The sequence below is a fragment of the Ovis aries genome, chromosome 12, assembly GCF_016772045.2.
Source record: "Ovis aries strain OAR_USU_Benz2616 breed Rambouillet chromosome 12, ARS-UI_Ramb_v3.0, whole genome shotgun sequence".
Classification (NCBI taxonomy): Eukaryota; Metazoa; Chordata; class Mammalia; order Artiodactyla; family Bovidae; genus Ovis; species Ovis aries.
The window spans coordinates 45840185-45984363 of NC_056065.1; the positions used below are offsets into that span (position 1 = coordinate 45840185).

The 144179-nt window shown below is 44.0% G+C and overlaps 1 protein-coding gene across 2 annotated transcripts; it reads right to left on the reverse strand.

The window, feature by feature from the left end:
• Positions 1–2890: 2890 nt before the first annotated feature.
• CAMTA1 (calmodulin binding transcription activator 1) lies at positions 2891–120485 on the reverse strand. 2 transcript variants are annotated; one of them, XM_027975693.3, is made up of 4 exons: positions 120406–120485; positions 90569–90638; positions 85638–85756; positions 2891–37458 (listed from the first exon to the last, which is right to left on the reverse strand). In XM_027975693.3, the coding sequence occupies exons 1-4, from the start codon at positions 120448–120450 to the stop codon at positions 37450–37452; spliced, it is 243 nt and encodes an 80-aa protein (XP_027831494.1). In that variant the 5' UTR covers positions 120451–120485; the 3' UTR covers positions 2891–37449. The 2 variants fall into 2 exon arrangements, with proteins under 2 accessions (XP_027831494.1, XP_060252507.1); XM_060396524.1 differs by lacking the exon at positions 2891–37458 and having other exon boundaries at positions 37829–85756.
• Between the last annotated feature and the right edge of the window lie 23694 nt (positions 120486–144179).

Below are 144179 nucleotides of genomic sequence, written 5' to 3' on the forward strand. Positions count from 1 at the left end.
GATCCTCTGTGATGGGATTCTTCAGGCAAGAATCCTGGAGTGGGGAGCCATCCCCTTCTCCAGGGGAATCTTCCGATCTTCCCGACCTGGGGATCGAACCCAGGTCTCCTGCATTGCAGGATTCTTCACTGTCTGAGCTACCAGGGAAGCCCGGAGAGTTCCCTGAGGGGAGCTTTTCACAAGTCTTTTCCATGCATACAGATTAGTTTCACCTGGTCACACTCATGACCAGAGGTAGGTGGGACACCTGGGCCTCACCTGTCAGAGGACGGCCTCCTGTGGGAACCCCCACCTGATGCACTCAGAGCCACATTGCAAACTGAGCGCCCCACAGCCTCAACAGCTCCTGAGACAACTAGAACCTTCTCTACCCCCTGGGTTCTCTCCCTCTCACACACAACTGTGCCTCTGCCAGGTACAAGCTCATTCCTCAGCTGTGGCAACAGGCCCAAAGGTCTGCTCTAGGGCCCAGGTCAGGGTGGAGACACCGTTCCCCTAGGAACTGTGCCCCCTGCTGGAAAGGCCCTAAGTAAGTACACCAGTCAAGTCGCTCAGTCGTGTCTGACTCTTTGCGACCCCGTGGACTGTAGCCTACCAGGCTTCTCCGTCCATGGGATTCTCCAGGCAAGAATACTGGAGTGGGTTACCATTTCCTTCTCCAGGGGATGTTCCCAACCCAGGGACCGAACCCAGGTCTCCGGCATTGGAGGCAGACGCTTTAACCTCTGAGCCACCAGGGAAGACACCCTTGGGCGCAGCAATCCTTTCTGGCTGTGAATTTTCAGATGACGCCTATTCCAACCCGCCCCAAGTGGCCAGCAGCATTTCTAATTAGATTCTGCTTAGGAAGAACAGTGTTTGGTTTTTTATTCCAAATGCAGGTAGAACAGGGAGGCAAAAATGACCTTTCACGTGAATTTTGCATTAATTCAGAAATACTCTATCCAACTAAAGGGTATTAGGTGACTTATGCGCCCTTTCATCTAAATTATTAAAAGTCCACATATAACAACACAGGATGACCAAAGCAGACAAACACAAGTTTTCTCTTAAGGCAAGGAAATCCTAATTTTCCTGGAGAGTAAAAGAGAATGGGGCGAGCTGGCCTGCTTAACCCTCCTTGCCGCCACTGAAAAAACAGAAAAGGATTATGATGTGAAATGACCAAGATGCTTGTGGTTATTATTGTACTTCTCCATGTTATTCTTTGATTCGATGCCTTTTAATTAAATTCAAATTGATCAAGCAGTTTCAGCAATGACTTCTTAATACTCATGTGTGATTCTAAGATGCTGGAATCTGGCTAAATTAATACTGCACGCTTACCTGCCAATAACAACTCCTGGTGAAAAATTGCACATTCTGGAGCCTGGCAAAGCCTATCCCGCTAAGCGGTGCTGGAAGGACGAAGCTGGGAGCACCTCAGGACAGACCCCAGCTATCCGCAGACTCTGGTCTCACAACAAAGTATGCACTGCCTCATGAATCCTATTTTATCCAAGCTGAATCAAAGCATTTTTTAAAAATGTTATGTCCGCCTTCCCAACCCCACTCCAAGAAAATAAAACGGATGCAGGCAGTGGCTCATGACTATGAAACCTGGAGAAGGGTGACAGGCCCACTGTCCTAGGAGGCTCGAGTTTATGGGGAGAATCAGGTGAGTGAGCTGTCAATGCTCCGACACACAAAACCCTTTTCTGGAGAAAAGTGCACTAAACTTTCACCTGTTTCATGACTATTCTAGCTTAGCATCTGCAGTGAGCAGTGAACAGCATTGTGTGTGCCAGGAAACAGATAAGCTGTGGGTAGACAGACTGCATGGTGGGTGCAAGACAGAAGCCCCAGCCACCCACCTGCATGGCACAGTGATGGGGAGTGCCCCCGGAGGCCAGGCGCCTGCTCTGCCCGGCTCGGAAGCCAGGGGCCACAGTGGCAGCAGGACGGTGACAGCCCCTTCTTCCCGTGCCTCATCTCCGGAGACACAGACAAGATACAAGGAGAGGGTGCCTGTCAGGCAGCTGAAACACCTGGAGGAGAACCTGCCAACAGGGTTAAGGGGTGCTCTTCAGATGGGGTGGTGAGGGGAGCCGTGTGAAAGGGGTGTCTGAGGGAAGAAGTGAGAACCGCCTGGGGTTCCAAGCAGAAGGAACACAAGTACATGGGCCTTGAGGATGGAGGGCCTGGGAGACAGACCACCCGAGGCCTGGAGGTCACAGGAGGGTTCTGGATCACACTGCCAGTGTGGAAGGACCACACCAGCTCCTGGCTGGGGGCAAGAGCAGAGGGCAGGCTGGCTGGCTCTCCTCTGAGCACTCAGGGCTCTGGTCACCGGGACGGCTGCCCGTTCCCCTCGTCGGGGTGGCCCAGGTCCCGCTGCTCCCTCTCCAGAGTCTCACTGGGAAGGGACCATTAACCCAGGGAACCATGCAAGCTCGCTACCTGTCAAGAGTTGCCTGAGTCCCGGGAGACACCCTGGCTAGTGAAGGTCATGAAGCGCCAGTTTGGACAACATCCGGGATTCCTTCCCTGGCCTTCGTCTAATGCTCACCCTGCAAGCATGCTGTGCCCAAGGAGAATTCCTGAATCAAGCTGCAGTAACTCTCTCTCACCCTTCAAAACCTCTGGACCCCTCTCTGGAACCTGGCGGATAGGGGAGGCAGCAGCTGAGGCCGGACGTTGGCTTGTCTTGACTCCTCCCAGCAAGCATCCCCAGAGGTCAGGGACTGTTCCCTCATCCATCCCAGAGCCCAGATGTCTGGCGATTCAGCAAATAGTTGCTGCTGCTGCTGCTCAGGCCAGGATGGCCCATAACTCTTACTGTTTCATCAACTCAAGGACACACTGGAAACCACACGCCGAATTTGTAAAAAGCAAACAAACTGCAAAGCAATAGAGCAAACAAATCAAACATATTTAAATACTGATGCCTAAAATTGACATCTCTATTTCCTCTTCCCCCCCCCCCCGGCCCAGGGGCCCTGCCAGTGGACAGACAGTGCCAGCCCCCACCTCCTTGTGGGCCTCCGCTCCGCCTCTGTCACCTGCAGCGGCTCAGCCAGGGAGGTTCTCAACTTCGCTAACATGCATATTTTGATTTACTGAAGAAACCTGCGCTGGCCCCAGGCAAATAATAACTGTGTGAGAATATTTCACAGAGCACTTTCCTCCCCCACTGCCTTTAGGGAGAAGACTGCCGTGCTCAAAAACCAGGGGGAGGGAAAATGAAATAAAAAATACATCGAAGTAATGGCCACTAAGTGGGGAAGGGAAGCAGATTTCTGAGCCAACTTCCAAACTCCTGTGGCTCTGGCGTGCCTTTGAGACAATCTCACTCTGCTTTCTGTTGCTTAAATGGTAATTATTAAAGGCATCAGTGAAAAATGCCCGCTCCACCGAGGCCACATCCCTAACCGTCCTTCCTTGCCTTGTCAGTGGAGCAGAAGCTAGCTACAATAGAATCCCTTCTCTGGCTCCAAGTTCCACTTCATTTAAGGCCAGAAGAGGGACCACAGCCCATCCACAGCCCTGCCAGGAGCGAGGAAGGAGCAGGCATGACTGTTCTTGGCGTGGAAGACAATTCCTCTGTAAGGAGACCAGACTTCACATCTCCTGCAGGAAGACTCCAGGCAGGGCGTGGGTTTCTCCCCAGTCTCCTTCCCACCCCTCCTCTGGAGAAGCCTGGGAGAGTTGGATTGCCAGGACCACTTGGACATGACATAAATAGGGAATCCCTCTTCTTAGCATCGACGCTGGAAGGCATCCAGATCCCAGAGTCGTCCTTCCTGGTCGTCCGAAGAGACGGTGGATGAGTCCAAGGGCTCACGCCCCAGAGCAGGTGAGGGGTTCCCGCGGCCAGAGCGCAGACACTCGGTGGGACTTGCAACACTAGGCCCATCTGCATCCCTTGGGGTGCCTGGAGGAGCAGGGACTGTGGAAGCACAGAGCCCTTCCTGAAGGGGGAGGCAGGTGCTCCCACCAGGCAATGATGCGGTTCCGTAATCCTGCATGAGCGCCTCTGTGTATGAGACCCTGTGTCTGGGCCCAGAACACACGAGTGAGAAATTCAGGTGCCATCCCCAACATGTGCAGACAGACACACACACAGATTACTAATAAAAAACCCATCAAGCCCCATACAAACCTGAAGCTTGGAACAATCCATTCCACCAGGGGACAAGGACAACACGGGAGGGAACTGGAACTGAAACTTACAGGTTCTCCCATCACCCAGGTGCAGATAGGGCGGGCAATACTCAGACCAAGTGCTTCAAGGTCATTCTAAGGAACTGGGGCTTTACCCTGCAGACTGGGGGTGACTGAAGGCAGAAGTGGGTTGTAGAGAAAGTGGGTGCAAAGCAGGGAGACCCAGGAACAGGTCAAGGGGTCATGGGGGCCCACTCTGGGGCAATGGTGGGAGGGATGGAGAAGACGGAAATGGGGAAGGGACATGGAAAGACCGGCAGAAGCTCCAGGTTTCATCCACTGACTCCAGGGGGTACCCAAGACACCGAGGAGCAGCAGGCCTGGACTACTGGTCTCATCCAGAAGTAGAACCAGAGGACGCCACAGCTGGGGGTGAGGAGCTTGGTTTGGATGGTGAGGGTGAAGAGTTCAGTACTCAACACGAAATACAGACTTGAAACTCGGGAGAGGCAGGGCCTGAAGATACAGATGTGGCGTCATGAGCGTACACATGGAAACTGAAGCCATTGGAAAAAAAAGTTTGTTTCAAGCCAGAGTCCTCTCACAAGAGAAAAGAGGGCCAAGGCCACACACAGAGGCCCTGGAATCTCCAAGGGGAGGCAGGAGAAAGGCAGGGTCTGCACAGTGAGCTGCAGAGAGAATGGTGCCCCAGACAAAGGAAGAGGAGGTTTTCCTTTGAGACAGAAAAGGATAATTAACATCAACAGTTGCTACAGAGAAGCCAGGAAAGATGAGGGCTGGAAATTGGCCATGGGATTTGGTCACGAAGCGTTCTCAGTGAATCCTAAAATGAGAAGTTTCCAGGGAGTGGGTGGGGAGGCAGAGCCCGACTTCTACGGTCAAGGAGATGGGAAGGGAAGTGGACAGACAGAACCGCAGCAGGACAGGTTTGAGAGAAACCTTACAGAGAGTGAGAATGACAGCACATTTGTGAGTAGTGGGGACAGAGCAATTCAGAGTAGGTACCGAGATATCTTACTAGCTTCTGCTCAGAAGAGAAGTGTGAGCTGCAGGAAGCTCGGGAATTGCCCAGAGTGGTGATGGCTGAAGCCACACCCACGGACGACATGCCTCATGGAGAACGAAAGGAAAGACAAAAGCAAGGATCCTGATGTTTAAGAGGAGCTGGGCAAGAGTTTCTTTTCCAATTCCCATCCCCCACATCCAGCTCAACCCATAAGGCTGAAATTCCAACCACATTTGCTTCTATAAGGGGTTCCCGGATGATTAAGGCACATGGGAAATCTTCATGTTTTTTGTTCTTTGCAACACTGAGGCTCTATAAATGGTAAATGGGTAAATGAAGGCAGATCCTGTAGGACCCAGGATCGAAACCACAGGTTACTTACCTCTCCCCTTGATAGTCTGAAGCTTTCAGCCATGTGAAATCAATCAGAAGTTGAGCCTTCCCTCGTAACTCCAGTAGAATACTGGATAACATCAACAACATGTACCAAATAGAAACACGTGAGTTATGCGAAAGGCACATCATGATAACCAAACAGAACTGCTAAAAAAAAAAAATCAGGACTCAATAAAATGTTGAGTGAGCTCGTAAAATACTTTCACTAACGTATAATTAACATACAATAACATGTACAGATCTTAACCTGTTCCGCAAGTTTTAACAACTACTTGTGCTCATACGATCACAGCCCCAATCTGCATTTAGTTCTTTCTTCTCCACTACCCAGGAAGCTTCCCGGCTCTTCCCAGTCACTTCCCCTCCCTGCCCACTTCACCACCACAGACTGGTTTGTCCTTCTTTTGTTTTCTAGATCCATCCATATGGTTGTATCAGCAGTTCATTCTTCTTATAGCTCAGTGGTATACCGTTGCTCAGTGGTAAATAAATACCCCATTTTCAGATGATGGATATGTGAGCTGTTTCCAGGTCTGGGGCTTTATATAAACATTCCTCTGCAAGGCCTTTCATGAACGTGTATTTTCTTCTAAGTAGTGGAATTGCTGGATCACGGTGCAGATGTTCCGTTTCAAGTCTCCAAAGAGGTTGCTGTACCACTGAATGCTTGTAACAGTCCACAGTCTCACCGATATTTGATGTTGGTGGTCTTTCTCATCTGAGCCATTCTAATAGGTGGTATCTCATGGTGATTTTAATCTGTATTCCCTGGTGAGTGAGATGTCAAGCACCTTTCCATGCGTCTACTCTATTGCCCATTTGAGGATCTTGTGAAGTGCCTACACAAAGTGCATAGGTGTATACATTCTGACAGAGTTGTATAATCACAACCGTAATCAAAATATACAGATTCCTGTCATCCCCAAAAGTTCCCATGTGCTCTTCTCAGCCAGCACCCCTCCATCTCCAATCCCCAGCAACCACTGATCTGTTTTATTTCCGAATAGTTCTACCTTTTCCAGAATATCAGGTAGAACTATGTGGAAATAAAAGATTTCCTGTTGAGTCTGGCTTCTTCTCATTACAAAGAATGCTTGTGAGATCTGGCCATGTTGTATCAGTTTCTTTTTATTGCTGACAGTATTCCAAGGAAGATGGTGATTCATTCACCACTTGAATGAATGACATTTGGGTTTTCAGCTACTAGAAATCACGAATAAAGCCACTGTTGACATAACTTCTCGTTCTCTTAGGTAAATACCTAGCAGTGGGACCATTGGGTCATATTATAAGTACAGATTTAAGATTTTCTTAAACATTTTAAGGCGTCTATTCAAATCTCTTGCCCATTTTTAAACTGGGTTGTTTTCATTTTATTGAGTTTTAACGTGTGAGTTCTTCACACGTCCTGGATATAAGTCCTTTATTAGACATACGCTTTGCAAAAATTTCCTCCCAGTCTGTGGCTTGTCTTTCCACTTGTCTTAACAGTATCTTTGGAAGAACAGAATCTTAAAATTTTGATGAAGTCTGAAATCCATTTTCTTTCTCTTGCAGATTGTGCTAAGAAATCTTTGCTTGTTCCAAAGTCACAAAAATTTTTTTTTTCTTCTGGAAGCTTTCAAGTTTTAGAATCTAAACTTAGGCCTATAATCCATTTTTGAGTTCATTTTTATATATGGTCCAAGATAAGGGTTGAGGTTCATGTTTTTTGCATACAATGTCTCATTGTTCCATTATAATTTGTTGAAAACACCATCCTGTCTCCATTGAATTGCCTTTGCACCTTTGTCGAAAATCAATTGACCATGTATGTGTGGGTCTATTTCTGGACCGTCTATTCTGTCCCATTGATCTGTGTGTCTATCCCTCTACAATACTACACTGACTTGATTACAGGTGCTTTATAGGAAGTCTTGAAAATCAGGCAATACAATCTTCTAGCTTTGTTCTTTTCAAACTTGGTTTTTCTAGCTCCTTTGTATTTCCATATAAACTTTATAATCAGCTTGTCTGAATTTTGACTGGGATGGCCCAGAATTCATAAATCAATTTAAGGAAAAAAACGAATCTTAACAAAACCGAATCTCTCAATCCACAGTAGAGCCCATCATTTACGTTAATCTCTCATTTCTCTCAGCAATGTTTTGTAGTTTTCAGTGGAGAAGTCTTACACTCATTTGCTTAGTTTTAGTCTAACGTGTTTGATGTTTTTGAAACTGTCAATGGTACTGATTAAATTTCTTCCTTTTCCCCCTAATATATAAAAATATAATGGACTTTGTAGGCTGCAGCCTTGTTGAATCCACTCATTCTTTCTTGTGGCACAAATACATATATTCCCCAGGATTTTTCATAGTCATGTTGTTTGCAAATACAGGTTACATTCTGGAGTTAGATTACTTTGAAACTACAAAGGATAGGTGCTTTTCAATGATTGGAAAGTGTTCACAATTTCATTTAAACAAAAAAAAAAACCTTGGAGAAATTTCACTTACTTTGTGATGGCAAATTTTTACCTCTGAGCTTTATTTCCTTCTCTTGCTAGATTAACGTCCTCTTACAAGTGAGGTGGGGAGGCTATGTGGCTATGTGGCAGGGGGATGCCATCACTGGGGAGTTTAGGCATTCCTTCCAGACATCACCTCATTCCCCAGTGTGGTATCAATGCCAGCAACAAGCCTGGGGAACACCCGCAGCCCAGTCTCAGTGCACCTCCACCCTCTATCACCCTCTATTAAATGTTGGATTTCACATGTGATTTTTCAAAGAGCTCTGGGGAGTGGGGCTGTTAATGGCCTTTTTTCCACCAGCACATAAGGCACGTAATAAGGTCTCGATGACAAGTAACCAGTAATCCAATGATAATAAACACATAGTAGAGTTTGAAATGGTAAAACTGGGACTTCCCTGGTGGACCAGTGGTTAAGACTCCACGCTTTCACTGCAGGGTGCATGGATTCAATCTCTGGTCGAGGAACCAAGATCTCACATGCTGCTGCTTGGTGTGACCAAAAATTTTAAAAAAGGAAATGTAAAACCTTGAACAAGGAGGCAGCATCAAGTTCACCAAGTTTATGGCTCAACTGCTCAAGTCCACAGAAACAAGGAAACAGATCAACTGATGAAAACTTGACAAAGGATTGTATTTTAAATGTATTTCTGCCACCATCTGATTTTTTTCCGTCCTGCATCCCCTTATATAATTTGACTAAAGTCCTCAGATATATCTGTGGTGTCAACACTAGGATCTATCTGAAGTTAATTATTGTCTCCATCACAAAAGTCAAGTAATTATTTATCAAGCTACTGTTTTTGCCCAATCGTCTCAGGCATGATGTCTTTATTATGAGGTGGTGAGACTATGTATGTGTGTGTGCTTCTGTGTTATGCATATAATTTTTAACGCAGGAATAACTCTAGAGCCCTCCGCTGCCATTCTATCAAATGCAAGGCAAGTGATTGCCGAGTTCCCAATTATGTTCAACCTTAAATCACACTGTTTGGTCTGGTTGTATATCCAGCCCTACAGGGAGTTGTGCAAAGGCATATATTTGGCAAGCTTTCAAACCACGGCTACAAAACATGCGCTGAAGAAAATGATTCAAAATATTAAGAAAGCAGTCATTTATTTTAGAAAGCCTGTTCACGTGAGACAATAAGCTGCTTCCCAGAATAGGCTCCATCCATCAGGAAAATGCTATGAGCCAGCACACGCTGGCTGGAGCCTGCCTCTCAGCCGCCACACGGCCGTGATTATGATCCATCATCCACGGTGCATCAAAGGTGGATAAGCGGCTGGCCACACTTCCATGATGGCGGCCAAGCTGTCAAGGATGGCAAACCCTCCCCTACCCTGGAGAAGCACCCCAGGCACAGATGACCTCATGGACTCTAGAAACCTACCTGATTTTCCCTATGGATCCTCATGGGAGCACTCTGTGGCACTTGGACACAGAATGAGAATGGAAGCCAGGAGCATTTTGGTGCTTGGTCTAGATGAACTACTTCACTGAAAAATAATACTTCGAACAAAACAAACCAGAGGCTCCACGGCAACCATACCTGTTCTCAACCAGGCAGTCTGCTATGTGATAAAAGGTTAATAATGTCCATCTAGTCAAAGCTATGATTTTTCCAGTAGTCACATATGGATGTGAGAGCTGGACCATAAGAAGGCAGAGCACGAAAGAATTGATGCTTTTGAACTGTGGTGCTGGAGAAGACTCTTGAGAGTCCCTTGGACGGCAAGGAGATCAAACCAGTCAATCCTGCAGGAAATCAACCCTGAATATCCTCCAGAAGGACTGATGCTGAAGCTGAAGCTCCAATACTTTGGCCACCTGATGCAAAGAGCCGACTCACTGGAAAAGACCCTAATGCTGGGAAAGACTGAGGGCAGGAGGAGAAGGGGGCGACAGAGGATGAGATGGTTGGATGGCATCACCGACTCAATGGACATGAGTTTGAGCAAACTCCAGGAGTTGGCAAAGGACAGGGAAGCCTGGCATGCTGCAGTCCATGGGGTCTCAAAGAGTGGGACACAACTTAATGACTGAACAACAACAATGTCCTTCTAGGGATCAGGCTAGCTGGGCCATTAAGCTTGGACAACTGAAACAAAAGAGATTCTGAGATGAGACTCAGGAAAATCTCATTCCAGTGTTTTTCCTGAACGCCCGCTGGAAACCTGTACCACCCGAGGGGCCAACTGACAAGCCAATTCCATCCAGGATAACTGTTCCCAAGGACCAGCCTGTTCTCTCACCATCTATGAGCTTTAACTTATCTGCCGGAAAGAATTTGTATCTTCTCCTTCCATCACTCCAACCAGAGGAATGGGCAACAGATGAATCTTGTTATATATTATATATAATAATTGTGTGTGTGTGTGTGTGTGTGTGTGTGTGTGTGTGTGTGCGCACGCGCATGTCCAACTCTTTGTGATTCCATGGACTGCAGCCTGCCAGGCTCCTCTGTCCATGGAATTCTCCAGGCAAGAATATTGGAATGGGTTGCCATTCCCTACTCCAGGGAATCTTCCTGACCCAGGGATCAAAACTGTGTCTCTTTTGTCTCCTGTATTGGCGGGCAGATTCTTTACCACTAGCACCACCTATTTCTCTAAATCAGGACACACTAAAATTTAACAAATACTTAACTTTCTCAACCAACTTAAGGAAGTGTTTAATAAGCCAATCCCAGAGCCAAGACAAGGAATACAAAACTACATTTTATTAGCTTAACCACTGGAATCTCAACTTCCCTAAGGCAATGACTTTGAATCTATGGGGTTTTTCTGATACCACCAAACACAGCACTACAATGAGGAGGAAAGTTATGTACTGACGGGACAGCCAGGAATTTCTGCAAATATCTAAGACAAGACTTACTAGAAAAGGACAACCATGCAGCTTGTGAGCTGGAAATCATTTAGGATCTTTTAAGGGTAAGAAAGGAAAAAATGAACAATCGTAAATAAATGAGTTGCTTTCCCTTGCTAATATCCAAGGCCAGTGAAATGCAACCAGTGTGTCTGTCTAGGGGGCCAACCTCAATTTTTCAAGCTGGATTAAGGGGCCCCATTTCATTTTCAAGCAATTAAATAACAAGGTCCATAGACACTAAATGTGTGTCAAGCACATTGTCAAGTATACCGTAAACACTTATTTTTTAATAATCCACAAGGGAAAGTCACGGCCCTTCATATACTTAATGAGATTACTGACCACTAATGGGCAAGTATGTATGGCAACATGTTTAGCATATTCAGTTGACTAAACCAGCAAGTTAATTTCAAAAGCAATCAACCAAAGGGTCGAATTGGGAGAGTGAGATAGTTCAGGGGGATGCAGTGGATGGTTTCTAAAGTTTGTTATCAGAGAAGAGTGGCTCCAGTAGCAACAGCCTTACTGAGTGTTCAGTAACTAGGAAACCAATGATGGACAGGCACTCGCAATGTTTCTCTCTGCTACTAGCAGACCCCAAACACACGACAGCCCACCAGCAACTCATCATGGGAACACTGCCTGCTGTGCCACCCACTTCTTACAAAGGAGACCCTCCATAAACTGGTCAAAACCCACCTTCCAGCCCAATCTACCCAGCTTCATCTCGTATCCCTCAATCCTGCATAGGTGGGCCGTTCCTCAGCTCTGCCTGCCTGCATCCTGCTTGAACCTGTTCTCCATCTGAGCAAGGGAGACCAGGCAACGCAGGACCTGGACTTGGGTGGTATTAGGCTCCGTCACATAGAGACGGGAGAGGCTGTCTTCAATCAATTCTGATGAGCCGATGCACAAAAACAACTCAACCCCTCCTGCTCTGGGGCTTTATCCATAGGTTTTCATTCTTTTTTTTTTTTTTTCTTTAGGTTTTCATTCTAAAAGGCCCATGTTGCCATATACTAACTGACAAGTTACTGTTTTTACTCATACAACCCAACCACCGTAACAATGTGCTGATAAAGATAGCAACGCTCACGGGAAGCTGCAAAGGGATGCTTCTGCCTAATTAGCAGACGGGCCTCCAGGGTTCTACAACCCAGTCCCCAACTAGCACATTGGAAACCAAAGTAAATGCTTCAACTGACAGCGGGAAGTGGCATCATATGCTTGAGATGCGGTGAGTTGGAAATGTGAGTCTTTTCTCCCTAAGGAAGCTGAACGTGAAAGGTTCAATGAACTACTTCCAGGAACCATCACCAACTTTCTTGGTATCAGCACACTTTCCACATTTTCCTCCTAAATATCTGAGATGTCAACAGGAGGAAACCCCAGGAACCAAAAGGAAAGTACCCACCGAAGTTCAGATTTCTGCAAATACAGTATCTTAGCAGATTTGTCCCCTCATCCCAGAATGAACACTGAAAGCTTCCCCCTCACGCTCACGAGGAAGATGCTATAGGAGAAATCACAAAAAATGAGCCTGTCTCTCAAGCCTTGCATGAGTGAGTCAGGGAGGCAGTGCTGTCCTGTCCCACGGCCAGTGAGGAGGCCAAGCACCCCTGATGGGCTCTCACCGTGAGCCAAGAACACTGGCATCGGTAACTTTTTGTGGGGGGTGGGGAGGGGACCATGTTCACTCACATCCTTCTCAGGACACAAGGTGACGTTTAGGTATAGCCACCCTGTGAAGCCCAAGATGTCAGTTTCCAATGTCTAAAGACAAGATTTACAGCAGTATCTTTTCAATGGTACTTCAAGCCATCTGGGGACAAGGACTTTAGGACTATCCTTCCAGGTGCCCAGTTATACCAGGTCAGAATCCCCTAGTAACACTGGCGATTTCCGGGTTCCTTGCCTGCATCCAACTTTATCAGTGATGATCTGTGAACTTATGGGCACTTCCAGCTGAGCAGACAAGGGCCCTGTCCTAAGAGCCTGCATTCTAGTGGGGTAGGGAGGGGAGGAGAAAACATTTCAGACATTAACAAATGCTATTAAAAATACACACGCACACACAAACCCTGCAGGACGACAGAATGAGGGGGGCTGTGCTAGACTGGGTTGTCCAGGAGGGCCTCTCTGGGAGATGACATTTGAGTGACATCAAGAAGCCGGCATGGCAGGGGGAGGAGGGAAGGGGATCCCCACAGAAGAAACAGCCAAGGAGGGAGAAGCATACTTGGTGTGTTCTGGGTGCAGGAAGCATCAGCGGCCCCAGGAGGGCCAATGTCGGGAAGTGTAAGCCTGGCAGACCAGACCTCGCAGGCCAACCTCATGCCAAATGGATGGAAAGTCAGCTCATGGTTCAAGCAAGCTAGTGACCTCCTCTTAATTATATTCTGAATAACTGACCCTGGCCCCGCCCAGGAAGACAAGGAGGCCACCTAGGAACATCCAGGTGGCGGACATCCAGGCAAAGAAAATGAGGGCAGCGGACTCAGGAGGTACCATGGAGATGTGGAACATGGAAGAGGTCCTGGAAAGGGAACTGAAGGACTTCCAGACACAGTCCACACCTAGGGTTGGGGGAAAGGGCCGAATCAAGGTCACTTCTGAGCTTCTGACTTGAAGCACTGCTAAACTTGGGTGTTGGCCCTCATCTTCACTGTCACAAGTATCTCCAGGCTCTTTCCACCAACAGTGAACTTCAACCCGCACCAGCCACCTTTTGAGGGTTTACAGAGGTCACTGCACTTACTCCAAAACTGAAAGGCAGCCTCAGGAACTAATACTCACAATCCGCTCCAAGATGAAAGGTAAGCAAGTTCCAGCCTAAAGGAGAGTCAACAGAGTCCAGAGAAGGTACCTGAGCTACTCACCCTCTTCCACCCACAACATTGCCCCCTCGACTGAACTATTTCCTGGCTCTGCCCAGGCCCTCCACACAAGGAGCGGCTCTCAGAGAGTTTTCAGCTTCCTTTAACCAGGCTTTTTTTTTTTTCCTCCCCACTTGGTTCACATATTGTTATTTTATCTTTAATTTTTTACCTGAGCTGCATGGCATGTGGAATCTTAGATCCCCAACCAGTGATCAAACCTGGGCTCTCTGTATTGGAAGCACAGTTCTAACCACTGGACTGCCAGGGAAGTCCCCTAACCAGGCTTTATAAAAAACAGATACTTTTTCTCCCTTAAGTTTGTCACCATTTAAAATGCTGTGCTGGTTAGCGGTAATTATGTAAATGCAAGCAGCCATGTCTATTTTTAAAGGGGAACCCCATTTTGCATTCTTACATCCTAAAATGTTTAAAATAGCTAGTCCAGCGATGTTTTCAAACTGTTTATGTGGACTTAAATACAGGTTCAGCGGAAACCAAAGCAAGTCACAGGTTTGCTTTCTATTAAACATCTAAATCAGAAGATTAAAAACCTGTTTTACATTTAACAGAAAGAAGCCGTCAAATCAGCACAGCAACAGTCTCACAGTATTTCCTGCCGAGCACGGCTGTGGTCTGAGAGGTAATCAATTTTGGAAGGGAGGGCTGGGTTTCTTTAAACTCTTCAAAAAGGGAAAAATACATCTGAGCAAACCTTTAATTATAGTATCTTCCAAAGAACTTACAAAGCCTTTTCTTTCCAAACCTAATGCTTTTTAAAGGCAAGTCTTGCCCCTTAATTCCACATGAAATATTCAGTCTACCATAATTAAATTTTATTCCATGCTATTTTTGTTGGGTTCACAGAAATAGAGGGTGGTAGCATCTTTAAAACAAACTTGCTAGCAACTTCACTTTCGCAGGGAATGGTCGGTTCTCAAAACTGAACTTAAAATGCAAATTCCACTCCAAAGGCATATTTCAGTCCAACACAGATGGGTGGGTTGTCACATTCAACCTGCAAAGAAATCACTGGTCCCTCCTCTCCTCCACTCACTAAACTGTACTTGCCACAAGGTACCTCTGAACATAGATCTCATTTTTCAACATGTAAATACTGGGGCCTAGTTTAATTTTTCATGTGAATCTATCTGGTAGGTAAAGAAAGCAGAAAGGAAAAAGGGAAAAGTCAAAGAAGTACCCATCCATGGCTAAAAGACATGTATAATCTGAATTAATATTTGGGTAACGACACCATTTGTGGGGAGTCAGCCTGATGTTTTTGGACATTATTCTTATTAGCATAACCAAAATCTTAATCGCTTTTCCAATCAGTGTCAGTAAGCTACATGTGAACACAGAACACCTCTCTCTCAAACTGGTGACCCAGATCACAGAACTCAAAAAAAAGAGAAGTGGTAATGCACTTCTTGAGTGATTCACACACAACTTCACCAGCCACAGGAAGCCAAGGACCCCATCTTGTCTGACCTCCCCAGCATCAGTCCCATGGGAGGCCCTCCGATGGAATAGAACCCTGTTATAACGTGCATCTCCCCCACAAATGTTCATGGGAAGCAAAAATGCTCATTTTCCATTCTGCACTCGTATCAATAGGCACTATCCCAGATAAACGGTGACCCAACCTCAGTCCAGCCAGACAGTCCCATTTGTTTTATAACCTCCTAAAAGACACCAAACCTGAAGAGGGCAACCAAAACAACGACAACAAAGACTTTTTTATTAAGTGACATCTGATATTGCTGTAAAGCAGCAGCTTGCCCACCCAGTGCTAGAGGCCATCAGAAAAACCACCAAGGACGTACCCTAGATGCTGCTCCAATTCAGAGCTGCCAGGCTAGAACCAGGGAAATACTCAGATGCTTTGTCAGCATTAAAAAAAAAAAAAAAAAAAAAGTTCTTTAATGAGACCGTTAGAACTTTAAAGTGTATCTTAAATTTTTTTTATTAAAAAATATAATATATCTTAATTCTTATACTTGACTTTGGGGTTATGGGTTCATCTATGATATTGATTTTATTTTTTTGGCTGTGCCAGGTCTTAGCTGTGTCATGCAGTATGCGAACTCTCAGTGTGGCATGTGAGATCTAGTTCCCTGACCAGGAACGGAATCTGGGCCCCTGAACTGGGAATGCAGAGTCTTAGCCACTGTACCAGCAGGAAATTCCCTATGTCATTGATTTTAAAAACGAACACCCACCAAACTCAGCCAAGTGGTTGGTGAGAACTTAACAGCCTGAGAAAAGCTGTCACTACAGCCACCAATGGGTTCCTCTGAACTCATGGCTCTGCAAGAGTTAAGTGAGCTGCAGAAAACGGAAATGTAGCCAAAACTCAAACCAAACAAATGAATGTGACACAAAATTAAACTTTCATGCCACAGAAACAGGTATTCGAATGTAAAGCATCTACCCCAACTTATCTGCAAAAGATTTGAGACTCATTTTTGTTTTCTGTTCAGACCTAATAAATGTTTAAATAAGACATTCTGCTAGCTTTTCAAGAACCTGGCCCATTCATCACTTTTCCCAACTACAGCATCTTCTCGTTCTAACATCTCAGCGGCTCCTGCAGAAAAGATGCAGAGTCGCGGTGTCTCTGCAGCACACACAGGACGACCCTCGGCAGAAGTTGCAGATTCACTGGGGCCTGCGGAGGCTCAGCGCCGCACACACCAGGGACCCCCGGGGGCAGAAATGGGGAGATTCTGTTAAATTGAGCCTAACGTTTCATAACACTCAGGAAGGGTCTAGGCTGAAACAAAATACATAAGCTGTCAATTATGTATTGAAAAGTTGTTGTCCATATTAAAAGTATAAAAGTGATCACTGGGGTGAAGTTGGCCAAATTATTTTTTTCAATTAATTTTTATTGGAGGATAATTGCTTTACAATGTTGTGTTAGTTTCTGCTGTACAACAAAGTCAGTCAGCTACACGTATACATGTATCCCCTCTATTTTGGACGTCCTTCCCATTCAGGTCACCACAGAGCACTGAGTAGAGTTCTCTGAGCTATACAGAAGGTCCTCACTAGTTACCTATTTCATACATAGTGGTGTATATACATCAATCCCAATCTCCCACTCATCCCACTGCCCCCACTTTCCTCCCTTGGTGTCCATGCCTTTGTTTTCGGAGTCTGTGTCTCTATTTCTGCTTTGCAAATAAGATCATCTATACCATTTTTCTAGATCTCACATATATGCAGTAATATATGATATTTGTTTTTCTCTGACTTAGGAAGTTAGCCAACTCAAATGGGAGGAAAGAAGCATTACCACAGCCTCGTTCCTGCAGGAGTGCTGGGCAGACACGGGTGGAGGGCCCAGGCTATGTCTGCAGGGCCTCTCTACTAAACTTGGACTCCAACTCCTGCTATGTGACCTCAATCAGGGGCTGACAAAGCTCTCCCTGCCTCTCTCAGGATTGCTAAGAAACCAAATAATGTGCCTGTGGAATCATTTTCTTAAAACTGTAAAGGCACATAAAATTTGAGTTGCTACTATTTCTTATTTATATCATAATGCTACTTATAGATTATTGATATGTCAAAACTAGTCGGTGAACTTTTACCTGGGAAACCCTGAAAGCTTCTCTATTTCTGAATATTAGAAACATTTAGGGATCAGCAGTGGGAGGTCAGTAGCTGATACATACAGCTGACTCACTTCATTGTACAGCAGAAACTAACACAACATTGTAAAGCAATTATATTCCAATTAAAAAAAAACACCTCAAAGAAAGAAAATGCGTATGCTTCTGTTGCTGCTGCTACGTCGATTCACTCGTGTCCGACTCTGTGCGACACCAGAGACGGCAGCCCACCAGGCTCCCCAGTCCCTGGGATTCTCCAGGCAAGAACACTGGAGTGGGTTGCCGCTTCCTTCTCCAGAGCATGAAAGTGAAAAGTCAAAGTGAAGTCGCTCAGTCGTGCCCAACTCTAGCGACCCCATGGACTGCAGCCCACCAGGCTCCTCCGACCATGGGATTTTCCAGGCAAGAGTACTGGAGTGGGGTGCCACTGCCTTCTCCGGCATATGCTCCTACTTTGACTTAAACTGTGATGACATGAGCAGCAGCTCTGAGACTGGCAAAAATGCCCAGCTGAAATAATGACACAAACTGCCTATTCTGCCTTTCCTTTGGCTGCATAGCTCATTAACTGCATAAACAGAGAAAACTATTTAGGTGTTAAGATCCTGGAAAATCAAAGAAGGTCATTCTAATGTCAAATGGCCACAGACATGGACCAAGGTAAAAACAGAAAGGTGGGTTTGGAAGCAAGTGCCCCATCTACAGTGAAACTTGAGCTATTAAAGGCAACCATTTTGGCTTTAGGAAAGCACTAAGTTGGCATGTAAAGCCAAATCTGATCAAAGTTCCCAGGGATTATACATGAAAAGTCACCAGGAAACCCCACAGTATAGAAGTGAGGCCTGCAGCAAAAACTAGGGGAGGAGTATATGTCAACTCTGTACCATTTTTGCAATTTTGCTATGATATAAAATTATTCCAATACTAAAAGTTCTGTTGTCAAAGTGACCTTTTAAATTTAAAAAGGGAGAGAGAAACTTGCTTTTGAGGAAGAAAAGGAAACTTACATATTTAATAGCACTCTGTGCAGTTCAAGGCTTTTTCAGATTTCAACTCATTTCAACCTCACAACATCATCTTGACACAGCTCAGAATCAACAGCAGCAGCCCCACCTCGCAGCGAAAGAAACTCGTAAAAAAATGATTTCCCCAGGAGATCCCACAGCTTTTCAGAAGTGGAGGTGGGACCCAGTTCCTGGCCTGCCTGATCCCAAAGCCCAAAGCATAACCCACTCTGGCCAAGGGACTAAGTGGGAAAGGTGGGGCTGCCCTCTTGGGAAGATGGAGATGGGACACAGACATCCACCTGATACCAAAACCCTAGATGCTGCTCAGTTGCTCAGTCTTGTCCAATCTTCGACACTATGGACTGCAGTGCACCAGGATTCCCCAGCCCTCATCATCTCCCAGAGTTTGCTCAAACTCATATCCACCGTGTTGTCAGCTGTACAGTGAGTCACCCAGAGACCATCACTCTAGGAGATCTGGGCCCTTCTTTGAACAAGCAAGTTAAGAGATGTGTCTAAAAACAGATGTCCTGGTGCCCCGTGGAAAATCTTAATCCTGGTATACTTTCTTACAGTAAGTTCACTTGACAATGCTTTCCCCCAGAAATCATCCCACAAGCTAATAAGCTTCTAAAGGCGGCCCCCTGGAAGACTGTTTCTGGTGAACTCAGGGCCACAGCTACATGGAGTAGGAAACTGACCAGCACGTAAAAAGTACAGAGTGACAGGTGGGCATAAACCAACCACCATGCAACTTTTCGAAACACACCAAAAAGAAAGGCTCAGAGAAAAACAGTGATAAGGTGGCTCTTCTTGAGAAAAGCCATCTGAAGGCTGATGGGTCAGCCCTCTCTGCCTGGCATTCTGCGTGCCACCAGAGGGCACTAACTCATGTCATTGCTTTGGAAATCCTCAGGTCACACACTGAACGGCAGGAAGGTTGAATGAAAGCTAGACTTCAAATCAATGAAAGGATAAATCTGACAGAGGCTTTAAGTACTTGGTGGCCATAAATTTCAATTTAATTCCATAAAACTCAGAAGTGCACAGATGATGTGCAGAGTAGGCTAAAAAACAGAAAGCTAATTGATGCTTCAGATTTATGAAAATAAAGGATTTCAAAATGCCGCTAAGAGATACACATTTGCTTCTGCATCTTTTGTCACTGGGGCTGTCATCTGGATAACACACCCAGCAGCTCCAACACGTGTATACAAAGCAGCACAAAGAAAAACACTTTCAGCTACTTCGTTACTTTAAGCCACTCTTCACTGAATTACAAATGGACATTTACCATAATAAAATTATAGTACAGTTTATTATGCATGATTAAAACATGATTTAATCTTTTGTACTAAAATCCCTGTAAGAATAAATAGCGAACATTTACCGGCGCTCATTATGCCCTAGGTTGCTATTCTGAGCACATTACACTTATTTAATACTCATAACGTCCCTCTGAGAGGCTGTAAAATTCTATTTTAGTAAAAAGTTCAACCTTGCATTTCTTGAAGGCAATCAGGAATTTTTCTTTACATCTGTGTCTACCATCAATGATTTATTTGTCCACAAGACTGCAAATGCAGATCTGTGAGTTCTGCCTCATTAACTCCCTTCTGTAATTATTTCTTCACCCCAGAATTCATACTTCTTATGCTTCCATGGGACGGTAACATTACATAATCAAAAGAGTTCAGCAAAAAGTTTAGTGAAAAATGCATTTATGCCCTGAAACAGATTTTTGGGGTTTTTTTTGCTTTGTGGTACATTAAAAAAAAAAAATCTAGCCTTGGCTTTTCACACTTAATTTAAGAGAAACTGAAACTTATTTAGTTCTATTAGAAATGCTGGCTACTTCTCCACGTGACACAAAATTCAAGTTCAATTGGGCCTGCTTTCCCTGCTTTTAGTTGACTTCTTCAGTGTCCAATAAATAACTGGAGTTTAGGCTGAAATAAACAAAACTGGACCAATAAAGTACACTACCCCTGAAAAGAAGTTTCAGCTCTTTAAATAATTCGTCACAACTTGGAGACACAAATAAACTCACCTTGAGATAAAGGCCCACATCACAGGGTACTGTCTCCTTGGTTTTGTTTTCGTTCTTTGTATTTAAAAAAAAAAAAAAAGGAAAGAAAGAAAAAGAGAAAAAGCATACAACCTCCTCAAAGAACAACATCTTTAGGAACAGTATCAGTATTCTGGCCTATGCCAACACGCAAAGAATAAAGATGGAGCACCTGTCACACTCATGATGGTAATCTGGAACAAAAGTGCCCTGTTACTATCACCTAAACAAATGCCTCCCAGTTCCCTTTACATCTCTGTTAATGTCCATTTGATTTACAAAATATTTTGGTTTATCTTGTTTATTTGATGGCAAGTTTTATTAAGTTATTAAATATCAAGAAAAAATTTTCATTCCTATTTTCAACCTCCCTACTTTTGTTTTTTGATGCTTCTTTCCAGCCTCTCATCAGATGTGTTGATGGTAAAATATCCCAGAGACATGACTTACGTATTTCCTACATCTATGTCTTCTACATCTTCATCAGGAGGCACGGACATTGTGACACGTAGAAAGCTTCATTATAATCTTAACTCTGAGGCCTGATATGTACCCTCTACCAGTCCGACAGTCATTTCAATTACAACAAAGTTTTTCTATTCCTCCCCCCAAACTTCACTGCTTTGTCATTCTGAGAAGTCATGTAAAAGAGGTATATTAAAGGAAAACATTCAGGAAGGATGAGATGCCCACTCCCCCGCTGGGCAGCATGTACTTAGACCCTACACTGCAGGTTTTGTCCTGGGCTCTGGGGACACTGGGTGCACATGTCAGAGGCCTTGCCCTGCTCTCATGGAGCTTCCATTCTCCCGGGAGTCAGACAGGGGCCAACAAACGGATCATCGCTCTTCCCCATAAAAGGCAGCTCCCTAACGGGACCGACGGTGGGATGTGGGTGTACAGGTGGTCACACAGGCCTCTGGACCAGATGACACGTGGACAGAGCCAGGTCAGGCCGGAGATCTCTTTCGTAACTCTGAATGAAGCAAGACTGGGTCACTTTAATCTATTTCATTTTTAGTAACATTCGAATCAAATTAATGTCGGGTTTTGAGTACAACTAATTCACTAACAGAATTGTCTTGAAGCCAGACATGGCGCTGGCAGGATGACCACGCTCTCCCTATGAGCTCTGCCAGCTCTCACTCCAGGGGCAGCCCTCCCAGCTCCGGCTCTGTGGCTCCCTCTTCTCGCCGCGCCCATGAACAAGTGTGTGGTGAGAGCCTGAAATAAATAAGTGTAAAGTGGGTCAAGACCGTCGCTTCTATTTCTGTTTTCAACTGAAGAAAATGTGCCCCATTTCCTGAGGCAGAGAGGAGAGCTGGGTAAAAGCAAACTGAAGTCTATACTAAACACTTACATATATACATACATGTACATACATATAAGTAACACACACCACTATATACACAGATATTCCCACACGCCTGACTTATTTCCCTGTGGTAATTCAAAACTAGTTCTTTCCATATCATGACAGTGTAACTTTAACTGGGTGGTAGGTTGTATCTTTAAGAGGCCACAAAATTTTTTTAAAGGGTCAAACTAAAAATTTGAAGTTTCAGAGATGATCAAGGTTCAGATTCAATTTACACTAATTTCAGGAGAATTTTTACTGACTCGGCATATTCAGTAAACTACTTCAGTTTGTTTTGTGTTTTCCCAACAGAGCATCCCGGGGGAGTCATTATGCACAATCAGCTCTCTAATTCAGATGAACGTGTCTAAGTACATATTGATACAGCACAACACAATGCTTCAAGAGGCCCCCCTGCTAGCGACTATTAGCCGAAAGCACAGGACTAAAAAGGTGAACTTCATAAACTGAATTCCCAGCACTTCCAATTGGCACTTCCTTGGCCAGTTTCACAAGTTAGAAAAACTTTTTTAATTTCAAAGGATACTGAATGAGGCAAAAAACTAGCAGTTTCAAATCATGAAAGATCCTAATGATAAGCTACATAGGTGGTTCCTGCAGTGTCCTCAAAACTACCCAAATGCACATGGATGCAGAAAGCAAGCCTTGAAAATCTGTTCTCCAGAAATCTTCCTCTTCTTTACCTCCCCTTGCTCAAATACCTTTGGGGGGAAGAGCCATAAAGTCAGTGATCTGGGGTCAAACACTGAATACTGTACTCATGAATCTCAACAGGCAAGTTGGGAACACACAGTGTTGGGGAGAGAAGTGAAAAAGTTAATCGCTCAGGCTCCTCTTCCATGGAATTCTCCAGAAGAGAACACTGGAGTGGGTAGACAGTCCCTTCTCCAGGGGATCTTCCCAACCCAGGTCTCCCGTGTTGTAGGTGGATTCTTTACCGTCTGAGCCCCAGGGGAAGGAGGAGACGCTACCTCATTTGTTTTTCAAATTTGGGACTGTTTTCCAACCAAACCTCAGACTGACTGACTGACTGACTACAAGTGTGACTACTGAATTCCAGTGAATCAAGGCAAAGTAAAGACCAGTCATCATATTCAGGCATGTGTCCAAGGCTGAGAAATCAGTCAATTTTGCAAGATTTGAAGGCAGTCCTGAAAAGGACACATCACAAAAAGAAAAGAGCTTCTTCCAGGGGAAGTTCTCATGAAATTTATGATCTATTTTCCTAGGTGCTGTTCAATTACATAACTAGTTAATTACGACACCAGAACAACAAATGATTTTATGACAGCCAAAAGTAAACTTTACATATACAGATATTTTTTAACATAAAATGCGACTGTCTCCAGAGAATCCGACAGCAGCTTCAAACTTGTTTTCTGTTGCTCTTTGAACATTTGCTTTCTGTTACCCAGATTGCAGATTTGCTTTCTGCTACCTAAATTTTGAGATCTGTATGAATATGAGATTTTCCAGGCAAGAATACAAGAGTGGGTTGCCATTTCCTCCTCCAGGGGATCTTCCCAACCCAGGGGCGTCTCAGCTCTCCTGCACTGGCAGGCGAGTTCTTTACCACTAGCACCACCTGGAAAGCCCCTGTATGAACAAAGACAGTATTTATTCTCTTCCCTCAAGTTATTAAATTTACCTCTTTGACTTGAAGGTACATGACCCCAGTGTCACTTGCCCACTCACCCACTCACAGCCATATGCAGTTACTGGGCTGGGTGCTATGGAAGGAGAAACAGGTGGGGCCCAGCACCTGCTCCAACCAGACAGCTCAGGGTTTAGTGAATTAAAGACACCAATACCAAGAGAAATTACAGTGAGACGTGGCAAGGACCCTCAGAGGGATGTGGAAGGCAATGCCCATGAGTGAATCGACAGGCTGTGCAGAAAGGGTGTGGAGAGTGACCACTGGGCTGGCCTACAGGAGTGCCTGTCAGATAAAGCCGAAGTGGGGAGGAAGGGTAGAGAGAGAGACTGAGTGTGTGAAAGGACGTGTGTGGGGAAGGTGAGGACAGGGGGTGAGATGTGGTTGGTGGAGGCACGTTGCACTTGATCATGAAGGGCTGTGGGGTCTGGTATTTCTCTACCTGAACCTACAGCTACAGGGCTTCCCAGGTATCTCAGCAGTAAAGAACCTACTTATCAATGCAGGAGACGTGGGCTCGATCACTGGGTCAGGAAGATCCCCTGGGGGAGGAAATGGCAACCCACTCCAGTATCTTGCCTGGAGAATTCCATGGACAGAGGAACCTGGCAGGCTATATACTCCATGGGATCACAGAGAGTCAGACACAACTGAAGAACTAAACCACCACCATCTATATCCAGAGATAGGAGTGTCTGATTAATGGATACTTCACTGGTAAAGGCAAATCCAGATGACAGTGCACAGAACCATCCGGAGAGCCGGCCTGCATGTGGGTTCCTTGTCCCTGTACAAGGGAGGGGCCAGTGCTTGCCCACACCAGGCCAAACATCTGCCCTGGTTAAGGTTCCACTGGCTTCGCTGGTTAAAGCGTACATTTCTGAAGGAATAAATTACAAATTTAAATGTTACATTTTAGATTTTCTGAGGCAAGAATTACAGGAAGATCATGATAGGTGACCGGGTATAAATTTTAAAAATGAACAAAAGTCCAAGAGCTCATCTTCATGGTCTCCTAGACACACTGACCTTTACTTTTAAAGAATCTAGAACTGTGTGTGTACCAAATTAAGTAATTACACTAATGATGCTTTTAAAAAGCTAGTCCTGTGGTTCTCTTACATAACTGTGTTATAATTTACAAATTCCATCATAAAATACTTCTTCCTTTGCTGGGATACATTCCAGTCCATTCGTCATAAAGACTTATGTGTAAAGGAGTGACTTTCTAAGCAAAACACCACTTACTGAGCAGGAAAAACCTCAAGACAAACTGTAATTAAGCCATTAATGTTATTTTAATTTCTTGCTTAATTTCCAGCTCTTGGTATTCATTTCCCTATCAGATGGAAAACATTTTAATTAGAATAAAGACAGTTTAAGAAAACTTATGCAATGAGTAAGCTTTCATTATTACTAAATTGTGTCTATTGAGTCTTTTCTTTTGTATGAACACAGTGGGCGAGAAGACCATGATATTTATATAAAGGTGCACAGTGAGGGACCAGGCGGATTCTCTGTGATGCTCAAGGGCTTCCTGAAGTTGGGACGCAGACTATTGGGGTAGACCTTGCTTTCTCACATCATCTCACAAGAAATCAACCACCAATGACTCCTTCAACACGAAGTCATCTAAGGACAAAGATTCAGACACGAGGCTCAAGCTGAAAGTCGATCAGTCATGTCTGACTCTGTGATCCCATGGACTCTACAGTCCATGGAATTCTCCAGCCCAGAATACTGGAATGGGTAGCCTTTCCCTTCTCCAGGGGATCTTCCAAACCCAGGGATCGAACCCAGGTCTCGATTCTTAACCAGCAGATTCTTAACCAGCTGAGCCACAAGGCTCAAGGTGGGCTCCTTCTAATTTGGGGGCTGGTAGAACTTTTGAGGATTTAGGCTTAATACAGAAAACAACAACAAGGGACAGAATCAGGGTATCCATTCACCTTTTTCCCTGGGGTTCATTACTGGTATGGGAAGCAGTAAGAACATGTGTGTAGCTGAAGTGTTCTGTTCACCCTTTCACAACAGTTCACTTTCCCTCTTACAAAATGCTAAAAAGGAAGAACAGCTTTCTGACCCACCATCAGTGTTTGTGCATGCACGCTCAGTCGCTTCAGTCTTGTCCGACTCTGTGCAACCCCATGGACTGTAGCCTGCTAGGCCCCTCTGTTCAAGGGATTTCTCAGGCAAGAATACTGGAGTGGGTTGCCAGTTCCTCCTTCAGGGGATCTTCCCAACCCAGGGATCAAACCCACATCTCCTGTGGCTCCTGCATTAGAAGGTGGATTCTTTCCCACTGAGCCACCTGGGAAGTGAACATGCATGCACACATGCACTGCCCACAAAGGGTTAAAAAAAAACAGCCTCCTGACCACCCATAAACATTCATCAATTTTAAATACACGCTGCGGATCAAAGCTGACACCTACACACCTACACACCTACACACACACACACACACACACACACAGGCACACCTCGTTTTACTGCACTTCACGACACACACACACACACACACACACACACACACACACACACACACACACACAGGCACACCTCGTTTTACTGCACTTCACGATATTCTGGTTTTTTACAAACTGAGGGCTGGTGGCAGCCCTGGATCAAGCAAGTCTATTGGCACCATTTTTCCAACAGGATCTGCATACTTCACGTCTGTGTGTCATGTTTTGGTAATTCTTAAAATATTTCACTTTTTCATTATTATTCTATTTGTTACGATGATCTCTGATCAGAGATCTTTGATGTTACTCTTGCAAAAATATTATGACTAGCTAGAAGGCCCAATGACAGTTAACATTTTTTGGGAAAGAGAATGTTTTTAATTAAAGTACATACATTCACAAGACTCTGATGCTGGGAGGGATTGGGGGCAGGAGGAGAAGGGGACGACAGAGGATGAGATGGCCGGATGGCCTCACTGACTCGATGGACGTGAATTCGAGTGAACTCCAGGAGTTGGTGATGGACAAGGGGGGCCTGGCGTGCTGCAATTCATGGGGTCGCAAGGAGTCAGCCACGACTGAGTGACTGAACTGAACTGAAACATTATTTTTAGACATAATGCTAGTATTCTACACTTAACATACTATAGTGTAGTGTAAACATAACTTCTAAATGCACTGGGAAACCAAAAAAATCCATGTGATTCGCTTTATTGCATTATTTAATTTATTGCAGTGGTCTGGAATCAAACCCGCAGTATCTCCGAGGTATGCCTGTGTGTGTCTATCTGCGTGTGTATTTAAATTCTTTGCATAATAAATGGCTGGGCCATGCCTGCCTTTTAAAAGCATCAGAGGGCAGGGAGGTTCTGTATCACGAGACTGTCTCAAAAAGCTAGTAAACGTGAGCTTCTTCAGGGATTCAAACACATTTAGGATTGTTAAGTATAACTAATAGAATTTGCAAGGTGAAAGCTGCTTAGTCGTATCCGACTCTGCAACCCCATGGACTATACAGTCCATGGAATTCTCCAGGCCAGAATACTGGAGTGGGTAGCCATTCCTTTCTCCAGGGGATCTTCCCAACCCAGGAATTGTACCCAAGTAGGTCTCCTGCATTGCAGGCGGATTCTTTACCAGCTGGGTGACCAGGGAAGCCCACAGAATTCGAGGATTATGCCAAAATCTAGGAATCTAAAGATGTGACAAAACAAAGAATCTAAAGGATAAAAGTAAAAACTCACGTGAAAAGTTGCCCTGCTAGGGAGATCCTGGAAAAACTACGGCCCTGTGTTCTGCTATTATTGTGACTCAGAAATCTTGCTGTGAATTCCCAATTCCAAGGAATTACCACTCTGATCTGCCTGGAGGCAAGAGCAAGCGCCCAAAACATCACAGATGCTTTAAGAAATGACAGGATTGGGCAGGAAACACTTCACAGTGGGCAGAAGGCGAAGAGTAGAGGCCACTGGCGCAGCAACCCTAACAAGGGTCCCAGCCTCCCTCTCCAACCCTGCTCATCTCATCAGGATCTCCACAAAGACAGTCGGTCACAAGCCTTGGCCTCCCTGTTCCTGACCCACTCCCTCTGACACCCCTGGACTGCACTTCCATGGTCATTTCCGAGACCTAGGCTATCCAGTATGGTAGCTACAAATCGCATGTGGCTTTTGAGGTGCGCTGAGTCTGAACTAAGTACAAAATAAAGACAAAGCACCTCAACAATTTTTATATTGACCATCAGTTCAGTTCAGTCACTCAGTCGTGTCTGACTCTTTGCGACCCCATGAACTGCAGCACGCCAGGCCTCCCTATCCATCACCAACTGCCAGAGTTGGTGTCCACCCAGAGTCTACCCAAACCCATGTCCATCAAGTCGGTGATGCCATCCAACCATCTCATCCTCTGTCGTCCCCTTCTCCTCTTGCCCTCAATTCACATAATACTCTAGATACATGGGGCTACATAAAATATATTATTAACTTCACTTCTTTACACTGTTTTAAAATATGGCTCCTAGATCATTACACATCGGTCACGCTATATTTCTACTGGACGGCACTGCTCTAGACCTTGATGGTAACCACAACTGCACCCCTTCACAACATCAAGTTCAAGCATCCCACTCTGACTATCCCTACTCCAACAATTCCATGGCCCTATTTCCTTGAATGCATGGGCTTCCCTCGTGGCTCAGAGTAAAAAAATCCGCCTGCCAATGCAAGAGAGGTGGGTTCGATCCCTGGTCCAGGAAGATCCCCTGGAGTAAGAAATGGCAACCCACTCCAGGATGTTTGCCTGGGTCATCCCATGGACAGAAAAGCCTGGTGGGCTACAGTCCATGGGGTTGCAAAGAGTTAGACATGATTGAGCAACTGAACAACAGTTCCTTGAATACAGTGACCCAGGGCCTCCTGCTGCCCCTCCTCTCACTCATGCTTCACGTTTGCCCCCTGCTTGGTCCAGAGGCCACTACCCACCATCACACGGGTGCTTGGCTCCCTTGCCCCTCCCCTGCCAGCACTCCCCAGGCAGACTTCCAAACCTAGGTCAAATCCAGCTCTCGGCATCCTCCCAGCCCACACTGGGGCAGCAGAAAACACAGCTTCCAAAGCACCTGCTCTGCTTCCTCTCCTCCCGTTTGTGCTTGAACCAGCTAGAGTCAGTGACACCCTTGCCATTTCATTCATCTGGCTCTTATCAAAGTCACCACTGACCCACACTGCCAGGCCCAGGGTCAGCTCTCAGCCTGCATCTCACCTGACTTTAGAAGGTTTGACACAGACGACCTTGTTTGCTGCTTTGACACACGCTCCTCCAAGACACTCTACTTTCCTGGTTTCCCTCCGTGGAGTCCCTTCTCACCTCCTTCGCTCCCTTCTCCCCTTCCTCTCATCACTGAGTACCTCTGTGCTCCATCCATTCACACCCCCTACCGGATTCCATTTATTCCGCAGTTTTACAACCCTTCAATCCACTGACAACAGTGAGGAGCCTGGCTCAAGTCAAGACCCCTCTAAACTGCCTGCCTTCTGCACCTATCCACGTGGCATCGTGACATTAACACAACACAGGGCTGTCTCCTGGCCCATCTCCCTCACCTGCTGCTCCCAGTCTTCCCCATCTCAGTGAATGGGAACTGCATTTCCAGTTGTTCGGTGCAAAAACATTGGCATCATCCCCAAGTCCTCACGTTTGCAGACAACCACTCAGTTCTTCCCCTGAAATGCATCCAGCATCTGACCGCTTCTCGCTGCCCTGGTCCAGATGAGCCACCACAGGCCTCTGCAACAGTCTCTTCACGAGTCTCCCTGCCTCCATCCCTGGCCCCCCTAAACCAGGGATCAACAAACTTTTTCTTAAAGAGCCGGAGAGTAAATATCTCAGGCTCTGTGAGCCAGATGGTCTCTGCTGCAACTACTCAACTTGGCTGCCGTGGCTTGAAAGCAGCCTCACACACTACGCAGACAACTGAGCATGGCTCTGTGCCAATAAAACTGGAGCGTGAACGGACACTGAAACCTGAATTTCATACAAGTTTCATGTGCCACAGAATATTCTCAAGTCATCTTACTTCTTTCCCAACCCTCTAGCAATGTAAAGAACATCCTCAGTTTGCTGGCTGCCCAGAAACAGGCAGCAGCTGGATTTGGCCCTGGGGCCAAGGTAAGCCAACCTTTGCCCTAAACTACTCTCTGCATTGCATGGAAAGCGATCCCTTTATATATATTGTTTTGGCCAAGCCATGCAGCATTTGGAATCTTAGATCCCTGACGAGCAGACCGAACCCGTGCACCCTACAGTGGAAGCTCAGAGTCTTAGCCAGTGGATTACCAGGGAAGCTCCCAAAGTGATTGTTTTAATCACGTAATTTTCCTGCTCAAAAATTCTTGGCTGGCTCCCCTTCTGACTCAGTAAAACCAAAGAACTGCCCACGCCCTACAAGGCCCAACCACCTCATCTGCTCCCCTCCACTGTCCTTACCCAGTGCGACCACAGAGGCCTTTTCGCTTCTCTTTTGCTATTGCTGAGCCCACAACTACCCCGGGACCTTTGCTTCTGTTGTTCCCACCGCGTGGAGTACCCTCCGCGCGGATATCTACATGAATCACAGTGCCACTTCCTTCAAATCGCCGTAGGGGCGCCACCTGCTCCCTCCACACCAGCCAAGGCAGCACCCGTGTGCACACACACCCACGTCAACATCCAGAACATTCACTGTTCTTTGTCACACTTATTATCATACAGTATTTGTTTCTTTATTCAGGTAGAAATAAACAGATCAGGCTATTTTTTAACAGGCAAACAAGATGGCCCAGTGTTCATGAAACCTGGAGGCAGACAACCTGGGTTGAAATGCCAACAGCACTGGCGCTGTGACCCTGGGTGAGTTATTTTTAACCGCTCTGTGCCTCAGTTTCCCTCTCTGTGAATCAGGGACAGTAACAGCGCCCGTCTCCTCCGTGTTCTGAGCGCTGATGAGGTCCTCAAAGTGGGCTGTGCAGTCACTCACTGTCACCTTTCTGCTTCTAACTCCTCCTGGCCAACCAGAAAATAGGCTCTTTGAAAGCAGGCCTCGCTTTGTTTACTGCTTTACTCCTGTACCTAGGACAGTGCCTGCTACTAGGCACTGGGTAAATATTTATGGGACAAATGGATAAATGTTTTGAATTTAAGTCTCTCTCGAGGAGTGGAGAACACTGCCTAGCCCCCAACGTCATACAGCTATCGGGGATGGCAAAATTCTCTTAAAACCCCACCGCAGCAAGAGGAAAAAACCCCTGACTATTCCAGGTGGGCTTCTGGTGTTTTTCTCCAGGGTGAAACCTGGACGTGAGCCCTTAAAGCCAGGCTCTGAGGGGCAGCAGTGTCACTCATAGAAAGTCTCCTACAGTCACAAACTGTGCTGTATACTCAGGGCTCATGTGGTCAACTCTCTAACCAAGCTACAGAAGATATAGACCCCACAGTCGGATTCCAATTCCGCAAGTAAAACACCAACTTAATACCTAATAGCACAGCTCTGTACAGGTCTAACAACACTTCCTGGGCAAAAGCACAAAAAACTATTTAGTCAAAGCAGCTGACACTTAATTGACTTCTAAAAAAAAAGAACATCTCATCAAATGAAAGTCTTTCCTAAGCAAAACGGTGGTTAAAAAAAACTTTCATCCACCCATCTCACACCCCCCAACACTCACAACCACCACAGTACCATGGATACAGCAGCTCTCCTAAGATGACTGAGTTCTGACTGATAAACAGTACTAACGAGTCCTAACATCCTGGGGTTGGGCCTTTAATGGGAAGATATTAACACTCATACATGTCCTGGTATAACATGGCTCTTCTTTCAGTGAGAATCCTACTTCCTTTAAAGACACGGGACAACATGATCACCCGCCAGAGTAGACAACTACTCTCCTGACCCTTTAAAATGCTTCCCCATGAAATAAGAAATGAACACCTTTAGTGTTGGTTCTACCAAGTGAGAACGAGTGAGTGAGATGTCGGTGGTAAAAAACACATTTATGTCCATTAGCAGAAAATTCAGGTGTAGAAGTGCCTGCCTGCAACGAATGTCAGAAAACCACGTGCCTGGATACGTAAGTGATTATGAGGAAGGGTAAGAAACTAGGGGGGTCAGTGGGGGAAGAACCCCAGAGGTCAGAGTGAACTGCCTGCCCACCTCCTGGGTGGCTCTGGCCTCCTGATGACAGGGGCACAGCCCGGGGGCGGGTTTTTCTCAGAAGTGACAAGACCTGAAATTCATCTTTTCCTGTTAACCCAGGAATGGTTTCATTTTTTTCATTCTGCAGCTGGCTGGCCACTGAGGTCACCATGACCCGGAACAGAGGACACACAGGAGGGAGGCGGCATCCGTCCCAGCTCTGTCCTGCCCTGCTACATGGGGAGCCAAACCTGAACAGTCAGGATGGTAGCTCTCTAATTTAATACTGTATTTAGCTGATGATCCCAAATAACACTTTGTCAGCTTTTGTGATCTAGCACAAAACCACATGCCTTGTGATATACCAGCTGGGCTCTGGTAATGCCCTTGACTGGAGGCTTAAAGGCTTTTGTTGGGACATAACTTTGATGTACTGAATTTCCATTTCAAACTGCGATGATTATCCCTGGGTTTGGTGTAGCAGAGACTGCTACCAAGATTCGACTCTGGCTAGTTAACAAGACGACCTCTGCCTCCTGGTCTACTTCTGGGAGCACTGTCGCTACTCTGCTCTGCTTGTTTGCAAGATCGAAAAGCCGCGGTTGTTTGGTTTACAGGATGCGGGCATCAGAACCATCTGCCTGGTCTGGTGTTTCTTTAATTAAAACTTTAATTACAGATATATCTCTGCACAGATACGTGCTGTCTATCAGCTCCTGTTCTTAATTACCTGTGCTAATGAGAGCTGAAAGGAGAGTGAACGTTGGCTGGGTGTCTCTTACGTGCCAGCACTCGTGTCAGACGGTGGAACACATGCCAGGGCAGGTAAGAGAAACCCAGAGTCAAATGCTGCCACCAACTTGGCCCCCTCGCTGTCAGTCCTTCTCCCACCACTACAGAAGGAGGAGAAAAGTCCTCTGGCTTCTCCCGGCGGGGGACACAAGGGCCTGAGAGGGGAAAAAACACTCCAAAGTATCCGTAAAGAGAGAGGGGAGGACTGGGGCATTGCAGGCTGACCATCCACGTGTTGTGCGGGCACCCACATCTGTCCCGTGGTCTAAAGCCTGTGATTCTGAGGCGTGTCACCTGGTGCCATGGCAACCAGGGCCCCGGTTTCCCAGGAGAGGACAACCGCCAGAGAGAACACACAGGAGCTGCATCCCACATGCTCTGACTGCGCAGCATCCCCACCACCGCCTCAGCCAGCAGTCACCCCACTGCTGACGAGGGCAGATGTTCACTGAAGAATGGCAAAAGTATCTTCCACAGTTGGACCATGTTTCTTATCCTCCTCACTGCCTCCTGAGGGGTTAAATGCCATCAGAACTGCCCTTAAGGGGTCTGCTCAGCCCCTCCTCCACCACCCTACCCCCAGGGTCGGGCACTTCCTGTAGCCTCCCAAGGCACACAGGCCACCATGCAAGGCCACGGGACACCCACACACCCCGGGCAGCACAACTGAGCGGGCTGAAGGCCTCTGGGAAGGGTCTGTCCTCTCAGGAGCGGCTCCCCAGCACCAGACAGGGGGGGCCTGACACCTGACCGCAGATCTTCCAGCAGCAAACACACCAAAAGCTGGATGCAAGTGCCACTAGAGGGCTAAGTCCATCACTGCCCCGCACTCAGTCCTAGTTAGTGATGGCGCTTCTCAAACAGCCATGCCAAGTTATCTACCCGAGATATACCACCCAACTCAAGGTTGATGATCACAAACAAAATCTGACAGTTTGTGGAGTGATTCAGGGAGCACCTTCACCTCTGAAAGACAAGTCCCAGGACACATGGAATCAACTATGAGAAACACCAGGCCCCTTGCAGGATTTCAAGTGTTTAAAGCCTGACGACAGATACATTCAGAAGTATTTGGCACATGATGGAGAAAAAGTGAAACAGGGGGAGGATAAGAAAGAGAAGGGTTGGGGAGGAGAGGGAAGGAGGGACTGAAGAATAAATGCACATGAGACAGGGAAAGAAAAGAGAGTGAAAAGGCAAAGGAGAGACCACCCACTGCTTCATTTTGCCCCACAAGCAATCTCCAACCTGGTTTCTGTGATGGTAAGATGCCCACTCTCAGAAGACTACCTCCTACTGAGGTCAGATGGACTCTCCTCCCACAGGAAGGTGGCTGGTGGGTAAACCACCAAACTACCCATAAAGGGCACTGCAGATTACACTGCAACTCAACAACTAACAGCACCAGCCCGTGTGCAAGACACACAAGTCCACGTGTGCACATATCAGCTCCAGGTATGCCTTGCTGTGAGCACTGTAAATATCCCGTGTCTCTCCACGCTGCTGATCAAGTTTCTCTGAACTGGCAGCCCCAAGCCTGGGATGGAGTCAGGGCTCCACGATTTAAAGCTGTGTGGTAAAGAGCAAGAGCAAGGAAGCCGCTGCCCGGAGCCCCTCCAGGTGCCATGTGAAGGCAGGGCCTTCCTGCCCGGGGCACTGAAGGCCTGATTAAGGCAGGGGTGCTGGTAGCTGAGGGACAGGAATGTGTGCAGAGGAGGGCAGAATTTCCTGTCAGGGGAGCCGCCAGGTTTGCCAGCAAACAAAAGCAGCGGGTCCCAGAAGTGCAGTACCTGGACTGAAGTACTGGACTCAAGACCCAGTTTTGTGACCCACTAGGGGTGACCCCAAAGGAGCTCATTTAACCTGCCTGTGCATCGGTGTTCTCAGGGACCAGACGGAGTTAACGAACACCATGGAGCTCAGAGATTAATGTAGATAATTATGTGGAAACACTTGGGGAAACAGGACACACAGCAGTGACTTCCTTCTTCCTTATTCTACCGAGGATGGAGCACTGAAGCCTCTCACAGCAAAGCAAAAACCTCTCAACGCTTTCTGACTCTTCAGCTCACTAGGCAGCTGACTGAAGCTAAGAGAGAATGAGCAAGTGCTGACTAAGCAAAAAATGGGGGTCTCGCCCACGGGTCTTTCGTACGTCTCCTAATTTAGCCTAAATTAGCCAAAACCAAAGAACCTACCATTAAAGGGCCAACAGGCTCTTAATTATCTAAACTTGTCTTGTTAAGTGGTTAAGAACCCAGGTTTAACTTGAAGCATCTGAACTAGCACTGGTTATTCCCATAAACCAGTGGTCCCCAACCTTTTTGGCACCAGGGGCCAGTTTTGCGGAAGGCAATTTTTGCATGGGGATCTACCTAACCCAGGGATCGAACCTGTGTCTTCTGCATTACAAGCAGAGGAGGAAACTGAGGCACAGAAAGGTTAAATGATGGTCTCCGCCAGGCCACCTGCAAGGGGCCAAGGTGGGAGGCAGGATTCCACGCAAGGCGGCCGAGCTCCCAACCGATCACCAGAGCTCTCACTACCACGTCTTCCCAGCATAAAGACTGTGGCTGCCAAGAGCACAGCCCTCTCATGAGGTTCCATTTCAAAGCCACCTTTCTTCTGGGCTCCCAGGGTGTCCGTCATGCATTTTCATTTATCCTGCCAACAACCCTAAAAAGCTAGTAGGAGACACACAGTCCCCACGTTTCACACAGGATAAAACTGAAGTCGAATCAATGAAATGTTCCACAAACCCCTGTACATTAAGTGGAACAAATGATTTCACTGATTTCAACCACAACATGAAAGCCTTTTGAAGTCTTTCTATTTGAGTTTTTGAGTCTTGTGCGTCGCTACCTCACAAGAGACCCCTGGCACATCCAGAGACCCTGCCGGTCCAAAGCAGGTCTTCTGATTCTCAGCCTAGAGTTTTCTCACCGACTCATGCTCACAAAAACAACATCCAGATGATTTACAACTCACTAGAATTCCTAAATACTAACCAAGTAAGCGCTGCTCACTGACAATAGGTAACAAATGTGACCGTATGTATACCAGCTCTGACTAAATTGCAAAGTAAAAATTATCACAATGAAGACATTTCTCCTGGGTGCCTATTAACTGTCTCCTCAGCTCCTACTGGACTTAAAGTGTCTGACTATCTTCAGAGGACCTGGGAGCCTTCAGAGAGATGTCAAGAGGCCCTGATTCTGTCAACAGGGAGCTGGGACTCCCTGGGGACCAGCAGCCAGCTCCCCCTCAGGAGTCGGGCAGACATAGGACTGCTTTAGCAAGGAGAGTGGATCAGACCACCGCTTACAGCCCCTCCAGCCCTGACATGTCTGTTCAGCAAATTCTGAGCCACACGTTATCCTTCTTCTCGTGCTAGAGAGGAACAAATAAAAGGATGCAACCTGGAAAACATTTCCACACAACTCTGAAAACATTACCATTAAAAAAAAATCACCTTAAAATGCAAGGTTGGATAAGTAAGCTGCTCCCACTCCTGGAACATTCATGCCCTTTCTGGCTCTGTAATCATGGGATGTTTTACCTACTCATACTTCACAGCTCTGACATTCTGCAATTCTGTGAAAAGACACCCGACAGGCCAAGGGCAGTTTCCCAGGTACGTTAAGTATAACAGACAAAGACGAGCAAGGAGGCCTGAAGAAGTGTTCGTGAGCATTCCGATCTCCAATGAGCAGCTCACTACAACTAATTTTAATTTGTGGTTCTAATGAATGACATAAACTTTTATAGGTATCAACAAAGCTCAGAGAGGACTTAAATCCATTTCAGTGCTCATTTAGCAGCTTCAGCTGTGTGCAATTAAAGCATCAGCATTAAATGTTGGAGAATAAAATAATGAGACACTCAGAAAATAATCTGTGCTTCAGCAGGCCATGCTACGAGATGCCACATGATTTTTCTTTTTTTTAAAGAACATGATTTCTCAGGAATATCTTGCCAGTTCAAAGAATTAACTTAAGTTTGACTTTTATTTTTAAATCTCAAGGTTTTGCTTTTGCTTTTGAATAAGAGTTTTGTGAAAAGTGGAATACAGTTGCAAATGCATTGTCTGAAAAGCAGTCATAAAATAGCATGCGGCATAAAGCAGTCAGTCTGGTGTATGGACCATCAGAGCCAACTAACCAGGTTTCAGCAAAGGACACGTCTGATCACATTAGAAATGTCATTCATTCTTAACTTACATCTCAAATAAAGGATAAAATACTAAAGAAAGGGGAAAGGTGAATTTTGGGAAGGAGACAACTTTCTTATCTTCCAACCCATATGTGGAATTCAAGGGCTAAACTTTTTCTTCTACCAACACTTGAGAATATAAAATGTAATGTGAGGTGGTAGAACGTGGCAGCAGAAACCAGTTAAGTTCAAGTTGCCACCACTTCTGAAAGGAGAGTGAATCTGCAAAGGAAGGGGTGTGTGTTGACCGTGGTGATGGTGGGGAGGTGTGTGTGGTGACCATGGGGAGGGGTGGGGTGGGGTGGGGTGGGGGCACGGGGGTAGGGATGGGAGTCGGGTGGGGGAGGAGATGTGGGTGTCTGGGGTGTGTGCAAGTTACATGTGAACACCAAGTTCATCTGGCTACTGCAAAACATGAATAGAAGAGGAAATATACTGTGTGGGGAAATGCACTCATTAAACTTAAAATTTTAAAAGGATGAAAACACAGATTACACTTTATTTTTAAAACTGAAATGAATTTTAATACAGAAAACGAAGACAGCATTTTGCAAGTTTATCGCTCAAAGGGGTATCGCTATTTGAGGAAATCAGCGTGTTACACTCTGAGAGATGAAATGTTACAGCTTGTACACCAAAATCAAAAAATGAAATTAAATTAAAAAATGAAATGGTTACCAAGGTAATGCAGGTCAGGGGATCAAAGGTGAAGGGTCACACATTATTAAAAAGAAATCCAAAAGGACGGCTGCATCATGATCTCTGCAAAACAAAGGAGCTCCAGTAAGTAAAACTCGCACCTCCCAGAATTAAACTCAAGTTCTTGAAAAGAAGATGCCCCCTGTAACTGAACACAGTCACTGCTGAGTCCATGTCGAGCCATTTTTAATTAGGTACAAAACCAAATTTTAATTACCTTTTTTAAATAAAAATTTAACCATTCAATCATATTAAACTGCAAATATCCCCCATTACAAGTGACTGAAGTACTGACATTTCCACTGGACCCCATGCCCCGTTTTCGGGAAATGACACTGTTTGTTAAGTTGCCAACATATCAGAAATCTAATTTGGTCACAGCGTGGTGAGTTTTTTCTTTTCCTCTCCTCAAGGAATGAGTTCCAAAATTGAGTTTTTGCAAATTTGTTTCATTTGAAGTAGCTGCATAAAATTTCCATTATTGGAACATTTAGTATAACAATGTTCTAGAAGACAGCAATAAAGTGATACATGATAAAATAAACTGTGTAACTATATCTATTAAGATCTGTTCTCACATTCAACTCTCACTGCACAGGGGGGAAAAGACATTTTAAGCAAAATAACTTGCTATCTCTACTGGAATTACACAGAATTAATAGAAGCTTGACATAGGAATATCTTAACAATGGAAAAAAGTGTATGACAGTTGAGGCCTCAATTTTCTGTTGTAATTTACTCATTTCCCTCATTAACAAACAAAAAAGGACATTAACAAACCTTAAAAGGACAGAAAGAGCTATGGTTTTGTTTTGCATCATGTAGCCACTGCAGAAATCATGACAAACACACTTAACTTTGCGGCAATAGCAAGTGTAACAATTAGGAGTTACAGTAAATAATTTCCATATTCCTTTCACTAGTAAATAAAATGACTACTATTTTATTTACTAATGATCTTCAGTCTTCTCTCTACAACTAAACTTGAGCGGGCTACATTTCCTGATTTAAGGATCCAATCAAATTTCTTTGCTTCTTGCTGTACAGTGAATTGTAACAGGCAATAGAAATAATGCCTCTCTATCTAAGAGGGGAAAAGGGAGCATCACTAGCAAGAACTTTAAGTACCATTCCTTCTTCCAGCCTCCAAGGAAAGCTTCAATCTTACAATATCTAACATTTGAGTTTACCTTGATAAAATCAAATTTCCTGAATACTTTCCTATTAAAATAAAGACAACTGCCCCACAGGATTTTATTAAGAGGAATAGGAAATTCTTTCTGGTGGCTTAGAGCTATCAATAAATAAACTCTATAAGGATTTTTGTTCCCCCTGATTAGGTTTTGTTAAGAAATAACTGGCAGAGCTTCATGCACTAAATACAAGTGTGTTAGTGCCTCAAGGCCACATTTCTAAAAACACGACTTTCATTTTAAAGTTTCAGAGCTACTGACAAGTAAACTAGCCTTTCATTTATCTGGGATGCTCCTCTCCAGTAAAGTCTGTCATATATGAATTTGTTGCTGGGAGGCATGCAAGCAATTCTGAACACTACAGAAGGAATCAATACCCCATCAAAACAATGCAGATGTTGTTTTAGTAGCACTGTTACTCAGACCACTTTAAGCATGCTTACAAGAAAAGGCAAGAAGTCAGCAAGTTTACCATTAGCCGAGTTTTGTTTTATTAAAATGTTTCCCATTAAAAATGAGAAAAGGTACATTCAGATCCAATATATGTACCCCTTCATTACCAAAACACAAGCATTTATTTAAAAACTTCTTGACAACAAGAGGAGACAGCACTTATAGATGCTTTTCAAAAGTGTTCTAAATCATTTCTAAAATTCACAGACTCAGAAAAACGTGTTAGCCCAAACTTTCTACCAGCTTAACCCCCACTGCAAGCTGCAGACACCAGTCTAGGCCAACGTGATTTGATTCTCCAAGTAGTAAGGAACTGCTCTCTGAGGTCCTATAAGCACTACAACCAATCAAGTTTCCACAAATAAATCCACGAAACTGAATATAACCTAAGTAATAAACACAAACAAGAACCCTCCCCGCCCAAGCACTTAGAAGTTCTGACAATCTGAATAAATTTGTGCCAGTAATGACATTTTAGGTGACTTAAAGAAAATCTATGAAGGATTTTAGCCAATGTTTTTCACATGTGTTTGCTATTTGGGAAAGGGCTACCAGGAAGGAGTTTACCACGCCTCTAATATTCAAGGACCCTAGAACCTAATTAGGGCTTCCCTGGTGACTCAGGCAGTAAAGAATCTGCCTGCAATTCAGGAGACCCGGATTCGATCCCTAGGTCAGGAGGATCCCCTAGAATGTAATTTAATAAGTAAAAAGAGGGCAAGACTACTGGGAGAAACAACAATAATCTCAGATATGCAGATAACACCACCACCCTAATGGCAGAAAGCAAAGAGGAATTAAAGAGCCTCTTGATGAAGGTGAAAAGGAGAGTAAAACAGCTGGCTTAAAACTCAATATTTAAAAAACAAAGACCATGGCATCCAGTCCCATCACTTCATGGTAAACAGATGGGGAAACAATGGAAACAGTGAGAGACTTTATTTTCTTGGGCTCCAAAACCACTGTGGATGGTGACTGCAGCCATGAAATTCAAAGACCCTTGCTCCTTGGAAGAAAAGCTATGACCAACCTAGACAGTATATTAAAAAGCAGAAACATTACTTTGCCGACAAAGGTCCATAGAGTCAAAGCTATGATTTTTCCAGTAGTCATGTACGGTTGTGAGAGTTGGACCATAAAGAAGGTTAAGCACCAAATAATTGATGTTTCCAAACTGTGGTGCTGGAGAAGACTCTTGAGAATCCCTTGGACTGCAAGGAGATCAAACCAATCAATCCTCAAGGAAATCAACCTTAAATAGTCATTGGAAGGACTGATACTGAAGCTGAAGCGCCAATAATCTGGGCACCTGATGCAAAGACTCAACTCACTGGAAAAGACCCTGATGCTGGGAAAGACTGAGGACAAGAGGAAAAGGGGATGACAGAGGATGAGAAGGTTGGATGGCATCACCAATTCAAAGAACACGAGTTTGAGCAAATTCCTGAAGCCTGGTCTGCTGCAATCCATGGGGTGGCAAAAAGTCAGACACAACCGAGAGACTAAACAGAGACCACTGGGGCCAGAACATCTGGGGAGCACGGATTCAGCTGCAACAACCAGGAGCTACCCACTTCCTTTTTCCCAGAGACACAATCTGACACCTGCCTACTTAACCGGAGGTCTGTTGAAGCAACAGTTCTGCTCCAGATTCTAGAGGCTATGGGACATGAGTAACTTTTTATTTTTTCCCAAAAGACTGGCTTAAGCTGAAATTTGAGACACAAAACACTCTCCTAGTCCCCGCTTCCTGGGCCCCAAAGAGAGTCCCTCAAGGACTACAAATGGACTGGATTCATAGATACCAATAAAAGTGAAAACTGAGGGGTGGGGGAAGGGTGGTCTTTGACCCCAAATAAATCCATCAGTGATAGAACTAGCACTTTTGCAGCAAGGGGTAGAGAAAAGACAGTCCTCTTCCAAATGACGAGCAGTAAATAAAATAAACAGGAAATGTTCAAAAGTCCTATACTACCCAAATTTTAGGAGCACAACTAGCACACACCCTACCCTCAATCTGAAATTGGAAAGAAAACTGTACAACCACACAGGTGACTTACATTACTACGGTAAGAAACATACAAGGTTTCACTCTGACAAGACCAACAAGTCACCGGAGTTCTAGCAAAGAGGACTTTTCCAAAGAAAGGCTCACCCATATTAAGTTCTCACTGTACGGACAACTTTTTAAAGAACACATTCTCCAACATGCTCAATCTGTACTCTGAGTTTTGGGGGGTTGTTTTTTGTTGTTGCTGTTTCAGTGTTTTGGGGGTTTTGTCTGTTTATTTGCCAAGGACCAGCCAGCATTTATAAACACAGAGAATTGGCTCATTCCTCAACTAAAGAGACACAGAACAAAGAACGTCGTTTCTAATAAGGTTAAATCATGACAGAAACGCTGCCATTTTCACCTCAGGCGTATACTTTCAAAATACACACAAGAACCAGAAAGAAATAAAAAATAAAAAGCCAAGAAAATTCAGAGTCAGAGAAGCTAGGAGACAGTTGAAGAAACCCATTAAAACAGAGTTCTATATACTTTACTAATTCTTTACAAAATGGCTATTAACGCAACAATATAATGCTTTCTGCAACAGAAACTAATCTCAGCAAGTGTACTCTGAGAGCAAAATGAGAATGTCCAGCCAAAAGTTTATTACAGTGATGGGGCATTTAAAAAAAAAAAAAAAAACTCGAATCTATAAATATAAATAAATATGTCACCAAAATGTCACTCAATAAAACAGACAATTCACTAGAATAAAATGCACTTGAGCTAAGTATATCCTTCAGTTAAGTGGGGATTATATTTCTATTACCCTTTCATCTTAGAATTTTTTAGTTTTTTTCAGCATATTAGAAGTACTGGTTGTTTGAAAAACCAAGACAAGAAAAGCACTTGGTCTCCACGAATGCGGTTCTTCCAAGTGCACCCAGGGGGGCACCGCCAGCAGGAGGTGTTCCCTCCCCTACCCCCTACCCCCTACCCCCTTCCCACTACAGCCACCCTCTCTGCCATTTTTTTCAACCTTTCTGAAAATATATTTTCTCTGCCAAGCTTCTCAGTCTGTTCTAAAATATACGCCTGTTTCTTAAAACTTTCTATAAGTGATACAGCAACCTACACCTGCAATCATCATATTATTTCCGCTACAATCCTCGAAAAGAAAACAAAAGCGAAAACTATAAATACCTGTCTACGTGGAACTTTATCCTCAACAATATAATTTTCTCCCTAACAGCTTCAAAGATCTCATGAAAGGAGAAAGCGAGGAGGAGGAAGGGGCCCACGTGCCATGAGCATGAGCAACTTTCAAGAGTGAGCGGACTGCTCCTTCTGGTGGAGGGGGGATGGCCATGGGGTGTGCGCAAGCACACGTCTCAAAAGTAGGTGCAGCTCAGTATATGCCAATTACATCTCAAAAAGCTATTTAAGAACTGGGGCACAGGCTGAAAAACTCTAAATTCACCAGGCACTGGAGGAGTACTCAAACGCTGTGGAGAAGGCCTCAGGAGTGGGGGAAATCAGCCTGAGGTTGAGCACTGCTGCACACTCACCTAACAAAGCAAGACCTGAAAGGATCAAACTGTTTAAAAGCAACTTAGCTGCATCCCAGAGCAAAGTTCAAGAAGAATTCAAGGGTCCTGCTTCCTTAAATTTAGTCTGTCAATGTCCACTTTCTAATCAGGATATTTAGTCCATATGCAGTTAATATAATAAATATGGTTGGGCTTTAGTTAACCATCCCGTGATTTGTTTTCTACTATTTCCTGTGTTCTTTGTTCCTTTGTTCTTCCTTTCCGCCTTCTTCTGAATGAATCAAGTATTTTTAGTTAAAAAAAAAACTTTTTAAGAATGGGGGGTGGACAAAAGGCAGGGCTGTGCCCTCTTCCTGAGCACTTTAACCCACAAAGCCCAGCTGCAACCGTCATGCAGGAAGAGCCAAGAGTCCTGGGAGCCAGCAGGAGCCACTGAACTAACCAATTCTGGAACCACCTGGTTCTGCTCGTTTTGGGTGAAATAATGAAAGTAACCTCCCTGTTTAAAATAAATACTATATATTTAAAACATGTCCTACTGATTACCAGCTTTCATATTAGCCACAAACCTGACACTACCATAGTTTCTAAATGGAAAATCAGGGCACAATACGACAGTTTCTCTAAAAGACTTGAAAAACCAGCTTTAGATATACTCCTAGCTTTACAAATGATATGCAAATTTGCCAAATACTCTTAAATTTCCCCCTCAGATTTTGCATTTATATGATGTTAACTCTACTACAGTCAAGACCCATTTCTCTCAGGGACTATCCCCACAAGAGAAAAAGAACAATATGATATATGCCAAATTCCCCCAAATAAAACAAAAGGGAAACATTCACCTACTGTTGACTTTATGTCTGTATGACCTGTGTAAGGTCACTAACCTGCACACCAGTGCTTATTTTGATTGCTCTACTGGCTTCCTACATGACAGTCAGGACAAGACCACACGACAGTCAGGAGTTAGGACTCCAACATTTCCCACTTCCTCTAGTCACGGATTCTCAAGCTTCAGACAAAGAAGGAGCCCCTATTTAAACCAAGTCATTTGTAAAGAATAGTTCCCAAGTCTCTCCCTTAAGAGATCACAATTTAGTACATCAAAAGAGGAGCTAAACAATCTGCATTTTTAGTAAAACCACCAGGTTAAGCTGACTAGAACAGCCCACTGTCCTCACTTTAAGAAAAATTGCCTAGGTGCGTTCAACCCCATCCTCCAATCTCCACATACACCCGCCTCCTGCAGGCACCAGGCACCGATGTCAGACCTGCCAAAAGGTAAAGAAACAAATTCCAGCTAATAACAGCTTAAGGTGGCCCTTAAGTTTTTAAATGCCAATAGATGCTTTAAAAGTCTCTAAAAGCCCAAGAATAAAGCTATACTGCAAGACAGGGTAGCTATACAAGATACAGAGAATCCTTTTCCAATTAGAACCAATTCTAGGTTTCAGCAGTAGCTCTACTGCTCACTACTCTATGACCTTGGATAAACTAATTTTTTAACAAAGTCATACTTTCTTCACTTAAAACATGAAGATAATGACATCCCTACCTTATAGGGCTGCTGTGAATATTAAAGAAAATAAGTAATACAAACTGAGCAGCATAGTGCTTAGGTCTTAAAAAGCAGTAATGCCAGCTCTGTGGTTACTATGATGATGGTGCTGATTATCTTCCATTCTTTTTCTGATCTGATTCTTTACAAGGTTTACAAGAGGGCTACTGCTCTCTCCATTTATTCAGATGAACAAAGGTTAACATTCAAGACGTAAATCTTAAAAATGGCAGAGCTGGAACTGAAATTACATCTGTCCAGCCTGTCCCGCTCCATGGCGCTGCTCCTGACAGGAAAGTGCTCCACACGGGGCTCTGCACACTAAGGTTCCCAGTCATGTTCGGGGAGTGAGACAATGAAAGGACAGGAAGGCCGTGCGGGGCAGCAGAGGGGACTGCACCCTTCTAGATTCATTACATACCAACCACAGCATCTTACACAGGGCATTCAGGACACTTTACTCAAGGGAATCACAGAAATAAACGCAAGGACTTACTTGCATACAAAAGAAGGAGGAGCAATTATTTTCCATTCTGCAATTCTACTCACTAATTAAAAGACAAATTCATTCAAAAAATATATACGGAGAGCCTAACTATAGAGAAGGCTCGGTCACCGTGTCCCGGGATGTGCAATGAAGAGCAGAGAAGAGGTTCCAGCTTTCTCTATCTTGACACTGAGGCAAGGATTCAGACATGGAACAAGTCATTTCAAGCACCTTGAGCAGTTAAGAAGTGCAGGGTGCTATGGAAATGCACAGCAAGGGTACCTCATGGATTCTGCTGTGGAGGGCAAGGGGGAAAGAGGCAATTTTCCTAGGGGAAATAGTGTTTAGCTGAGATCAGCAGGATGACAAGGTGGAGGTGGACCATATCCTAAGAAGAAGAAAAAAATGGCCTGTCTCAGGCAATATGGGAGGAAGGACCTGAGAACAGGCAACGAATTCAGGGGAAGAAACCAACGGCTAGAAGAGAGAAGGGGAAAGGGGCCAGGCAGGAGGCTGGGTGGGTGACGCACAAGATTTCACAGGCCTGTGCACAAGGCTGAGAAGCTAGATCTTAAGGACAATGGAAAAGTATTCAAACAACTGAGAAATGCGGTACCATAATCCAACTGGCATTTTTAAAAAACCACTCTGACATCTGGGTGGGAGCAGGCAAGACTTCAGGCAGAGACAGGGGTCCAGGAGCTCTCTAGAAGCCGTTTGGGCACAAGTAATTGTCGACTGGCCTGGAGAGGTGGCTCTAAGGAGTGATTTAGACAGAATGGAAATTTATGTGGAAATAGAACTGGTAGGCTTGGATTCAATAGTAAAAGATGAAGGAGGTGTCAAAAATGACCTCTGAGAGGAAAAAAAGTAGCAACTCTAGATTGGAGATATCTGATAAGCACTGCCTCAGCCAGGTGCTGAAGGTTAAGAGTATCACAGTGAGAAGTCTTGTTGACAGCAAGCACCCCTGATCTGATGAGATGAGAAGGGCTCTGCATCTCCACAGTCTTCCTTCCCAAAACCCGTAATCCCAGCCTAATCACAGACCAAACAGCAGACCAACCCAAACTGAAGGACACTGTACAAACGCCTGATCCATCAAGGTCAACAGAAACAAGCAAAGTCTGAGCAATTGTCACAGTCCAGAGGAGCCTGAAGGGAAAGGACAACTAAATGCCATGTGGCCTCCTGGATGGGGTCCTGGAGCAGAAAAGGACACTAGGGGAAAACTAAGGAAAGCTGAAGAACGTGTGGAGTTTACAGTCCTGTAGCAGTACTGGTTACTGGTCAGGGTGAACGTCCACTTTCACTTTATTAGGATCAGTGGGAGTGGGGGACACATGAACTGTCTATGATGTTTTTGCAACTTTCCTAGAAAGCTAAAACTACTTTTAATGCACAGATGGTGACTGCAGCCATGAAATTAAAAGACGCTTACTCCTTGGAAGGAAAGTTATGACCAACCTAGATAGCATATTGAAGAGCAGAGACATTACTTTGCCAACAAAGGTCCATCTAGTCAAGGCTATGGTTTTTCCAGTAGTCATGTCTGGATGTGAGAGTTGGACTGTGAAGAAGGCTGAGCGCCAAAGAATTGATGCTTTTGAACTGTGGTGTTGGAGAAGACTCTTGAGAGTCCCTTGGACTGCAAGGAGATCCAACCAGTCCATTCTGAAGGAGATCACCCCTGGGATTTCTTTGGAAGGAATGATGCTAAAGCTGAAACTCCAATACTTTGGCCACCTCATGCAAAGAGTTGACTCATTGGAAAAGACTCTGATGCTGGGAGGGATTGGGAGCAGGAGGAGAAGGGAATGACAGGATGAGATGGCTGGATGGCATCACTGACTCAATGGACATGATTTAGAGTGAACTCCAGGAGTTGGTGATGGACAGGGAGGCCTGGCGTGCTGCGATTCATGGGGTCGCAAACAGTCGTACACAACTAAGCAACTGAACTGAACTGAACTACGTTAAAACTGGCCTCCAGGTCTGCCTTGGACACATGGGAGGTGTCCTTTTTTGAGACAAGAAAGACAGAGAAGAACATCATGAGCTCATTTCAGACACTCTACACAGGACCAGCCTGTCAGACTCTGCCATAGAATGGGTGGGCAGCTCTGGTGGGGCCCTCGGCAGAGGGAGCTGAGCTCAAAACAAATTCAGCATGCAGCACACCCCTGGAGGGGAATGTGGAGGCAGCAGGAGAGGAAGAAGGCTCACTGAGAGAGAGAGAGACCTTGGAACAGAGAGAAGGAAAATCATTACCCTTGGAGAGACCGAGAAAGTAAACAGGACAGAATGTGGGCACCAAAGTTCAGTTCTGGCAAAACATTTTTTAAAATATTTATTATCTGTTCTTATTTTTGGCTGTGCTGGGTCTTCACTGCAGAGCACAGGGCTTCTCTAATTGCAGCGCGCCGGGACTACTCTTTGTTGCAGCTCACGGGCTCGAGGCACGCGGGCTTCAATAGTTGCGGTGCATGGGCTTAGCTGCCCTGTGGCATGTGGATGCTTCCCGGACCAGGGATCAAACCTGTCGCCCCTGCACTGGCAGGAGGATTCTTAACCACTGGACCATCAGGGAAGTCCCCTAGCAAAACTCTGGTTTTCTAAAGTCCAGTAAGACAACACAAACAAAAAGCAGCAGGTAAGTCTGAACTTGCTGAAAAAACTACCACAAAAATAAAAATAGGCACAGACTTATTCCATGTAAGACATGCTTAAAGATGTATTAATACAACACAAGAGAATATAGCCAATGTTTTGTAATAACTGTAAATGGGAAAAAATAATAAAAATAGATACAGTTTTTTGTAGCACAAGTTAAAAAAAAATCAGGAGCCTTCTCAGCAGGCTGAGGGAGCAGCAGGGTCACTGAGAGTGAAAATGAGTATCTTAGAGGTGAGGACCTCAGTTGATTCCTGAGAAATATCCACATTTACCAGTCACACGTGAAGAAGGTCAAGTCAAGCCCTGAGAAAAGCCCACCTTCAGACGTCGGGAAGAAGACAGTGAAACATCTAACACTAGGAGAAAATCCAAGGCCACACGTCATCCCGGAGGCCAAAGGGGAAGGCACAGTCAACTTGTGTGAATACATCTGAGAAACCAAATAAAATACTGAAAAATGCCCCTCATCTTTACCAATTCTGAGGTCACAAGTGATCTCGCTCTGAAAGAGGTTTCAGCAAGTAATGGGAATTAAATTCAGATTGGAGTATCTGAATAAAAGTGAAGAAAAGAAAAACCAAACTCTCACAAGAAGTCTGGCTCTCAGACTTGTACACCCTTATTCAACGCAACATTACTTACAACACCCAAAGGTGGAGGCAACCCAGGTGTCTATCGATGAATGAATGGATACCACAGTGTGGTATGTACATAATGAAATATTATTCATCCTTTAAAAAGGAAGGAAATGACATGTGGCTGAACCATGAGGACATTATGCTAAGAGAAATAAGTCAGTCACAAAAAGACAAATGTAGACTCCCCTGATCTGAGATAATTAGCATTGTCAAATTCAGAGACAGGAAACAGAAAGATGCTTGCTGCGGCTGGAAGGAGATGGCAACGGGGAGGAAGTTACACAACTGTGTGAATTTACTCAATGCCAAAGTATTATATACTTTAATGTGGCTAAGATGGTAAATTTTATGTTATGTACATCCTACTACAATCAAAATTTTTTAAAAAGAAGTCTGGCTCTCAAAATGTTAAATTCTTATCAAGCCATAATGATTTACAATGAAAAATATTTACAGCTGGACACTTTAACCTAGATCAACACTTTCTAGACATGTCCCTGAAGACGTGTGTCTCACACACACACATCACAGATGCTGGTCCCCTCGTGCTCTGAAAGGGGGCCTGGGCCCCACAGACCCCAGGTCAGTGGGCTCTGATCCCAAGAGTACTCATCTATTAACCCTGTATGCCTTGTAAGTACTTTTATATTTGACGTGTTCTAAGATGTGTGGTTTTTCCTGTGGTCACGTACGGATGTGAGAGTTGGACTGTGAAGAAAGCTGAGCGCCAAAGAATTGATGCGTTTGAACTGTGGTGTTGGAGAAGACTCTTGAGAGTCCCTTGGACTGCAAGGAGATCCAACCAGTCCATTCTGAAGGAGATCAGCCCTGGGATTTCTTTGGAAGGAATGAAGCTGAAGCTGAAACTCCAGTACTTTGGCCACCTCATGCGAAGAGTTGACTCATTGGAAAAGACTCTGATGCTGTGAGGGATTGGGGGCAGGAGGAGAAGGGGACGACCGAGGATGAGATGGCTGGATGGCATCACGGACTCGATGGACGTGAGTCTGAGTGAACTCCAGGAGCTGGTGATGGACAGGGAGGCCTGGCGTGCTGCGATTCATGGGGTCGCAAAGAGTCAGACATGACTGAGCGACTGAACTGAAGTGAACTGAACTGAAGATGTGAGAAGAGCCGGGAGGCGATGGCTACAGAAATGAGAATTAGAGATCATTTCAATTCTATTTTCAGTGGCAAAAAAACTTGCTTTACAAGGGGGAAATCCCTGTAAGAGACCTAAATTTCTGTTAATAAGAGTGTTTAAACAATTTATGGTAACATTCAGGAAAAAAAATTGCTTTAAATTGGTTTTCTTCATCAACCCACAACTTCTGCTACCAAAAGGAAAAGGAAAAGAATGTGACCCCAACTTACAGAAACTAGTAACAGGTCATTTAGAGAAACAAAGGAACCTCTACTATAAAGTCACACCCCATTTTTGAAAGATAACTTTAAGGATGGATGGACTAGGGGCAACAATTTTCTCTTCATGAATTGTCAGATTGACAAGAACTAAATCAGTGTGTAAGGAGAAAAAGGAAAAAGCAAAGAACAATGTGGCACTGATGCAGGCCTATGATGAACAGATCAATGAACAGAGAGCATTCAGATACAAAACCACACATTAGTATTTGTGGAAATTTAGCACAAGGCAAAGGCAACATTTCAAATCAGTAGGAAAGGATCAATGACTCAATAATAAGCATCTATTAATATACGGGGGGAAAAAAGCTTTACCTCACTCTGTCCATATTACCCAAAATGTTTCTGTGTATTAAACATCTAAGGGGAAAATTCAACACAAAGAAGAAAATCCAGGGAGAACACTTAGGAACTGGGGTAAAGAAGCCTTTCCTGGGTGTGCTTTCAAGGCCAAAGAGACTCAAAGTCTGAGCGCATGACCCACAGGACTGACATGAGGATGTAATGAAGAAAACTAAGACTGAAATACAGCACGCTAGCCAGGAAAAAAAATGAAACTTTTTTTTTTTTTTAAAGAAAAACACAGAAATCAGAAAGGGTAAAGACCTTCCTAGAAAAAAGAACAAAAGAATGAACAGATAATTTTAAAAAGTAACACAAAGTGGCCACATGAAGAAAAGCGAATTAAAAAGAATTTTTTCACCTGAAAGAAACAATTTTTTCACCCCTTAGACTAAGAAAGATAGAAAAACTGTAATACCTGTGTCAGTCAGTTTAGGGAACTGAACATTTTCCTATTCAGCTATAGAGAGTGTAGTGGCACCTTTCTAGAAGGAATATGGCAAATGTTTACACTCTCTGGCGAGCAACTATGTTGGCAGACGTCCTTTCCTAAGACAATAACTAGAGAAGTGTGCAAAATACTGAGATAAGCAATAAGGGACTGGTTTACAATTTTTATAGAAAAGTTAAGCTCTTATACTCTGGCCACCTGATGCAAAGAGCCAACTCATTGGAAAAGACTCTGATGCTAGGAAAGATTGAAGGTAAAAGGAGAAGAGGGCAGCAGAGGATGAGATGGTCAGATAGCATCACTGACTCAATGGACATGAGTTTAAGCAAACTCCAGGAGATAGTGAAGGACAGGGGAGCCTGGGATACTCCAGTCCATGGGACTGCAGAGTAGGAAATCACATATCAACTGAAGAACTATATTTTTCAGTTATGTACAGCCACATCCACACATGCACTGGCGTGGGGAGAAAACCAAAGAGGTATCCATGATTCCTTGGAGGGGAGTGGCTGGGGAGGAGTGTAACACACACACACCCCCCACTTTGAGGCAGAAAAACTCTTAAAGCAAGACAGGCTGGAAAAGAACCTCAATATATTAGTCAATACATAATTCCAACTTGATTTTTAAATTACTAAAAACACTCACCTCTCAATTGGTAATAATACCTAGAAGGATAAGTAGATCTGTAAATTATATTAATACAACAGAGAAACATATAATGGACAAAACTAATGTCATGAAACTAAGCTAACTCAAAGAATTCAACACATAATTGAATAATTCAATCCTTTCAAAGCAAATGTAATTGTAACTTGAGTTGGGGATATCAATACTAATATCCCTACCATATGCAGACATTCCCTACAATAAATCTTCATCTACCACTAATCTCATTTGGGTCCTTCAGTGTGAGATAAAAGAAAATAACTTGGGTCTCTGGCCCCAAGTACTGGCAGAGAATTCCTAAAACCCCATAATTTCTTAAGTGATAAGAAGAACATCTTTGGTTCCGATATCTGGTCTTTGACTTCGTCCCTGACCCAGAGTTCCTGAAACCCTGGCAAACTCTAAGTGATAAAAGCACTAAAGAGCTACTGGGGCTACTCTAGATGGGGTGGGGGTGGGGGTGGGGGGACGGGCTCCAATATGGCTACAAATGGGGCTGGTCACCAAAAAGACCAAGCGATGAGTGGCAGCTTGGAATTTTCTGCCCCCCACTCCCAATTCTTCAGAGAGAGGCTGGAAATGGAATTAATAATTGATCAAGAGGAAACTTCCCAAAAATCCCAACAGTACCGGCTTTAGAAAGCTCCCAGATTGAGGCTGTGAACACCTCCACACTGGGAAAGCAACACACCCCCAACTCCACAGGACAGATACTCACCACTCTCTACGTCCCTAGCGACTGGACAGTGCCTGAAAAAAGGCGTTCATAGAATACAGACTCCGCCAAGGCAAGCTCAATGTCTATTTGGCCCTCTCTTATGTATCTGATAACAAACACGATATCTGCTATAGAGAGAATGTTTAACAACATTTATTAAATAAATGTTGAATGAATGTGAGGGATGGGGTGGGCTCCATAATTCTCTATTCCTAGGCTCAGTTGGTAAAGCATCTACCTGCAATGCAGGAGACGCAGGTTCTATCCCTGGGTCAGGAAGATCTGCTGGAGGAGGAAATGGTAACCCACTTCAGAATTCTCACCTGAAGAAACCCACGGACAGAGCAGCCTGGAAGACTACAATCAGTGGAGTCACAAGAGTCAGACATGACTTAGTGACTAAACCACCACCAGCTTCCATCAAGTTCCACCAGAGTGACAGAACAGAAACGTCTCCGTCCTGCAGGAAGCCACAGCCTGCCCTGGAGACCAGGCATGGGTCTCAGCCCTGGGCACCATGGGGACTCTTCCTCGAGGGCTCTGCCTCATCCTAGAGGATGCAGCTCCCCTCTATGTGTGCTATTCTTACATTCTTTACAGTCCTCTTGACTTTTTATGAGCCCAATCCCGCATTACTTCCATTCCCTCATACAGTGAAAAATGGTCATTTTTTTAAAAAATTTCTTTTATATAGGCAAAATGAAAAAACCTGAATGGGAAAAAATTCTGCAAATGATATGACTGATAAGGGATTAATATCCAAAATATATGAGCAGCTCATAGAGCTCAACATAAAAAAAAAAAAAAACTGATTTAAAATATTCATAGTAAATTTTTTCTTTCTCTTTTCCTTTTCCTCCTGATTTGACCCAGACTGATACAGATTTATCAGGCTTCCCTGATAGCTCAGTTAGTAAAGAATCCACCTGCAATGCAGGAGACCCCGGTTCACGATTCCTGGGTCAGGAAGTCTGCTGGAGAAGAGATAGGCTACCCACTCCAGTGTTCTTGGACTTCCCTTGTGGCTCAGCTGGTAAAAAATCCACCTGCAATGCAGGAGACCTGGGTTTGATCCCTGGGTTGGGAAGATTCCCTGGAGAAGGGAAAGGCTACCCACTTCAGTATTCTGGCCTGGAGAATTCCATGGATACAGATTTGGAATTAATTTGTGTGTGTGCAGTGAAAGAGTTACATTTCTTTTCTTTCCCCACATGAGTATTTAACTGAACACAGTTACTGAGAAGACTGTCCTTTTTCTGTCATTTTGCAGAGCCTCCTACGTGGTAAATCAAGTGTCCAAATACGAATGCAACTGTCTGGACTATTCTGCCTGGCTGGTCAACTTGTCTAGCCTTTCACTAAAGTTATATTATTTTAATTACCATAGGGTTAAACTAAGTCCTGCTATCCTGTAGAGTAAGTCTGCTCAGATTGCCATTCTTCAAAACTCTTCTGGGCATCCTTTGCTGTCTACATTTCCAAGCATATGTTAATATCAGTTTGTCAAGTTCATCAAGGAAACAACTGCAGGCATTTTTATTGATACTACAAGAAGGCATATTTGAATTTCAGAAGAATCAACATCTTACAGCATTGATTCTCCTAATCCATTAAGATGGTATACCCATCTATTTATTTAGACCTTTAACTTCTCTCAGTGTTTATCTTTCCCTGTACAGATGCCTTATATTTTGTTAGACTTAGACTTATTCTGTAAAATCGGACTGTGCATGCCACCACAAATGATATTTCTACTTCACTTTTTGTTGTTGATATACAAAATTGCAATTGTGTCCAGAGTTACTCTGAATCTTGCAGCCTTGCTTATTAATTGCAATAAGTTATGAGGTTTTTTTCCCTACATACACATGCCATCTACAAAACCACAGTTTTATTCTTTCCTTGCTGATTCTTGTACCTTAAACTTTTCTTGTTGTATGGAACCAGGTAGTCTCTAAAGAAAGTCATTAACAGTAATGGTAAAGATAGCTTCTTTCTATTGCCAGTCTCAGAAGGAAAACTTTCAACACTTTACCATTAAACATGATTTTTGCTAAAGGATTCTTTTAAGTAACCTCTATCAAATTAAAGAAGCTACTTTTTCCTCATAATGTGTTATGAGATTTCACTCTGAATGGATGCTGAATTTTACCAACGGCAATTTTTACATCAATTGACAGTATCACAGTATTTTTCTGTTTTACCCTATTAACTCAGTGATGTCTGATTGATTTTTCAAACAGTAGACCTATCTTTGTAATAAGTCTGATACTGATTCAAATCTCCTGAAATCTGTCAACACTTGCTTTATAGATAAGCAATTTTGATAAATGTTCCATGTGTATATAAAAGCATGTATAATCTAACAGTTATGGGTGTAGAGTCCTTCATATTTCATGTTTCATTTTCAATATTTGTTGTTTTCAATCTCCTACTTCTCTCCTCCTATATCTAATCTACTGGCAAACCCACTATGATCTCAATTAGGTCAAGCTTGTTAAGTGTGTTATTGAGATCTATATCCTCAAACCAGTCAATCCTAAAGAAAATCAATCCTGAATATTCATTAGACAGACTGATGCTGAAGCTGAAAACTCCAATACTTTGGCAATGCAAAGAACTGACTCCTTGGAAAAGATCCTGATGCTGGGAAAGATTAAAGGCAGGAGGAGAAGGGGATGACAGAGGGTGAGATGGTTGAAAGGCATCACCGACTCAATGGACATGAGTTTGAGAAAGCTTTGGGAGATGGTGAAGGACAGAGAAGCCTGGCGTGCTGCAGTCCATGGAGTCACAAAAAGACAAACACAGCTGAGCGACTGAACAACATCCTTAGTGACTCTCTGTTTACTCCATTAGTTAGTAAACTGTACTAAAAACCCCCACTATGATTGTAGATTTGTCTACCCTTTGCTAGTTTTGCCAATTTTTCCCTTGTGTATTTTGACACCATGTTTTCAGGCACATATAGATGTAGAACTAATGAATTGAGTATTTCATCATTTTGAAATGTCTCTATCTCCAATAATGCTTTTCCTGCCCTAACTTCCATTTTACTAATATAGGTACACCAGTCTTCTACTGGTTAGTGTTTGAGTGATATGTCCTTTTCCATTTTACTTTCCACTTGTATACATCCTTAGAAGTAGTACAAAGGTGTGAAATCCACTTTTTAAAAATTTAATTTCTCAATCTTTGTTTTTAACTGAAATTTTTAGTTCACTTTATTTAATACAATTATTGATATCCTGGGTATAAATCTATCATCTTACTGTTTACTTCCTAATATCCTCATATACTCTGTTCCTCTTCTACCTGTCTTCTTTAGGATTAATCAAGTTAGTAGTACTAACTACCTCTCCTTCTCTTCTATATCCCCTTCTATTAGTTTAGTAGATATATACTTTTATTGTTCTTTTAATGAATATCCTAGCAACTACAACATGCATCCTTGACTTATCAAAGTCTGCACTAAATTAATAATTTTACCACCTCCTAGACAATGCAAAGACAACAGGATACTAACTCTATTTACATCTCTACAACTTATATGCTATTATTATAGTTTTAAACCACATATATATATTTTAAACCACACAAGACATTAAATTATCATTGCTGTTTTATACATCAACATTCATTTGCATTTACCCTCTCTTTGGTCTCCACTTTTTCCTATATCTTAAAGCTGCCATGCAGGATCAGTTTCCCTTCTGCCCAAAGAAGAATCTTCATTACTCCCCTTTAGTGAACATCTGGTGTGCATTAATTCTCTCTGTTTTGTTGGTCCAAACAGATATTTTTGTCTTCTCTTTTGGAGGATGTTTTGCTGGGTATAAAGTTTCAGTCTGGCAGTTTACATTCTTGTTTACATTTCAAAAGTACTGATCCACTGCCTTTTGACTTCTATTGCTTGTGCTGAAAAATCAGCTGTTAGTCTTATTGCCCTCTCGAATGTAACATATAATTCTTCTCTAACTATTTTTTAAGATTTTCTCATTATTTTTGGTTTTCAGCAATCTTAAATTTCAGTGAGATTTTAGTTGACTTTATCCGGTGTGGGGTCTACAGTATTTCTTAAATCTGTGATTTGAGGTTTGTATGTTGCAGAGAATTTTCAGTCATTATCTCTCCAAATACAGACTCTACACTATTCTTCCTTTCCTTCCTACTGGGATTTCAATTACTCATCTGTTAAATATTCTCACTGAATCCTATGTCTCTTAGGATCTTTTACATATTTCCCATTCCATTTTTCTCTGTATATTTTATCATTCTAAATATTTATTTTCAATTTATTACTACTACTAACCTACAGTTAAACCCATCTATCAAGATATTAATCTCAGTTAATTTAGTTATAGTCCTTCAATTCTAGAACTTACATTTTTGAAAATTTTTATTGGAGTATAGTTGATTTATAATGTTATGTTAGTTTCTGGTACACAGCAAAGTGAATCAATATATCCACTCTTTTTTTAAATTCTTTTCCCATACAGGCCATTACAGGGTATTAAGTAGAGTTCCCTGTGCTATACAGCAGTCTCGTATTAATTAACCATTTCATACAGAGTAATGTGTATATTTCAATCCCAATCTCCCAATTTATCCCTCCCTCCCTCCCACATCCCCTGGTAACATAGAATTTACATTTGTTTTAAGTTCCAATTGCCTGATTCTTAATCTTGTCTTTGATTTCTTTAAACATATTATATACTAGGTGATGGGCACAGGAAGGCTGAGAGGAGCTACTCCACGATCAAGGTCAGGAGGGGTGGCTGTGAGGAGATACCCCTCATCCAAGGTAAAGAGCAATGGCTGTGCTTTGCTGGAGCAGCTGTGAAGAGATACCGCACGTCCAAGGTAAGACAAACCCAAGTGAGACAGCAGGTGTTGCGAGAGGCATCAGAGGGCAGACACACAAACCATAATCACAGAAAACTAGTCAATCTAATCACATGGACCACAGCGTTGTCTAACTCAATGAAACTAAGCCATGCCCTGTGGGGCCACCCAAGACAGGCGGGTCATGGTGGAGAGGTCTGACAGAATGTGGTCCACTGGAGAACGGAATGGCAAGCCACTTCAGTATTCTTGCCTTGAGAACCCCATGAACAGTATAGGACACTGAAAGAGGAACTCCCCAGGTCGGTAGGTACCCAATATGCTCCTGGAGATCAGGGGAGAAATAACTCCAGAAAGAATGAAGGGATGGAGCCAAACCAAAAACAATACCCAGCTGTGGATGTGACTGGTGATAGAAGCAAGATCCGGTGCTGTAAAGAGCAATGTTGCATAGGAACCTGGAATGTCAGGTCCATGATTCAAGGCAAACTGGAAGTGTTCAAACAAGAGATGGCAAGAGTGAACGTCGACATTCTAGGAATCAGCGAACTAAAATGGACTGGAATGGGTGAATTTAACTCACATGACCATTATATCTACTACTGCGGGCAAGAATCCCTCAGAAGAAATGGAGTAGCCATCATGGTCAACAAGAGTCTGAAATGCAGTACTTGGATGCAGTCTCAAAACGACAGAATGATCTCTGTTCGTTTCCAAGGCAAACCATTCAATATCACAGTAATTCAAGTCTATACCCCAACCAGTAATGCTGAAGAAGCTAAAATTGAACGGTTCTATGAACATCTACAAGACCTTTTAGAACTAACACCCGAAAAAGATGTCCTTTTCATTATAGGGGAATGGAATGCAAAAGTAGGAAGTCAAGAAACACCTGGAGTAACAGGCAAATTTGGCCTTGGAATACGGAATGAAGCAGGGCAAAGGCTAATAGAGTTTTGCCAAGAGAACGCACCGGTCACAGCAAACACCCTCTTCCAACAACACAAGAGAAGACTCTACACATGGACATCACCAGATGGTCAACACCGAAATCAGATTGATTATACTGTTTGCAGCCAAAGATGGAGAAGCTCTACACAGTCAGCAAAAACAAGACCAGGAGCTGACTGTGGCTCAGATCATTAACTCCTTATTGCCAAATTCAGACTGAAATTAAAGAAAGTAAGGAAAACCACTAGACCATTCAGGTATGACAAATCAAATTCCTTATGATTATACAGTGGAAGTGAGAAATAGATTTAAGGGCCTAGATCTGATAGATAGAGTGCCTGATGAACTATGGATGGAGGTTCATGACACTGTACAGGAGACAGGAATCAAGACCATCCCCATGGGAAAGAAATGCAAAAAAGCAGAACAGCTGTCTGGGGAGGTCTTACAAATAGCTGTGAAAAGAAGAGAAGTGAAGAGCAAAGGAGAAAAGGAAAGATATAAGCATCTGAATGCAGAGTTCCAAAGAATAGCAAGGAGAGATAAGAAAGCCTTCTTCAGCAATCAATTCAAAGAAATACAGGAAAACAACCAGAATGGGAAAGACTAGAGATCTCTTCAAGAAAATTAGAGATACTAAGGGAACATTTCATGCAAAGATGGGCTCGATAAAGGACAGAAATGGTATGGACCTGACAGAAGCAGAAGCTATTAGGAAGAGGTGGCAAGAACACACAGAAGAACTGTTGTACAAAAAAGATCTTCAAGACCAAGATAATCACGATGGTGTGATCACTCACCTAGAGCCAGACATCCTGGAACGTCAAGTCAAGTGGGCCTTAGAAAGCATCACTACGAACAAAGCTAGTAGAGATGATGGAATTCCAGTTGAGCTATTTCAAATCCTAAAAGATGATGCTGTGAAAGTGCTGCACTCAATATGCCAGGAAATTGGGAAAACTCATCAGTGGCCACAGGACTGGAAAAGGTCAGTTTTCATTCCAATCCCAAAGAAAGGCAATGCCAAAGAATACTCAAACTACCGCACAATTGTACTCATCTCACACGCTAGCAAAGTAATGCTCAAAATTTTCCAAGTCAGGCTTCAGCAATATGTGAACTGTGAACTTCCAGATGTTCAAGCTGGTTTTAGAAAAGGCAGAGGAACCAGAGATCAAATGGCCAACATCCACTGGATCATCGAAAAAGCAAGAGAGTTCCAGAAAAACATCTATTTCTGCTTTCTTGACTATGCCAAAGCCTTTGACTGTGTAGATCACAATAAACTGTGGAAAATTCTGAAAGAGATGGGAATACAGACCACCTGACCTGCCTCTTCAGAAGTCTGTATGCAGGTCAGGAAGCAACAGTTAGAACTGGACATGGAACAACAGACTGGTTCCAAATAGGAAAACGAGTATGTCAAGGCTGTATATTGTCACCCTGATTATTTAACTTATATGCAGAGTACATCATAGAAACGCTGGGCTGAAGAAGCACAAGCTGGAATCAAGATTGCCAGGAGAAATATCAATAACCTCAGATATGCAGATGACACCACCCTTATGGCAGAAAGTGAAGAGGAACTAAAGAGCCTCTTGATGAAAGTGAAAGAGGAGAGTGAAAAAGTTGGCTTAAAGCTCAACATTCAGAAAACGAAGACCATGGCATCTGGTCCCATCACTTCATGGGAAATAGATGGGGTAACAGTGGAAATAGTGTCAGACTTTATTTTTGGGGGCTCCAGAATCACTGCAGATGGTGACTGCAACCATGAAATTAAAAGATGTTTACTCCTTGGAAGGAAAGTTATGACAAACCTAGATAGCATATTCAAAAGCAGAGCTATTACTTTGCCAACAAAGGTCCGTCTAGTCAAGGCTATGGTTTTTCTAGTGGTCACGTATGGATGTGAGAGTTGGACTGTGAAGAAAGCTGAGCGCTGAAGAATTGATGCTTTGGAACTGTGGTGTTGGAGAAGACTCTTGAGAGTCCCTTAGACTGCAAGGAGATCCAACCAGTCCATTCTAAAGGAGATCAGTCCTAGGTGTTCTTTGGAAGGAGTGATGCTAAAGCTGAAACTCCAATACTTTGGCCACCTCATGCGAAGAGTTGACTCATTGGAAAAGACTCTGATGCTGGGAGGGATTAGGGGCAGGAGGAGAAGAGGACGACAGAGGACGAGATGGCTGGATGGCATCACCGACTTGATGGACATGAGTTTGGGTGATCTCCGGGAGTTGGTGATGAACAGGGAGGCCTGGCATGCTGCAGTTCATGGAGTCGCAAAGAGTTGGACACGACTGAGCGACTGAACTGAACTGAACTGATGGTGTATAATTACTCCATTATCTGAGTCCCTGAGAATCCATTTAAATAGTCTTGATTTTCAGTCAAACTGTCCTAAATTCTCATTTGGTGTGTAAGTTTCAGACACTGTAAATAAATGTAGAAATCATTTGAGGCTCCAAGTGATGTTATCTTCTTCCAGAAAAAAATCATATTTGATTCAGTCAAGATCACCTTGATCCAATCAAGGACTCAGAGGATTTGAAGTTCAACATCAGTACTTCTGGAAAATCACTATTCCAGGACATAGGCCTTTGGGACTCAAAGCGTAAGGAGTTTTCCAGGGCCCCTTCCTCCCTGACTTATACCAAATTCTAGTTTTTGTCCCCCACCCTTCAGTTCTATGAGTCTATTACAATCTCTCCTGCTTCCCAGCTTCTCATTTGCTGGCCTCGTCTTGAATCGGGAGACTCTTCCAGGGCAGAAGTACATACAAATCTGGTCTCACATCTATGAGCTTCCTTACTCCCCGGACCTCAGTCCCACAAATCTTCACTGTTCTCGTTACCTCTGTTACCTTCAAACAAATTTTGCTTTAAAATGTGTTCGGCTTTCCTAACTGCAGGAAAGAGGGAGCAACTGCTTAGTCTACCATTAACAAAAAATTTCCCCACTCCCATATTTTCTATTGTTGTGGGTTTATATTTTGTGATTCTTTTCTGTCATTTCACCAGAATTTTGGAAGGAAGAGAAATACATCTTCAGTAAGTAACTGCTTAACCAATTACTCATCACTGCTTAACCAAAAATCTCCAGTCATTCATTTTATTGATAGATGTTTTATATATCAAGGATATTAAACCTCTGTCAAATATGTGACAAATACTTCTCCTAGTTTCCCATTTACATTTTAATTTTATCATATCTTTGTTGTTTAGTCATTCAGTTGCGGCCCACTCTTTTGCCGCCCCATGGACTACAGCATGCCAGGATTCCTTGTCCTTTCCTATCTCCCGGAGTTTGCTCAAACTCATACTCATTGAGTTGGTGATGCCCTCCAACCATCTCATTCTCTGTCGCTTCCTTCTGCTTCTGCCCTCAATGTTTCCCAGCATCAGGGTCTTTTCCAATGAGTTGGCTCTTCATATCAGGTGGCCAAAGTATGGGAGATTCAGCTTCAGCATCTTTAGCACATAGAAATGGTGAATTTATACGCAGTACAATTTATCAGTCTTCTCTTTTCTAATTCTGATGTCATGATAAGAACACTGAACACTGTGTAAATAGACTCATATTTTCTTCTAGTGTCTTATCGTTTCTACTTTTTACATTTACTTTTCACTTATTTTGATATAAAGTATCCAATATAAAGTTCAGACATAGTAACTGAACAACAACATGAGACAGACTTATTTTTTTAACTGGTAAGCCAACTGTCCCAAGTTCATTTAAATAAACAACCCTCTATTTCCTCCTCTAAAGAGTATCTTAATCTCTTATACATCAAAAAATACTTTCTTGGCATGCATATAATTTTGCAATCTGGCATTCTCCTTGCTATTCTGACTTCCTCTGGTTTCTATAACCCCCCAAGTTCTATTCCTCTTCAACAAGCCCTTCTGAGTCTCTTTTACAAGCTCAATTTCCTTCCCATTTCCCTTATTCAGTCCCATGCTCCAGAGAAGATGAGGGAAATGGCTCATTTCTAGGACCTCTTGCCTCTCATTCTCCCTGCTCTCCTTGGGAGATTTCACCTGTTGTCAGCTTTTTCCAGCTCTCTCTTGAGTTCCCAGATCTATATTCAATCACCTTCTAAGATCTCTTCCTAAATGTTCTGCAGGCACCCTCTAAGCTCAACTATACAAATATAATTTCAATACCTCCTCAAACCGATTTTTCTTTCTGCCTTTCCTTATCTACATACCATTATCATTCAAACCAGAATCTCAGTAATTCTCCTCTCTTTCTCCATCACATCTTTGAGGTCATGATGAATCCTACTGATTCCAGCTCTGGTCAGATCCTTCTCTACTGCCACTGCATTAAAACAGGCCTTAATTAGCTCTGGGATGGATTCCTCCCCAATTCCCAACTTCCCTCCAAACCATTCTCTAAACTATCTATCTACAAAATGACTGTGGAAAATGAAAATCTGATCATCCTACTTTTCTGGTTAAAACCTTTCAAGTGATCCTGATTACTTACAAGGTAAAAATGTAAACCCAGAGTGGCAAACAGGGCTTTCTGTGAGCTGGCTATTGCCTACTTCACTAACCTTAAATCATCTAACTCTTCCTTAAACCCTAAGCCAGCCACACCTACCTACTCAAAGAAGTCAAACTGCTGCCTTCTTCCACTCCCTTACTCATGGGGTTCCTTCAGTCTGGAAAGTTTTCTACCTGATTCTCTTTGTCCAGCAAACTCATAATCATCTTCAAAATACAGACTTAGTGTCATATTTTATAAAACATCCACCACTTACATGTCTCAAATTTATCTTATACACACATCACAATTCCATTATATCCCTATCATACCACACTGCAATTACACCATATGTGAGTCTTCCCTATATGACTGGGACCACCCTTTGTGTTCACTCAGTCATGCTCAACTCTGTGACCCTACAGACCACTAGGCTCCTCTGTCCGTGGGATTCTCGTGGAGTGGGTGTGATTACCTTCTATTTACTTCCGAATGGCCCAGGCTTACCTCAGGGCATGAGCACACAGGAGGCACTCAAAATGATTACTAAACAAAAAGACTAACAGACATGATGCTTAATTAACTGGTTTATAAAACTTATCAACAATATATTTCTTTATGGAAAACTATGAAGAGTGACATTTGACTCAAACTGTCAGGTAACAAATGTGTCTCTGAAGTTTTACAAATAGTTGCAGTTCAGTTCAGACGCTCAGTCATGTCTGACTCTTTGCGACCCCATGGACTGCAGCACGCCAGGCTTCCCTGTCCTTCACCAACTCCTGGAGCTTGCTCAAACTCATGTCCATTGAGTCAGTGATGCCATCCAACCATCTCATCCTCTGTCGTCCCCTTCTCCTCCTGCCTTCAATCTTTCCCAGCATCAGGGTCTTTTCAAATGAGTCAGTTCTTCACATCAGGTGGCCAAAGTATTGGAGTTTCAGCTTCAGCATCACTCCTTCCAATGAACATTCAGGACTGCTTTCCTTTAGGATGGACTGGTTGGATCTCTTTACAGTCCAAGGAACCCTCAAGAATCTTCTCAAAAGCATCAATTCTTTGGTGCTCAGCCTTCTTTATGGTCCAACTCTCACATCCATACATGACTACTGGAAAAATCATAGTTTTGCCTAGATGGACCTTTGTTGGCAGAATAATGTCTCTGCTTTTTATTAGCTGTCTAGGTTGGTCATAACTTTTCTTCCAAGGAGCAAGTGTCTTTGAATTTCATGGCTGCAGTCACCATCTGCAGTGATTTTGGAGCCCCAAAAAATAAAGTCTGACACTGTTTCCATTGCTTCCCCATCTACTTGCCATGAAGTGATGGGACCAGATGCCATAATCTTAGTTTTCTGAATGCTGAGCTTTAAGCCTACTTTTTCACTCTCCTCTTTCACTTTCATCAAGAAGCTCTTTAGTTCTTCTTCACTTTCTGCCATAAGGGTGGTGTCATCTATGTATCTGAGGTTATTGATATTTCTCCTGGCAATCTTGATTCCAGCTTGTGTTTCTTCCAGTCGAGCGTTTCTCATGATGTACTCTGCATATAAGTTAAATAATCAGGGTGACAATATACAGCCTTGACGTACTCATTTTCCTATTTGGAACCAGTCTGTTGTTCCATGTCTGGCTCTAACTGTTGCTTCCTGACCTGCATACAGATTTCTCAAGAGGCAGGTCTGGTATTCCCATCTCTTTCAGAATTTTCCACAGTTTATTGTGATCCACACCGTCAAAGGCTTTGGCATAGTCAAGAAAGCAGAAACAGATGTTTTTCTGGAACTCTCTTGCTTTTTCCATGATCCAGTGGATGCTGGCAATTTGATCTCTGGTTCCTATGCCTTTTCTAAGTCCAGCTTGAACATCCAGAAGTTCACGGTTTACGTACTGTTGAAGCCTGACTTGGAAAATTTTGAGCATTACTTTGCTAGCGTGTGAGATGAGTGCAACTGTGCGGTAGTTTGAGCATTCTTTGGCATTGCCTTTCTTTGGGACTGGAATGAAAACTGACCTTTTCCAGTCCTGTGGCCACAGCTGGGTTTTCCCAATTTCCTGGCATATTGAGTGCAACACTTTCACAGCATCATCTTTTAGGATTTGAAATAGCTCAACTGGAATTCCGTCACCTCCACTAGCTTTGTTCATAGTGATGCTTCCTAAGGCCCACTTCACATTCCAGGATGTCTGGCTCTAGGTGAGTGATGAAACCATAGTGATTATCTGGGTTGTGAAGGTCTTTTTTGTACAGTTCTTCTGTGTGTTCTTGCCACCTCTTCTTAATATCTTCTGCTTCCGTTAGGTCCATATTGTTTCTGTCCTTTATTGTGCCCATCTTTGTGCACGACACTGTACAGGAGGCAGGGATCAAGACTATCCCCAAGAAAAAGAAATGCAAAAAGGCAAAATGGTTGTCTGAGGAGGCCTTAAAAATAGCTGTTAGAAAAAGGGAAGTGAAAGGCAAAGGAGAAAAGGAAAGACATACTCATTTGAACGCAGAGTTCCAAAGAATAGCAAGGAGAGATAAGAAAGCCTTCCTCAGAGATCAATGCAAAGAAATAGAGGAAAACAATAGAATGGGAAAGACAAATAGTAGAGAAGGACTCTAAGTAATTCTAACAAGCACTTGCGTTATAAAAATTCAGCTCACGTAGAAATCACCTGTTCAAGGGCTCCTGTTAGTTAAGGAGTTAAATCATCTCATAAAAAAAAAAAAAAACTATATATATATATTTATATTTAGTTCTACACGAAGAGAAGAAGCTAAAAGTCTATATAACTACAGCAAACATTTTTCTAGTCTGTGCATACAAATGGTATAAGATACTTTGGTTTTGAACTTTTACAAAAACCTTCACATCCATTTCCTAACTGTGGTACAGCTACAGCCCCAGGCAGGAAAGCTGCATATCTTTATTTGGGCAATTGCTTCCTCATTACAAAGAGAATAAAAGAGCCATAACAAACATTCAAATGAAAAGTGACTCCATGTAAATGGAGAGTAGATAAAGGCAACTTCCAATAAGTGAGATGATGAGAATGTTTTGATTTCTCAGATTATCAAAAAGGATCTGATATGAAAGTTTTACTATATCTGTAAAATGTACTTTTGAGCACAAAGAAATCTTAATTCAAATGTTAAAATCAAATGTATACAGTGAAAAGTGACAGAAATACCCCATTAACCTATTTTCAAAACTCACTCACAGACCTGTCAGGTGACCTGAAGACCTTGTTAGAAACCAGAACACAGGGACTGCCCTCCAGTTCAGAGTGCATGGATACAAACTGACAGGAAGCAGTGACTACTGAAGCTTCCAGATCTCCAGAAGGAGGATTTACACCAGCCATATTAACATCTTCCAGTCATTAAAAAACTAGAAAATGTAGACTACAGCATACTGTGCCCCCATACCTTACAAAGGGCACCGATTTCATTGCCTACCACAATGGATTGTGAATTCATGTCTTCTGTGTGTTTTGCAGAATATGTATTTACAGGCTATATGATACCGAAGAAAACACTGGTAGGAACCCCCTACTCCCACCCATAACAAGGGGAAAATTTTTTTTAACATCCAAAACTCCTTTTCACAACCTCTCCTCTCTCCCAAAGGTAACCACTATCCTGACCCTTGCACCAAGTATTTCCTGGCTTTTCTTTAGAGTTTTCCACCTGTGGTAGCACTGTGTAAATAACAGCTTTATTGAGACACAGTTCACATACCAAGAGTACTTTCCAGACAGTCAAAGAGCTGTGCAACTCTCACTGTGGCAGTGTTTATCTCCATCAATGTGGATCAGCTGCAATTTCCCAGGATCCCGTTCCCTGAGTCTGCCTGAGATTTAAAAGTGAGAATAGAACAAAGTCCACTCTCTGAAGGCCTGTGTGGTTACAGGTGGTGACAGGAACTGTTTCAGTCTGTCTAGCCATTTCCCCTGTTTCCTTCTTGGAGACCAGCTTCATTTCCCCAACACCTGCAGCTGGGAAGCAGACCTATGAAAGGAGAGCCCACACAGGCTGCCTGGGCCACCCACCCCAGTGTTTCAGGAAGTGGTTCATGACCCTCCTCTCACCTGCTAATTCTTCCTCTGGGCCCTATTTTTTTCAACTTTTCCAAAGATTATACAGACTACTTCTGTAATAAATAATTCCCTTATTCCGTAACACTCACAGCAGTTCTGCTTCCCTGACTGAACACTTAATGGGACAGCAACTACTTCCATTTCCCTAAACAAAACGCTTAGTGCTGGCGGTACCCTGACCAAGAGAAGGAGAGGTTGCCAGACCCAGCAACTCAGCTCTTACCATCTTAGTATCTATGACTCACGAAGTTGGGTACACATGTACCAAGGGCTCTTACAATCACACCTCATCCTTATCCACATACACAGGACACACACACATATATCACATGCATGTAACATTTACTCACATACACAGAACAGTTCCAGCCCACATTTCAAAAATTAAAGAAGTCAACCTGATTAAAGATTAAATTGTAATTCTAATGCAATCTCATAAAAGAGTGAAAAGATACAGGCTAAGCCATTAAGAGGAGAAGGCAATGGCAGCCCACTCTAGTACTCTTGCCTGGAAAATCCCATGGACGGAGGAGCCTGGTGGGCTGCAGTCCATGGGGTCACTAGGAGTTGGATGTGACTGAGCAATTTCACTTTCACTTTTCACTTTCATGCACTGGAGAAGGAAATGGCAACCCACTCCAGTATTCTTGCCTGGAGAATCCCAGGGATGGGGTAGCCTGGTGGACTGCCATCTATGGGGGTCACACAGAGTCGGACACGACTGAAGTGACTTAGCAGCAGCAGCAGCAAACCATTAAGACTTGGCATCAATTTACAGAAAATCACAAGCAGATAATTCAGTGGTACAGATGAACAATGCAAAAAAAAAAAATTAAACAGTAAGAAAATAAATGAGTGGGCATGGAGGAAAATGACTATTCTGGTAAAAGTTAGAAAGCAAAGTAAGAGTAGTCTTCACTATATATTTGTAAAATATTTTAAAAACCAAACGGAATGTGTTGTCATAGTGAGAGTGAGATTATGCCAGTGTCAGAGAGAAACAGTAAAAGAAATACAGGAATGTGCAATGAGGATGCTCATAACTGCCCTCAGACCAGTAAGATTATTGTCAAGGAAAAGTTATGAGAGACCATCAGTAACCAGTACCTATCCAGACAGCTCCCTCCACGAGGTCTGAGCTAACCTCTTGGTCCTTTTCCCAAATCTTTCCCTGACTAAGGCAACAATATAAGGTTTTCTAACAACTAAAGCTTCTCAGAAACTGATCATCTTGTAAAGTACAGTGTCTTTACAAAGTGCATGGCCACTGTATCAGAAATGCTCACTGTCACAGTGTCTTGGGACTGGGCGGGGAATGCAACTGACATCAAAGAACCTTAAGGTATGAAGAGAAAAGAGAGCATCTACCTGGTGGAGATGGTCTATGAGAAGCAAAGAAAAAGTGATCTGTTACCAATGGGTGTTTCATCCCATGAGGCTGGAATAGTCAGGAAAAAAGAATAAAGAAAGCTACAGGGGAAAAAACAAAACAGAAACAGACCACCCCTCCCCCCACCAGACTCTGAATGCCATCCATAGCTTCAGAGTTTTAATCCAGATTCCAAGGTGTCAGCTCCAGTGATCTGTGGTCTAATAACGTAACTGTACATTTAATAAAGCCCACTTGTCTATTACAAATGCTCCCTCCAGATTTCCTTTTGCTTACTTTTAACCACAATTTGTTTAATTACAGTGAAGACGTCTTGTGAAAGCAGTCAACAGAAGATTTAAGGCAGTGATTCCCAACCTGGCTGCACTTTAGAATCTCCCAGGGAGCTTTTAAAACCCCAAGCCTAAGCCCCACCCCCAGAGGCCTCAGTGTAATTGCTCATAGGTGGGGCCCAGGCCCTGGTATGTTTACAAAACTGCCCAAGTGACACTAAGAGGCAGCCAGGGGAAAGAATCACAGACACAAAGACAAGACTGGGGGTGGGAGCAGGCCCTGGGCTCTCCAAGTTTCCCAAGGAGGGAAGTTTTACCATTTTGCACAGGCTCCCAGAACACGCCCCCCACACACTCACTGCGACACGCCAGAAGCACTATCGCTTATTTCTGAGCACCCTCTGAAGGGGCAGCATCGGCCCATGTGTTGAGCCGCTAGCTCAGAGAATGCACGGAGCTCATCTGCGCTAACTCGGTCTCATCCTCAGGCAGCAGCGTCCTGAGCTCCAGGCCTCGTGTGAACACAGCCACAGTCTGACCTTGCCTCCTAACAGCCAAGATCCAAGGGCTGGCTGTGGCAACTGCCTCTGGAGGAGGGCAGAGGCCCAGGCAGGCAGTGACAGTGGGAAATGGGCAGATCAAATGACGAAGGTGGGGAGTCCATGAACTTGGATGAGAAAAGAACTACACCCTTACATCAGTAACCTCCAACTGCAGTACAGTATTTTGTTTAACTGTGAGTACAGGACAACTCAGCAATACAGGCTGAACCTGTTACTTCAACCTCAAGACTTTTTAATCCCAATTACACATGTCATTATGTGAAGTATCATTTGTGTGTATCACTACTTCAAATATATGGCAGTTACAGACCCACTACTAGATCTGTTATTTAAGAACACTTAAGACACACACATAGCACTGTGTCAAAAACTTGTTTCATTAAGACTTTTGTAACTATTTCAGTACAACTGGTTTGCTTTAAAACTGCCTGTGAAAAGGTATCCAGGCTTCCTCACTCAAATGCAAAAGGGCCTGAGCAACCCTGAGATGGTGGGGGAGGGGCAGGAGAAGAGCTGCCTTACAGGGTTCGGGGCTACATTTGCTCTTGAGATGAGACAGAAATGAAGGACAAGGAGCACTGTCGAGGCTGGAGAACAGGGGAATGATCCAAAGTTCCATTTCAGATGACGATGTTAGAGGTGCAAGTAAGGCATCAGAGTCAACGTTTGAGGAAAAGCCAGGGCTTAATCTGACAACATACAGACAGCATTTGAGCTATGTCAGCAGACGACACTACTCAGAAAGAGAGTGCCATGTGAAAAGAGATGTTGAGGGAAGAAGCCTAAGGAACGTCACCCCTGAAAGGCTGACTGAGAAATGAAGGCCTGACCTCAGGGCTGAGAGGAGGTGGCCAGAGGAACACACAGAACAAGGTGTCATCACAGAGAAGCATCTTGGGGGGGCAACTATGTTGAAAGCTGTTAAGAGGTTGCACAAGATGACAACCATGTCCACTGGGTTTGGCAATTTGTCTGAGGCTGGAAAACATGGACAGTTGCGGGGAGGGGGATAGAGGAAGGCTGGACAAGAACAGGTGAAGAGTAACTGGAAACCAATAAAGTAGAGAAAATACGTGGTTTACTTTCTTGAGAAGCTTTGGTGTTGAAGCTTTTCAATGGGGCTACTGACGGTTTTTCCAGTAGTCATGTATGGATTTGAGAGTTAGACCATAAAGAAGGCTGAGCACTGAACTGATACCTTCAAACTATGGTGTTGGAGAAGACTCTTGGGAGTCCCTTGGACTGCAATAAGATCAAATCCATCAATCCTAAAGGAAATCAACTTTAAACATGCATTGGAGGGACTGATGCAGAGGCTAAAACTCCAATCCTTTGGCCACCTGATGCAAAGAGCCAACTCACTGGAAAAGACCCTGATGCTGGGAAAGATTGAAGGCAGGAGGAAAAGGGGACAATAGATGATGAGATGGTTGGATGGCATCACTGACTCAATGGACATGAGTTTGAGCAAGCTCCGGGAGACGGTGAAGGACAGGGAAGCCTGGCGTGCTGCAGTCCATGGGGTCGCAAAGAGTCAGACATGACTGAGCAACTGAAAAAAAACTGATGGAGAGGGAGGCTATTTATTTTCTGCTGCAGATGGAGCAAACCCAGAAGACCTCAGCACACAAATCTGAATGATCTGGTAGAAATGGAGGGACCAATGATGCAGGAGAAGGCGAAACCACCACTGGACTGAAGTCCTGAGACAAGAGAGGACCAGTCCAGAGCTCATAGGGACAGACTAGCCTCCGAAAGGAGGAAGGAAGACACCACCCTGGCCTGTGTGGGGTGCTCTGGCCCACCACTGCCTTGTATTTGCTAAACGTGAGTGGATTCAGGGGCTGAGAGGCAGTGGGTGGTGATGGTGAAGGGGTGGTTTAGCATGAAGAAAGCAGTCAGTATGACGCGGTGGTGAAGAGTGAGAATACAAGGAGCTGGAGGTGGATCCTAGAACACGGTAGGCAGGGGACACCACCCACTTGAAGCTGGGGATCAAGAATTTACACTGAGAGAGAAGCCCACTCCTTCACCTTATTTTTCTCCAGCAACACTGCACTGCTGGGAGAAGGCATAGAGAAGCCAGGGGACGGGGTCCACTCTGGATGGAGATCTGTCCAGCTGGGTGTGACAGAGGAGATGGGCAGGAAAGTGGCAGGTATCTGTTAAGAGCGTGATGATGGGACTTCCCTGGTGGTCCAGTGGTGACGAATCCGTCTATCAATGTGGGGACGCAGGTTCGATCCCTGGTCTGGGAAGATTCCACATGCCTTGGAGCAACTAAGCCAGTGAGTCACAACTACTGAGCCCACGAGCCTCAACTACTGAAGCCCGTGCACCCTAGAGCCCGTGCTCCGCAACAAGAGAAGTCACTGCGACGAGAAGCCCCCATGCCACAACTACACAAAGCTGAACCACAGCAATGAAGACCTAGCACAGCCACACACACACAAAAATTAATCGACTAATTAAAAAAAGGGAAAGCGATGATGTACTATGAACGCTAGAATTTAAGGGGAAGAGTGAGGGAGGGGCTCTCTGAGCAAAGGCACCCGTGGTAACCAGGGATTAGCTCATAACTGCTGCAATACAATGGGCAGCTGTGGGTAAGGAGCAGCAGGCGGCCACAGTTCCAGGGTAAACTGAGGGTCCGCAGCTGGTCAGAGACCAAGATGTGCAGGAGAGTGTGGACCACACAAGCTCAGTGTCTTGCCTCCGGGAAGAGGTCAGCTTTGAGACGGGGCCTCCAGAAGGCAAGCTCCACAGGGCAGGGATCTGTCTTATGCACCCCCATTTTCCCCAGAGCCTAGTGTTCGATAAACACTGTTGAGTATGAATATCATTAAAACCTAATGAAGTAAAGGAAGGACAGAAAAGGACTGTGGCTTCCCTGCGTGCCGGACACACTCTCCCCCGAGGCACTGCGTTGTGGCCCGACCACAGCTGGTCCCCAAGGGAGGAAAGGCGGACTTCCACACTGCCTTCAGAAACAGGGGCGACCACTCGTGGGGTGACAGAGCATCTGACACGGTGGGCAGAGGGCTGTGCCACAGCCACTGACAAGGGTTCTGTCCACTGACGCAGGGCAGGCAACAGTCGGAGAGTTCTGCTGCTTATTTCAAAATAACCGCATTATTGCTTTCTTCAGATACCTCCATCTCTGCAAACCACTTCTTGATCTGACTCTGGGTTCTTCGTTCAGGTGACCCACACTCAACGCCTTCCTGAGAGAGGCGTCTCCGCACCTCAGTGCTACATCAGGGCTCCCATTCTGCACATCTACTCTTGAATTCATGCCACAACTTTCTCTCATTCGCAGCAAAATTCCCGGGAGGATCCTTAACACCTGCCATCCCCAAGTCCTTGCCGCATTTGCTTGCAACCCACATTCCACTGGCATCATTCGCCAGGATGACTCGGAGCTTTCTGGTGCCCAAATCCAGGGGTCACAGCTCCATTCCCCGCCTGATTGGACTTCTCAGTCACCTCCTGACTACGTCCTCTGAGGTAGAAAGAACAGTGTCACCCCTCCCCAAAAGAGCCACATTCAAATCACCAGCTCCTGTAAATACAGAAAAATTAAGCTGCCTGTCAGCTGACCTTAAAATAGGGAAGACTCTGGACTGTTGGGGTGGACCCCATGGAACCACAAGAGTCCTTACAACTGGAAGAGGAAGGCAAGAGAGGTTGGAGATGGGGAAAGAGATGTGACGACACAAGTAGGGTCCCAGAGTTTGCAGTGACGGCTCCACACAGGAGATGGGGGCCACAAGGCAAGGCATGTGAGCAGCCTCTGCAGGCGGAACAGGCCAGGAAGTCTCCCCTGGAGCCCCCAGAAAGGAACGCAGCCTGCCCACACCTTGATTTCAGCCCAGGGGGACCGCTGTCGGACGTATGACCTGCAGAACTTGAAGATGATAAATCTGTGGTGTTTTAAGCCACTACGTTTGTGGTGCTTTGTTACAGCAGCAAACCGAAAACTGACGCAGTGCTCCTCGAGGCCCACCTTACCCGCTGCACCACTGTTCCCTGGCTCTCCACAGTCCTCCTGGCTGGCTCCTCCGGCCCCACCCCAGGCTTACCTCACCCCTTCTCCATCCATCTTTTGCCCCCGAGTGATCTCACCGCGTCTAACAGCTCTCCAATTTATGTCTCCAGACAAGACCTCGCTCAGCCTTCTAGACAACGGCCTACTCGGCACAGCCACTGCAGTGTCTGAGAAACATCCCAAATCGATACAGCCGAAGAGAACTCCTGACATCCTGCCTTCAGCCTCCTTGGTCTCAATTATGAGCACCAACAGCAATGCAGCAGCTGAGGCTGCAAACGAGGAATCCTTCATGACGCCTGCCCCAGCCCCACATCCAATCCCAAGAGTCCTGACACCTCCACCTCCAAAAGTCACCCCACTTTTCTCCTCTTCATTGCTTCCATTGTCTCTCACCAAGATTGCCAATCACTGCAATAGCCTTGGACTGGTCTCCCTGTCAGTCACAGAGCAGCCAGAGGACAGCTCTGCAAATAAAAAAATCCACATTACGCCTATCACTTCCTCCAAGTCCACCCTCCAGTGACTTCTGGTTACTCGAAAAATCCCAAGCATTGGTGCCGACAAAGGACCTCAAGATCTAGCCCCTACCTATCCCGATTTTCCCAGGTCCACTCTGTTCCAGCCTTGTTGTTGTCTATTTTGTTTCCCAAACCAAATGCATTCCTGCCTCGGGGCACTTGCACTTGCTGTTCCTTCTGCCTAAAATATTCCCCCATATCCTTAAGCAGTTGTCCTTCATCATTCAGATCTCAGCTCAAATGCTCTAAGGAAGGCCTTCATAATCAACCCACTTCAAGTGCTCACAGCTGAGTATTCTGTTCTATTTCCCCCTGACAACTCTCTGAAATTCTTACATATTTACGTGCTCAGGTATCGTCTTCCCTCCTAAACTATAAGCTCCATGACAACAGGAAACTTGTCTGTCTGGGAACCTCAGCATCCTCAACCAGTGCCTGGCACATATTGGCCCTCAGAAACCTTGCTGAACTCATGAATGAAGATATGAAACACAATGGAATACTAACACACAGTCAACAAACGTGATGCTGTGAACCACTGTCCAAAAGGCCTAAGATGCACACATGTTAGGAGAAAAGCCAGACTACAAAACCACCTGTACAGTAAACCCCCTGTGAGTTAACAAACAATAAAATATACAGCCACATCGGTAAGGAATATGTCTACAGAGACATACATCAGAAAGTCCACAGTTTCTTTCTGATGGCAGGCTTTGGGGTAACCTGGGCTTCTTGCTTCCCCTGCTGAACTATGTGGCATGGAGGGTCGGGGGAGGAGTCCAGCCTCCCCAGACTTCCTGGCTCCACAGGAAGAGCTTCTCCATGGAGCACAGTCCTGCTTCCAGGCTCACTCCCACCCCCACTGCACAAGGAGCAGTTTATCTGACACTGGGTGCTTCAGTACCGCCTCCCACGACTCAGGGAACAGCCTTCAGGGGCAGCTCCCGTAGATCTGTTTGGCAACACCAGTGACTATCACTAAACGGGATGTCCAACTCAGGGACAACGTGTTAGCAGCACACTTGAGTAGAGACCTAAACAGTATCTGCTGTTGGGATCTTCATGTACTCATTCATTCAAGAAACAGTCACTGAACACCTGATATCGTGCCCCTAAGATAACTCTAAGCTCCCAAGATCCATTCGTGCACAGAATGGGTGAAGACTGCTGTCAACCAGGACCTGACAGCCTACCAGGGGCAGTCAGACAATACGCAATAAGAAGAAGTAAATTATACACTATATCAGATGATGATAAATGCTAATTTCAGAACACTTATGTCTCACTATCCTCATTTATGAAATAAAAAATATATAATCACCACACAGCAGGTTCTCTGAATTGCTTGAGGAATGGATTGTTAAAAATTACTGGAAAATGCTTAAATATATAAAGTTTTGATTGATAATAATTAAAGCATTTAAAAAAAATGATTCTTAAATAAAACGAGTGTTAGGAAGTCTAAATTTTGCTCAACAGCACAAAAATAAGATAAAATTTTAACATGCACATTAACAACTGTCCTCTGATACCGGGAAAGGGGAGCCTGTCACCACAGTTTAAAGACATGTCAGGAAAAATGGGAAATGACTCCACTCCGACCTCAATTGTACAGATCGTGTTTAATTTCTACATTTTTTAGTGTATCCTTTCTCAGAAATGGGAAGCAGATGGCATTTTTCCCTTTCTTTCGATTCGTTCTAAACTTTTAAAAAGGCACATGTATTTCAGTGTTTCCCCTCCTCCTCTTTCTGGAAAAGCAGCCTTTCCTAAATAAGAACCCCGGGTCCAATGGGAAAGCATCCCTCCTGGCAGCTGCTCTGACAGCTCCAGTCTCCTACACAGAGCACTAAAAGGGTGTGACCTCACGACACTCTGACTTGACCTTCTGTGCTGACTTCCCCCGCACCAGAGGGACACTCCCTGACCTCTTTAAAAAAAAACTATTTCAGCTCAAGATACACACAGAACGGTGGTCTCTCTTTGTGGGCTTGGCTTCTTGGAAAACTCCTGTATTTAATGAGCGATTATGCAAGATCGATATACAAAGTCTATCACTTTCCTATACATCAAAAACGAACAAGTGAAATTTGAAATTTAAAACACAGTATTATTTACATTAGCGTACCCCTCCCCCTCAAAAATGGCATTCCACTCCAGTACTCTTGCCTGGAAAATTCCATGGACTGAGGAGCCTGGTAGGCTGCAATCCATGGGGTCGCAAAGAGTTGGACAAGATTGAGTGACTTCACTTTTCACTCCCCCCCCCCAAAAAGGGAATTAAGTATAAATCTAACAAAATATTTACAACAGCTGTAGGAAGAAAATTCCAAAACTCTGATGAAGAAAATTCCAAAACTCTGATGAATTAAATAAAAAACTAAATAAATGGAAAAGCAGTCCACGTTCACAGATGGGAAGACTCACTGTTATCAAGATGTCAGTTCTTCTCAACTTGATCTCTAAGTTCAACACAATCCTCATCAAAATCCCAGCAACAGACTAATTAAAGTTTACAAGGAGAGACAAGAGACCTAGAGCAACCAACTCAATACTGAATGAGAACAAAATCAGAGGACCGAGGACTATCTGACCTCAAAACTTACTACAAAGCTACATAATCAAGAAAGCGTGTCGGGCTTCCCTGGTGGCTCAGTGATACAGAATCCACCTGCCAATGCAGGAGACACAGGTTCAATCCCTGGTCCAGGAGGCTCCCATAAGCTTCGGAACAGCTAAGCCCGTGTGCCACAACTACTGAGCCCGTGGTCTAGAGCCAGGGAGCTGCAGCTACTGAGCCCAAGTGCTGCCACCGCCGGAACCTGCGCGGCCTAGAGCCCATGCTCCACAACAGGAGAAGCCACCTCAGTGAGAAGCCCTCGCACCGCAACCAAGAGCAGCATCAACTGGTCTTTGACAAAGCAGCACAGGCAATACAGTGGAGCAGAGTCTTTTCAACACTCAGATAGTGCTGGAAGTGGGCCACCAGGTACCAGAAAAAGAAAGGATTCAAATACAGGCCTTACATCCTTCACAAAAGCCCAACTCATAATGAATCACAGACCTCAGCATAAAATGCAGAACTATAAAACTCCTATTAGATAACACAAGAACCAGAAGATCTTGAGTATAGCACTACAATGCCAAAGCATTACCATGGAAGAAATAATTGACAAGCCGGACTTAATAAACAACTGTTAGCTATGGTAAGAAAACCACTGTTAAAACTCAACAATCAGACCCTAGCAGACACCTCATCACAGGAGACATACAAATGGCAAGACTGTATATGAGAGGATACTCCACATAACATGTTACCAAGGAAACGCAGATTAAGATGACAGTGAGCTACCACTGCGCATCTATGAGAATGGTCAAAATCCAGAACACAGACAACAGCAAATGTTGGTCAGGATTCAGAGCAAAAAGAACTTTCTTTCACTGCTGCTAGGGACACAAAACAGTGCAGCCACGTTGGAAGACAGTTTGGCAGCTTCTTACAAAACTAAACATAGTCTTACCATATGATCCAGCAATTGCACTCCTTGGTATTTGCCCAGAGGAGTTGAAAACTTATGTCTACGCAAAATCCTGCACATGAATGTTTACATCAGCTTTATTCAAAACTGCCAAAAACTGGAAGTAGCCAAAACGTCCTTCAGGAGGTGAATGGGTAAATGATCGGCAGTGCATCTGGACAGTGGAATATTACTTAGCACTAAAAAGAAATGAGCTACCAAGCCATAAAAAGACACAGAGGAATCTCAAGTGCCTATCACCAAGCGAAAGAAGCCAATCCGAAAAAGCTACATGTTTTACGACTCCAACTACGACATGACATCCTGGAAAAGGCAAAGCTGTGGAGATAGTAAGAGATGAGCAGTTGCCAGGGGCAGGGAGGTAAAAAGGCAAGGCACAGACGACGGTTAGGGTGGCAACACTAACCTGTATGAAACTACAATGATGGAGGCATGTCACAAGTGCTTGTCCAAACCCAAAGAAAACGCAACACCAACAGTGAACCACAACACAAACTATGGGCTCTAGGTGATACTGATGTGTCAATGCAGATTCACTGCTTATAAAAAGGCACCCCTCTAGAAGGACTAATGCTAAAGCTGAAGCTCCAGTATCCTGGTCACCTGATGTGAACAGCTGACTCCCTGGAAAAGTCCCTGATGCTGGGAAAGACTGAGGGCAGCAGAAGAAGGTGTCAGAGGATGAGATGGCTGAATGGCATCACCAATGTAATGGACATGAACTTAGGGAAATTTGGGGAGATGGTGAGGGACAGGGAAGCCTGAAGTGCTACAGTCCATGGGGTCAAAAAGAGTCAGACACGACTGGGGGACTAAACAATAAGAACCACCAGCAGGGGATGCTGACAGCGGGAGAGGCTGTGAATGGGAGGGGGCAGGGCACCTACGGGAACTCTCCGCACCTTCCACTCAATTTTTCTGTGAACCTTAAACAGCAACTTAAATCATAATAAAAAGTCAATAGCAAAATCTAGGTGTGGCCTCCCAGGTGGCACTAAAGTTGGTAAAGAACTCACTTGCCAATGCAGGAGACATAAGAGATGTGGGTTGGGTCCTGGGAAGATCCCCTGGAGGAGGGCATGGCAACCCCCTCCAGTATTCTTGCCTGGAGAATCACATGGACAGAGGAGCCTGGCAGGCTACAGTCCCTGGGGTTGCAAAGAGTTGGACGCGACTTGAAGCGACTTAGCAGGCATACACACACCTGGAACCCCGCCCCTCAGACCTGCTCCCACTGACTCAGGCTCAGGCAGCTTCCCAGCCTACGTCAAGCTACTTTTCAGCTTTCTGGTTTCCTGGACATGGGGAACCTTTTTGTCCCCAGAAACTCCTCTGGAATCCCTGTAAAATGAATTCAGTGCTGAATGAAGCTGCCTTGGAATTGCACCCTGGTGGTACTTCGACCGCCCCACGGAGGCACACACACCTGCTCCACTTTGTTCAATTCCCAGGGCTGGAGCTCCTCCCACTTTCCCCACTTCTCCCTAAATGGAAACTGCACGGTCTTTAACTGTTACATTTACTTCAGCTCTGCACCCTTCACCAGACCAGAGAACACACAAAGCCACTGAGAGAGCTTCAGGAAACCCACACAGCATGCCCACAGAATTCTCCCTAACAGAGAAAACACTCTCACAGACACACAGTTATCTTTCATCACTCTCACTCCAGCCCATCTGTGCTTTCTCATCCATCTAGAAAGGAGTTTCTTTTTCCATCTTTTTTTTCCCCCCAGGCTTTTAAAAGCATTAAAACTCCAGGCTTCCCTGGTGGCTCAGTGGTAAGAACCCACCTGCTAATGCAGGAGACACGGGTTGTTCCCTGACCTAGGAAGACTCACATGCCGCAGGGCAACTAAGCCTGGGCATCACAACTACTGAGCCTGTGGCTCTAGAGCACGGGACCTGCAACTACTGATGCCCATACACCTAGAGCCCGTGCAACAAGAGAAGCTACCACCACGAGGAGCCCGCATGCCAATACTAGAGAGGAGCCCCGCTTGCTGCAACTAGAGAAACACCTGTGCAGCAATGAACGCTCAGCCCAGTCAAAAGTAAAAATAAACAAAAGCCTTAAAACCAGAAAACAGGTTATTTTTTAGGAACGTCTTTTCAAATTTCCAACAGAATTTCATAATCAAGATAATAGAACTTATCATTAGGAACATTTGATAAGTAATATTAAAAGGTCCAGAAGATGGGAGACAGGTAGGGAGGTAAGTAAGTAGATGCTGTCAGCTTTAGGGTTCTGCTGCTTTCAGCTCTCCGGGCCAAACAGAGATGGACAGGGAATGGGATAGAGACAATCCTTCATGCTTCCTCTTCCAAAAGAAAAGGTCACAAAAACTGGAGTATGAACAGAGCTCCACCAAGGCCAGAGGGACAGAAAACCCCCAACCTGCTGGGTGATGAAAATGTGGAATTAAATGGAGGTATTATACCATGCGTGTACTCACTACAGACCACTGAATGGTACAAACATAAAAATAAATGAAAGGATGATTAAGAATTAAAACAATAAGCAAACTCCCAAGCTGGCAACAGTGCTCGAGCCTCCAGAACTGGAGAACTGGGCTTCAGACAAATCTTTAAAGCTCTCAAAGCACAACCTCGCACCACCACCAAAGACACAAAAGAGGCCTAGAAGGCATCTCACCTAACACTCAGCTGAATGGCGGCAGAGCCAAGACTATAACCTGTTTCCAACTGGCCAGTTCTGTATCCTTTCCAAGACACTGGTGATCCTTGCATTCAGTAAGGAAGTTTTCATCTCAAACATTAACTCATAATCTGAAAAACTAAAACCTACAGCAATTATATTCTAGCACACAAACTCACTGCTCAAGTCGGTGATTTGTAACTACAATTGCAGGGGTACCCAGTAGTGTCATTTGAGTTGTTCTTAGACTAATGAGAAAAACCAGAAATGAACGTAAGACTAAATGATATATTTGTGCCAAGGCCTAATGACAGGCTTAGAGAAATGCTTGCTGAGCAAGAAAACAGTTTATGAATAGTTCGGTGCAGGAGGGGCAGGATAACTGCAGGGCACACAGTAGTGCCATGTGCCAAACTCATAAGAACCTGCCTGAGCCTGGATGGGACAGGGGTTGGGAGAGAATGGACACATGTCTGTGTATGGTGGAGTCCCTTTGCTATTCAACTAAAACTACCACAACACTGTTAACTGGCTATATCCCAACACAAAGTAAAAATTTTAAAATAAAAATCAATTAAAAAAAAAAAGAACCTGCCTGAGAACAGTCAGGACTATATTCACATTGCAAGAAACGATATAGATTTGGCAAAAACATCATCCACTACATTTAATTAATTCTGTTAATATAAATTTTATTAGTTTTGTGGTTTCTTTTTATGCAATATATATAATATTTGAGTTTTATATTCACAGAAGAACTCTAAGAATTTAAAAAACTATGCTGAGTTTTTTGTTTTTCCACATTTCATTCATTCAACAAATATTTATTGAACACAGAGTATAGGCCAAATATTCTTTCAACTGCTACATTCTGAAATAATATAATAAAAATAGTTTAGGTCAAACTGCACTGGGTCTACAGAAATTTTCTTCCTTTAAAGAAAAACTGCTTTAACATCTTAGATTTTATAAACATTACTGGACTCTCTGCGGGTAAGATGTGCTTCTTTTACTGCTCCTTGAGGCCAAACCCACCCGAATTGCTCTCTTCGCCTGCCTCCCCTCATGGATGTGGGGGGAAGTCCCACCCCCAGCATTTCAGTGTCCTCTGTCCCCTCTGCTACCACCTCTGCCACCGCAACACCAGAGTGACCGACACAGACTGTCTGATGAATAGGCCTGTGCTCATACGGATCGCAGCATCTATCCATTCACTTCACACCACTAAGTTAAACAGAGGAATTATGCTTAACTCAACTGCTACAAAATGATCAAATTTAATTTAAAATTTGGTACCACACACTGTACTCAAAAATTAAAGGTTGTCACTCTGAAAACCTGGTTCTCTGTATGTACTGTGGGTCATACATGCATTTTCCTCTGTGTGTGTGTGTGTGATACATGCACTTTCCTCCGTGTGCGTGCGCGCATGCATGCTCAGTTGCATGCAACTCTTTGCAACCCTATGGACTGTGTAGCCCACGAGACTCCTCTGTCAATCACAAAAGCCCTGCTTGGCCTCAAAGAATGATCTGGGACCAGTCAAAGCCGTAACACTGCCAAAATCTCTCACTCACCTTTATTATCAAAAATGCTTTTCAGTTTAGCTTAAATGTGGGAAATATAAAGAGTCTTAAATGGTCTCCAAAAAATGTGTGTCTATGTTTCAAAAAGATAATATGTAAGTACACTAGTACCTGATGTGAAGAGCCAACTCACTGGAAAAGAACCTGATGCTGGGAAAGATTGAGGGCAAGAGGAGAAGAGAGTGGCAGAGGATGAGATGGTTGGATAGCATCACCGACTCAATGGACATGGATTTCAGCAAATTCTAGGAGATAGTGAGGGACAGGGAAGCCTGGCATGCTACAGTCCATGGTATCACAAAGACTTAGTGATTGAACAACAAGTACACAAGTAAGACCAATAACTGCAAAAATTGTAGCCCTAAATCTACAACTTTGTAAGTTATACAAACAAAAATTTTAAATACAAAAATACTCAAGAATATATACCTTTACAAAAAAAATGATTTTAAACAATTGTAAAGGTGGGTTCTTGTTAAAATAATTGAAATGAAATATAATTTAATAATTTTCATAGTAATAAAGTCCATTTTTCTTACCTGAATATAAAAAGTTGGGGGGGGGTGGTATTCAGGATTTAAAATGCTAATTCTCTCCCTATAAAAGGCATTATACCCGAGGGTTTTTTCTTCTTCAGCTTCTCTGGCATGATTGTACCAGCCTGTATGTGTACTGCTCCCTACACAGACATTTTTACCATTAAAAAAATGCATTTAATATGAAAATCTCTGAAGCTACCACCACAAACCTTTGCGGCACTTTCTTTAAGATCAATACAAACTGGAATTCTTTTTTGTTTGCTTACTCTGGAGAAACTTTGTGTTAGAGGAAAAACAAACAAAAGGAAGAGCATTAATAGTTCAAAAATAGCAGCACACAAAAATGATCTGAACATACTGAAGGAGAACATTTTCATTATAAAAGGTTCATAGTGCTGCATTAACTTCACTTTGGAAGAACGCCACTGGAAACCCAGATTCGGCAAGGGGGGAATGCAGTAGTTATAGCTTAAGTCAAACAGCTAATTAATGACTAAACAAAAGAAATTTCAGTCTGGACAACATATATGGAGTACTAATATGTGTAATTATGAAGTAGTCATTTGAGCAATCAGAAAGTTGCATTAGCATAATTATTTCTGGCTCTGGGCTTTAAAAATATCAATATTGACTTAAAATGCAGAAATCTCATAATAGTTCACCTAATTATGTGAATACCAAAGTGATCATGAAATAAGAGTTGGTTCTCTTAACAAATGTGCTCTGTGTTGAATACACTTTTTCCTGCCCAGGATAAAAAAGTCAAGCCTATCAACCTGCCAGTTACGCACAGGTACAGAATTTCTGTTTTTAATGTACTTTCTTCCTTACCTAGAGCCCACACATTAATATTCATTACTAAGAGTTGAATCTCCTTCTCTAACACAATCTACTACTTTTCCAAAAAAATTCTCAGACAAAAATACAGTAAGTTTAGGTATAATACTAGAAAGTGAAAAATGAAGCAAATGAATAAAACAAAATGATCAGAAGTCACTAAGGAGGGCAAGACCTTGGGGAAGTCTTATCTGAAACTGCTCTTGGAACAGAACTGCAGAAAGTATGTGCTCCGAGATCAGGGGATGGGCTTGGACTCCCAAGGCCACCACTTTCAGGTGCTTTATTTAACAACTCTGTGGTTCAAGTCTCCTCACATACCATGTAAGAATAATCACAAAACCTACCTCACGGGACTAGGTCCAGGAATAAACGTGAAGATTCACGGAAAAAACTCAACAGTGCCTAGCATGCAGTAGACATTCAATAAATGGTAGCTGCCGTAATTATCATCATCATTATCATCTCCTGGGAAAGGAGTGTTTATGGCTGAGAAAGCATAAGCTAAAATTGATTTGTTTTTAGATACAACATTTATTTTGCAATTGCAAACAATATTCAAGAAGGGCAGGAGAGTTCACCTATCCCAATGAGTTAGAAAAGGTTAGAAGTACTGAAGCAGGCCCTACAATCTCTTTTATTGCTAAGAGTCTTCCTTTTCAGTGACTTTCAGCTTTACCAAAATTTGCATGTGAACCCAGAATACTAATTTTACATTAACTCTTTTTAACTGAAAACTAAATTACACTATGGATCTGCCAAGTACCCTAATGTGGTTAAGGGTTATGGGTCTTTGATTAAAAGCCTGAAAGACACACCACAGAATGAATGTTCCTGAGAACTAATCAACAACGTAGAAGAAATGAAGCTCAGACAGAGACGGGCCCTGTTAAGTGTGCTATCTTGACCAACAGTCCCTCATCTATAGAAGGAAACATGCTGCGTGTGAATGGGCACAATCTTGCTCCCCTCTCTCAAGAGATGTACACACACCGGTCACAGGTGGGTTTTCTCCAGTAACCAACCACAAATGTGACCACACAGGTGTGACAAAGGGCGCTTCTCAAGAGTACAGAGGAGTCAGATTCTAGCTGGGAATTCAATTGTGCACACCCAGCAGAGAGAGAACACGGGTGACAGAGAAAGACGACAGCTGACATCTCATCCAAGCAACCCCAGCCGCCAGTCTCCTTGGCGAGCAGATGCTGTGCAGAGAGTGAGATGGAAAACACGCGTCGGCTGTGCTCACAACTGCGCTCGTGCAACATGCCCCTCCCTACGCGAGCGCCTGATCCTGGCAAGTGGAAGCGACAGGAATGTCATGTGTGTCTAACACAGCTCCTAAATGCCAGCCAGCTCCCTCACGCGTCCTCCACTGAGACACGGTCGTCCCCTCCAATCGCAGAGGGACTCCACGCCCTGAGCCCCTGGAGAGATTCCACCAGTCCTTAAGGCTGCCTGACCATGAACCCACCTTACCCGGGAATCTGTCCCCTTCAGGTCTCAGTGGTGACATAAAGGACAGCAGGCTGAAGGACAAACGAGTTGTTTTGTTTCTATTACCCTAGCCAGTAAAAAAAGAAAAAAGGCAGGTAACGATCACCACATAACACCCTACAGAATTAACAACTGCTGTCACTCTAAGAGGCCTCTATTTTTCCTGAAGCCAAAACTCAACATGTAACAAAGCCAAAGTCCTCTACCCAGAAATACAGGCCAACTTTTGAATTCAGTTCTCTCGTAGGATTTTTCGTCAGGGTTGAGCTGATAGATCACTGAAGGCGCCTTGGATCACAGGGGAGAAGGGCAGTGCCCTGACCCCCGCCAGCCGAGGCCCACCCGCCCATGTCCCCAACCCCATGTTTTCAGCGGCAGTGACCACTCCTACAAATAGCCCACAGCTCTCAAATCCCAGTCTCACACTGCACGGGTCAGAGGGGAACACACTTCAGTCACACTGGGACCTAAACCATAGTCTCCGAGGAGCTACGTGAGCTGAGGTTCTAGAAGAAAATGCAGAACAACTTATCTGCCTTTTAATCTGGTCCTCTCTAAAAATTCCTTATTGGGTATTTTATAATGTATCTGAAATAATCGTAAGGTGGAACAAATCAATAATTGAGAGGTAAACAAATACGTGAAAGTTGAAGGCTGTGTTCAAAAGTTCCAAAAATGTTTTGAAACCACTGATCTAAATAATCTACCAACTAAATTTCTGACACTGTTACCTCCAGCTTTATAACTCTTAAGATCACTAATTTTAATTCACTAAGCAATTACTGGTTTCAACTGTAATTTCAAGTCAAAGTGAAAATCAGTTGCCAATTACATAAAAATGTAATATTGAAAAAATTATATGCTTTGTTACATTTATAAATAAACTGAAACTGATGTATAATAACAGCATCAAATCCTCTTTCAGGGATTACTAAGGAACATACTGAGTTTTTTAATATTTCATGACCTAGTTTTGACTTAGTGAACGGCTCCCAAATTGTATTATTTTGCTGACAGAGTAATGATCTATGATTAATTTTCAGCACATTTACTTTGTTTTCATGTCTAAAATGTCTGAAACAATTAACAGATGACTGATTAAAACAACAGGACTCTAAACCAGCTGTTTGTCAAAGGTATTTTGTCTAAGGGGGGAAATATAGTTTATGCAAATAATCAATACATACATACCTTTAAAGAAGTTTAAAATCAGTTGAGACAAAACTATGAGGTTCTAGTGAGTATTTAAATATATAAACTAGGATAAGTGAAGAGACTCTGATGTAACCTCTTATAACAAAACAAAAGCACTGTAGGTCAAGAATTTGAGCAGAACAATTTTTAAAAAATAAAGATAAATAGGCAGCACTATTTTTTTCTTGTATTTTAATGACCAATATAGGGTAGGGTTTTGTATTTATAACTTGGAAATAAATGCTGAACCAGCAATACGAACTGATTTAGACCAACTTCACAAAACCAATGACCCCAGCCATGTGAACTAAAGAAACAGAATTCCCAGCCTGATGGACACAGACCCAAGTCTCATCACCACGTGAAATGGGTATCACCCTGAATTGAAACAGATTTCAAAATAAAAAAGATGACAAAGCAATCCACCCTTAATATTAAGACTTCCAGATTAAGATTCACCCAAAAAAAAAAAAAAACCATCATCCAAGAAGATAAAACTCTGACTCACTCTACTTCATCAACCTTCTAACTGGATATCAAATAAACAACCTACTACACAGCCTTCATTCTTCATACAAATGCCTTTCATTAAAGTAAACCAGTTAATTCTCCATGCAAACTTTCTTCATTAGAGAAGACCAGAGCCATTTTGTTAATAAGAAGCCTGCCCTTCTCAATTCTACAGAAACTTCACATTGTCAAGACACTGCATGGTCTATGAACACTGGGGCTGTTCCTCTATTCATAAGAACTAAGCTTTAACTGAGATGCAGATAAGAGTCAACCACCAAATGCAAGACACCATAATGCAGGAAAACACAGACAGAAACTCATGCTATCTTAGTAAGTCAGCGTGCACATCTGAGATTTTTCAATGCAGGCCAGGCAGATCAGAGACTGTTCAAAACAACATGTTGGTCTTTGTCAAATCCAGATTCAGTATTCTCCCCATTCACAATTTCCTAATTCAGTATTTTGAATTTAAAGCTAACATATAGTAGTACTGCGCAAGATGACCTAGCAAGTTTGCCCTTAAAAAAATTAATACCCCTAGAAATAGAAATTTATCTACCTCATTAGTGTTCCATCGGTGCCTCTCTTTGGGTAAACTTGAACATTTCGGCAGACATTCAAGCAGCTTTTTCGGTAAAAAGATTTTTACATGACTACTATTGCTGTTCCCATGATCATCTATAAAGAAGAAAACAGTAAATTCAGAGAAAATAATAGAGAAAAGCTCCTTTTAAGTACACTGGCAAGGTCAGAAACAGCAGCTCAGTTTAGTCACTGGGAGACCAAGAGCATCATCCCTCTTAGTTAACAGAATTCATTGACACGCTTTTCAGGTAGATGGCAGCAGGACTGTGGTCAAGAGGCTCTACAATAAGACGGAGCTCTTGGCTCCATGGCGAGCAAGTGAACAGGGAACAGCCCAACAGCTGCCCAGAACCTAAGCATTGCTTTTAAAGGTTCTTTCATGAGGTTTCCATGAAGTACATCAAAATCACAAAATGACTTAACCTCACAAAACCTAGAAATCCTCTGTTAACCAGGTGGAAAAGGTTGTTACATTTTTCAGGAAAGAGGAATTAAAATATAACTACTTACTTTCTTGATAAACCAATACTACTACTTCATCCTCTAAAATACAAATGAGGCTTCTTCTTTCCAAAGAAAAGCACAAATCTGATAAATCTAAGGAATTTCAACCTGCAGGTAGCTACCTCAGTAATACAGAGGCTGGACTTTCTAGCCTAAATCTAAAAGCATATTTTAATTAATCTGAGTTATATATACATATCTATATACTTGATGCATTTCATCAAAACATAACTCTTCTAAATTAATGAGGGACAAGTTCAAGACTCTCAAGACTAGATGGTATGTCTGACTACCTTTCCTTTATGTGTTATTTCATTCACTTGTTTCTCTGAGTATCATTTCTTATTTTATTCCTGTAACAAAGTCCCTTTGCCTGGCTGCAAATTTCTTGCCAGGTTTGACACATTTGGGTCAAAGTTTCAAATTACCCACTCCAATTTTTTTTTAATGCCAAATGGAAGCTCCAATATCTAAAGGGTACAAAGCATAACTGGGTACTAAGGAGCAACACATTAAAATACTGAAGACTGACTTAGCTCCTGAAAGTCACAGTTGACATAACTCACTCTGCTATTAGGTGAAAAAGGGCTCTCATTTAGGAACCCAAGATTCTGACCCAGTTCTGCTGCTTTCTAATTGTGTGACCTTGGGTAAGTTACTTAATATTTTCCGTTTTCCCAAATCAAGGAAAATGAGATAATCTCTAATTCTCCTCCAGGCACAGATCCCTACAGAATTTACCGTCACGTTCAGTAACTTTAAATGCCTTAGAGTTAAACAACCTTATATAGGCACAGAGGTTTATCAGTTAAGAATGCTGAAAGTGAAATACAGTAAGTAATATATTTTTCCAATCATTTAGTACAATTTTGTTTAGCACAGACTACTTTTTGAACATGTGAAAAACATTAAAGAATAAAAAATAATTTTGCAGTCCTAATAAAATCTTCTCCAAACATTTTTCATCTGATTAACACATTTCTTCTCAAGGAAAAGATCTTCACAGGAAAATATTGGGCATAGTCATAAAGTCTAAAAAAATTTACTGCATCATATGGAGATATTTTATAGGAAGGAACTTAAGAGTTTTAGCGTATTAAATCTTTTTTGGTCCATGAATTACACAACCAATTGAATTATAATGCATATCCTCTATTTCTAAAAGCAGTATAAAAAATTTGAAAAACTGAAAAACTGACTGCTTTGAAGAATCCAAAATTTTAATTTAACAGCAAAATAAAACTAAACTTTTTTAAAAAATCTTGCTATGAAACTAAAAAAGAAAGTGCTTAACTAGAAGTTCATAGAAAGTTCTGTATGAATTACACACTATAAAACCTTCGCAATTTTATGTGCTTATGCATGCTCCCTGCACTTCATCCTCCCAAGGGAGGTGCCATGGGCCATAAAACTTGAAAGCGCAGAATTCCAAATCACATGAGCCTTCACCTCCCTTCTCTCTTCCCCTAAAGTGGTTTTACTCTGCTTTTTAAAAATCTCCCATGATGTGTACAATCTTGAAAACAGAGGTGATATTCTAACATCTATACTCAATTCTGATATTTACCAATTACAGGGTACCTTTTATGAAAACAGTACTATGCTACTGTAGGCTTACTTTGAATTGTATATCACTAGCCATAGCTCTGAAAAACCTGTTCAAGTGTAATTCTGACAATGAACAGAACATTAAACCCAAGCTTCTAGTTTTATGTTTGTAATCATAACCTGATGTTAATTATCTGTCCTTTTAAGTCTCCTTGAAGAACCCCACTGTCCTGGGGCACAGAAAGCATGTGAGTGAGTGAGTGAGTGTGTGTGTGTGTGTGTGTGTGTGTGTGTGTGTGTTTAGACAGAGACAGAGGAAGCACTCTTTTCAACAGCACATCTAACTGCTAGAGAAAAGGCTTCCATCTTCTACTCTGATACAAAATCAGGCAGTGGTGAATGGGCCCACAGGCTTTTAAAGAGGAAAAGGAGAGTGGCTGGGTAAGCACTGTCTCAGTCGAGGTTCTAAATTTAGCACTTTATGGAGCTGTGCAGCCATGGGTTCAAAAGGAAGAGAAGTATGACAGGCCAATGGGTTCCCCTTAATCAGTTTTTAAACTGTGCTATTTCCAGAATTTCAGGTTCACGCTAAATATAAATTAGATGTCTTTAAGAAACATAACAATGGGTATATTTTCCCACAGTGCATTATGAAGATGGAAATTTTAATACTGGGGAAAGAATATCAGCAACTCCAATAGCCAAAGCGTTAACACTTATGTTTTCAGTTTTTCTAGTTAAAGTGGGATAAAGAGTAACTCTGCTTCCACATCAGAAAAGAACTGCTCACATGGCTATATTGTGTTTTTTAATTAAATGTTGCTTTTTAATGTTTTTGGAGTAACTATAATTGATATAATAATTAGACAAAACATGTACCAGATATTAAATTCTTGTCTCAGTTCAAGGATTCTAACGGATCTTGAGTTAACACTGAAAATAAGCCATATGGGGGTTTCAATTGCATCTCAGTATTTAAACCCAAAGAGTAAAACTCTGACACTGCAAAATGGAAGTGTCAACCAAATACAGTAGAATATTTCATTATCATTATCTTGTAAAATCTGCGTGTATGATATATGACTTTACAAAATCATTTTCTAACCTACTTCACAATAAATATAACTAGTGAAGCTCCTGAAATTGACAGATGATTGTTTGGCTGACAGCTATAATTCTAGAGAATGAACCATTCTTTCCAGTCAACCTTCAAATATTTTCCATATAATAATTTTAGAGGCATAGTATAACTCAACTGGAACTTTCTAAAATGTACAAGAAAACTCATTCACTTAGTTAATTGGGCAAAACTTATTTTCATGGTTTATTTCTAAATTTGAGATTTCACATTACCAAATCCTTCATTTAAATCTAAAGAAATGTATTTGACCTTTTCTTTGGAACACACTGTTGACGGCTGCAAGGTAAGTCATAACTGTATTAACTCTAACCTGGAAATGATGCATCTATTTTTGGTTTTATGAATAATTATAAACTGTTATTCAATCAAGTTGATGATTAACCTCTCAACCTCTAGAACAAACTGTTCAAAATAAGTTGGTCTAACAGTGTATCAAACTGCTAAATCTTACTGGAAATATATTTGATCAACAACTTGGAGTGGTAAAATTAAATGGAAGCTCTACAATTTTCTGTTTAGCTCTAATTATTATGTGCTTAGATTTAATTAGTAGGATAGGAACTGATTCAGGAAAACATAAGCGCGTATTGTTAAATTCAAGTCAGCACAGAGCTCACAGCAGCAAACACTGCCATTACTGACCTAAGACCTGCAAATCACTATTCATCCAAAGTAAATATTAATTAAGCACCAACTATGTGCCAAGCATGGGTATGATTTCCTCTTATTCCTTCCAGAGAAATTCTCCAAAATGAATAAAAACTCAGTTGTCATTATCCAAAGGATATTTAAAAGGCTAAATGAAAAAAATTTTTAACAGAAATAAGTAACTCGCTTTGCTGCTTCACAACACCTTTCCTCTCCCTAGAGTGGGTGTGATCATCCGATTTTACCCCTTCTGTTCTCAGGTGGCCCAGACACCCTTTCCCAGCCAATCATACTACCAAACCTCTGACCCGGGTTCAGGTCAGCTCAGGCTCAGGTTTAACAAACTCCTCTATCTGAATTTACATTTTCGACCTAAAAACATGTAGGCGGGGGCAGATAAAGTGGGGGAGGCCCAGTAGCCTTACGACCAACTGCCATCAATTTGGGTTTGGGGCATCTTCTCCTGCTTCATTCCATTCAATTTTCATTTGAGCCGCACATGATCAAGTACATTTATCTTCTACTGTTTATGAGGGAGCAGACATTTGTGAGACTTTATATCAGGCATCCAGAAAGGATTTTACATTAGACTCTCTCATTGAATCCTCACAATAACCCACCTGGGCATAATTACCCCCATTTTACAGATGAAGAATCTGAGGTTCAGATTAATTTGCCCAAGATCCACAGCTAGTAAGTGGCTCACATGGGATTCAGACATGACCTCTGGCTTTTCCACAATACCACAGGCTCCAACTCTGTGGAATTTGACACTAGAATTCCCAAATTGTGGTATTTTAGGTTAGCTAACATTTGCAGAATGCTCTGAGTTTCCCATGTGATTAAACTTCCTCCTTTTTTAATCTTCATAGAAACTTTATGAGGGGAGTTTGGTTTTGCTACCCTCAGAAGGATTAAGTAACTCATCGAAGATCACACAGCAGGTTTAAGGCAGAACCCAGGTCTTCTCACTGCTGATCCCAGGCCTTCCTGCACTACAGTGATGGAGCCACTGTCACTGCCAACCCACCCCTTCCTGTAAGTCAAAAGCTTTCGAATCCTACCTTCTAGAGGTGGCACGGTGTTGAGAACACAGTAGGTGCTAGTTCCGCAGAATACACTTTGGGAAACGCTCTAAGGAAACAGAAAATAAAATGTAAAACTAATCTTTGAAAAAGATAAACACTGGCTCTTCTGTGATATTCCTGCCAAAGATGCAAAACCTGAATCTAATCATGAGGAAATATCGGACAAATCCAAATTGAGGAGCATTCCACAGACTGGCCTGGAAACTAAGAGCGGCAAGGTCATGAAAGTCAAAAAAGGACTGAGAACTGTTCTGGATTGAAGGAGGCTAGGGAGACAATAAAGTGCAACCTAGGGTCCCACTGGGCCTCTCCCTACCAGGTCAGCACTGGGTCAACAGGCACCACTGGAAGAGCTCAGAGGATTCGACAGTACAGACGCCTGGGTGTTCATTCCTGATTTAGATTCCTGTATTGTAGTGATGGAAGAGAATGTTCTTGCTTGTAGGAAACACATAATAAAAGATCTGATGCTGACAGAACATACCAGCAGCTTACTCTCACATAGTTCAAGAGGGAAAAAGTGTCCTTTGCACACTATATCTGTGATTTTTCTGTCAGCTTAAGAGTGTTTCAAAATATAAAACACGTACGGGGAAAAAGACACTTACTGGTGAACCTGTATTACCTGCGTAATCGTTTAAGAGGGAGCAAACGTGCTATAAGTAAGTAAATTGTTAGGAAGAAGAACCAATGCCATTTCATTCTTCAGCTTAGTCAACATTCAACGACATTATTACCACTTCCCAACAGTAAGGCCCAAACCCAACCCATTCAAAAGGATGGATCTATGCGTGCCCACCAGCAGCAGGGCGGGGGATGAGTCAGGAAGAAGCCAGTGGATCAGGTCTCTGCCCTCAGGCTGCCACAGGTAGATAAAATTAAAAGCTTTCATATAAAAACCTACCCCATGGTAACTTAAAAAAAGGGGTGGGGGATTTCTTTGAGTCTTGCCAGACAATTATTTGGGGTCCTTGTCTGTTTAGTTGCAGTATTAAATAAATTTCTAGACTATTCCTCCAGCACTATAAACCACAGATTTATGTACTAGAAAACCAAAGCTAGTTCAACAATCACCCTCAACATTTTATGTTTAAAATATAAAAAGCTCAGTTCTCTCACTTACTAGCTGTCCCTAGGAAAGTAATTTAACCTGTTACTTCATCAAAAAAAAAGTTCAGAAGATAACTCTATCCCCCAGGTAAGGGTAGCTGGAAGAATTGGATGGGGTAATGCATATGGTTGTGCTTTAGATTCAAAAGTACCACTCAAATATAAAACGCCATTGTTACTATAGCTCATAAGTCTAATCCACAAAAATGCAAGCATTTTCTGAGAATAAGGTCATAACTGCCTGGATTTTTTTGTGCCACAATGAGGGTTGAAATCTGACTAAACTTACTTCTGTGAATTTCCAATTTTCCTCTCCATCGACAGTGAGCAAGTGCTTCACCACAGAACAAGTCTTTCTCCACACTGTAACCCCTAGCTACCAGGATAACCATCAGTTCCCAATTATTTATTTCTTGTTTCTGAAAAATTCTTGTTCCAGGACTTTTACTTTTACTGTCTTCCTTCTGCCTGATTTAATCAATAGTGATAACTACTGATCAGCAATCTAGGCACGAGGATTGCTGCCCCTATGAACCATGGACTAACTTCAGAATTCACATTCCTTTGGGAAATTCAAAATTAGTCTCTCCCCTGACCCCTCAGTGTGGAATTCTAGGCTTCTGGCAACATCTGTGGGCGTCACCAGCAGCAGCCTTCTCATCACAGTAACACAACATCTCATCTTAATGTGGTTTCCAAATGGAAGCTGGAAATTTTACGATGTTAAAAAGAATGTTTTACATTCAAGACTTAACGTTTTCCGGCTTTCTATTACCAAGAAAACAGACAGCTCAGGTTTGCCACCAATCACGACATCTCACACAAGTTTTCGAAACCACTAATGGACAGAGGAACACGAATGAATGGCTTCATAAGAAGAGCTTCCCACCTGACTTCAGAGCCTGATGACAGGCAAATGTGTGGCAAGATATACTGAACAACAAACGGAAAGAAATGAACACAAAAAAAACAACAACATGAGGAACAGAAATATCAAGAGCAACCAACCACGATTTCTCAACAGCACTAGCCTAACAAACGAAGTCTTAATAGTTAATTTGACCAGGAAAGAAACTTACTCAATCTGAGAGTGAAACTGAATGTCATCCTAACCTCAGAAGCACAATGTTCTCAAAGCAATCAAGGCAAAACAAGCTAACTCACATAAGCGATGGCTGCCTTGCAATAACCACCCAAGGGCCAGATCTGAGCTAGGTCCTGTCTCGGGACCCGAGGTCTATTTCTAGACCTGGCTCTGGAAGGGAGGGAAGAGGGTCTGGGGGTCTGTAATTCTGAGCCCAGGACCACCACCCCCCACAGACGGGCCTGGGGAAGACAGTCAAGCTCTCAGTGCACAGGACAAAGGAGAGTGGGGCAATAATGCCAGCTCTGGGTTCCAGCCTCCCTGCTGCCCTCATGCTGCCCTCGCTGGTTGGCTCTGAAGTCTGACTCAGTCACACACACACTCCCGCCCCCTGTTCCTCGGGAGCCTCTCCCACCCTGACCTCTGACACAGGTGAGCGGCCAGATGGGTGCCACCTGAACAAGCTGCGCTTCTCTCCAGATGCAGCCCTCTTTATCCCCTTCCAGGCGCCCCACACTTATTAAGGAAGCACCTCACATGCACCAGACACCGTCCTGGGAGCTGGGACCCAGCAGTGAACAAGAGGGATGAAGGTCTGTCCCACAGAGTATCCGCCAGTGGGAGAGGCAGGTGGGGAGTGGGATAAGCGCTGTGAAGGAATAAAACAGGGTGATGTGCCACAATGAGGAACCGGGTAGGGGACGCGCCACGACGAGGAACCGGGTAGGGGACGTGCCCAGATGAGGAGCTGGGTATGGCATGCACCCCGATGAGGAGCCGGGTAGGGGACGCGCCACAACGAGGAGCCGGGTAGGGAAAGCTCTGCTCTGAAAGCATATCCACATGTGGGTCAAGGGAACCTGATTAGAGCATCAGGAAACCTTGACTTGGGCACTCACTAGGCTGCGCAGCTCTTAGCGTGGCTGCACTTCAGGCATCAAGAAAGATTTTTAAAGTTCTGGTTTCCAGGCTGCAATTCTGACCATGTAATGCACAGGGATGGAAACCAGGCAGCAGTATTTTTTAAAGGTTTCCAAGTGATCCCAAGATGTATCCAGGGATGGGAACCACTGAGATCAACAGCTGTGTGAGTTTTCTCCAGAGAGAAGTGGGAGGGTGACCTTGAGCAGGGCATCTCCACTGCAGTACACGTGTGGGTCATCTGAGGATCTCTCAGGTTCTGACTCACGGGTCTGAGTGTGCCCGAGACTGTGCCTCTAGGAAGGCCCCATGACTCATGGCCACACCTGGGCTATCAGGAACTAGACGATCGGAAAGATCAGGAATTAACCTAATAAAGATCCTTCCAGTCCCAACACTTCAGATGGCACAATTCCATGAATTCCTAATGGCCTGCGAAAGAACTCTCATCTGTGGACACAAACTATAATACAAAACTGTATTTTGTACTACAAAGCCAAGCAACAGAAGCAATGGAAACTACAGGGATAGTCACTTAATTGAGTTCAGGGTCCAGAGTCTGCCAGAAGCGCCCAAGAGGGGACAGAGGAGCTCCTGAAAATACACTCCCTGCTTTCAGAAAGTACATTTAATTGGAGACAATGGTAAAAAGAAAAAAAAGTAATGAAATAATACATGATTTATTAAAGGCTGAAGTGAGTCGATAACTGTGGAAAACCAGTAACTATCTGTGTTTTGAGCACAAACTCTTCCGGGGCGTAGAATATGCTTTATCATTTTCGTCTCCCTTCAGAGAACCTAGGTTAGTGTGTTACACATAGCTACACTTATTTTATATATTTCCATATATATATATACAACACACACTATATACGGTTCTGGATGATGGAATAAATGAAACAAAATGCTGTATAACAAGAAATGATAAGTGGCTTTTGGGCAGAGAAGCAGCATGATGAAAACTGTATTTACAGTTCTTTGAAATAAGCACTGGCAATGTTTAAGACTCCACAGAGTCCCTTTAAAGCCAACTGAGGACCCACAGAAAGGCCACACTGAATGCAATAAACCAGTTGTATCAATTAAAAGTGACACGTCAAGAAGATTTTTGCCATGGAGTTTTAAACTGATTCTTGAAATTCACTGATCATTACATATGACGTGACATATAAATAATCAAAATGAAGGCAGAGTCCAAAATTCTCAGCACCTTTACTAGACTCATTAGTTTTGCCTAGCACTGTTAGGCAGGCTAACTCTTAGAACAAACTTTATCATGGCTCAAATACCATAAATATTTACTTCTTGCTCAGGTAGAGTCCACAACATTAGGTCAGAAGGCAGCTCTCCCCCCAGCCGTGGCTCTGGCCCCAGATCTCCTTCCATCCTAGGCACGAGCCTTCCTAGTTCACTGGGCTCTTCAGCAGCAGCCAGCAGACAGGAAAGGGCCCGAAAATCCTGCGGAGGGAGGGCCCTGGGGCCAGGCCTGGAAGTGGCTCACTTCTTGGCTCTCATGCCATTGGCTAGAATACGGCCACTAAGCCACGCCTAACTGTCCAGGAGGCTGGGAGATGCGGTCTGGCTACCTGCCCAGGAAGAGGAGACCGGTTTTGTGATCAGCTCGCAGACTCTGCCACAATGCCATTTGTAATTATCTTTTTTAAATTAGAGTTAGTCCTCTCAAAACTGCATTCTGAAACTATAACCTCCACCTTTAATCCCTAAAGCCATATCAGCATCTAAACCCAATCTAGTAGTTCTTCTATCCTGATAAATATTTTTCTATCATTTTCAAAATAAGACTATATCTAGGGCATCCTTGAAGGGATGTCTGGCTTTTACAGTACTTAATGTCTGGCACATAACAGAAGCTCAAATATTTGTTGAATTCATGGATGAACAACAGAAGTTCATGGAAAGGAAAAAGAGTGGTCCCCTCTCTTGCCCTGATGATGGTAGGTTTCACTGAATAAAGACTATCAGTCTTTTCAAGAATCTCTGTCTCCCTCTTCTGAGGCCACCCTGGGTTGCCACCCATCCTCTGGTCCGTGAACAATCAAGCAACAAGACAAAAGTCCCTTCTGACCCACTAAGAAGAATGAAGGGGTGAAAATACTCTGCCATGTTCACGGACACCAACAGAATCAAGGCTACCATTTGTGGTGATAGCACAGGCCTGTTTAACAGAGGGTAACACAGGGCCTATCAGAGACCAGGCTCCGGAGGCCTCCAGAAAATCCTCCCAGCTAATGACCTCAGAGACTAGAAAAACACCATGCACCCTAAACACAAACCACAAAGAGTCAGCAGGGGAAAAAATTACATGGCATACTACAAAAATATTTCATGCTCACATATTACCCTCTTTTCAAGAAGTTTAAAATATACTCTAAGTGTGACTATAATAATCTTCCCAACACTCCTATGGGATAGAGACAAAATTAAAGTGTATACTCAAGTTAAAAGGAGTGGTGGCTGACTTCCCACTACTAGGGCCGGCGCAACAAGAAAGCGAGGCAGTAACCTCTAAGGTAATTGGGGCACAAACCATTTTAGGCTCTCAAATTGAGTTCAACACCTAGAACTGAGTTCAAAAGCAAACAAGTTGTTAAAACAGACCACATAACAGTTGTAGGTCTGGGACGCTTACACAGGAACTAATACTACAATCTATCAAGCCTGATTTATGACCTAAGAAATCACATTAATTGATTCACTATTACCAGAGATTCATGTAAAGCGTATTTAAAGTGATTTCAGAATGAAAAAAAAAAAAGCCTAGCTAGGAATCACAACATCATTAGAATTTTTATGAATTTAATTTGACTAGGAAGCCAGTATACTCAATACTCTGGAAATAATCAAAGAACATTTATTAAACACCCTCATTTGTATAAATAGATTTCAACAGGACATATTCAGAAAAAAAAGCTACGTGAAATTTAAAATTACACTTTTTTAGCAGCACTTATCATTACTAATACTGATAACTTTTTTAACTCCTCAAAGAGAGAGAGCTATCAACCCAACAGGCTAGGCATTTTATTTTATTTGGTATTATGTACATTTAACAAAGGCTTCCCAGGTGGCACAGTGGTAAAGAATTCACCTACCAATGCAGGAGATGCAGGTTCCATCCCTGGGTCAGGAAGATATCCTGGATAAGGAAATGACAACCCACCCCAGTATTCTTGCCTGGGAAATTCCCACAGACAGACGGGCTACAATCCATGGGGTCACAAAGAGTTGGACACAACGATTAAACAACAACATTTAACAAGCACTTTCACATATAAAATCTTACTTTGGCCCAACAGGCAGCAGCGCAGACATTATGTCTATTCCAGACACCAAGGCCCAGGCACAGACACTAGTCAAGGGCCACAGGCGGGCCCTTGGCAGAACCCGGAGGAGGTCTCCCTGCAGGACTCCTGGGCTCTCTCCACTCACACAGGCTCTTCCCCTAATAATGCAGGGACTCAACACAAAAGCTAGGGCAGAAAAAGTTCACAAGCTGCCGTAACAGAAAAGCTCCAGCATACGATGAACATGGAAGAACACCCAGCAATCCATACAGGGAGTTTGATACCCTAAAGGAAAGACCAGCTACACACAGGCCTGATGCCAACCTGGTAAGGTTTTCCTGATTCTCAAACGTTTTCAGTCCACGAATCACAGATCACCTATTACTTGCTATAGCACCCTAACTAAAATCTCACCAAAACCAAAGGAGAGGAGGACACCATTCTGCCTAACAGAGCAGTAAGTGACATGCCTCCTGAATGGAACCCAGTGGCGTGGGGACTCACCTAATTCAAACACAGCCAGAACTAGAAAGGACACCAAGACACACCCAGGGGCCAAAAGAGATTGGTCCACACCCGAAAGCTCACACACTTTACTGTGAGAAGGACGCCCCAAGCCCAAACCCAAGCTGGATTATTGTTAAACCGCTCAGTTCTACTGAGCTTGATCATCAGGTTGCCAAGCCCAGAGGAGGTCAGAAGCAACAAGTCAGAAGGCAAAGGACAGCAAGAGATGGACAGACAAGTAGAAGCAAGAGTGACAAGACACAGCAAGGACAGATTTTTGAAAAACTACACACAAGGACTTGAAAGGCACCACGGTTTGGGGTCATTTATCATAAAAGCAGTCTACTCCAAAAGTCCTACAAATATCACAGCATTAAAATAAAGCCCAGTTCCATAACTTAGGTACAACATAATGAACCCAAGTTAACAAGCAAAATGGATGGTACAGTCTGTGTGTTCTACTAAACATGGGGTAAAGTAGTACAGTTAATGCCTTCTGTCTGCAAATCAATTTACATTCCAAAAAATACTTCCATATGAATGACCTCATTTGATCCTCAACAACATCCTACAGCAAGCAGAGCAGATACCTCCACTGGCCAAGAATTCGCAGATAAATAATTCAATCTTAGCCAAGGCAGAGGGTTTATCAATGGCCATGATAATCCTGTTATATTCCTCTGTGAATTCATCTCGCAGGAGAAAGCACTGCCAGAGCATCTATGCCCCTCGACAGGGGATGAAGAGAGAGGGCAGGGAGCTTCCTGAAAAGGGTCACCAGCGTGACACACCTGAACCTGGAACTTCACCTTCAAAACCCCCATCCTGCCTCTGTGCCCCACAGCCCTCTTTCTAAAGAACCAACCTTTGCTCTCTCATGCCATCACCCTCCCCTTGTAACACCATGGGGGACTACCTGTGACCCCACCCCCTTAGTGAGCACACACTCCTGTATAAGCTTCCCACCGTGAGTGTGCACTGGACTGAGAGACTTGCTTCTCACAACAGAACATGTCACTGAGACAACACCTCCATGATTAGGCAGCAGGTACAGTGCCTCCATCCCGCTGGCAGACACTCCTCTGCTCTGATGAAGCAGCTGCCATGCTGGGGAGGCCCATGAGAACTATGGGACTCAGAAGAGAGTCCGTCCCCAGTTGGGCCTTCAAATGTGACACCAGCCCTGGCTGACAGCTTGACTTCAGGCTGTGAGGTCCTGAAGCAGCAGATCAAGCAAAGCCCTCCCTGAACTCCTGACCCACAGGGCCAGATAACAAGTGTGTCCTTTCTACAAAGCGCTAAGTTTGTAGTAATTTGTTACAGCAGCAGAGATAACTAATACACCCATCAGGGCCTAGTAATTTCTTTTCTCAACTTGGGACGTTTCACTTTTTAAGTTGTTTCAGTAAGTGGAGTTTTTCTCAACTTAGTCATTTCACTATCATTTTATCAACATTCTCCATTTACCACCAAAACTCTTGAAAGAATTATCTACTCTCTCTTGCTACCTTTTTCTCATCCTCTCAACTCACTATCAAACCAACAAAATCAGTACTTTTTTCTTAGTCTTTATTCTACTCAAACTCTTGGCATTACAGTGGATAACTCCTTACAACCCTGTGCACTGAAGCATCTCTGATTTTGTGTTCCCATTCTCCCACCTCTCTGGCCATTCTTCCTGCTCCTCTCCCCCCGTCTGACACTTAAATGGAGGCATTCACCACATTTCTGCCCACAAGTCCCCTCTTTTCTGTCATGACAATTTCATCTACTACTATGACTTCCACTAATTCACTTGAACTGATTCCCAACAGGCACTGTTCTGGGCAGAGATGGAGCCACAAGAAAAGACAAATGAGGTCTCCACATTCATGAAACTTACTTTCTCCACCAGAGGCCCCTCTGAGTCTACTCACCACCCTTTTCCACCCTGTTCTGTGCCAGGAAGGCTGACCTCTACAGACTCCATCACCAGGCTCCCTTGCCCTCTGAAAGTTCAATGAAGAAGAAAAACAGGGTGACAGGAATGACTCCCTAATCTCTGCTCTGCACTCCCAATGGTCATACTGTGCACAGACATGCTACACAACCCCAATTACACCTGAAACAGAAATGACACATTTGCGTCCAGTCACCCCAAAAGACGCTTCCTCGCTGGAAGGAAAGTTATGACCAACCTAGATAAGATATTCAAAAGCAGAGACATTACGCTGCCAACAAAGGTCCGTCTAGTCAAGGCTATGGTTTTTCCAGTGGTCATGTACGGATGTGAGAGTTGGACTGTGAAGAAGGCTGAGCGCCGAAGAATTGATGCTTTGGAACTGTAGTGTTGGAGAAGACTCTTGAGAGTCCCTTGGACTGCAAGGAGATCCAACCAGTCCATTCTAAAGGAAATCAGTCCTGGGTGTTCTTTAGAAGGATGGATGCTAAAGCTGAAACTCCAATACTTTGGCCACCTCATGTGAAGAGTTGACTCATTGGAAAAGACTCTGATGCTGGGAGGGATTGGGAGCAGGAGGAGAAGGGGACGATAGAGGATGAGATGGCTGGATGGCATCACTGACTCGATGCACATGAGTTTGAGTGAACTAAGGGAGTTGGTGATGGACAGGGAGGCCTGGCGTGCTGAGATTCATGGGGTCGCAAAGAGTTGGACACAACTGAGCAACTGAACTGAACCCCAGAACATGGGTTTCCCTTGTGGCTCAGCTGGTAAAGAATCTATTTGCAATGCAGGAGACCTGGGTTCAATTCCTGGGTTGGGAAGATCCCCTGGAGAAGGGAAAGGCTACCCACTCCAGTATTCTGGCCTGCACAATCCCAAGGACTAACTATACAGTCCATAGAGTGGCGAAGAGCTGGACGTGACCGAGCGACTTTCACTTTCACCCCAAACAATACCCCTCCTCACCCCTCACTCAGTTAATGGCCTCACCTGACACCAGTTGAGGCACAAAAGCTAGAAGTCACCTTCACCTCTTCTCATCCCTCAGAGCCCATGGTCAGTCAGTCACGAAAGTGTGTTTCTCTCACACATACACATACAACTCAGCCACACCAGCTTCTTTTTCCAATCGACTGCTACAGACATTCTCGTCAGGAGCTGTTTTCTGCCAACTCCAGTCCTTCCTGTTTGCGCAGTCATTCATTCGAACAACATTTGCAGGTGCCAGGTGCTCAAGCCTCTGGCCACTAAAGATGCAGCTCTAAATGAAGGAGAAAGAGCCGTAAGCCCGCAGCTTCAACACAACTATAACGTGCCATGAGCAAGAGCACCATGAAGAGCTACAAGTGCACCAGGAAGGCATACAGTCCCACCGGAAAAGGAAGGCAAGGCCCAGAAGGCTTCTCAGCAAGTGCGACTTAAGGAGGACCCAGAGGACAAGCAGAGGCAGTGGGCAGAACAAATGCCTGAGTACGTGTGTATCTGTTTTAGAGGAAAGCGCGCCTTCTAAGCCAAGGCGATGACAATGTGCAAGACCTAAAACCAAGAGAAAGCATGGTGCACTGGGACAACCAGAATCTACAAGAACTGACCACAGCGGGAAAACGGAAAGGAAGCTGGAGCAGTAAGCAGGTGGCCCTTATTAGCACCTTCAAGGAAAAGGGACTAGCCAATCAACCCCACTGCTATGCTAAAGAAGCAACTCTAGAAGCTGCTCCCAAAGCAGAGAGAACAGAGGCCAGACTCCTCAGTGTGCCTTCCCAGCCTCTACACCTGCCCCCTACCTACTTCTCCAGGCTCATCTACCCACACGCACCAGGAATCCTGGCTGTGAGCCTCTGCCCCATCTCCTCCACTAGGAAACTCTCCTCAAACCACCATGTTTCCCTGTCAGGGATGCGGCCGAATTCTACCACTTTCCAGAAGTCCTCCCGGGTCCTCCCAGAGCCTGTTGACAGCATTCCTCACTTGCATCTGCATCTGCTCCCCTGCATACCGGAAGCTTCTGGAATATTATGAATAGAAGTGAATCCTAATTTCCAAGACTAGGGAAAATGTTCAGACAAATATTCAATTTACCAGTATTACACTCCTAAGTAAACAACCAAAGAAGGTCATAAAAAAACAAATATTTCTGAACTGTATAAATACAATCAACCAAAAGCCTAGATTTCTGTATGTTTTCAGAAAGTATCTCTAAATAAAGATGGCTACACACTGCCTGATAAGATTAAAAAACAGTGAGTAAAAAAGCTCAGAAAGGCTAAGTTACTTGCTCAAAACAAAGTCACAAGGCACCTAAGGGTTAAAACCAGAGTCAAGTCTTCAGGGACCCTTCAAAAGCTACAAGCAGCCAGATATACCCAGGATTTCTCCACATATCTCATTAGCCAGCCCTCTGATTACCTAAAGCTGCCCCTATTCTTCCCTCACTTAATGCCTGGTTTCCCTCAGGTGCAGCTCAGGAAGGATCTCCGAAGTTCCCACATGAACAGATCCCTTTCTGATGCCCGATGCTCACCAGCATAGTATGGACCAGACACAGCACTAGGAAGACGCCTGCAGTGTTTCAGCCTTACATAATTACACATGACACCTTCGTTAACTGTCTCAATGGTAAATAATCCACGTGCCAACACAGGAGACGCAGGTTCAATCTCTAGGTTGGGGAGATCTCCTAGAGAAGGAAATGGCAATCCACTCCAGCATTCTTGCCTGGAGAATTCTATGGACAGGGGATCCTGACGGGCTACAGTCCATGGGGTCGTAAGAGAGTCAGACACGACTGAGCAACTAAACACACACCTTAATTAACACTGGTCTCCCCATCAGCTGCATGAGGACAGGGACCATGTCTGTCCTTCTCTGGGCTGGCACGTTATTATTATTTGTTTAGCAAATAAACTGCCTTAAGACTGTAACAGTAACTGAGAGTCACACAGCCCCCACAGGACTATAAGATCCTGAAATATTTTCTGACACCTCCAATAATAATAATGTAAATTTTAAGGTCACAATATTATTGTAATGTATTCCAACACTTTGAAATTAAATGTTCACACATGGAACCTGCTAATCCTCTATTAATCAGAATGAATGCTAACCAGACTACCACATCTTTTCTCAACATGCAAGGCATCAGCCAACTTTCACATCGTAAGAACACAGAGCACAAGAGGCCTACATATACACAGGCTACATGAATAACTATTTGCTCTCTTGGAATCTGAACAGTCCAATTCCAGCCTAACAGAGAATTAAGAGTTTTTCAACAACGAAGCCGACTATAGTAATGAATTAAAATAACATTTTTTTTAGGGCTAGATGCTTGGCTGCTTGAGTTAGCCAGTGCATGTGTGTGTGCTCAGTAGCTCAGCCACGTTTGACTCTTTGTGACCCCATGGACTGTAGCCTGCCAGGCTCCTCTGTTCTTGGGATTTTCCAGGCAAGAATACTGGAATGGGTTGCCACTTCCTACTCCAAGAGATCTTCCCAACCCAGGGATCGAACCTGCATCTCCTGCAATGGCAGGTGGACTCTTCACCAGTGTGCCATCTGGGAATCCTGAGTTAGCCAATACTAGTTCCCAAACAGTGGAGCCATAAAATGGGTTTAAACTGCCCAAATTGATCCCTACATTTAACATATAAACCCTATCAATATAAAAACTGCCTTTTTCATAGAAATTGACAACTGATCCTAATATTCACACGACAATTCAAGGCACCCAGAACAGTCAAAACAATCTTTAAAAAAAACAGTTCAGGGACAGACATCTCCTAATATCAAAACTTAACTACAAAGCTACAGTAATCAAGACAGCGTGGTACTGGCGTAAGGACAGACATAGGTCACTGGATTAGAAATGAAACTCCAAAATGAAGCCCACACCCTTATGGGCAACTGGTTTCTGACAAGAGTGCCAAATACTTCATTGAGAAAAGAATGGTCTTTTCAAAAAAATGTACCAGGACAACTGGATATCCTCACACAAAGGGATGAAGCTGGAAAGCCTATCTATCTCACAACATACAAAAATTAACTGAAAGTGAACCAGAGACCTAAATGTGAAAGCTAAAATTATTCAACTCTGACAAGAAAACATAGGTGTTAATTTCCATAACCTTGGACTAAGCAACAGTTTAATTATGAAAGCAAAAGCAACAAAAGAAAAAAGCAGGTAAATGGAACTCAAAATTGAGAACTTTTGTGCTTCAAAGGAAACCCACAAGAAAGTGAATCCACAGAATGAGAGAAAATATTTGCAAATCCTACATTTGATAAGGGACTGTTATCCAGAATATATCAAAAAACGCCTACAACTCAAAAGCAAAAAACTAACTCCATTCAAAAATGGGCCACAGCCTTAAACAGACATCCTTCAAAGTAGACATGCAAATGGCCAATGAGCACAAGAAAAGATGCTCAACATCCGTGGCCTTCAGGAAATGCGAACGAAAACTACAGCAGGACACCACTTCACATCCATGAGAATGCTACTGCTGTTCAGCCAGTTGTATCCATAAGAATGGTTACAATCAAAAAGACAGACAACTGCAAGTGCCAACAAGGACCGTGGAGAAACTGGAACTTTCACACATTGTTGGCAGGAATGTAATATGATGTAGCCATTTTGGAAAACAGTTTGGCAGGTCCTCGAAAAGTTGAACAGAGTTACCTACCGTATGACCTAGCAATTCCACTCCTAGGTGTACACTCAAGAGAACTGAAAACACTGTGCACACAAAAGCATGTACACCAATGTTCACAGCAGCATTATTCACAGGAGCTAAAAAGGGGAAATAAATGTCCATCAACTGGTTAACAGATAAATAAAATGCAGTGTGTCTATACAATAGAGTACTATCCCACCATAAAAGGAATGAAGTTTTGATATAAACTATAATGCTGGGCTGGAAGAAGCACAAGCTGGAATCAAGATTGCCAGGAGAAATATCAATAACCTCAGATATACAGATGATACCACCCTTATGGCAGAAAGTGAAGAGGAACTAAAAAGCCTCTTGATGAAAGTGAAAGAGGAGAGTGAAAAAGTTGGCTTAAAGCTCCACATTCAGAAAATGAAGATCATGGCATCTGGTCCCATCACTTCATGGGAAATAGATGGGAAACAGTGGAAACAGTGTCAGATTTTATTTGGGGGGGGGCTCCAAAATCACTGCAGATGGTGACTACAGCCATGAAATTAAAAGATGGTTACTCCTTGGAAGGAAAGTTATACCAACCTAGATAGCATATTCAAAAGCAGAGACATTACTCTGTCAACAAAGGTCCATCTAGTCAAGGCTATGGTTTTTCCAGTGGTCATGTACGGATGTGAGAGTTGGACTGTGAAGAAAGCTGAGAGCCGAAGAATTGATGCTTTAGAACTGTGATGTTGGAGAAGACTCTTGAGAGTCCCTTGGACTGCAAGGAGATCCAACCAGTCCATCCTAAAGGAGATCAGCCCTGGGTGTTCATTGGAGGGACTGATGCTGAAGTTCAAACTCCAATACTCTGGCCACCTCATGCGAAGAGTTGACTCATTGGAAAAGACCCTTATGCTGGGAGGGACTAGGGGCAGAAGGAGAAGGGGACGACAGAGGATGAGATGGCTGGATGGCATCGCCGACTCAATGGACGTGAGTTTGAGTGAACTAAGGGAGTTGGTGATGGACAGGGAGGCCTGGTGTGTTGTGATTCATAGGGTCGCAAAGAGTCAGACACGACTGAGCGACTGAACTGAACTGAACTGATAATGTGGATGAAAACATTATGCTAAGGGAAAGAAGACAGTCACCAAAGGCCACAGAGTGCAGGATTCCATTTGTATGAAATGTCCAGAACAGGCAAGTCCAGGGAGAGAGAGTGGACTATGAATTGCCTGGCCCAGAGGGGAGGGGGAAGCAGAGTGGCTGCTAACGGGCAGAGGTTTCTTTCAGGAGTGATGAACATGTTCTGGAACCAGACAGTGATGACAGTTACACAGCTGTGTTTAAACATACCAAAAACCACTTAATGGTATATTTTAAAAGGGTGAATTTTATGGTAAAAGAATTATGCCTCAATAAAGCTGTCATTTTACATTTTTAAATTTTATTTATTTTTAATTGGAGGATAATTGCTTTACAATATTGTGATGGTTTCTGCCATACATCAACATGAATCAGCCATAGGTTGATGTCACCTTCCTCTTGAACCTTCTTCCCACCTCCCACCCAAAACTGTTATAGTGAAAAAAGCGTCAAATCCCTTTGACTACTAAAACCACCTGATGACTATGTTTCTTTCAAACATTATATACTTGCCTCGTTTGTTAAGCAGAGCATACATGATGTTGCTTTTGTGAATACACTCAAGGTCATCACCATGAAGCACCAATCACTGAGCAGCTCACGGACCTCAAAGGTGTGCTGGCTACTAGCCTCTTACACAGACCTCCACACCTGCTCTCGGCCTTCCACCTGTTTGCTCTCCTTTTCCTTCCTCTTCTCCGATGAGACATCAAGAAAAACCTGAGAGCAGACGCAGGCAGGATGAGAGGGAAAAGCAAACAAGTGTGCATTCAGTGGCCATAATCCTTAAGACACAGGCTGCTCCCTGTTTCCTCCTCCAGACCTCCGCCTCTTCAGAGGCAACATCTCCAGCCTCCCAGGTTTCCTGGTCCACGGCGAGGGCAAAGGCAAGGAAGCCCACCCAAGTATGTGAACCAGGGACACCTCAAAAGACACAGGCACATACCCCTCCAACTGCCAGTTCTCCCTGAGAACCACAGGGCAGAGGCTGCCGGACCACAAGGCTCCCGCGTGCATTGCCTGCCTCGTCACCCCTGATTTACCCATACACTCGCCCAGGCAGGCTGAGGATGCTGGGCCTCGTGGCTGCAGCCACAGTGAACATTTTCTCAGTAACAAGTTTACTCACGGGATTTCCCTGGTGTCTGGCGGTTAAGAATCCACCTTGCATATATACCCTATCGTATGTAAAATAGTTAGTGGGAAGCTGCTAAATAACAGAGGGAGCCCAGCCTGGTGCTCTGTGATGACCTAGAGGAGTGGGATGGAGAGCAGAAGGGAGGCTCAGGAGGGAAACGACATATATCTACACACACACACATATATATATAATTATGACTGATTTGTGTTGCTGTATGGCAGAAACCAACACAAAACTGTGAAGCAATTTTCCACTCCAATTAAAAAAAAAAAAAAGAATCCACCTTGCAATGCAGGGGACACAGGTTCAATGCCTGGTTGAGGAATTAGGACCCCACATGCCACGAGGTAACTAAGCCCGTGCATCACAGCAAAAATAAAAGATTCCACAGGATATAAGGAAGATCCTGCATGCTGCAACTAAGATCCAACCCAGCCAGATAAATAAATGATTTTTAGAAAGGAATTTTTAAAAAAGTTTACTCACTACAGCAAGTGAACACACAGGAAATCCATTTTGGGGTCACTGTTCTTCCTTTTACACTGTTTGACAGAGAGGTTGAGGCATCAGGACCCCATGCTATGGTTCCCTCGTCCCACAGTCCTTGGCTGTGAGCCCCTGCAAGCGATCAGCAGACCAGCAGATCCAAGCCCACCCTCCTTCAACGTGGACCAGACCAGGGTGAACCCCCGGCCTCTGGAAACAAAACCACCAACTGAGAGAAGTCAGTCCAACCCTCCGTCCTGAGCACTTTAAACACATGCCACAGAGACTGGAATCAGAGGACAGAGAGCCCCGGGAAGCCACACAGCATGGAAGGTATGAGCGAGGTGTCATGTCAGCGAGGAGAGACAGAGGGACCAGCATAGAGGGGAGCCGGTGGGGCCAGGCTCAGCCCCAGGCTCGAGTCCACTGCAAACTCGCGGCTCCCTTCGGTCTCCTTCCCGCGAGGCTGAGGTGGCTCCGCTCTCCTTACACAAAAGCAGCCTTCACTGCACCTAGCACAAGCGCCCATGTTCCCTGCGGGAAGCTGCTCCAACCGCTTCCCTGTGACACCAGTGTCCAGCGCCCAGCCTCTTCTGAACAAACGAACCTCAGAGCTGATGACCACTGCGCGTCCACTGTGTGTGTGGGTGTGTGTATCTGTCCACACACACACACACGTGGCATGAGGTAGATTCTGAATCTTCATTTAAGGCATCACCTGCCAACTTAGAATAATGAAAATACTGCCACATATTTACTCTCAGCTCCTTATAGATACTTTTCTCACTGGGTTTTATATCCATTTGGAGGGTGGTTTTAATTATGAAAAAACATACATATGTAAAACTAACCACTTTACCCCTTTCTGAACATACAATTCAGTGGCATGAAGCCCACTCACACTGCTGTTGTGCACCATCCCTGCTGCCCACTGTTCATCTTAAAAAGCATCGTGAAAAATCCTGACTTTTTCATTCTTATTAAACAAATGATTTCTGTCTCTGCTCGGTCACCGAGCGACAAGGGCACTGAGCCTCCAGAGAGGTGGTGCTGCGGGAGGCTGGAGAGGAGGGAGTAGAGAATACCCGCAACCACTTGGAGCAGCCCCAGAGCAGCTAAATTCATCCTCGGATCCTCTAGACGTGGCCACAGAGGCCGGAGACTAAAAATACCTGGAGAGGACAGATAACAGCTGTCAAGGAGACTCAGCTCGGTTAGAAAGGTTGCCACTATCACCAGATTTGCATCAGAAGACAGCCATGCAGGCAGCAATGGGTCATTTGGAGAATAATCAGATTCAGTAGAGAAAGACTGATGGGCCTCACCTCCCAGAGTGCCTGAATAAATTTCTGAGCCTTGAATTTGGTCAAGTAATCCATGATCAATTTCTGGAGGACCCCTAGGATGAAAAACAAGTACTTCAAAAATGTTGAGTACCCACTCGCTACCTTCCATTTGTATGGCTTTCTTTGTAAGCACAACAGCCTATATCAATAAAAGTAAATGAGGAAGAGGCCTCCATCAGAAGCTTCATCAAAGCAAATGGTTCAGCCAGCACATTTCAACATGGCAGAGACAGAAAAGATAAGGCAGTGTGTTGCCAAGAACACGGGGAACTTTCACTTGCCCCTCAGTATCTTTAAACAGGAAAGAAACATCCCAACCCTGATGCCAGGCCTTGAGCAGCCCAGGGAATGTACCCAAGTGAAGATGGAATATGATCAATTACAGTGGCCCCGCCACAACTCCCCAGTCTACCCGAGTTTCTTAGTAGGAAGAGTCTAGCAATCAATACATCTTCGTAACAGTTATATTAATCAACTCCGGGAAATAAAGCTAAATGAATATAAATAATACTACCTTACACAGAAAATGTCTGAGGTTAGCAGACACTTTTGCATCTATACTCATGTATTATTTAAGTCTATTTTTCCAAAACTATAAACTCTCATCCATATCAGAATAAAGACCTGTAATGTGTCACAGGGAATAACTAAGCAGAATGAACATTTTTGTGCTGTGCATCTTTATCAACTTGAACAATCTTTTTACAATTTTTGACTCACAGCATGTTAGACCTAAAGAGTTAAGCCCTCTCAGTACACCAGAAAGGAGGCACCTCGGTGACTACGGTTCAAATTCCTCCTACACTGACGGCCTGAGCCAACACATTAATTCTTGACCTGGAGCAAGTACCTCAAAGGAAAAGATAGAGTTACACAGGAAAAGACAGCTGCGTACCAGCACAGCAAGCCATGAAGCGAAATCCCACACATCCAGCTTCATTTTCTTATCATCGCAAGTCAGAATGGGAAGGAACTTTAGAGGTCGTCACCAGGACTACCCTCTACTCAACACGTGACTCCCCTGAAAATTAGGACCGACTAACTCATTATGCGAGAGCTGAAGCCTCGGAAAACCAAGAGGAGATGCTGAGCCAAAATGGAGAGTAATCAAGTAGGAGGGGGTGAGGAGGAGCAGGTGGCAGAGGCCAGGGAGATAGGCTCCTCACACCTGGCCTGAAAAAGAGGCAGCCCGGACAGCAGGAAACACCCCTCCCGCCAGAGTCCCTGCTCCCGCTCCCCAGTGTTTCTGGCTACAGGAAGAGAAGGGATGAGCTGGGAACGCCTGTGGACTTGTTCTTAAAGCCACGCAGGGAACCTAAGCCTCCGAGGCCAGAGGACTCATCTAGCACCGTTTGGTTTTAAGACAAAAATGATAATGCTGACACCACAGCTAGACTGCCCAGCATTTTGAAATCTGAGCTACAAACCCATAACTTTTCATAAATCCTACAGCAGTCCACAGGAAAGCATGGTTTTGAAAATGAGGCAGTGTTTACGGAAACCCTATACCATTAAATATTCCTTTCTTCAATAGTATTTACAATCAGATTCCTTCCTGGAAATTGTATTTAAATAATTTTAAAACGATTTAGTTCTTAGAGAAAATAATAAACGTCGTTTGAGTCAGCTTCAAATGCTTATTCATGTCTACTTGCTCTGAGTTTTTTTTTTCTCGGAGCATCTACTTAAAGGAGAACGCCAAACAACAGACCACAAATCTCTGTTCCCCATCAGAAAACTCGGGTCACCCGAAAGGAACTCAAAGCTCTCGTTTCATTTAGGGTTGGGAGAAGACAGTATCTCTGAGTTGTCAGGAGGTTTAAGAAGTCATCTCAGGAGTAACCCTGGATATCAATCAAAATGGTTGCAGTTCGAATCATCTCTAACCATAAATTGTAACTGAGCTAAAATGATTTCTAAATATAACACATTTTACTTCTACATGTTTCTTGGCAATTAAATAACTGGAAAGTCAACAAACCCCCAAGAAACCAGAGAAAATGAACATTTTTCAAGCTCACCATTCATCAACTACAGGAGGCCCAAAAGACGCCAGCCGCTAGAGGCCTAGCCTCCAGCCTGGCCCTGCAGAGGCCAACTCCAAACAAGATTTCTTCAAGAACTGCTCTCAGGCAGCACTAAATTGCAAGCAGTGACCTCCCTGGAGGAGAAGTTGGCGTCGACAGCTACAGGAGTGCATGATCGAGGAAAAGGAAACCCAAGTGCGACGCAAGGACGGCCATGCCAGTTACGTAACTATGAGCACAACACAGTGCAACTCTAGTATCAAACAGTTATCTAAAACATTTCCAGAGCAATGGGACACCCCCAAAAAACCCAAGTGCATTCCAAAAGTACTGTGTACAATGTGATTTAACCTGCAGGCCTAACCTCTCTGAAATAAAGCACAACCCTCCAATTCAGTCTAATTACAACAGGAATGCTACTTCATAACAAAGGAGCTACAGCACAGCACCCTGAACTTCATGGGAGAACAAAAATGTAGTGTCAATATGTTCACAACACAACTCAATCCACAGAATCGTGAGATAATTAAACTGACTGTTTTTAGGTTTCAATCTGTTTCGCCAGAAACCTTGTCCAAACTACACTGATGCAAATCAGCATGAGCAACCATGGCTCCATCAAAACAACTCCAGCATCTTTTGTTTTACCTTTTATCGCTGACTTATGGGCTGACTGATGGTGAACTGATTTGTGCATGTGCCAGAAGTCAGCTCAGGAGCACAGAACAAGAGATTTGGAAGAACCGAATTCATGAATGAAAACGCTGACGTCATAGTTCAGCTTCCAGCAGAGCTTCGGGTAGTCTACAAAGAAACAGTGCATCTTCGGGGATGTTAAATCACTAGTCATTTACTAAAGGGTACAAGATAGAAAAGGGCTTCCCAGGTGGCTCAGTGGTAAAGAATTCGCCTGCCAATGCAAAAGACGCGGGTTCAATCCCTGGGTCAGAAAGATCCCCTGAAGAAGGAAATGACAACCAGCTCCAGTATGCTTGCCTGGAAAATTCCACGGACAGAGAAGCCTAGTGGGCTACAGTCCATGGGGACACAAAGAGTGAGACAGGACTGATGACTGAGCACACACGAGAGAAAAAGCCCTTGCCCAAGATAAGGGAAGGGAAAGAGGCGGAGCAGGGGGAGGAGGGAAGGGACGGAGAGAGAGAGAAAGCCAAACTAATAACCTTTTCCCTAGACCAAACATGAAAAATACATGTTGTATATGCTACAAACAATCATCACTTCTAAACCATGGAAATATTTCACATTATTGTTAAAAGCACTATTTAAAAAAAAAAAAATGGTTAGCTATGTCTCTAAATAAGAACATAGTCTCATTCCCAGCTTAAATCTTCCTCCCACCGCACACCATCACATTCAAAAAAGAGCACACCATACAGATTAGTTCTTCACTGAAAACTACCTGGCACTGCCAAACCATGCCTAATTTTGAGCAATTCCGAACATAACAGGGAGGCACTCAGTGATCTCAGGCAAGATACTGGAATTTTTACGTCGGGGAGCAGGGAGAGAGGAATCCTTTTATCTAATAATGGAATATAAACTAATAAAAAAGAGAGATTATAAAAATTTGATTTACTTAGAACTATTAAGAACAGCTAGTGTGCAGACTGTCTACATTTTTCATCTCCTGACAGAATTTAAAATACGACTAGCAATACAAACTTCTATAAAGTTTAAACATAATTTACTAAGATCCTTTTATTCAAGACACTTAAGTAAATGATTCCTACAGTCCTAATGTTTCCTAGGAAATTTAAGATTATTACATTCTTAGAAAATAAGTGACCCTCAGAGCCTCAGTAACCTCTCCAGAGCACAGAACTAGAAGGACATTCTCTCTTCTTTACCATTCATGTGGCTTAAAATAGCCACTCACCCAAAATGGACTTTTTTTAAATTTAAGCAGTAAACAATTTTGCCAATAGACATTTTGAAAAGAAGATCTTATTAAGTTAAAATGCAAGCCTACCGGTTTTATCTGCAAATCCAAAGTGTTAAAAGAGATCATCTCACATTTTTAACACAAATATCTTTGATAGAGCATCACTACCCCCTTGTGGATTCACAATAAAAAATCCTTATCTTCAATCTTCACTTTTTAAATGTTTCATTCTCCTGAACTTCCATTAAAGTTTACATTCTCTTCACTAAGGGGTTATTTTATTTCAATTACTTTTTAAAAGAGAAAAAAATTTAACAATTTAAAATCACCAATCCCATCAACTTCTTTATCTTCTAAGCACCCCCATTTCAGGGAGTTTTTCTCATACAGTAAGTATATTTGCAGATTTCAACATGGTAATCATACCAACAATCCACTTTTTCCTTAGGACACCTGAATTCACTTACAGTCATCATTTTAAGCTTTTTTTTTTTTTAATATAGTGGGTAATTTCTTCACTATCACATTTTCTCTCTTTGATAATTTCCCACTTTATAACGATTTCTTTTTATTGCTTCCAAATGGTTTGATATCCATGTGCCCCAGAAAACCAGTGGGGCACATACATCCTCAAGAAGAACTTTTCAGATAAGCATTAAAAGCCGAATCTTAAGTCTTAAAAAGACTAATTCTTGATTGTACTGCTGTACCCTCAGAAATCCTTTCTGGCCATCTAAATCAACCCTGATGAAGGAAAAACCAAAATATAGAACCTGGCTTTCAAAACTAGAGAAGAAGGCTTTCTTTCTTTCCATTTTTTGTTTTCTAGTTGCAGGAGTGTCTTCAGCTGTAGCTGCATACCATCCTCATGTAACAGAGACACATACTGCTCAATGCAAACTTAAATAACTGGTTGACCACTTGGTACAGATACTAGATTTAGCTGGAGTATACATCACCTCCGCAGTAACGTGCAGGCTCCAGAGAGAAGGTTCGAGTCCTGAAGGGTCAGACTCCAGTTTTGCGGAGTCAGTGCCACCTTTTCTCACAGATGTTGGACACAAAAGCAGGGACCAGCGATTCACCAGTCCCATGAGAAGACTAACTCCAGTATTCATTCTAACGGCTAGGCAGAAATAGAGGAGAAAGGATCATCCACTTAGCAAGTGTTTTTAAGTGACTAAATACGTGATCTTACCTTGTGGTAACTGATAAGGAAAGACTGGAGAGACAGGCCTGGTCTGTTAAACAACTGAACGCTCCGCATCACCTGCTCACCCCAACAGAGCCTGTCTATGCAAAAAGAAGCGACTGACAAGGTGCCCAAAGCCAGCAGCTGAGCCACGGGGAAGGGGGTCAGAGCTAGCCTTCGCGGCTTCCTTTTCGGGGATTCATTCGTTATGACTGCTGGTTTTAGATTTCAGGGGGAGAGAAAGGGAAAGGGGGTATTTGGATGATATTAAGAAGTGAGATCGGGGGTGAGATTAATGCCACTTAATTAGCGTCCAGGTGACAGCATGTTTGTAACTGTTCAAACTCAGCCTTGAACACTTACTCAAGGCACATCACTGTGAGCACTTTAACTACAAAACCACACTGCAGAGAACTGAGCAAGGAACCAGCCCCAACCCAGCACATCTTTCTCCTCACAGCCACCCTCTGCTAACAGTCTCAGAAAGGCATGTGTTGGGTACCTGTCTTGAAGGGCCTTGCTAAATCTTAGGAGTAAATAAAATGTGACTGCACTTTTCCAAATGAGCAAGGGACTCATGTATGACAGAACATGCAATTCCATCAAGGGTGAGCAGAACACTGGGGTGAACACACAAGAACCATTTCAAAAATATCTCTGGTCATTCCATCTTACAAGATGTCAACTGGCTGAAAGTAAATGAACCCTCTTTAATAAAAAAATTTTTTAAAAAGGGAAGTAATGTGGCTGACACTTGGCCTCTCTTTGCAGCGGGGTACATAATATTTCTTTTTTAGTCCAAGGTAATGAACTAAAAAATGTTCAGGAAGCATTACCAATCTTTACACAAGGAGGCCCATGACCTTCTACAGCAATGGCGTTCAAAGCAGAAAGATGCAACAGAACCTTAGGAATACAAGGCCAGCATACTGATAGGGGAGAGGAAAAAACACCCTTTACTTCGTCCCATCATAAAAAAATCGAGGATTGCTGTCTACTGTCAATATAAACAGAGAAACACTTTCCTTACAAACACATGACAAATATTATGGGATGGAAGGCCATCCATATGTCTACAAGTTTCCCTTTCTAACGACAGAGCAGCAATACATGTTAATCAAAGGACTGATGGCCACAACATCCGTGGATGGCACAAAATACAGAGATCTGATGACATCTGATCAACTAAATCCTGAACTTGATTAGATATTCTGAAAATAAACAGAAAGACAAGACAGAGCCATCACATGCTGTAACGCAGAACAGGGCGTGAGTGACCACGCACTCTAACCCTTGTTCTGTGGACAGAGAAGTGGAGCCAGGACACTCCTTACCCTCACCCTCAGAGACACCAAAGACCACAGAGACAGGACCATAAGAGGCAGAGTGGCATTTCAAGACCCCACACCACCTCCTGGATGCAGGCCCCAGATGAAGTCTAGACTTGCTGGCTCTACCCAAAGACATGTATCATTATCAAGCCAAAGAAACTGAAGGAAGTTGGCCAAATGTAGCAAAAAGAAAAATTTCCAAAATCCCACATGGGGAGGCCCAGGCACTGGAAGGACACAGTGTTTCACCAAGGATGCTGTCCCGTCACAGATACGACCATCACCCCTTACCTTGTGGCTTAAATCCCACTCCATCTCCCTACCAAGAAGTAACACTGCCTCTCACTACAGGACAAAAAGAATTGTGGGCATCCCTCTTTAATGACAGAAAGGCTATAAATGCAGCAGATCTACAAATATTTTTTTTTTAATAATGATGAGAAGGGCAATAAAGAAACCTTGTGGGAAAAAACGGAGGTAGGATTTAAGTTATCCAGAACATCAAAAGAAAAAAAAAAAAGGTCATGGTAAGTAATTCTAGAAGATACAGAACATTTTAGAAAATGGTCTGTGATAATGGAAATTCACAAGAAACACACATCACCTGCCACCACAAAAAATATTCAGTCATATCTTCACATGGATAAAGAACCCCATAGTATGAGTCTTACACAAGAGCTCTTCCTAAGAATGAAATACTAGCAGAATTGGTTTCTACAGACACTGGAGAGGAGAAATCTGGTTTAACATAGGAGGGAAAGAAGCAGCACATTTCAGGTTAATTCTTTATTATTACTGTCACCACTATACTATATACACCCAACCTACACCCCAAAATACTGAAGCTATTGACCAAAATAAAGAACAGACACAAATAACAGTGCCTTTAAAAAGTGTAAAGAATTAAATCACATAATAAAAAAAAAAAAAACAGGAATAAGTATACCAGATACCTGGCCTAAGAACAATCACTAGAATTAGGCACAAAATTTAGATACAACACTTTCTGGCAGTGAAAATGTGACAGCAGTTCATACACTCCTTACTATCTGATGATATGAAATGTTAACCTTAAGAGAATATTATCCCTCTTCTTCTATCACTGTTTTCTACAAAGGACATATATGATCTCATATTCTCTACAATACTTACTATGCTGCTCTTCAAATGCTACACAAGCATCAACATATATCTAAATGACCTGAAAGTTACACCAAGACAGTTAGAACGAAGATTGACTACTTTTTTCTACACACACACCCACACCCACACACATACACCCCACACACTGTCTGAAGGAAAGCTGTTAAGTGCTTCTCCCAGTCTGCCCTCCACCCTCTCCACCACCCCCACTCCTGCAGGGATGGGGAAGAGCTCAATGGGATAGTACACTGCTAGAGTATGTCTTTGTAAGATTACAATCCAAAAAAATTAAAGTTCACAAGAGAATTTCCTGCACGAATATATAAAAAGACAAGTATAAGACAAACTGAAATGTCACGCTCACTAAAAGGTAAAGGAGACCCCTATGGTCTCAAATAGAGTCACATAAACCCTCACCCCCCAACACAGACACACACACACACACACACACACAGAGACACACAGAGACAGACATACACACACTCCTGCATGAAATACAAGCTCAGTGAAGGTCTTTAGGATGAACGCACTCAATGATGGGAACATGGATGTAAAGACAACTTCTGTCCAAAAGGCCAAATGCAAAGGTCCCACAAAGGAGGCAACGGGCACAACCAGGAAGTGAAAGGAAGAGGACGCATGAGAGTCACCTTCTGTTGTTTTTTCCATGAGGAAATTGGAAAGACGTACATCTGCACACAAAGACGTGCTTCCCCAAAACTCAGGAGAAAGGAAATGGAGACTGGCCCGGAGGAAGGAGGAATGGAGGCAACATCCAGCCAGAAGACGGGCACTGAGAAGCAGGCTGGAAGAAATACAATCCCCCAGGTATGGGGGCCACACCCAGCATAAACAGAGCTAAATAATGCCACATGCCTGTAACAAACAGGTTATTTTAAGAGGAAAGCCTAAAAACTAAAGAAACGGAAAACATGGATGAGCAGGATGTATAAAGATGTCTCAGAGAGGAGGCAAGAGCAACCCTACCCGTTTGAAAAGGAAAACCTGACCCACTCTGACCTTGAGTAGAGGTTGCTGCACACAAGTCAACATTCTGAAGCCACTGAACTCGGAGATGCAGAAACTCAACATTTCCCAGATGCAGGATAAGTCAGACTGTCCAAAAGGCAAGGGAAGAGATGTCCCATGGGTCACCCACCCTTGTCCAGAAAGCTGGGCAGAGGGGTAAGGGGTGAAGGGGAGGGGCGAGGGATGCTCTAACAGAAAGACATAAGAAAAGTCAGTAAGAGGACAGAACCCGTCCAGCCTGACGGTGCACTGGAAGGGGAAGACGGAGAAGCTGAGCCTAACAATCTGTGAGGACAGGTGACACAGAAAGCACCAGCGCATTAAACTCACAGAAAGGAACCTAACTTCGCACACTAACCTCAAGCATGTTCCTCTAACTTTAGCATTTTCCTCCTACTCCCCACAGATGGAGTACCCCAGAGGGCAGGGAAAATTCCAAAAGGCAGGCGGCGTTACTGGGCAGGGCAGGAGAAGATCCAGCACTGGGAGAGGAATCTGTTGGGAACACGCCAATACAGACAGCAGGTAGTCAACTGTTTTCCCAGGGTCCTTAATACTATACCCTAAAAATACACAATTTCATCAACTGAATATAGAGGCAGGCAGAATAGAAATAGCACAAAAACTTTTAAAAACCAAATTAATTTTAAAAAAAAGGAAATTGAGGTCAAAAGCACAACTTTCAGACGTTGAGTACGATGCCCACTGGAGAGCTCAATACTGACTGAGGGGCAAGGTTGTGAAGTCAAGGACTGATGCTGAGCCATCCTCCAGGTAACTGCCTCCAGACTCAGTAACCCAGGTGGAAGGGCTCCTCACTAGAAGATCTCTTCAAGGACCCTCAGTGCAGAATCTTGACAGAACTGGGGCAGGGGGATGGTGGTGATGAGGCTCCATACTCAGCCTGTCCCAAAGTAAGACTCAGCTGATGCATGAGGCAGAAGCAACCACTGGAGCTACAGAAGGGAGGGACCCTGAGCCAAGGGGAACCAGCCAAATACACAAACTGTGCGGCTCACAGAAAACCTGGAGGATCATCCCTCCCACCCTCTAACAAAGTGTCACAGGCCCTCCCAAAGGTACCTTTTCCTCGCATGCACAACCTCTCTCAATTATTTAAGTAGCCAAAATAAAAGTGACATATTTACGGCTATTCATTCCTAGTTCTGTCACAGAAACACATATTCTTCTCACCCGCTCCTATTCTTTGCCCAAAAATACAGGAAATCTCTCTCCTACACCGCAGTAAAGAAGTAGAGATGAGAACTTTTCACCCTGTGAAGGATCAAGCAGGAATGATCACTTAAATTCAGAATGCCTAAGTCACGGCAGGCAGGGGCAAGCCCTCTACACTTTGCCTATTCAGGGACCTGGTGAACATTCAGGATGTCATTCTGCTTATTCTATCCAGTACAAATGACAGAGGAAGGGCGGCAAGAAGTGGCCATTTATCAATGAGTCTTCGGATTCCTCTAAGCTGAAGAGTTCCCAACAATCGTGATGCACATCTATGTCCTTACACGTTAAAGTCTCCACATACACCCAAGATGTAGAGATAGTCATCTAACCCTTTCAACTTCCTGTATAAATGTAATGGATGTAATTCCACCTATAAATATTTGCCTGTATGTGTGTAAACATAAACAAATGCATAGTATCCTTTTTTTTTTTTTTTTTGCCAAAAAAGAACCAAAGCCACAAAAAAATAAAAAGCCTCTCAATTTCCCCTTCCCTGAAACCTGTAAGCTCGAAAGAAATGTTTGGATCCCACAAGAGACAACACCAGGACCCAAGGAAGGTTCTAGTACAACAAGGAGCACACTAGCAACCTCTTCCCGAATGGCATGTGGGCGACATGGGTGTCTCCACTCCCTTTTCTGGATGGAAAGGCATATGGCTTCTTTTTACCCAGCCAACATGAATACAATTTAAGAAAATTAGAAAAAGTCAAGGTAACAGGCTCACTAAATATGGCTGACTGGCAAACAGAAGCCATAAGGAGGATATGAGTTCTCTTAAAAAAGAAATGGGAAGTTTATTTCCAGGGAAGGTTCAAAGTCTCTTGAATGAAAGATGTACCAAGTCTGGTTCTCAGTGCACAGAAGACAGTAATCATGAACACCCAAAGCCAAGGGCACAGGAGCCTCTTTCTGGGGGAGGCTGAGGTGGGGGGGGGGGGGCAGTGTCAATAGATGAATGCTTCCCCCACCTAAGAGCAAGAGTAAACTGGAAGCCAGAGCAGACCCGTTTCCCTCAGACACAGGCTCACTGCTGGGACCCCTTCTCACTCGAGTACCAGGCACAATGGAAGCCCTGCCCTACATCTGATGGGGCCACAACCCTCACCCAGAGGAGGAACTCCAAGGAGAGGAACACGACAGGGGAGACAGAGAAAGTGGGAAAGGAGCCCTGGGATGTCCAGTTCTTCCCAAAAGAGAGAGAGAGGGCAACTCAAAGGGTATTCAGGAAATGAGCTCACCCCAACCCAGGAAAGTGTGCGGAGAGGATGCCTCCTCTGTAAGAAGTGTCTGCTTTCCTATTTAGAAATGACTTCAGAGCTGCCCAGGCCCCTATGACCCACTGGGAGAGGGAGAAGAACAAGGGGAGCCCGAGTCCTCTTGTCCTGGCAAAAGGGTCAACAGATGGTGTGCAGAGGCCCCAAAGATTCCACAGAAGATGAGAGGATGAGGCGGACCCCTCTGCCAGAGGAGGATCAGGGTCACAGAAGGTAAAGGGCAAGGGAGTATGGAAAGCCTCACTCGCCGTAGCATCGGAGACCCCACCCTCCAGGCTGCGAGGGGCGCAAGGGCAAGAGTGGGATGGGAGCGACTGCTAGGGGCGGGGGTGCTGCGCAGGCCCCCTCCCCGGAAGGGAAGGGGGAGGGGTCACACGAGGCCCTTCTGCCCGGGGACGCTCAGCAGGAGAGGGTCCCCCTGGTGGGGAGAAGCGCGGGGACCCCGCCGGCTCTGGGAGGCGCCCACGGGGCTCCAGGGTGAGGCTGGACAGAGTCCGCCCGGCCCCGCCGCCGAGAACCAGAGGCGGCGAGGCTGAGCGCCGACCGTGCCCCGACGGGAACCGGCCCGGGGCAGCGGGGCGCGGGGCCGGAGGGGGCCAGAGGAGGATAAACTTTCCGCCCCGCGGCCCCCACCGGCGCGGGGGGCGGGGGCCGCGCCGGGGCCGGGAGCGGCGGGGATGCCCGGTCCGGGTGGGGGAGGCGCCGGCCCTCCCTCCGCGGCTCCTCCTCCTCGCTGGGCCCGGCCCCCGCCCGCCGGCCCCCCGCCCCTCCGGCCCCAGCCCGCCCCCGGGTGGGGGTGTGCGGCGCCGCGCTCCGCCGCCCCGCGAGTCACCTCAGGACCCGGCCGCGCTCCGCCCCCCCACCCGCCGCCCCCTCCCCGGCCCGGGGCGCCCGCCCGCCGCCGACGCCGCCGCCGCCGCCACCGCCGCGCCCCCGCGCTCCCGCCCGGCGCCGCCGATGCCCGGGATGTCCGGCGGGGCCGGGTCCCGCTGCCCGCCGCGCCGCCCCTAGCCCCTCACGCTCCGGCTCTTACCTTCCGGCTTGTTTTCGGCAGCCATTTCCCCTCCGCGCGCCACATCCTCCTCCTCCTCGCGACCGGGACCCCGAGCGCGCGCCTCGTACCGCCGCCGCCGCCGGCCCAGCCACCCCGCCGCCGCCGCGCACCCGCCCTGGCCCCGCCCCGCGGCCCACGCACTGCACCCGTTGGGCCGCGCGGCTGCCATTCATCGCTCCCACCACCAATCGCCCCGCACCAGGGGTCTCACTACTCTCCGGGAGGAGCGTCCTACCCATCCGGCCCATTGGCTGGTCACCACCCAACGGAATGAAAGGATTGGTCAAGACTCAACGCCCCCTCCCCACCCACTCCCAGGAAAGCCCGCCTTCCAGACCTAAACAAAGCTTTCCAGTGGCCAGAGCTCGAAACAACTGCCCAATCAGAAAGGGGCCGACACGGAATATTTCCTCGAGGCTGAGACGTGACATTTTGATTGGGCCTTCCTACAGTGTTTCCCAGGCCGTCCAGACCAATCAAAGGGGGTTCCCGGAACTCGGGAGCGGCGAAGGGAAGCCCCGCCCCCGAGCGTGACCGTCATGAGGAAGGCGCTCGCTCATTGGCGCGCTGGGGCTTTTCCCGCGTGCTCCCGGGGCTGAAGGACGTTCCCGGGGAAGCCGCTGCCGGCGCGTGGGGTCCCGGTGGCAGTGGAGAAGGCAGCGGGATCTCCGGGATCCCTCAGCCTCCCGCTTCCGGGGGGCAGCGAGGGCCGTGGGGGCTTGGGGTTGGCTTCCGCCGGTCGTAGCGCTCGGGAGCCAGCCGGCCCGAGAGTCCGGGCGTCGCTGCGGGCCGTGAGGGCTGGGTCGCGTCTCCGCCTGGCCCCGCCCCTTCCCCTCCCCCCGCCGACGCCCCGCCCCCTCGGCCCGCGCCGCCGCGGCCCCTCGCGCGGGTGCCCGGCCAGCCTGTGCCCGCCGTCGCCCGCCCCCGGTGTGCTCCGTTGTCCCCTTTTCTAGCGGCTTAAAATACTGAAACTTTATTTTGGTCACGTTGGCCATGTGACCCGCAGAGCCGATGACTCATAGATGCCTGTCCCAGGATGAGGCCGCCGAGCAAAATCTTAGAGAAACGTTGAGCCTCGGCGAGCCTGCTCGGAGGGCGAGGCGAGCCAAGTTTGCTTCCATCCTGGACTCACATTCGTGGCTTTCCCGAGCGAATATTCCAGCGTCCACTGCACTCACGGCCAGTGCAAGACGAGGAGACCAGCGAGGTTTCAGTCGCGGAGAACCCAGAAGCGGGTTAGGGGCCATCCTGAGAGGGAGAGAGGAGGGACAGACACACCGCTGCAGCTTCTATGCAAATCCGTCCACACCTAGGAAACCAACACACACTGCACAGAGAAGCCTAAAGCCAGAGGAAATGGCAAAGATGAAAATGCCCCGTCGCAGATAAATTCAGGAATTGTGCACGTGGGCAGGTAGTACCGGAAACAAAGGAGAGGGCTGAAAGCTCCAAGTTTAAAAAAAAAAAAGGAAGAAAAGTTGAAAGAAAAGCAGAGCTCCAACCCCTCTGTGTGGATCTTGTATGGTTTGCAGTGAGAACCTTTCAATCCTCTACATTTTATTTTGTCCTTTTCTACCCGTGGGTGACAACTAGCAGAAGCAGCGCAAGGTCCTCCTTTGAGTATTTTGGCACCAAGTTGACTGTCAGAGTGAATTTTGCTCTAGTTGTAACAACATGTGTTCTTTTTCTTGTCTTCTCAAGTGAAAATTTCTTGTTTCCCGGAAATAAAAATGTTCCCCCAAAAAAACTTTTGCTGTAGAGACTAATTCTTCAACAAACTTTCATTTCATGAGGGTCAAAAAATGCAAAATTTTAACAACGAGGGCACAATATTTTATCGATTAGCATTCTTAATAGCACCTGTGTTGACGATTTGTGTGGTGAAGCATATTCTTAAAAGTGCCGGTGGCATTGAAAATTAATGTAACCCTTTTGAAAACCAATTTTACAGTATGTATTAAAAGCCATAAAAAAGTCTGCATCTTTTGACCCAGTAATCTTACTTCTGGGAATCTATTCTAAGGAAATAACACTAAATGCCAAAAAAACTATATGTGTGAAGGTATTCTTCACAGGATCACCGTATTTATTACAACAAGAAAAATGTGCTAATGTTGGGTGTTTAATAAGTAAATCATGTTGTATCTATACAAGAGAACATCATGGTAGTCACATTAGAAACAGAAAGGAAAATTTACTCATTGCTAGTTGCCGGTGGGCGGGGGAGGGGGGAGGGATAGTTTTCTGAAAAATGACAACCTGTTACACGTGATATGATTCTAAGTAGAAAAAACTGCATTTTGAAAAAAGACTTGATAAACACCCAAAAAATGACATTTGGGAGATTGTGAGTGGTTTTTCTTATTATCTCTATTTTCTGTATAACTGTAGTCTTTTATAATTAAGATATATATTTAAACCTAGACTTCCTTGGCAGTCCAGTGGTTAAGACTCCATGCTTTCAATGCAGGGGGTGCCAGTTCCATTCCTGGTCAGGGAACTAGATCCCACTTGCTTCATGGTGTGGCCTAAAAAAAGTTTTTCAATTTAAGAACTATAAATATATATATATTTAAATTTAAAATAATTCTTTCAAATGTTCACTAGAGACTAGACACTGTTAGATGCTGAGGATGTGAAGAAAATGTAGTAATAAAAAATATGATGGATGTTAACGTGTAATGGTGACTGCAGTCATGAAGTTCAAAGATGCTTGCTCCTTGGAAGAAAAGCTACGACAAACCTGCTGCTAAGTCGCTTCAGTCGTGTCCGACTCTGTGCAACCCCAGAGATGGCAGCCCACCAGGCTCCCCCATCCCTGGGATTCTCTAGGCAAGAACACTGGAGTGGGTTGCCATTTCCTTCTCCAATGCATGAAAGTGAAAAGTCAAAGTGAAGTCACTCAGTCGTGTCCGACTCTTAGCGACCCCATGGACTGCAGCCCACCAGGCTTCCCCATCCATGGGATTTTCCAGGCAAGAGTACGGGAGTGGGGTGCCATTGCCTTCTCCATGACAAACCTAGATAGCATATTAAAAAGCAGAGACATTACTTTGCTGACAAAGGTCCGTCTAGTCAAAACTATGGCTTTTCCAGTAGTCATGTATGGATATAAGAGCTGGACCATAAAGAAAGCTGAGCACCAAAGAATTGATGCTTTTGAACTGCGGTGTTGGAGAAGACTCTTGAGAGTCCCTTGAATAGCAAGGAGATCAAACCAGCCAATCCTAAAGGAAATCAGTCCTGAATATTCATGGAAGGACTGTGCTGAACCTGAAACTCCAATACTTTGGCCACCTGATACAAAGAACTGACTCATTTGAAAAGACCCTGATGCTGGGTAAGACTGAAGGCAGGAGGAGGAGATGACAGAGGATGAGATGGTTGGATGGCATCACTGACTCGACGGAAATGAGTTTGAGCAAGCTCCAGGAGTTGGTGATGGACAGGGAATCCTGGCGTGCTGCAGTCCGAGGTGTCAAAGAGTCGGATACGACTGAGTGAACTGAACTGAATGTGTAATAGGTTTCTATTTTTAATGAACTAATAAAATATTTTGTATGTCTGTACAGCACATACACTACAGGTAAATCACAAAACAAAACCTCAGGACTTCCCTGGTAGTCCGGTGGTTAAGAATACACTCTGCAACACACAGGATGTAGGTTCAGTTCCTGGTGGGGGCAACTAGGACCCCACATGCCACCGGGTAGCTAAGTCAGTGAGCCACCTTTATGGACCCTGCATGCCACAACGGAAGATCCCGAAAGACCCAAAGAAGATCCCACTTGCTGAAACTAAGATCTGATGCAACCAAGTAAATGAATATTTACCAAAAAAAAGCTCTTCAGAGTCCTCAATTATTTTTAAGAGTAGAAAGGTATCCTGAGACCAACGAGTTTGAAAGCCTCTGGACTGGAGAATGAGATGTTTTGGCAGGGGACTGGTTGGCTGGTCTCCTAGACCATTCCAGCTGCTATGACAAAGCTTCAAAGACTGGGTGGCTTATAGCAACAGAAATTTACTTCCCTTGGTTCTGAAGGCTGGAAGTTGAAAGTCAGGGAGCACCTCACATGGTAGAAAGAGGAAGTGAACTCTCTCATGACTTAAAAGGGCGCTAACCCAATCATGGCACCCCCTCATCATGGTTTCATCTAATCCTAATCACCCCACAAAGGCCCCATTTCTTAATACTGTCACATGGAAGGTAGAATTTCAGCACATGGATTTGGCGGGGACAGGGGGGACACAAGCATTCAGTCCTTAACAGCTGGTGTTTGTCTTTGCCTGGAAGGGTAACCAAGAGATGGGTATTTTCAGTAGGGAAAGTGACCTGTGTTGCTTAAAAAAAAAAAAAAAAAGAAAGCTCAGTTAGAAGGGCTTCCTGGTACTTCAGTGGTTAAGACTCCAGTCAGGTCCATGAATCAAGGCAAATTGGAAGTGGTCAAACAAGAGATGGCAAGGGTGAACATTGACATTCTAGGAATCAGCGAACTCAAATGGACTGGAATGGGTGAATTTAACTCAGATGACCATTATATCTACTACTGCGGGCAAGAATCCCTCAGAAGAAATGGAGTAGCCATCATGGTCAACAAAAGAGTCTGAAATGCAGTACTTGGATGCAATCTCAAAAACGACAGAATGATCTCTGTTCATCTCCAAGGCAAACCATTCAATATTACAGTTATCCAAGTCTGTGCCCCAACCAGTAATGCTGAAGAAGCTGAAGTTGAACGGTTCTATGAAGACCTACAAGATCTTTTAGAACTAACACCCAAAAAAGATGTCCTTTTCATTATAGAGGACTGGAATGCAAAAGTAAGAAGTCAAGAAACACCTGGAGTAACAGGCAAATTTGGCCTTGGAATGCAGAATGAAGCAGGGCAAAGACTAATAGAGTTTTGCCAAGAAAATGCACTGGTCATAGCAAACACCCTCTTCCAACAACACAAGAGAAGACTCTACACATGGACATCACCAGATGGTCAACACCGAAATCAGATTGATTATATTCTTTGCAGCCAAAGATGGAGAAGCTCTACACAGTCAGCAAAAACAAGACCAGGAGCTGACTATGGCTCAGATCATTAACTTCTTATTGCCAAATAGAATCAAATGGAAGAAAGTAGGGAAAACCGCTAGACCATTTAGGTATGACCTAAATCAAATCCCTTAGGATTATACAGTGGAAGTGAGAAATAGATTTAAGGGCCTAGATCTGATAGATAGAGTGCCTGATGAACTATGGAATGAAGTTCGTGACATTGTACGGGAGGCAGGGATCAAGACCATCCCCATGGGAAAGAAATGCGAAAAAGCAAAATGGCTGTCTGGGGAGGCCTTACAAATAGCTGTGAAGAGAAGAGAAGCGAAAAGCAAAGGAGAAAAGGAAAGATATAGGCATCTGAATGCAGAGTTCCAAAGAATAGCAAGAAGAGATAAGAAAGCCTTCTTCAGCGATCAATGCAAAGAAATAGAAGAAAACAACAGAATGGGAAAGACTAGAGATCTCTTCAAGAAAATTAGAGATACAAAGGGAACATTTCATGCAAAGATGGGCTCGATAAGGGACAGAAATGGTATGGACCTAACAGAAGCAGAAGATATTAAGGAGAGGTGGCAAGAATACACGGAAGAACTGTACAAAAAAGATCTTCACAACCCAGATAATCATGATGATGTGATCACTAATCTAGAACTAGACATCTTGGAATGTGAAGTCAAGTGAGCCTTAGAAAGCATCACTACGAACAAAGCTAGTGGAGGTGATGGAATTCCAGTTGAGCTGTTTCAAATCCTGAAAGATGATGCTGTGAAAGTGCTACACTCAATATGCCAGGAAATTTGGAAACCTCAGCAGTGGCCACAGGACTGGAAAAGGTCAGTTTTCATTCCAATCCCAAAGAAAGGCAATGCCAAAGAACGTTGAAACTACCGCACAATTGCACTCATCTCACATGCTAGTAAAGTAATGCTCAAAACTCTCCAAGCCAGGATTCAGCAATACATGAACCGTGAACTCCCTGATGTTCAAGATGGTTTTAGAAAAGGCAGAGGAACCAGAGATCAAATTGCCAACATCCGCTGGATCATGGAAAGAGCAAGAGAGTTCCAGAAAAACATCTATTTCTGCTTTCTTGACTATGCCAAAGCCTTTGACTGTGTAGATCACAATAAACTGTGGAAAATTCTGAAAGAGATGGGAATACAGACCACCTGACCTGCCTCTTCAGAAATTTGTATGCAGGTCAGGAAGCAACAGTTAGAACTGGACATGGAACAACAGACTGGTTCCAAATAGGAAAAGGAGTACGTTAAGGCCGTATATTGTCACCCTGATTATTTAATTTATATGCAGAGTACATCATGAGAAACGCTGGACTGGAAGAAACACAAGCTGGAATCAAGATTGCCAGGAGAAATATCAATAACCTCAGATATGCAGATGACACCACCCTTATGGCAGAAAGTGAAGAGGAGCTAAAAAGCCTCTTGATGAAAGTGAAAGAGGAGAGTGAAAAAGTTGGCCTGAAGCTCAACATTCAGAAAACGAAGATCATGGCATCCGGTCCCATCACTTCATGGGAAATAGATGGGGAAACAGTGGAAACAGTGTCAGACTTTATTTTTTGGGCTCCAGAATCACTGCAGATGGTGACTGCAGCCATGAAATTAAAAGACGCTTACTCCTTGGAAGGAAAGTTATGACCAACCTACATAGCATATTCAAAAGCAGAGACATTACTTTGCCGACTAAGGTCCATCTAGTCAAGGCTATGATTTTTCCAGTGGTCATGTATGGATGTGAGAGTTGGACTGTGAAGAAGGCTGAGCGCCGAAGAATTGATGCTTTTGAACTGTGGTGTTGGAGAAGACTCTTGAGAGTCCCTTGGACTGCAAGGAGATCCAACCAATCCATTCTGAAGGAGATCAGCCCTGGGATTTCTTTGGAAGGAATGATGCTAAAGCTGAAACTCCAGTACTTTGGCCACCTCATGCGAAGAGTTGACTCATTGGAAAAGACTCTGATGGTGGGAGGGATTGGGGGCAGGAGGAGAAAGGGACGACAGAGGATGAGATGGCTGGACGGCATCACGGACTCAATGGACATGAGTCTGAGTGAACTCTGGGAGTTGGTGATGGACAGGGAGGCCTGGCGTGCTGTGATTCATGGTGTCGCAATGAGTTGACACAACTGCGTGACTGAACTGAAGTGAACTGATGCCAGTGTGGAAGATATGGGTTCGATCCCTGGTCCAGGAAGATCCCACCTGCCTTGAGGCAACGAAGCCCATGTAGCACGACTACTGAGCCTGTGCTCTAGAGTCCAAGAGCTGCCACAGCTGAGCCCACGCAACACAACTTCTGAACCTGCGTGCCTAGAGCCCAAGCTCCACGAGAGAAACCACCACAATGAGAAACCTGCGCACCAGCAGCTAGAGAGTAACCCCAACTGTCCCAACTGGAGAAAGCCCACGAGCAGCAGGGAAGACCTAGTGCAACCAAAATTTTTTTTAATAATTTAAAAAAAATTTTTTTAAGAACCCAGTTAGAAAGGAGAGGAGTCAGAAGACACTCTGGATACCCCACCGTCTGAATCCTTGCCCATTTTGGCCTTAATGTTCTTCCCAGAAAGGATGTTACTGTCCAGTACCAGATGGACATACATGAATAATGGGAATATTAAGAAGTTACTTCTCTACCTCAAAATACTTGTAAAAGAGTGTCCTTTCCTGGGCAGCATTCTGAAGTACTTAAAAGTGACTGTTTATTATTACTGCTGATGATAATAATAAAAGTGCTTGGAGGAATTCCACTCAATGTTATGTGGCAGCCTGTATGGGAGGGGAGTTTAAGGGAGAATGGATATAGTATACATATGGCTGAGTCCCTTTGCTGTCCACCTGAAACTATCACAACATTGTTAATCAGCTATACTGCAATCATTGTGGGCAGTGACTCCAGCCATGAAACTGGAAGCCACTTGCTCCTTGGAAGAAAAGCTATGACAAACCTAGACAGAGTATCAAAAGGCAGAGACATCACTTTGCTGACAAAGGACCGTATAGTCAAAGCTACTGTTTTTCCAGTAGTCTTGTATAGATGTAAGACTTGGACCATAACAAAGGCTGAATGCCAGAGAATTGATTCTTTCAAACTGTGGTGCTGGAGAAAACTCTTGAGAGTCCCTTGGACAGCACAGAGGTCAATCCTAAAGGAAGTCAGTCCTGAATATTAATCGGAAGGATGGATGCTGAAGCTGAAGCTCCAATACTTTGGCCACCTGATGCCAAGAACTGACTCATTGGAAAAGTCCCTGATGCTGGGAAAGATTGAAGGCAGGAGAAGGGGGTGGCAGAGGATGAGATAGTTGGATGGCATCACTGACTCAATGGACATGAGTTTGAGCAAACTCAGGGAAATAGTGAAGGACAGGGAAGCCTGATGTGCTGCAGTCCATGGGATCTCAAAGAGTCAGACATGATGGAATGACTGAACAATAACTATCAGTTCAGTTCAGTTCAGTCGCTCAGTCGTGTCCAACTTGTTGCGACACCATGAATCGCAGCACACCAGGCCTCCCTGTCCATCACCGACTCCCGGAGTTCACTCAGACTCACGTCCATCGAGTCCGTGATGCCATCCAGCCATCTCATCCTCGGTCGTCCCCTTCTCCTCCTGCCCCCAATCCCTCCCAGCATCAGAGGTTTTTCCAATGAGTCAACTCTTTGCATGAGGTGGCCAAAGTACTGGAGTTTCAGCTTCAGCATCATTCCTTCCAAAGAAATCCCAGGGCTGATCTCCTTCAGAACTATACTTCAGTACAAAATAAAAAGTTAAAAAAATAAAACAGTAGAAGTGCTTGGACTTGCTTCCTTCAACTCCAGTTACTGAAGCTCCATGTTACTGGGTTGGAAGAGGAAAGCTAGGGCTGAACTGAACCCATCTGAGAGCTTAATGACTCCTATAAGGGCAACTCACCACCACAGGATGAGGAAGAAATAATTATTCTGTCTATGCCTTCCTTTGATTTGAAGGGGCTGCATTGTGAAAAGCAATAACATTTTAAAGTCCTAATTTAAAAAACTTTCTCCCCTTGCCTTTCCTTTAATTAATTCTTTTAATTTGGAGGTAATTGTAGATTTGCATGCAATTTTAGGAAATACTACAGAGATATCCCTTGTCCCACTGCCTTTTCAAGATAAAACATAATAAAAACTTGTGGGCTTTTTTTTTTTTTTTCTGCCACACTAAACAGCATACAGGATTCCCCAACCAGGGATCAAAATGACACTCCCTACAGTAGAAGGGCAGACTCTTAACCACTGAATCGCCAGGGAAATCCCCTTGTGAGCTTAAAAGTAACCTTTCACTGATATTCCTTGTTTTCCCTATCCTGCAAACCCTCATCTTGCTGCCTCCCCACATCTGTTCAGGAAATCTGTCAGCTATTGCTATCCCAGAATATCTACCATTAGCATACAAGAGTAAAGACTTGTCAGATACCTGCAATATAAGGAGCTATCTGGGCTTCGTAGGCCTGAATTTCAGGTCATTTGAAAAGAGATTTGAACATAAAAGTTCTGATTTGTGGACCAGGAATCTGTTGAAATTTTGAAATGAATATCTGATTTCCCTTGTTCAATATTACCTACGTGTAGTAAGAATGGACAGTAGGTCTAAGGACCAACCACATCACTTCTGTTGGTTTTATTTTCCTTTTAGTATCAAAACCAAGAAACGTATCCATCACAAGAGGGGTTTCAAGAGATGTTGTTTAATGGAATACTACTCAGTCATAAAAAAGAGTGAAGTAATGCCATTTGCAGCAACAAGGATGGACCTGGAGATGATCATACTAAGTGAAATAAGTCAGAAAGAGAAAGACAAATATCATATGATTTTATTTATATGTTGAGTCTAAAATGTGACACAAAAGGATTTATCTGCAAAACAGGAACAGACTCTCAGGCCTGGAGAATAGACTTGTAGTTGCCAAGGGGGACAGACAGGAGGGTGGGGGAGAGATGGAGTGGAAGTTTGCAATTAGCAGATGCAAAATGTTATATATAGGATGGATAGACAACAAGGTCCTATGGTATAGCACAGGGTACTATATTCAATATCCTGTGATAAACCGCAATGGACAGGGAAGCCTGGCATGCTGCAGTAAATGGGGCCGCAAAGAACTGACACAACTGAGCAACTAAACAACAAACCACAGTGGAAAATAATATTTTAAAAAATAATGTCTGTATATGGATTTAATATAACTGAATCACTTTCCTGTGCCTCCGAAATTGACACAACATTGTAAATCAACTATCCTTCAATTAAAAAAGAGATGTTGTTTAAACAATAGCTATAATCATAAAATCTCTCCCTATCACCCAACTGTTGCATAAAACATGCCTGAGTGCACCTGCTGTCTAGAGGCCCTCCTTGGAGTTACAGCTCAATGCCTTTGACTGAATGTATCTCACCTCCATACCCTACTTAAACAGTTAACCCAGCTTTTTCTAAACTAAAGCCTTTCCTCTCCCTCTTGAGCCTTCCGGTATGACAACCAGATAGTTTCTTTCATTCAATCCAAACTCAGGACCAAAGAAATGCCTTTTTTTTTTTTTTTCCTAAAGAGGAAAAAGATTAAAGAAATGGGGCTTGGCTGATTCAGATGGGCGCGTCATGACTTCCAAAGTCAACAGATTTACGAGACCAGGATGGCACCTCTGCTTCCTGGAACCCAGCGAGATATCTGTGGAGCCCCTCAAAATCCCTGCCGAACAAGGACTTGGGGCAGCAGTGTGACTGGAGAGAGGGGATTTTAGTGTCTGCACAGCAAGGCCTGGTTTTCACATGCATTGTCTTGTTTATTTGGGGTGCTTCCAGGAGGCTGATGGGGATGGTAAGGTTTCTCAAGTCCCCCCCACCCCCCGCCCAGCCACCACTGAAGCCTGGTGAGACCATGTGGAGGGCTCTGTTTTGTCTGTTTTCTCACTTATTTGCCTCAACACTTTCCAACGTCATTTATGTTGACTCTCCATCTCCCAGGGAAACTTTGTTTAGTTGTCGAAAGCAAAATGATCTGTCAAAACACCTGAAGGAAAAAGCTGCTATTCCATCCAAACTATTGTCTTTGATGGTCGCTGAGAAGCCAGGCTGGAGAAGAATCACACCAATGCTACCTACCAAAGAAAATTTGAAGAAAAAGAAGTGTAGACTCAGAGGCATTTCGTTGTCATTATCTATTCCATTTTTCAAATGAAGTGAGTAATGTAACATGTTATAGAAAAACTTGAATGAATTTTTTGGCCAACCCAGTAATTTTCTTTGTGTCTTAAGCTGTGGCCTATTACACAGTCATTTAAAGTGAAAGCTAAAGTCTCTCAGTCATGTCCGACTCTTTTTGACCCCATGGACTGTAGTCCATAGAAATCTCCAGGCCATAATATTGGAGTGGGTAGTCATTCCCTTCTCCAGGGGATCTTCCCAACGCAGGGATCAAACTCAGGTCTCCCGCTCTGCAGGTGGATTCTTTACCAGCTGAGCCACCGGGGAAGCCCAAAGGTCAGGGTAAATCAATATGTCCTGCTATGGAAGGTTCTTCAGCTTAAATGTGTCACTGATAAGAAGGAAGGCACAGAGCGTAGTACATAGGATTCTTGTGTGTGTACAGATACAATGTTCATTGTCTATATAGATATTCTTGTATATACAGAAAAAAAGTTTCTAGAAGAATAGCAAGAAGTCTATTGCCTGTAGTTAACTTTCAGGATAAGACAAAAAAAAAAAAAATAGAAAGCTCACTCTTCATTTTATATTGTTTAAATTGTTTGTCAGGTACATTCAGCCAAGCAGTATTTATTGGGTGCCTCTGATGTACCAGACCCTGGTTCAAGGTGCTGGGGATACAACAGTGAACAAAACAGACAAAAATCCTGGCCTCATGGAGCTGATGTGGAAGTGGACATATAAACAAGTATATGCATCATCACAGGTTAGAGAAGAAAAATGCTAGAAGAAAAATAAGGTAAGGTGAGAGGGAGGAAGAAGGAAGGTGCTGCCTTAGATAAGTGAGGTCTCAGACCTGAAGGAAGCTGGAGGGAACCAGGCAGTTACAGCAGGCGGAGGAACACTCTGGACAGAGGAAACAGCAAGTGCAAAAGCCCTGGGGCAGGGGCACACTCGGTGTGCAGTAGGAACTGGGATACACCATTCGCAAAGAGCTCTGGGACAGGAATCCAAAGAGGAAGCTAAAGCTTTATCACACAGGACTATGAGTTCTATGGTGAAATCTCTGGGTTTTATTCTGGAGGTTCTAGAAAGCTGGTGGAGGACAGTGAGCTGGGAGTGTAACCTCAGTGGTGACATAAAAGGATCCATCTGCCATGATGTGGAGAACAGGCTGCAAGGGAGCAAGTGAGATACCAGAGAGACTGGCTGGGAGACTCTTGCAATCATCAAGACTTGACAGAGTTTAAGGCACTTTCCCTTTCCTGTGGCTGCTGTAACTAATTACCTTAGCGGCTTAAAACAAGCTAAGTTTACTCTCTTACTGTTCTGGAGGCTTAAAGTCCAAAAACAGTTTCATTGAGCCCAGATCAAGGGGCCGGCAGGGCTGTACTCTCTCCAGAGGCTCCAGGGAATATCCGTTCCAGGCCTCTTCCGCCTTCCACCGGCTGTCAGCATCCTTGGCTTGTGGTCACCATGCCTATCTCTGAGGCCAGGCCTTCAGATCTCTCTCTGTCCCATCTTTACATGGCCCTTTCCCGTGTATGTGTTTCAAATATCCCTCTGCGTCTCTCTTATAAGGACACTTGTAACAGCATTTAGAGACCACCGAGACAATCCTGGATAATCTCCCTCATCTCAAGTTCCTTAACTTGGTCACATCTACAAAGATCCTTTTTCCAAATGAGGTGAAAGTGATAAGTTCCAAGGATTATGACCTCATATCTTTGGGACCATTAATCAGTCCAGCATACCAAGGGGTGGCAAAGGACCAGATAGTAAATATTTAAGATTTGCATACCCTGTGGTCTCTGTCACAACTACTCAACTGTCACAACTGTCATAGAACGGGCAAAAGCAACAATGGACAGGGCTTCCCTGGTGTCTCAGTGGATAGATTCGAGACACAGGTTCAATCCCTGGTCTGGGAAGATCCCACATGCCTAAGAGCAACAAAACCAGTCTGCCACAACTATTGAGCCTGTGCTCAAGAGCCCAGGAGCTGAAACTAATGAGCCCACATGCCATAATTACTGAAGCCCAAGCACTCTAAAGCCCATGCTCTGCAATAAGAGAAGCCACCACAATAAGGAGCTGCAACTAGAGAGTAGTCCCTGCTCCCTCAACGAGATAATAGCCCCTGATCCCTCAACTAGAGAAAAGTCTGCTCAACGGCAAAGACCCAGCGCAGCCAAAAATTAAAAAATGAATACGTTTTTCTAAAAAATAAGCAACCACAGACAACACGGAAATCAGTGGGCATGCCTACATTCCAAAAAGAACTTAAAAAATCAGCCTCAGGTCTTAGATCAAAGTGGAAGTCTTGGAGATATGTGGATTTGGAATACGTATTGGTAGTAATATCGCCCAAGTTTTGCTGATGAATTAGATGTGAAGTATATAAGAAATGCTCTGGGCCAAGATTTGACTCTTAAGAATTTTGCCTGAGCAACTGAGTAAATGGTGTTGTCATTTAAAGTCAGGGGCAGAGCAAGTTAAGGATAAGACTTCCATTTAGGACTTATTCATTCTGAAATGTCTATCAGATACTCAGGTGGACATATCAAGAAGGCAAGTAGGTATATGCATGTGAGGCACAGAGAGGTGTGGCTACAGATAGAAACTGGGAAGTAACCAGCATTCAATGGTTTCTAACTATGGGACATGATAAGGCTTCCTGGGGGAGAGGAGAGTGTAATTCACTCTTTACTCAGTCACAATTTTCAAAAACTTTTTAGAATCATGACTCTCATAAAAATATAGTGCATATGGATTGAAATTTTTATTTAATTAGTGAGGGAACAAGTAAGGTGTTGAAACCAGTCCAAAAGAAAATTTGAAGAAAAAAGATATAAGTATAGACAAGGAAGAATGCTTGCTAAAAGATGCAAAATTAGTTCATCTCCTATAGGGCAATAGTGTCATGTGGGACTTCCTTGGGGGCCCAGTGGATAAGAACATGCCTGCCAATGCAGGGGACACGGGTTTGATCCTTGGTCCAGGAAGATCGCACACGCTGGGGAGCGAGTAAGTCTGTGTGCCACCGCTACTGAAGCCCAAGCACCGAGAACCTGTGTTCCGCAACGAGAGAAACCACTGCAATGAGAAGCACCACAGCTAGAGAGTAGTCTCCACTCGCCACTGCTAGAGAAAGCCTGGGCAAAGCAAAAAACACTTAGTGCAACCAGAAAGAAAAAGTGTCATAATTGGGGTTATCTTTTCTACAGAACAAGAATCACTTACATTCACAGGCAAGAATCATTTGCAATACTCCCAATTTTCTACTTGTGCTGAGTGCATAGAAAGGCAGGAGAAAGACGCTCACTCCTGAAGAATCAACTCTTCCCAAGAGGGTCCACTGGGCAATGCCCAACCCTTGGCTGAAAGAATGCTCTTGCTCATTTCCAAATCACAGGCAAATTTTTCCTGACATCGTCATTCGGCATTTTTAAAATTTATTTTATTGAAGTGTAGTTGATTTACGATGTTGTATTAATTTCTGCTGTACAGCAAAGTGATTCACTTATACATATATATAGACATTCTTGTTCATATTCTTTCCCATTACGGTTTATCACTGAATGTTGAATACAGTTCCCTGTGTTACACAGTAGGACCTTGCTGTTCCTCTATTCTATATATAATAGTTTGCATCTGCTGATCCCAAACTCTCATCCCATTCCTCCCTCACCACACCTGCCCCTTGGCAACGCTTGTCTATTCTCTATATCAGTAGGTATGTTTCTGTTTTGTAGATAAGTTCATTTGTGTCATATTTTAGAGTCTACATATAAATAACATAATATGATGTTGATCTTTCTCTTTCTGACTTATTCCACTTAGCGTGGTCCTCTTTAGGTCCATCCATGTTGCTGCAAATGACATTATTTCATTCTTTATGAATGGATTAGTATTCTGTTGTACATATACACCACATCTTCTTTATCCATTCATCTATCAATAGACATTTAGGTGGTTTCCATGTCTTGGCTGTTGTAAATAGTACTGCTCTGAACATAGGGGTGCATGTTTCTCTTTGAATTATGATTTTGTCCAGATATATGCCTGGGAGTGGGGTTGCTGAATCATGTGGCAACTCTGTTTTTAGTTTCTGAGGAACCTCCATACTGTTCTCCATAGTGGCTGCATCATTTGGCATTTATTGAACATCTACTAAAGGGCACACACCATTCTGCAAAATTAGAGTACATCACTGAACAAAACCCAGATTCCTGGTCTCTTGGTACTTTTCTTCTAGCAGGAGACAATAAACATAACAAAGAAATTCTGTAATACGGGAGAAGGTTGTCAATGGTATGGAAAAAAATAGAAAGTGGAGCAGTTTGAAGGGGATCAGGAGTACCCATGTTTGGAAATAATTTTTTGATCAGTGTAAATCATTAAGAAATTGATATTTGAGGACTTCCCTGGTTGGTTAGTTAGTTAGTTCAGTCGCTCAGTCGTGTCTGACTCTTTGTGACCCCATGAATCACAGCACGCCAGGCCTCCCTGTCCATCACCAACTCCCGGAGTTCACTCAGACTCACGTCCATCGAGTCCGTGATGCCATCCAGCCATCTCATCCTCTGTCACCCCCTTCTCCTCCTGCCCCCAATCCCTCCCAGCATCAGAGTCTTTTCCAATGAGTCAACTCTTCGCATGAAGTGGCCAAAGTACTGGAGTTTCAGCTTTAGCATCATTCCTTCCAAAGAAATCCCAGGACTTATCTCCTTCAGAATGGATTGGTTGGATCTCCAGTGGTTAAGACTTTGCCTTTCAGCGCAAGGGAGTTTGATCCCCGGGTGGGGAGCTAAGATCCCACGTGCCAGGTGACCAAAAAAAAAAAACAAAACAGAAACAATATTATAACAAGCTCAGTAAAGACTGTAAAAATGATCCACATTGAAAAAAAACCTTTAAAGCACAAAGAAATTGACATTTGGACCAAGACTCAAAAGAGGTAAAGGAGTTAGCCTTGTGAATATCGCAGAGAAAAATGCTGAAAATATAAAAAGAGTTCAGAAATTTTTTAAAAGAAATTTCGTTTTATTTTTAATTAGTGAAGGGAAAAAAGCAGCAAAATTAAAATCCTAGATTGAGTCAAAACAGTTTGTTTTCCTGCCTACGACTCATTCTTTCAAATTCTTAGCAGACGGATGCCATGAGTACGAGATAAATGTGAAATCAGAAGAATAATTTTAACAGTCCTGATCTTTTCCCCTTTCAGAAGGAAAATTGGCTCTTCATTTTCATTGGAGGAGAGATCCAAGTACCTCACAGTCCCGCCCACGAAGAATCAGACTGTGTGTGTGACAATACTTAAGGGAAAATGAAAATCTTGGTAGTAAATAGCAACTCAAAAATAGGTCTCTTGAAAGAGAATATTTGCTAGTTAATGAAAGTGCTATTCTGGAGTAGATCTGGAACTCCTGATCTGATTTCCAAAATTCTGCTGTAGTCAGTGTGGGGAAATTCAGTTTTGTTTTCCTGCTCTTTATTTGGAGGGGAAGGGGGTTAGGATTATTTCCATTTTAATTCGAACTGGGTAAAGCAGAGCCCTGGGCTTCACAGATGGCACTAGTGGTAAAGAACAAGCTTGCCAACTCAGGGGATATAAGAGACATGGTTTCGATCTCTGGGTCTGGAAGATCCCCGGGAGGAGGGCATGGCAACCCTCTCCAGTATTCTTGCCTAGAGAATCCCATGAACAGAGGAGCCTTGCAGGCTACAGTCCATGGAGTCACAAAGAATTGGGCACGTCAAGCGAGTTAGCACTCACGCAAAGCAGAAACTTAAGACTTGTGCAAAGATTTCTTAAAGTACAATTTTCTTCAGTGACAAAAGATTTCTTTCTTTTTCATCTTGTCAAACATAATCACTCCCAGATAAAGTCAATTTGCTCTTTTTTGCCTTCCTGTTAGGCTATTTCCTTTTGCCAGCTGACTAACGTTTTTCTAGGACAGGTTGGAATTAATCATTTTGCATCCTGAGGTTGTTCAGGCCAGCCAGGGCTAGGGATTAGAAACAATAAAACCAGGGTTTGCCCTCTAAAGGAAGACCTCACGCTTGTCCAGGTATTGACGTGAGACCACCTGAGAAAGGATAGTCTGGGACATTTTAACCAAATAGGCTGATCTTGATTCTCCAGATCTGGGAAAATGTGTTCATTTGTCACCCTAACTAGAAGTCATTTGTGCTAATTATTCCAGAACTAGTGGCCATTTTCTGCTTTCCCAAGAGGCCCCACCATCCTGGGAACACAGGCACACTTCATTGTTTTTATCTCTGAATCCCCTTGGGCCTTCTAGGGAGTTCACTGAAAAATCCCAAGCCCTCCTTGTATTTTCACCCCTGTGGCTAGAAGCCCTGAGTGTTGATTTTCCACTGGGCATCTTCAAGTGACCTGAAACACCGTGTTCTTTCCACTAGGGTGGTGTCTTAATTGGCCCCTTCTGCAGAGCCAGCCTCCCATCTGCCTGAGCTCAAAAAAAAAAAAAAGTGCCCACTTGTCCTTCTTACATCTGGTGCCTTAAGATCCAAAGGCAGAATGTGGTCCCCAGCACACAGGGGCAGTAGGCTGGGACCAGCCGGTGCTTTTAGGCCGGCTGGCCAGGGTGCTGAAACAAATGTCAAGGGATATTTGCTGCAAAGAGGCTCCAGAAATAATGTAAAATTGTTCTGTCCTTTTAAAAATGGAAAATGCCTTGGCAGGGTGATATATTATTTGCCTGGCTGCATTTTCTCTCTGTCTCCGTCAAGGCTTGAAAACTACTGGCACTCCTGCCTTTTCAAGCGAAGCTCAGTGTAACTGGACCACATCTAATGCCTGTACGATGCAAATGAAGATTGAAACTGTTGTTTCCTTTGATGTGTGTGACTAAATGCTCAAAGGGGATATTTTCTTTTCCATTCTCCGGTGGATAGAGCCTCTTTAAAAATACCTGTTGGCTCCCTCTTCCCACTGGCAATGGCAGTGATTCCTCCATTGGAAGCCGGGTACCATCATGATAGATGCCTTGCTCTGGGAAGAATACTCTGCCCGTGTCTGTGATGATCGTGAAAGTTCTGGAGGGAATTAAGAAGCGTGAAAGGCACATTAATGCCAGGTACCTGCCATGAGCCACTCAGGCTCACCTGAAAAAGTCCAGAGAGCACATTTTGAGGGCAAAGTTGGGGAAGCAGATGAACCATAGCCAGATTCTCTAGCTCTTTCTGGCACCCAGCAGCACAAAGAGGAGGGGAAGCAGGCAGGGCTGCTGATGGAGAGAGAAGCCGATCCACATGCTGGTCATTCCGTCTTACCCCTCGTCTTCCCTGCCAAGAGGAGGAACCGAACCTCAACAGCCCCTGTAGCATCCAGACTCTTCGCTGAGCCTGGGTGGTCGCTGGAAACAGACAAACACAGGCAAAGAAATCAATAGCTCTGAGCGCTGTCAGAGCCGCCGGGCTCAAATTGGCTGTGCCGGGTGCTTTGAACCACTTCCATAATGAGGAGAAGCGTAATTATAATCCACCTCCATTACTTTTTCTTGCATGTCCATGTCAGCAAGGCAACCCATAAGCAAAGCTTACATATAAAAGCAAAAACACAGAAACAAACATTTGGCACTGCTGATTTGGATCATTTAATTTACTTTCTTTCCCTTTTTTTCCTGGTAAATGTTTGCAGTGTCTCACTCAGGGAAGACAGTGAAGAACGAGTCACTTTGGATGCGGGGTATCAGATGGTAGGTTCAGGATAACAGGGGGGATTCCCTAGTGGCTCAGCTGGTAAGGAACACGCCTGCAATGCAGCAGACCTGGATTTGATTCCTAGGTCAGGAAAAGCCCCTGGAAGAGAAAATGGCAATCCACTCCAGTATTCTTGCCTGGGAAATCCCAGGCACAAAGGAGCCTGGTGGGCTACCATCCATGGGGTCACAAAGTATTGGACAGGACTGAGCGACTAACACTTTCACTTTCCCCCTTTTCCCCTGGTAAATGTTTGCAGTGTTTCTCTCAAGGAGGACAGTAGAGAACAGCTCATTTTGGATGTGGGGTATCAGATGATAGGTTCAGGATAACAAGGACTTCGCCACAGTGCTATGTGCCTGGCACCTAGATTGGACCATACACAGGACACTGTGCAGTAAATACTGAATGAATGGGTGAGCATTCAGCCCAGCCCTATCCAAAGGAACCAATTGTAGGGCAGGAAATTCACAGAGAGAAGAATTAAAGATAGCCCTTGAATGGATGCTGTATTCATCAACTTGAGCCACCATAACAAAGTACCATGTACTAGGGTGGCACGAACAACAAGAATGTATTTTCTCACAGTTCTGGAGGCAAGAGTCCAAGATCAAATCAAGGTCTCTCAGCAGGTTCGGTTTCTCCAAAGCCCTTTCCCCTGGGTTTGTAGAAGGCCATCCTCTCTCTGTGTCCTTGAAGGGTCTTTCCTCTGCACCCGAGTGTTCATGGTGTCTCTCTGCATGTCCAGATTTTCTCTCTTTATGAGGACACCTGTTATACTGGATCAAGGTGCACCCTAAAACCACACTTTAATATCATCATCTACTTTCAGGGCCCCATCTCCAAATTTATAGAGTCGCATTCTGAGGTACCTGAGGTTAGGGTTTCAAGAAACAAACCTGGGGGGAACACAGTTCAACCCGTAACTTACAGGGACTGTGGTCACACTAACATTCAAACTTTGGTGCTTCTTAAAAGAGCACTGGTGAGGTGCTCTGTGACGACCTCCCAGTGGTGGGATGGGGTGGGGAGTTGGGGGAGGTTCAAGATGCAGAGGACATATGTATACTGAAGATCCCCTGGAAAAAGAAATGGCTACCCACTCCAGTATTCTTGCCTGGAGAATCCTGTGGACAGAGGAGCCTGGCGGGCTACAGTCCATGGGGTCCCAAAGAGTCAGACACGACTGAGCCACTAACACACGACACAATGGTTGGTTCGTGATGTCATATGGCAGAACCCAGCACAATATTGTAAAGCAATTATCCTCCAATTTAAAAAAAGAGCACTGCTGAGATTTCCATGGTAGTTCCGTGGTTAAGACTCTGAGCTTCCAGTGGAGAGGGTACAGGTTCGATCCCCGCTCCGGGAACTCAGTTCAGTTCAGTCGTTCAGTCATGTCCAATTCTTTGTGACCCCATCGACTGCAGCACGCCAGGCTTCCCTGTCCTTCACCATGTTCCAGAGCTTACTCAAACTCATGTCCATTGAGTCGGTGATGCTATCCAACCATCACATCCTCTGTCATCCCCTTCTCCTCCTGCCTTCAATCTTTCCCAGCATCAAGGTCTTTTCAAATGAGTTAGCTCTTCACATCATGTGACCAAATTATTGGAGCTTCAGCTTCAGCATCAGTCTTTCCAATGAATATTCAGGACTGATTTCCTTAGGATTGACTAGTTGGATCTCCTCGCAGTCCAAGGGACTCTCAAGAGTCTTCTCCAATACCACAATGCAAAAGCATCAATTCTTCAGTGCTCAGCTTTCTTTATGGTCCAATTCTCACATCCATACTTGACTACTGGAAAAACCATAGCTTTGACTAGACGGACCTTTGTCGGTAATGTCTCTGCTTTTTAATGTGCTGTCCAAGTTGGTCATAGATTTTCTTCCAAGGAGCAAGCTTCTTTGAATTTCATGGCTGTAGTCACCATCTGCAGTGATTTTGGAGCCCCCAAAATAAAAGTCTCTCACTGTTTCCATTGTTCCCCCATCTATTTGCCATGAAGTGATGGGACCAGATGTCATGATCTTTGTTTTCTGAATGTTGAGTTTTAAGTCAGCTTTTTCACTCTCCTCTTTCACTTTCATCAAGAGGCTCTTTAGTTTCTCTTCACTTTCTGCCATAAGCACGGTGTTATCTGTATATCTGAGGTTATTGATATTTCTCCCTGCAACCTTGATTCCAGCTTGTGCTTCATCCAGCCAAGCATTTCACATGATGTACTCTGCATATAAGTTAAATAAGCAGGGTGACAACATACAGCCTTGACGTACTCCTTTCCCAAGTTGGAATCAGTCCATTGTTTCAAGTCTGGTTCTAAGTGTTGCTTCTTGACCTGCATACAGAGTTCTCAGGAGGCAGGTTAAGGTGGTCTGGTATTTCCATCTCTTGAAGAATTTTCCACAGTTTCTTGTGATCCACACAGTCAAAGGCTTTGGTGTAGTCAACGAACCAGAAGTAAATTTTTTCTGGAATTCTCTTGCTTTTTCTAACATCCAATGGAAGTTGGCAATTTGAGCTCAGGGAACGAAGATTCTCCATACCACACACACAGCCAAAATGTAAAAACAAAAAGAGCACTGGTCCTATTTCCTGCCACGTTAACTATGGCTGCATTTCCCAAGTCTTTCATCACTCACTCAGCAAACCATATTATATAAATATCCCTTCAATGTAAACCCAGCTGCACTTTGTCTTTCAAGACCCTGGTTTTCTATCTTCTTTCATCTGTTTTGAGAGGTGGTGGGCCATGTTCTCAGGTGTTGGTGTCCTCCAGCCTGTGCTCTCAGAGACAAGATGACCTGGGGCAGGTCACCTGCCATCGCTGGGCCCCCAGTCACCTCATCCTCAGAAAAGGCTTAATAATTTCTGTCCTGCCTGCCTCATAGCCTCACTGTGATGGCCTGGTGAGGTCATGTTTCCATGTTAAACTGAGTGCACATGCCTCCAGACATCCATACATATCCTGACACACGAACCCATCTTTCTAAAGCACCTGTTTTAAAATATGATCCTTATGTTAAAATAAGCACAGGTGCACTAGAAAGCAGAATGGCAAATTGGCATGAAAGGCAAATAAAACTGAAGATTTCAAATAACTCATGTCTTGCCACCACCTAGGTATTTCTGCCACCCTAGATACTTGGGTAAGAAAAGTTTAAGCAATGCTGGTTAAGCTGGTGAAAATGTATGAGGGTGCTCTCCATGCATGGATATGGAACAATTGTCGAGATGTATTAAAGAGAGAAACAATCCAGGTGCAGAACAAGGTGATTCCCTTTGTTTAAAAAAGAAAGATGTGTGGTTGGGGGAAGAGGTTGACATTTATAAATGCTTGTGAATGCCAAGCATGGGCTTCCATGATGGCTCAGCGGTAAAGAATCCACCTGCCAACGCAGGAGATGCAAAAGAGGGACGATTCAATCCCTGGGTCGAGAAAATCTCCTGGAGGAGCAAATGGCAACTCAGCGATACCCAGGAAACTTCTGACAGGGGCTTACCTCTGAGATAAAGGCCTGGGATCCAGAGATACGCGTGAGGAGGAGACATCTCATTGTAAACTCTTCCACACTATTTTTTTCCCCAAAATATACACACTACCTATTTTTAAAACACATTGTTTTTCTTTTTTTGAAAATAAATTATTTTATGATGCAAAGGGCTGACTCATTGGAAAAGGCCCTGATGCTGGGAAAGATTGAAGGCAAAAGGAGAAGGGGGCGGCAGAAGATGAGATGGTTAGATAGCATCACTGACTCAACGGACATGAATTTGAGCGAACTCCAGGAGACAGTGAAGGACAGGGGGGCCTTGTGTGCTGCAGTCCCTGGGGTTGCAGAATCAGACACAGCTTAGCAATGGAACAACAGCAACAATTAAGTAAAACTCAGGAAGGCAGTGGAAGTACATTTCCAGTAAAGCTACAAATAAAAACACATTGTTTTCTAAAGCAGCAATTCTTTTTAAAAAATGAATTCACTATCATCATTCAAATGATAGTTATCTTCTGAAGAAAAACTAATTACTGGGCAATAATGATTGGAAATGATTAAATAATTCTTACTACAAATCCATATAATTAGATAATTGTTAAATATCATTGAGTGATTTAATAGTGAACTTAAACATTTATGCTCCCTTTCTCTTTAATATTTGTGAATTATTTCTCTGTTTCTTTCCTTATCCAGGAAAAAAAATGCATCCGATTTCACATCCTGTGAGATTCTATCTATAAGTAACATTTAATTATGAAAGTTTAGCTCTAATACAACAAAAATTGAGTCATATTAATTCCTTTAGTACAAGCATATGTGACACGTATACATCGGTGTCCGGTCATCATGAATAATGATGGTATGCGATGCAAGTCGTCCACCCATTCATTCATATACCAAGGAAGCACAAGCTGGGCACATACTCTGACACCAAGCACTATGAACCTGGGAATCCAGAAGAAATTTTTTTTTTTATTATTTTATTTTTTTATGGCTGTGCTGGGTTTTCATTGCTGTGTGGGCTTTTGTCTAGTTGTGGCAAGCTGCAACTAAAGGGGTTACTTTCTAGCTGCAAGCTGTGGGCTTCTCATTGTGGTGGCTTCTGTTGTTATGGAGCATGGGCTCTAAGGTGCCAGGACTTCAGTAGCTGTGACACATGGACTCAGTAGTTGCGGCTCCTGAGCTCTAGAGCACAGGTTCAATTAGTTGTGGTGCGTGGGCTTAGTTGCCTCAACACATGTGCAATCTTCCCAGACCAGGGATCGAACTCACGTCTCTTGCATTGGCAG

Coding starts and splice junctions, on each gene's coding strand:
- CAMTA1 (XM_060396524.1), bottom strand. CDS start 120,450: ATGTGGCGCGCGGAGGGGAAATGGCTGCCGAAAACAAGCCGGAAG. Junction 90,639..120,405: donor TGCCGAAAACAAGCCGGAAG/GTAAGAGCCGGA, acceptor CTGTTTCCTTAG/AGCGTTTCCCAAAGTGTATT. Junction 85,757..90,568: donor CACCGTGCCACCTCTAGAAG/GTAGGATTCGAA, acceptor TCTTCTTTATAG/ATGATCATGGGAACAGCAAT.